This window comes from Diuraphis noxia, unplaced genomic scaffold (assembly GCF_037042655.1).
Source record: "Diuraphis noxia isolate RWA-SAM2 unplaced genomic scaffold, SU_Dnox_SAM2 contig0003, whole genome shotgun sequence".
Taxonomy (NCBI): Eukaryota; Metazoa; Arthropoda; class Insecta; order Hemiptera; family Aphididae; genus Diuraphis; species Diuraphis noxia.
In genome coordinates this window covers 14,831,660-14,963,696 of record NW_028301713.1, presented here as the reverse complement: position 1 = coordinate 14,963,696, position 132,037 = coordinate 14,831,660, and the positions used below count along the sequence as shown (strand labels likewise).

At 30.5% G+C, this 132,037-nt stretch overlaps 3 protein-coding genes across 6 annotated transcripts in view; 1 reads left to right on the top strand and 2 right to left on the bottom strand.

The window, feature by feature from the left end:
* Nucleotides 1-12,312: 12,312 nt before the first annotated feature.
* LOC107169580 (noggin-like) lies at nt 12,313-67,421 on the bottom strand. Of its 4 annotated transcripts, none has more exons than XM_089222781.1 (4): nt 67,175-67,421; nt 23,925-24,193; nt 13,570-13,874; nt 12,313-12,725 (listed from the first exon to the last, which is right to left on the bottom strand). In XM_089222781.1, exons 2-4 carry the CDS (start codon nt 24,171-24,173, stop codon nt 12,512-12,514), a joined length of 768 nt encoding a protein of 255 aa, XP_089078907.1. In that variant the 5' UTR covers nt 24,174-24,193; nt 67,175-67,421; the 3' UTR covers nt 12,313-12,511. The 4 variants fall into 4 exon arrangements, with proteins under 4 accessions (XP_089078907.1, XP_089078904.1, XP_089078905.1 ...); XM_089222778.1 differs by lacking the exon at nt 67,175-67,421 and adding an exon at nt 33,151-33,293; XM_089222779.1 differs by lacking the exon at nt 67,175-67,421 and adding an exon at nt 33,018-33,157.
* Nucleotides 48,949-90,383, top strand: LOC107169581 (noggin-like). Its single transcript, XM_089222777.1, has 3 exons — nt 48,949-49,403; nt 85,292-85,572; nt 88,189-90,383. The coding sequence occupies exons 2-3, from the start codon at nt 85,292-85,294 to the stop codon at nt 88,676-88,678; spliced, it is 771 nt and encodes a 256-aa protein (XP_089078903.1). The 5' UTR covers nt 48,949-49,403; the 3' UTR covers nt 88,679-90,383.
* A 40,049-nt stretch (nt 90,384-130,432) lies between these two features.
* LOC107169579 (proteasome subunit beta type-7-like) overlaps nt 130,433-132,037 on the bottom strand; it is a 2,524-nt gene continuing 919 nt past the window's right edge. The window contains exons 2-6 of the mRNA XM_089223567.1: nt 131,623-131,802; nt 131,407-131,557; nt 131,168-131,335; nt 130,938-131,089; nt 130,433-130,701 (exon numbers count right to left, since the gene is read on the bottom strand). Of these exons, the coding sequence (XP_089079693.1) occupies nt 130,602-130,701; nt 130,938-131,089; nt 131,168-131,335; nt 131,407-131,557; nt 131,623-131,802 (751 nt within the window). The 3' untranslated portion in view covers nt 130,433-130,601. The remainder of the gene's footprint in view (nt 130,702-130,937; nt 131,090-131,167; nt 131,336-131,406; nt 131,558-131,622; nt 131,803-132,037) is intronic.

Below are 132,037 nucleotides of genomic sequence, written 5' to 3'. Positions count from 1 at the left end.
TGTTTTTAACATAACATATATTTGAATGGTGATTGTTAAAAATCATAGAACAATTGTACTTACCAGTCGTTCACAATAATATTAATAATATGTTTGTTGAACCGTTAATCTATAATTGATTATGTGTTCTATTTGTAAAATATATTATAAAGTAAGGCGTTTGTTACTAATCGATACTGCCATTATCGGTTAAACGTTATTCTAGTGTTATTTATCGTTGATTCATAAACAATATATTTGTCACTACTGTATTGTATTTCGTCGCTTGATACACCCACCACCTTTCGGCAATGTTTTTGGTCATCATTTTTGATTCGTGACAATGTCTCATACGAGACACTATCAATTGTACAGACATCAACCGTACTAATCTCTTTTAATGTCCCAAAACCGAGTTGGTTGGTGTTGACTCTTAAGTTACCCTCAATAACATCAATGACGTGTTATGGTAAATGTTTTATGTACAACTTTTGTTACCATGGCACTTACACATGATAACATAACGCCTGTCATATTGTTGTGCGATTTACTGTTTTTTTTTTCGTGTATTTTAATTGTTCAAATTTTTACCAAATAACCGTTCATCAGTTTAGGGTCGTTGATAAATAGCATAATAATTATGATCGATTATAATAATTTAACCGTAGACTATAATATGTATCGTGCACTGCTAACATCGTCGGATCGTCAAATTCTCGTGATTTGCCGGTGATCGGTATCGTTCTTATTATGCTCTATATTGCAGGATTCCTGCTCGGATTTCGAACCATCAACCATCCTCTCTGGATTGTCACCTCTCAGAAGTCTTCCACGAAATATTGAAATTCCTCCCGAGGCACCGCTTAGGTATTAATTTTCCTTTGGTGATAAGTTCATCCGAACAATAATATAAGAGTTTATTAAAGAATAGATTTATTATTATTTTTTTTTTCATTCCGTCATTCGTCCTAATTATTGGCAAAATCGTTAATGCGCACGAGTGTCTGTGGAAAAAAAGAAAGGAAAAAAACTGAAACGTCGAGAATCGTTAATTCACACATTTGCTTACACCACTTGAACACTTTTTCACTCGACGACGAACAGCGATTATATTTTTTGTTCTGGTTTCAAAATATTTTATTTTTATGGATTTTCTAGCGCCGTTGACTAGTCGACTTGCATTTTATTTACCATTATTTTGTCCATCGAAACGATTGTTATACAATTTTAAAATTTCCCCAACAACGCGAGATTTATGTCTGCCCCGATAATGTTTGCGTTTCCAGCACAAGGGTGACCACAGTGGTATCACCGACTATAAATGTTAATGTTCACGGACCAAATGTTTTTTTAACTTAAAATTCAAATTAAAAGCGACCTGCAATACATTTGTAAATGTTCAATTTGGAGAGAACAACGTGCAGGCTGTTAAACACGCATTTCTTTTTCGAGGCTTAATGTACTGCAACTATAGAGTTTGATCATTATAAATTTAAGTTACAATTTTTTTGCTCGGTTTATTTGTTTTCAATCAAAACGACGAATATGGAAAATAAACAATTTATGTATAATTTGTCGAGGAGCTAACCTAACCTAACCTGCAGCCAAACATCTCTAGGTGGCAAAAATATTTTTTTTTATAAAAAAAAATCGCATCTATATCGGGCAGTAGACGGAGTCCTTAGATCTGCCCCCTTCCCCCCCCCCTGCTAAACCGTTTTTTCGTCATAGGCCGGCGATCCACGACGATGGTGTGATAACTGATCAGCGAACCGCCGACCTGGTCTTAGGAAATGAAATAATATTAATTATAAAGCTAATGGTAATTCGTAATTAATATTATTATGTTTTATTGATAATTCGTTATCGCGGCACAATATTATTGGTCGACGGATTTTTTGTTTCCTATGAATTTTTTATCGCGTTGCATATTATAATATCGAAGTACACGCGTGATCAAACAGCACAATCGAAAAGTGCTCGGCAAGTTGATTTTTTTTTATCGTTACGTAATACCTGCGTTTCCGTTATGGTCTCATTGACGTCATACCACGACGTCCACACATTGATAATCGGCCGACAACTCAATAACAATAAAGTCGGTCAATAACGAAGACTGAATTTTTTTTTTTTAAGTTTCAAAAACGTCGGAAATCGTTATTTTTGTAATGCGTCGCGACGACGTCTATATGGTACGAATTGGACAGTCAATGACTTAGCTGAAGACTGGTGGTGGACCGTGGTTTGGGGGGGGGGGGGGGGGGGGGTAAGGGGCGCTAGTTCCACTTCGGTAATGTTACATAATAATATGTATTTATGCGAACAATAAATATTCTTACCTATACGTCTTAAAAATTAAAATTCATAGTAACTTTAAAATATTATAATACTATAATTGGTCTATGTAATGTTATAATAATTAATGTAATTAATTATGTACTGAAAAACAATAAATTATAATTGTAATTTTACGTTAATTTAAGTTGTTAAATGTAACTTTTTTTAAAAATATTTTTTTTATTTGAATTAAGCGTCGGCTCTAAAGGTTTAACTCTAAATTATTTACAAGTTATATAAGTTACATATTAAAAACTATTGATAAGGTCGGACTTAGTAATAAAGGTTATTATTTGTCTTATGTTGTCTGGGTAGAGGGCTTCTGACAGGATGTTTGAGATGCCTGCTTCCCGTCTATCCGTTTCGTATGAGAGGCATTCAGTTATGTTTTATTTCTTATTCTAAAGTAGAATATTTTCGAACTATTTCGACGTACAATATTTTTAAAGTTTTGAGTGGAGTGGCAAAAGGGTAGTCTAGAGAATGTGCGTTCAAAATTCTTGTCTAAAATTTGATTTTTATAAACTAAAAAACTCCAAATAATATTCAGTCTGCTTCGGAATATGAAATTAAAAATGTGCATTGTCATTCAAAAGATTCCTAAACAACTTACAAAAATGTTCTTTTTTTTCTACAAATACTTTCTATAATATGAAATATTCTCAAAAACGTTAACCCTTGAAAATTGTCTTGTCTTTGGTCAAAGTAATCCGGAAAAATTTTAACAGCGAACGTCATCCTTGGCACAGTGCTTTCTAAGAAATAACGTTTCGATTTTTGTTGTTGTTGCGTTGTGTGCAATTTATAATATTATTGTTTTCGATCGTGTTCAAAATCAAGATTGGACTTGATATTTTTACACGTTTAATGATCTAGGGAGTGCACGTTCAGTTCATATTATGTCAATGCAAAAATGTTGTAAATTCGTTTGATCTACTAGAGGTTTAGTCACCTCGATAATCGTCGCCTGGTACACATCGGTACTCGAAACACTTCAGATCGCTCGGTAGAACGACAAAAAATTGAAATGTATAGTCATACCGATTGACGGTGGTGCCATCACAACAATATGCTTATCGATGAAATTATTGTATGTAGTATGATTTTGCACGTCACCGAATTTATAGCGTCCAATCAAATGAAACGATACCACCTAGCATTGCCTTATTGTACGTGTACGTATACAAAAGTTAGTTAAAAATTTACAAACAACGTTAAACATTGTATTTGTGTAACACGGCGCTTTGTATATGCAATAATGATACAACACGCATACAAATAGAATAGGTTATTATTATATTTATAATTATAATTAAAATCCAAATGTAAAATAGCTTCATGATACATGTTAACTGAACCTTTGGAATTTTAAAACCAATGAGTATATACTCAATGCATAGGTATATAAGTCTAAGTACTAATTATTTCTATCAATTTATAATAGGCGACGGAAGTGTATTCGTTTTTTCGCTAAAACGAAAAACACTTGATTTTCATATCCACCTGACCAATTTTCTTTCAAATTATTTTCATTTGTGATATGAGAACCAACTGTCATGATTTTGGTTATATTATGTTATTATTATTTCATGATTTCGTAAAAATTGTGTTTCCAAAAATAGTTCGTGTCCATTCACAGTGTGGTCCAATTTGTGTGATTGTTTATGCAAAAAAAAAATTAAATCAAAGAATTGTGAATCATTCCACGCGCATTTCATATAACTATCAGTCTACAAACCATATCCTAATATCTTAAATATTAAATATCGATATGTGTTTAAGTGTTCAAATTAATATTTATACCTATGAGTCAACGCAGGTTTCAAACACCAAATAAAAAAATAATTTCAACACGTCAATTCCAATGTTTAGTTTTACAGATTACAATAATTATATATGTAATAAAAACTATTTCGGAAACGAAAATGTTTTGCTTTGACAGAACAAAATTATTAACTATAATAATGTTTCTTTTATAGAAAATAGAAAACACATATTTGTCATTTTATGTACCAAACCTTGAATCTCGTGATTATCAAATTTTCTAAATCAACATTCGAAAAACGAATTATTTATGTATTGAGCTTATCCAATATCCAATGAGTTCCGCGTCTAATATAAGTCTTGACACAAATCTACTGTAGACTTTGTATATTATATAATTATATATATAATATAAATTTATATATTATTTATATATAATATATATATAAATTTATATATTTATATATACTAATATATAAATAAATTATTATTTATTATTTATTAATTAATAATATAATTAATAAATATTAATTAAATATTTATTTAATTAATTAAATTAAAATTTAATTATTTTAAATTATATTTAAAAAAATATAATCTTTTTTAAGACTTTATACTTAAGTATTTAAGTACATAAATACTTTGTACTTTATATTATATATTATAATATATATAATATATTATATTATATATATAATACTTTGTACCCAACGCGTATTATGGAATCTTAGTATATGATCACGTAATATATTTTTTTGTTTATTTGCGTAAAATGGTTTTTTTCTCCTCTTTTTTTCCCATAATATTTTTTACTACTTATTTGAATTGTTACTTTTAAATAACATAAATATTGTTTTTTTTTTACCTGAAATGCCCTTATATATTTATTATTTTTTATAATGTATCATTATCTTTATTTTTTTATTTCTATAATTATAAAATGTTTCAGCACACATGGTGCTATTACAAGTTATTATTTTTTAACAATGGATTCAGCTAGGTACTCTAGATAGGTACATGAATTTTTTACATTGATACAGTTGAATCAATTATAGTTATATATAGTATGCGTGTTAGTGTATTTTTCTATGGGTCTTCTGATGATGAATCATTCTCTTAAGAGAATGTCCCGAGGCAGTCGAGGTCGTAGAAATCTGTTTAGTGTTATTTGTATTGTTTTTTCCTAGGTCGTTACGGTCGTTACGGACTCCGTCCGAATTTTTTAAATAATTGTTGTGGAAGTATTATGTTTATAAAATTGCCGTCAGGCTCTGAAATTATAAATAAAATAATGCAACTACATAATGCTGTAGTGTATTCTTATGTTATTTATTATTTCTAATGCACATAAACCTTAAGTTTTCATTAGGTAGGCTATAACAATTCTTTCGTTTTATGCAAACAATGGGTACTTGTTTAACATACAATGTAGGTATTAGGTATCTGTTGACAAATTAAACAATTTAAAAATTACAGAAAAAAAAAACAAGGGTGGATATATATTCCCCAATCTTCCTCACCAATACTTCATTGGTAACACCGCTGTCGACATCTCCTACCCCCACGCCATTCCGGCTAGGTATAAAAATATTATTTTCAGTCGATGAGCGCCCGCACATCGTTAACCACCGTCGACAAGATACCGAATTTCTCTTTCAAATCCCGGAAACGTTTATCGTGCTCTTTTTCCCGCAATTCGAGTTGGGCAATGCATTCGCACAGCTTCCGGTTCTCATCTTGTGATTCGCGCAGCTGTTCGCCGAGCTTCCGGTTTGCCAACCGCATCATCCGCTGTCTGGCCATCAGCCAACGATTTGACTCTTCCTCTCCACCAAGCTTCTGCAGAAGCCACCTGTTTTCCATCTCCACGTCCCGGTCCACCAACGACTTTTTCCGATTTGCCGCTGCTTTCGCTTCCGCAACCGCTGCCCTCCGCTGCTCGATATCTGCCTTCAAATCACTGATTTCCTGTTTTGCCCTCTCGTTCCACGCCGACATCGAATCCTCATCGTTGGACTGGGGGTGCGTCATTCCTGGCGCGTTCGTATTTCCACCACTACAGCCAAACAGACTTTTATAAACGCCCAAAATCATCGGTGAATGATGATGGATGGGCACGAAACTGTCGGAATCATTTTCGCGAAACAAAATTTATAAACACTTACAAATAATGGGTTTCCAAAGCAGTCTGTTGTACACGTAAGCATGTTGATTTTCCTTTTCTATAAAACCAATTAATATTTTATTTCGTCGAATAATCGTCGTCGTGATGGAATAATAGGAGTACAAAATGTGTCAGTCTAACGCTTATAGAATATACTCATCACTGCAGTCAATAAAATTGTCAAGATTAATATCTGGAGCATATTATTTAATATATTTATTTGGTTTTTCAGTTTTTTAAGCATATTATTCTTTGCTCTAATTTTTAATATTTTTATACATTGAGAAAAACGTATAGAATACCTATATTTGCTTAAGAATTAAGATGATTTCTTGTTTTTTTTTTTAAACTGCCCAAGTAATATCATAATTTTTTGTTTTTATAATGTATACCAGTCATTGTTATTTATAGGTGATCAATTCTGAGCAAAAAATGAAGAGCACTAAAATAATTAAGACAGGTATGACTTTTATATTTTGAGAAATCTCAATGGAATGTCACACAGTGAACAATGTCTAAATAATTGTAGGCTCATAAAGTTAATACAAAAGGTGATGACTTATAAGAATTTTTCAGATAAATTAACAAATTCAATGGCTAGTAATATCTTACCGAAATTAATGTGATGTCTGATCTTGTTATTATTAAATTATAAAAATAGAGTAAAAGATAAAGAATAAAATCAATTATATTGGTATCGTTACTATACATAATTATTTTGATTTTCCGAAAATGTATTAAATTGGTTAATATAAATATAATTAACATAAACAATCATGAAGCACTACTCGTATATTGTTCGGTTTCTTAATGGAGACAAGACTTCCAACCTCGACCAAACACATCATTGCTGAATATAGCGATGCACAAGAGGCTCGACAAAAATACAACAACCCTGAGCTACCTTCACGACGCACTGGGCCCCCACGAAGAATCCATCCAAAATATATTATTATTGATGAACAGTAACAAAAGTCGGTCACTCATTTGTCAACTGTCATCGATTTTATTTTGTTTGAATCCGTAAAACAAATATAAATACCTACCCACATTTTGGTTCATATTAAAATCTATTTTAAAGTAGTCGTGCGAATTCGTCTATCGAGTAGAAAGCAATTATGACTATATAAATATATCTTGCGCACATTCGAACGTATTTTTTTTTTACTTTTAACAGAATAAATGTTCATTTTTGCTATTTTTCAAGTCTTTAGGTCATATTATAGTGCAAATAGTAATTTAAATGTCAAGTAAATTACGTGTGTGAATCACGTAACAACAAAATTTATTATGACTTCGCTGATTACATGTTATTGCTCGTTTACAGTAGAACTTTGATTTTCTGAATTGATAAATCAGTCGAATATCGAAGCACCGTGTACATACTCGTATTTATTATTAGGGCTCGGATTTAAATGACCTAAAAATATCGAAAAATGGCCTTTTAAAAGATGCTTTAATAAATAAATAAATATAATTATTAAATTTTTTTTTTTTATTTTTTTTTAAAAGAAATTTACAATCTATACCTTAGGCGCAATAAGTAAATGTGAAACAGAATATATATAAGGTATCAAAACAATTAATATTAATAATAAAAACAGTTTACAATAAATTATATAGTATATGTTACGTTTGATGAGAGCAGCCACCCATTAATGACACTCTCGCTCGTTTTTTATTATTAAAAATTAAAATTATATTTTTATTACACTGTAAATATAAAATTTATAAATAATTAATTTATATTATGTAGTACTATACTACTATGTAGTACTTATATTTCAAAAAGGTCAATCTTTTTAGTCATAAATGAAAAATAGGTTTAAAATACGCTAAAAAATTAAGAAATGCATTAAAAAGTAAAAAAATGCCATAAAAAGTATGAAATCCGCTAAAGATACAAAAAAAATGTGTAACTTGAACACGGAATACTTGAAACATATTTTTTGTTTGGAAAGCATCACGTAAGACATACCCAAAAAGAGATGCAATTGCATTGAAATCCGAGCCCTATTTATTATATTTAAATATAGATTAATCAACCTTATATATAAACACATGTGTATGATACACGGTTTATGAGTTCTACACATTAATGCACCCAAATTGCCTACCTACAACGCCGTCTGAAATGTTCACTTTTTATCTTTACAGAATATAGTAGACAAACGTTTAGATTTCGACAGTTAAATAAGCTTTCAAATAAGACATATATACTCTAACAACGCAGCATAAGATCGATTTATTTTATTGAATAATAAATTTTAGAAGAAATGTAATTATATTGTAGATATTATTATCTATTTATAATAAATTACGATAATCATTCAGAATTATAATATTGTAAAATTTAAAATTTAATTGTTGTTTTATGTGTTTCATTTAAGTGTCTATTTCAATGTTTTACATTTTTTTCTTGTATAATATCATGCAGACAGTGAAAGCGTGTAACAGTTGATTGGTTGTCGATTAGATGATAAAGCCAAGGATCAAATGCTCAACATTGAACGAATATTATATTATAATATATTATAGAAGTTTCAAATTATTAATTTCAAGTTGAAAATATTCTTATTTAAATGTTTAGGTACCTGTGACATCACTAACGGTAAAATATCAATGTTTACTTTATGATCATTAATTAATATAGCTCGAAGAAAACTTAATTCATAACTCTGGTATTGTTACTGTAGAAATTTTGCAGCAACGAAAAAAAAAGAAATAGCGCATAATCTACAGCTTTTTTATTAAACAATTATTAATTAAATAGCACCTTGAAATAGCGATTTAATTATATATTTTTTTAAGAATACAAAATAATCTACAAGACTATAAAAAAATCAACTAGAGTCAAATTCATAGAAATAAAAATGGGAAGGAATCGTAGTAAAAGAGAAGGTTCTCATTTGAAAATATGGTCTTTAAGTATACTTAAAATTGGAAATTTGAATTTGAATAAATTTAACTAAGAAATCGCTCTGTTTAACAAATAAATGTATGTAATAATAAAATGTTGTTTTATTAAAAACAAATACAATTTTATTTATGTAAAAATTGTAAAAAATTAATACTTTAGGTACAACAATAAATTAAAGAAAAAACTAGAAACCAAAAAATAAAAATAAAATAAAATGGACTAGAAATTAAATAATTGATAAATATCGAAAAAGGGGATACATTTATTGATACATATGTGTGTGAAAAAAAAACATGCATAAATTATACTTAGTCACAAAATTAACATTATTATAAATAAGTTTCATTTTATAGTATACTATAACATCCATAAAATTTAATTTGAAACTCAACAAATATTTTATAGTAATTAATTTAATGTTGTGTGCTAGTTTAAAAACTATATAGATTTTGGATTAGTAATAGTTTCCACTTCTTTTTAAATTACGTAGTTACACGCCATGGTTGGGATTTAAAGCTTAAGGACACACAATAAATGTTATAATTAAAAGTGCAATTTACATCGCCTTAGCCTAATATTTACAGTGGTAGACGTTCCAAGTTTGTGAAAAAAGTTTCTTCCAACAAAAGATTCATTTTGAATATCATTTACGAAAATAGGTTAAAAAACGAATCCATCATGATTTAAAAACCAAACAATATATAGTAAATTATGGTTAGTAATTAAATGTATCATAATGTAAACTTTATATAGTATAGTAGGTATGTATAGTTAATACATTTGAACTATAATTAGTTTTTACGCAAAATAATAATTTGGTAGGTATCTTAAAACCAACACTTCCAATACATAAAGATAGTGAATGTTTCTTATTTTGGGGTGTTTCCTCTTCATTGTCATTTGTCATATATAGGTACATATTTTTATTTCAAGCTGTTGTGTATTTTGGGTGATTTATCGGGTGATGTATAGAATGTATTATTCTCGGTTCTCATCGTTAAATTAAAAAAATAAATATATTTTTATGATTCAGTCTGACACCTATTCGTAGGGTGATTGCTTCTAAACGTCAGTCTAAAAACAATAGTTGAGCACGGGCACGATCAAATCAACAATTATAATATGTGAACTACGATGAAAACTAAAAAAAATGTAACAGCGAAGTGCTGAATTGTAAGTTATTTTTGTCAATTTTACCGATTGCTGTATTAATCATAATAATAATTACAGTATATACTATAATATTATTTATTATTGTAATATTCATCCAAAGGTTTTATCAATAATTCATACAGTCACATTTTATTGAATTCTAGTGTAATGAATTGTAGTCTATTATGAAGTGTAATTAAATGTACTTAATGTAAATTCAATCTATTTTCAATGTAAAAAATGTAACGCTGACTAATGATCGTCGAGTTTATGCAGTAAAAAATGAATAGTAGAAAAAAAAAATGTTAACAAATATTATTCATAAACACTCGAAGTCAGTGTACATTTATGAAGTTGTGTTACCTTTCGCAACACACAAACGTGACTAAATTTTGAAACTAGGTTAAGAAAACATCAATTACTTATGTGATTCTAGCATTATGAGTCTTAGTCAGTAAGCTTCAATAAACCAAAAACGACATGTAGCAAAACAAAAAACTAGGTTAAGTTAAATATATTATATAATAATATAAATTATAGGAGTTAACAAAAATTAGTTCTTCATCAATCTGTAGTCACAGAATAGAACAAAATAGTGGGTAATATTTTAAAATCCCGGGCGTGTTTATTATTGGCTGTAATCGATTTGCACCAAAGCTTATATTCAAAACAATGTATATCTAGCCTAGGTACCTATGCCAAACATCATCTAATGGTAGTTTGCTAGACGTTTCACAATCTATAAGCAGTTATGAAATAGGAATTTGTAATTTGCTCCAAAATTCAAACAGATTTTTTTTCGATAGTTCCTATATGTATACTTACAAGTTTCAATAGTGGAGTGGAGTATATTGAGATTTGAGAATCTATAAAAACATAGAATATTTCGTATTAAATTCAATAAGTGGTTATTATTTCACTATACTCGTATTTACACCATTCTACTTTCAAAGGTGCGTCATCAGTGATGACTTAATAGCTATTATACCAATAATATAAGTAAAAAAATCTTATATAATGTTACAGGTATTATTTCATTAATATAACACTATAAACATAATATAATTACATTGGCTTAGTTTTTATCTATAAAATAGGTGGAAAAATCACTACAATGCAAATATTATACAACAATCATGATTCTGTCGATAACTTATAAGTCACCCTACATAAGTCGAGCTCACGGATATTGTTGTGTAGCCATACATTTGCAGTAATACATTTATGAGTAAATAATATGTATTTATATGCTACGTATAAAGTGTTAGTAATACACTGATACAAAAAACAATATTTGTTAGCCAAATAGTCAGCATAATTAAAATCAAATAATAATTGACGAATAATCGAATACATAATTACCTAATTATTAAGTCAAAGACTACAAGCATATAATATCTACGATGGTGCAATTTACAAACCCTTATTTCGGTATAAATCAACAATAGTATTTTTTAACTGACTGCAGTGGTGCAAATTACATAATCTTTATTTTGATTTAAATTACACACTCTCTAAGTCTGACGTTTGGAAACATTGAATAAAATATTATTTTATATTTTTATATAACACACCTGGGTATTTAATCATTTCGCAGTTTTCTTCGCGTCTAGTGTTTGATGATTTAAATATTTCCTTGAATACAATATATTCAATATAATAATCTGATAATCGTTAAGGGTTGTACTGAACGTCGGCGGATTTATATACTCTCGACTCTGTATAAATAACAAACGAGGTTTTTGTTGAAAATATACTTTTTAATGATTTTTTAGTCATTAAAATTTGATTTACACACTTAACAATACGAAAAAAGAAGAAACTAAAAGATAAACATTGTTCCATTAAACGCATGTACCTAATCGTTCTCCTGATTTTTAGGTAAAATTATCGTTATCCAAACTATATTCTTATTTATTAATCTAGTAAGTCGAAGGACCATTCGTAAAGACGAGAAAAAGTTAATAAAGAAATACCTAAAATAATTAACAACGTATGTTTTTGTATCACATTTTATAATATCTAAAAAAAAAAAAAAACATATTCAAATACAATAATATGTTCAGGTTGACGAAATATCGTTTTTTGAATGTGCAAAAGTAGATTTGTATTATAGTCTTTTATTCACGTGAGAACGAAATTAAAAAATTGAATCGTGTGAGACTATTTATGAACATGCACTCGTTCTATTTAGATTATTCATCAAGTTTTCTACACGAACACGTACAGTCTTCGGTCACCGGATATGGTACTTTAATCCACAGACATCTGAACTTATCGTCTTTTTTTTTATTTTTCCTCTGACCAGCCGATCTTCTGCCCCTTGCCACGTTCCCTCTCGTCTTATTGAACGCCAATTCCATAGTTTTTCTTTCCCGATTTTTCCTCTTGTTTTTTCTGTTTTTTAACCTAAAATGTTTGGTCATCATTAATAATGGTAATGATTAATTATGAAATATATATTTTGGGTTAGTACATAATAATGGGTGGATTACATTTTTTAAACAGATTTTAATTTAAAAAAACACAACATCTACATTCAAAATTCCATGTATTATATACGTAGATGAACGTGTTAATTTATTATGATAAAATATAATTTTGATTAAAAACACTACAAATCTATAATATAACCTATAAACCAAAATTACACAATATTTATCAACAACTGGAATTGACGAACCGATATGATTTTAAATAAATATACTAATTTTTAATATTAAAATATTATATTATATGTAAAATTAATATTTTTTTTTAAATTTTAAATTATAATAGATTTTCATAACATGATGTGGAGCAGTAAAATATGTTTACAATATTGGTCGACAACAAAAATGTAAAAGTGTTTTTTTTTTTTTTTTTTTTTTACATTAAGCCTCAGCGTCAAAGGCCATTGGCATTGGTTTGCAATAGGTTACATATATATACAATTATTTACAGGTTATATACAATTTATAAGCTTGGACTTAATTATAAATGTTATCATATTACTAATATTGTCTTGGTGTAGGGCTTAATGTAAAAGTTTATATTATTGCTATTAAAGTAATTTATTTTACATTCATTGTTCTATATTATGCACGGATCAAAAACAGAAAAGTTTTCTGCTCGGGCCGTAGAATTAAAAACATGTGTATTGATTAAAAATAGTAATGTATAATTATCGCCGTCATAAATCAGATTATTTTTCCTTTCATGTCAAACTCAATCTAATACCTAACCCATATGTATATAGTATTAATCGACTGACCAACAATGCCATCGCAACAGGTTGAGTACTCTGATTGAAGAAGGCATGCACGACATGCCCGGAGGCCAACTGCAGCTCATCATTTCCGATCGACCGCACCGGCCATTTTTTATCCACCTGGGCCAAAACGATTTGCCCAAGTCTACCCACGCGTATTCAACTGGACACGAGCTTCGGTGCACCAACCACGTGCGCATCATCTCTTGGTACTGGGCCGGAAGTTGTTCCGGAAGCTGTAGGTTGTCCGGTCCGGTCGTCTCCAGTGACTTGACGCCAGCCGCGCCCGACGCGTTTCGACGGTCTGCCTGTAAACAACAAATTACGGTACAAATCTCATTGTTCAGAGACATCGATCGGTCGAACTAAATATCGAAAGAAGAACCGTCGAAAAAATTATCAAAGTTGGGCAATGGTTAATGATGATAATGAATTTGAGTTGAGTGATTAAATTAGATGTAAATAATTAACGGAGAAAATAAATTCAACTCGCCAGCGAGTTAAAAAACAATGAGGAGAAAAATACTCAACTCGGTGTGAAAAATGTCTTAACGTTTGAACTTGACTCAAACGTTTTAACTAGTTTATGCCCGCCCATGTATATTATAATAATATAAACGTAATATACCTAGTTGGCCATTTTAGTGTACTTTTTATAGGGACGATCCGTGGCCGTGGGGGGGGGGGAATGGTCGTATGAAATTCGGGCGTGACAACCCTTTCCATTCCGTAACAATTTTCAGTCGGCAGGCATCCAACATTCGATAAATTTGGTCGAAACATCATAATTCGTGGCATTTAAAAATCTAGTCGAAAATTTCGAAATCTATCCGTGAATTTTTTCAAGGTCGTCCTCGCTTCCGCACAAATCAATTTTACACTGCGTACCTACTCATATTTAGTATTTAACTGTAGATAAATATCATTTACGAAAACCTGTAAGACGCCATTCGGAGATCTTACACAACGTTAGGGTGGCATATTACAGCAAACTTGTTGTTACAGATCATGCATATTTTTTCACGTCTCGTGGTGTTGGAATAAGAAGAAAAATAAGTGTGTTTATTCTTTTGAGTATAAATGGTCACTCAGGGTCAATATTGAATTTTCAGTAATACTCTATAATTTATTCACAGAATTAGAAACGGATAACGTTCTGCAATCTGCACTGTATTTTCGGATGACAATTATCTCAACTAATTATCAATAACCGAAAATCATTGTTATCGTTAAATCTACCTGTTATAATATTATTATAGTACCCACCTATACATTAAATTATAATATTTTAAAGGGCGTATTTATATACATTGACGATTAACATAATAATATATATATATATATATATATATATATATATATATATATATATATATATATATATATATATATATATATATATATATATATATATATATATATATATATATATATATATATATATATATATATATATATATATATATATATATGCCATGACAATGTTAAAATAATTCTAAGTTACATTTTTTTTCTTTTTTTTTTTCCTATCTGTCCAATAATATCATTTGTATTAATGGGTAGGTAGCTTTTAAATTAAAACATCGACGTATTTGGTATACTTTGGTGAATTGAATCATCATCGGAAGTTGTTACACGCAGGAAATGAGTGCCGTAAAATCGTCTAAAAAATAATATTCTTTGATTAAAATTTTGAAAATTCATTGCGCTTCGTTCACACGCGTTATTCGTCCGGATCGATAGATGATCATAGTCATTATTGTTTATTCCGAAGGCTGTAGAATTTAATAAAAAATAAAATATACTCAGTATAACTACCTCCTCTTTGGTGGTCGCCCGTCAGTTCTACTAATCGTGACACTATTATGATAATCGGCGTGCCTACCGATTTAGTCGACTAGTAAACGTATGCTCATGTATAGGTATAAAATAATCGGCCAAGGGGCTAGAGTTCGATATTATGTAAAGTGCATTATTTTTTGGGTGCTCTTGGGCAATGCACTCCGAGCACGTAATTCGTTTTAAGCTAGTTCGTAGAATTTTATATAATATATTATGAAATATGATGATGGTAAGAACATTATATATTTGTCTGCCCACTGTGAATTTTTTTACGATATTTCAAATTTTTTTTTTTTTTTTGCAAGTTTTGCGTATGTGATATATCACAAATCAAAAATGCTCACTTAAAAAATGAATAATTGTAAAAAAAAAACTCGACCTAAGAACACTAACGAAGCTACTCGGCGTGATCCGATGATCGTACATTTTCTGTAAATTTGCTATGTTACGCACTTGTAAGACGGAGACAACAAATACCAGTGTTATATATATTTAAAACAAACCCTCATTACTTTCGATATTGATTTATACAACTCTGATAAGATTTAATTGTTTTCAAATATATATTTTAGTATACAAGAGTATATACTTATAAGTTGTAATTATATTACTCTAGCAAAATTAAAACCTTAACTCACTTAGGTTAACTTGGTAAATTTTTTCTAACCACATTTTAATAAGCGATGTTATAAACTCCAATTAGTAAAAATAAAATAAAACGACGTATTTGAATTCGATAATTAAAAAAATTTAATATCACACGTCTTATTATATAAGTATTTATATTTTTTAAATTGAATCACTATTTAATCGGAATTTTCTTGCTAAAAAAAATAGTATTTTAACTTACTTATTAGCCATATATAAGCTAATATACCACTTGAGGTTAACTTTGTGATAAATTAACCAAAAAAAAATAATAATAAAAAAATACGCTAATTTAACGTATGACAAAAATTGTTAATAATATATGATAAGTAAATAATTTAAGAAATATACTGATGTCAGAAAATTTTCAATAAGCATATTATTATATTAAAAAAGTTTTTACATTACAAATTAATTCAACCAAAAAAATATAGAATTTAAAAAAAATTCTAAAAACCAAACTACTTGACTTGGATAAATCTTTTTACAATCAAAATTGTTCTTATAAACACAAATAGGCTATTTTGAATTTATACAAAACAATTTTAATTAAATACATTTTTTTTCCAGTTTACTAAAAAATAAACATAAAAAAATGCATTCTACATGTAGCACTAGGGTCATTTAATAAACGAAATAAATAAATAAAAAATGTTGATTTGAACAAAAATCAGTTTTATCTGTTACACCTTGTACGCGCAATATAATATACGTATACCTGCAGTGACTGAAAATCATATTTTAAGACAAAAAAATAATTTATCGATCTCGTCGATTACTGTTTGAGACGTAGTAGTAGGTAATTGATGCGGTAGTTATATGCAAATGCGTTTTGTTTCGTTTATGTCATATAATACACGTACGCCTGGTGTCAAACTATATTATACGGCGAAACCCATTACGGCGATCGTTATATATTATAATTTACGAACAGATGGGTTTGGTGTATTTTTATTTTTCTACCGAACAAATCTGACCGGAAAATCAAACGGATCCGTTAAGATATTATCTGTGGAAAGTGTATAATAATATTATTATGTGTATAAAGGGACGCGCTGCGCGTACGTTAAACGAAACAATAAAACCAGACATAAAATCAATATCTTTTAATCTTCGACAAGAAGCTAAAACGGATGTATTATTTTACATTAACGGCACGCTGAAATATCAGAGTTGTGTTCACGTGGGCACTCCCCCACGCTACGATACGCGTCTACTTATTTGGTTTGTTGGTATAAAAATAAAATAAGACATCAATTTTCGTAATAAATAAATAATTGTATATAGGAATATTTAAATTTAAATTGCTAATAATTCACAAAAGATTACGCTTTATTTCTCCTTTGTATATATTATATATATATATGTCATACGCAACCGAAAGATCGAATAGTGCGCAAACGGCCGACGGACGCGACCGAATGTGGTGGGGGTGTTGGGTCGAAGCTGCTAACGAGGGACAATATCATAACGTGTAATCGTGTGAGAATTTTTTTTTAAATTATTTTTTCATATGAATATGAAACAAAACGGGTAACGGACATGCGCGTTTATGATAATATTTTCTGTAAATCGTATAATCGTCAATCGAATGACGCGTAGTTTTTCCTGCACGTTGTGTAAAATTCTGCAATGGTATACACACGACGACTGTGCCATTTAATATTGATTTTTTTTACAGAAATCGGTTGGTCACACACCGCAGATAGAGGACAGGTATTAAAAATGAAACTCGACTAAAAAAATCGTTTGATTGATTTATTAATTTATTATTATTATTTATTATTCTTACCATATTATATAGTGTGGTGACGGCCAACAGTGACAGGTGATAATATTATTTTTTACCGCGCCGTTCTAAAGAAGTTTAAAATATAATACAATACACGATCATAATGATCATAATAGAATAATAATAATAATAATAGTAATAATAATATGTACCTATTATATTATGTGGGAGGAAATTATGCGCACATTCTACAACAGGTGACGATTGTTCGCCGTCCCCAAAAACCGCAACGGGGTGGCATTCGAATTAGATTCGCGGATAAAAATAAATAGTTCATCGACACATGTAATGACGAGGGAACTTCTGGGATGTGCGGCCGGGGGTGGTTAGATATTGGAATGCAAATTCAATACGACCCACGCGTAACGGATCTTTAGGAAATATTTTCGGAAATTCTTTACATCGCCGGTATGCATGTCATACAGGTGGCGGTGCCCATAAAATATGTGTATTATTATTATTATTATTATTATTATTATTATAACACGAAGACGCGTTCTACACTGTTCTAAAATATTGTAACATAATATAATATAACATAATGGCTGCCACAGGTACCTGTACACACATAATAATATTATATAGGATGTGTGTGTGTGTGTGTGTGTGTTATATACAGGCATTATAGTGTGTATAGTTGTAGTAGGTGTACGCGCGTTTTATTCTCGACGCGAGATTATGGCACGTACCTATTTCCCATAATATTACTATACCTATAAAATATAATAGTAATATAATGTTGTACCTACGTATATACGATGACAAAAGATTTGATCATTTAACGGACACGTTTGGAAACGTGAAAAAAGATGTGTACCTACCTACAGGCTACATGATGTGTATACGAGCGGTGGGCTCGGGGAGTATATTATATTAATAATAATAATAATAATATACAGGGTGATTTCTCGACCATCCATGCACCCCCATCAGTAACACATCAGCCACTTTTGAAAAATTTAAACAATTGGTAGGTATGTTAAGTGTATACCTCGAGAAAATATTTTCAAATAATCGAGATTGTTTGTACTGTTCCATTGAGAATTGTCCGGTGGAGATATTTTCCCATAACGAGAATCGCCATTTATATTGTATACTATTCAGCGGGGTAATTTTTCTGAAATTGTTTACGTATCAGAATCACTGTTCGAATGAGTAGTTGGAATGGTCTGAGAATAATAAATACCACATCCAATATTGCATCAGTTTAATGCTATTTCAATCAATATTATTCCTTAGTGTAATTACCATTTAAATAATTCAAAGCTACAATTCGTTTAAATTTTAAATAAGCTGGGTACATCGAACATTTTTTGAAAAATGTTCACTTAATACTTACTACAGTGAAAATGAGGATTTTCATTTGAAAAACAAAAGTTCATATCGCCACACGGCACTCTTAAATAATTATAGTACACAAAATATCAATCAATTGATAACAGTATGAAATTTAAAAATTTTTAAAAATATATATATATCTTAATAAATATAAATTTATAAATCTAGGAAAAAACAGGGTTGGTTATAGTTGGTGAATCACCTTGTATATAACTATTTATGAAAGTGACGGCGGATTGTATACGCATTGAACAAAATTTGTGTCTTAACGGTCTGACGCGTATACATATCATATATCTATAAGTATCATATATTTATAGGTATCTAGGCACTGTATCGGAAATGCACCACAATACGTTTTTATGTGGACATCGTTTCGATACGGATCGTTTAAGACAATCTGTTCACATAATATTAAAATAATACCTAAGTCGAAAACGTCAATATATAAAACAGCATTATTAAAACATTGTATTTTGTATATGTATAATATTGTATTGCTTTATTTTGGTTTTTGAAAAAAAAAAAAAATCAAACCGAAATCGAATTAATGAATAAACGTATGAGTTTGTTGATCGTTGGTTTTGACATGAGCCCGAGAACGTACGAAAAAGAAACTGTATCCAACAAAAACAGATTTTGCCCAAGTTCTATACATCTCATCAGTAAATGATTTAATGCTGGTAATTATATTAAATTTATAATATTATATTATAGGTGCCATCAGCTATTATCAACGGTATTAACATAGAATCCAGGTAGATATTTTAAGCATTTTGTACATTATTAGTTGTTATAAGTACTCAAGTATTAAGTTGCCCATTTTAATGTAGATTTAACTTGTTTAAGGAGGAAGTGCTGACATATCCGATTCCTAGCTGAGCGATGATAAATGTATAGATTTTACAACAATTTGTGAATTTAATTTGTTTGTGCATGCCTATTACATATATATATATATATATAAAGGTATATAATTTAAAGTAGAAAAATAGTGTTTTTATCTTCAAATTCGAAGATTTTGTTCGAAAATCGATTGTTCCGTCAAAAAGTTTGGATGTTCAGTACATGATTCGTCATAAGTTGCTATTATAGCTATTTAAAATACATGGATACGTTTTTTTGAAAAAATTTGACGAAATTTGTCAAATCTACGGAAATTATTTACAAATTTTTTCGTTGTTTACGTAACGTTCGATTTGTAAAGCTAATGCTTAAAAATTTAATTCAAGATTTATCATAATATTACCATTTACTACAGGTGTTTATATTGAGACCAAATATCTAAAAACACACGAGCATATTTTTTTTCCATAGACATTTTAGGGTTTAATTTGTACGACATTATATATTTGAACGAAGAATAGATTATTCTAATTTAACAACCATAGTAGCGAAGACTTGAAAATGTCAAGTATATTTTTGCATTTTGTACACAAGAATACACGATATCATTTTAAAATCCAATATTTCCGATAAAAACTAATTCAATATGAAATAAATATATGCACTTGTTGGCTGATAATCCAAATATTCGTTCAAAATTGTTTTTTCTAACTCAAAATGTTTGTCATTGAATCAACTTTGACACATATAACATAATATAGTGATTCAATGACGAGGTAAACTTGAGACTCGACCATTTCCTATAAATCTGCAGAGGATTTATCATCTTTTCCCTATTTTTATTTTTTTTTTAATTTTTATTCCATTTGTTAATCAAGGGTATTTTTCGACGTTTTTTTACAAAATGCATTTCGTAGATGCATCTTTTAATGTGAATTATTAAATATTTCTTAGAATATTTACATCCACGCCCTATTTTTAATAATTGCGGCTATATATTTTACTCATTATTCCCAACGTCCCAATCTGATTTGATCTGTTAAATCGATATTAAAATCTTGCGTAGGTATCGAACGATGATGCATAACAAAACCATAATATATTATATTCATCGTTCGTAGTATCATGACTTATGAATATACATTATATTACACTTAGATTACAGTGTTCGTAGTAAACATAAAAAAATAATATTAAATATTATAATTTATAAGTTATTTAGACTTTTTTAAAATATGCTTATCGTATATTATATTTCTAATTGTCATTATATGGTAAACAAACGTTTCATATCCTTTAAAAGTTAAGATCGGTTATTTTGTCACAAGACTTTATCGCCTATTTTTTAAATCATTATTTTTATTTAATTTCTTAAAAATAATAATACGAAGTTTGGTTATCAATTCAATAAAAACCAATTTTTTAATTTATTTTTATTTTTATACTAAACGAAAACGATTATAATACCTTACCTATACAATACATGTGCTAAAAATAATTTTATGTTTAAAAACTCTTGTCTCATAGTAGAGTTGTGAATTTAAAATCTACGTAATTTCACTATTTTAGATTCTGAACGAAGTGATGAATGTATTGATTTTACAATGATGTGTTTTTTTTTTGTATCTGTGTACAGCATAACTAGTCGAAATAATGCTTCGATTTCAAACTTTGGGGGTGGTTTCCGATGTAAAATTGAAGATCCTTGGTGTGTTATAGAGGTCAAAAGTAAACATTTTCCAACAGTTTTCAAAAAAATCGAGAAAAACAAAAAAAAAAATGACAGAAAAACGGTCATTTTTACGCAAAATCAGTTTTCGACCAAATCGATTTTTTTATATGGTTGTAATTCAAAAACAAATCACTGTAAATACTTGAAATTTTCACAAGGTTTCTTATGAGTTGTTCTTATTGTAGCTAAAAAAAAATTAAAAATCGTAAGTCACAATTTTTTTTAATAAGCGTTTATAGTTCAAAATTTTACGAAATCTGTCGAAACGATAAAATTTTTTGCGTTTATAACTAAGGATTAAAAATACAACACTAAGTTTTCCTTCAAGTAGCTTTAGAGAAAACTCGATGCATCATTATAGGAAAAATTTTAAGTGGGTTTGAATTTTTAATTTTTACGAAATAGCGTAACGATAACGATTTATCCTGAAACGATTTTAAATATTTGTTATTATTCAAAAAGTATAAGTTGAGGATACTTGAAAATTTTATCAGTTATTTATATTGGCATTTTCGTTACATGATTTAATTTTCAAAATATTTTGACTTTTTTTGAGATATTTATAGACGACTGAAATTTTCAATTTGTCTGAAAATTTTTTTTTGAAGTATCGATAAAATTTTTTTGGCCTTATCAAAATACTTGAAAATTTAATACAAAGTTCCTCATAAGTTATTTTTATAGTGATTAAAAAATTATAAGAATACATAGGCACAATTTTTTTTTATTAGCATTTGAGGTTCAAATATTGACTTAATACGTACAAATTACAGCAATTAAACAAATTATCTTAGATCGAAATTCATAAAAGTTTTTCTTTTGAATTCTAAGATTTAAAAATTTAATACAAGGCTCATAATATATTTTTACAATAGCAGTTGAAAAATAAAATAAATGTATAGTCACATTTTTTTTTACAAGCATTTAAATTTTAATGCTGACAACATACGTAAAAATCACGAAAATTTGTAAATTATTTTATTCTAGAAATTCATAAAAAATTTTCCTTTTATACCTAAGATTTGAAAATTTAATAGGGGATTCCTTACAAATTTGTCAATCTTTATCACAAACAAAATGTCCACCGAAAATTCAAATTAAATTTTTATTAGCATTTGAATTTCAAATATTGACAAAAATTCGTCAAAACCATGAATATTTGCAAATTATTTTGTAGTTCAAAATTCATAATATTGTTTGTATTTATATCTAAGGTTATAAAATTTAACACCAAGTTTTCCATAAGTTTTGCTTCAAATAGCTATAGAGAAAATTTGAAGCGTCATTATAGGAAAAATGTTTTGAGCGTTTGAGTTTTAAATTTTTATGAAATCGCGTAATGATAACGATTTATCCTCAAACCAGGTATTCGTATATCTATGATAATATAAGGTATTATGAATTATGATAACTACATTAATTGATTAACCATGCCATATGCGAAATGCGTCTTAATTGAAAAATAAAATATTTGTTTCAAAATAGAATATATGACGATATTTAAATATAATATATCCTAGACTGACAAATCATCTCCGTTCAGAATCGTTTTTCGTATACAACGATACCTATCATTGCATTCAAATTTAATCCCATCCATTTACAGTAACCTACTGTACAGCAGAGCGACATCCACGACTTACCCGCTTTTTTTAATTTTTTTTTTTAATATAAAATTCTTCGTCATTATTTTACAGAAGTTCTGTACAGTATAAAACGCCTATTTACTTTTCTTTATAGCACCCAATATCTTTAAGAATAATTATAATGTACGTTTATGGGTAGTACTTTATTTATTTTTAATTTTTTTCGAATAATTATGTAATGTATAATTAACTGATATCCAAACTTAATAGAATTTCATAAACGTTAATATCTTACCGATTAAATTAATAATAATTATGATAAAAAATTTAAAAAAACCGTATGACAAACGTCCCCCTTATCTGTTATGAAACCAAATATCTCGTATATAGTTGGGTACTTTCTGGTTAGTTTTCGATTCTGAAACATCGCCGACAACACTTAGAAAGTCGGGTAGAACTGCGCCTATATAATCAATATACGAGCTACAATATCGTAAACAAACATTGCGGGGCGACAACAATGTATACGCGAAGCGCAACAATAAAATATCATCGTCAATTATTAATAACGTACCGTTATAACGATTGCCGTTTTGCTCATCCACATTTCGTTGAAATCGGCGCCGATGAGTCGGTTGAGCTTGTCGACTTTCATGTCCTTCTTGCGGGGCAGACCGGGCTCGGGACGAAACCACACGCTGAACGACCCGTCGCTCGTCTTCTTGGCGGCGGGTGAGTTGATCGCCACCGAGTTCTGTAGCTGTTCGCCAACAACCAGCAGGACGACGAAAAGCGTGACTCCGACGTCGAATGAACGCCACATGATGACGCAGCGCAAACCGTCTACGAATTATTGAACGGAGGCGAACATAGAAAATAATAAATCACAAACATCACAATAATATCACTGTATGTATATAATCGTTTTGGGAGTGTTTACGTGTTGTATGGTTTAAGCTATAATTTCAGTGTCTCATAATATCCAATATTATATAATTTATACAGATCTACGACGCCGCATAAAACGACTTAGAGTGATCATTCGTTTTCGTAATAATTAGTAATTATTGCCTCTGTATCGACATCGGTAGAGTTGTAGAATGTTTTCAATCAGTTTTAAATACAAAGATCCGTCGAATCCAAGTCCAACAGATTTTGGTCTGTTCGATGTGATTATAATTGTACTACCACATCAAATAACCGAGAATGTTTCAATAACGCATAAATATACAAAAAACGTACCTACACACGGCGGTTCAAATTCCGGCTGTAGTCAATTTGCACCAATATTTACCCAAAATATTTACAACATGTGTAATTTTTACCATTTTTTTAAAGTGCGTTTGTAATTTGCACCAAAATAAAGATATGTAATTTGCACCATCCTCAGGTAGTAAGAAATAGCAATTGTAATTTGCACCAAAATTAAAATCGATTCTTTTTTCGATAGTACAAACTTATAAGTTTTTATATCCTAATATAAATTTGGCTTAGTTTTAATTTATAAAATAGCCGAGGTTATACACATATTGATGTAAGTACTAAGTTTATATAAAATTGTATAATTATGAATATAAAAAAAAGTTGGTCAATTAAAAAAATTATATGTTATTAAATCGTATTATTATTATTATTATTATTATTAAAATTATTATTGTCATTCATATCAGTCTAGTCTCGACGTCTACGAAGATACCGGGAAAAAATCGAATATTTCAAAATTGAATATTCGATAATTGAACAAATAAATAATCATTTTGGTGCAATTTACAAATTCTATTTTCGACTACCTGAGGGTGGTGCAAATTACAACCACTATTTTTGGCTACCAGCAGTGGTGCAGATAATGCCCTTACACTCAACTCTGATCATATAAAAGTCAATTTACTTTAATATTTAATCTGATCACACAAAATTGGAACTGCTGAACGTAAATTATTTCGGTAAATTTTTATGCTGTGGGGTAGTAAATCGGAGACCACACAATATACACGGGTGGGTACGACGTCTTTGCTCACGGTCTGGCGTCGATCATATAATTTCGTCGTCTGCAGCAGGTTGCGTCACCCTACTAATATAATGCTAGCGAGTCTCAAAAGAACGATATGTCATTGGGAACGCGCGCTACGGAGGCATTATAATTTATTATTATAATATTTTGTGTGATGCGTATAATATAATAAATTATCACAAAGAGAGGTCGCGGCGTCGAGTAAAAAAAAAAAAAAAAAAAATAGTTTGAAATTGTTATGCAAATGTAAGGGTGTCTATACGTGCCAGAGGAATAATGTGTGTCGAGAAAAATATATTGTATAGTGTCGGTCACGGAGAGGTGGTGTGAAAGTAGGAGGGAGATCGAGGGATAAAGTGTGTGAGCGATACAGAGTGAGTGAGCTAAAGAAGCAGAGGAATAATACCGAGGAATGCGGGTTAACAACGCCGCCGCCGATGTACGGCGATAGGTCGTCGTTGTCGTCGTCGCACAGTTCCGAGAGAAAAAAATACCGACCCCCTAAAATAACATAATAGCGTCGTGTAAAATGATAACGAGATATTTTGTCGGAAATCGTGCGAGTGTTTTTTTTTCCCTCGAAATATTTAAAAAAAAAAAAACTATTTCAACGATTTTCGCAGACCACCTGACGCCGCCGCTTTCATCTGCAACGACAACGTCACGCATTATAAAACATATATATCATAATTCTCATGTTTTTTCTCTCACCAGCACTCAGAATCGTATAGGGAATCAGGGATTGCAGTTTAAAAATGTGAAAAACAAAATCTATTATCGAAACTCGCAAGAATAGTATTGTAGATTGGTAGTGTTTGATAAGCGCTTCACTATATGTGATGAAATGTATTATACAAATATGTGAAATATTGATATTTTATCTAGTACAAATATTAATATTGATTATTTATCAATGACCTAACTAAAGAAATCATCACTTAGTGATTGTTTTCCCTATACAGTTATGAAGATGAGTTATGACGATTCTACGTAAAAATAAAATGTATTTATAAACAAAAATTTTACAAGACTGAAATTATAAGTTTTTTATATAATATAAATTCATAAGACTGAAATATTTCACAATTTTAAATTTCATGAAATTTTCAAACATTATATAGGTTGGACGTCGATCATAGAACATAATATAATAACCATGTGGAATTATCATCCGTTTGGTTAGGTTAAAGCAGCCTACTTGCAGTTATTTGTTGCATGCGTGCACGACAAATTTTACTACATAATATTATAATTATTATAACATGTACCTATATCATTAAAAACCATTGAATCTTTCATTGTTATATACTGTTGGCTGTTGTGTGGTCTGCAACGATCCAGATATAAGTATTTTTTTAAATAATGATTATTAAAAAATTTTAAAATTTCCAACAGTGAACAATATATACGTACGCGAAACAATTTGATAAACCGCTTAGTTGTGCCAACGCTGTTTCGAATTAGCGTTTAGGTAAATTGGTTTATAAGTTACATTAATTCACTGTCAAAAATGATCAATGCGGTCGGTTTATTATTAAACGTAGAACAGTAGTTGTACCTACCTATGTTTCGGCCGTGTATTCGGAAGGCGTTATATAATATTATGTCGGTGATACTCGTTTGCGCACAGTACACAATTTTTTACCTGTAAACTGACAACTCGTTTGCGTTCATCGAAAAACGTGAAATCCCGGTTAATACTAATTTCGACCTGAAAAATGACGAATAGTTTGCGTACAGCTATTAAATTAGACTTATATTGTTACTTGTAGAGCAAATTTCGATAAGATAGATACACGTAATTGATTAACTAGTGTGCGGTTCTAAACGATAATGTTATTTTAGATAAATATGTGCACTATTGACGACCACTGGATGTTAGTATATGCCTATTATTTAGTCGAACGTGTGATGCTATCGAGATAGCATATTAGTCATTTTATTTCGTGTAGTACCATGGACATTCAAATATCAAATGTTTTTGAAACGCGCAGAGGAAAACGTTGTTTTAATATTGAAAACTATAAGTATAGTGAGTTTCGTGTTTTAAAATCAGGTAATCTGTTGTTGTTTAGATGTAAGGAAAATGTTTGAAAACAATCTTAAACATTATTTTTGTTAAGGGGTTTAGTAGACTTTTGCTATAGTTTATGTACGCAAACGAGTCCTACGTTTTGGGTCATTTATCACAGATATTAAAAATTCGTGTGCGCAATCAAGTTGTACATTTGTACGCAAACGAGTCGCAAAAAAGGTTAAATGTACGCAAACGGGTATCGCCCATATATATGTGCATAGGAATTATTTGGAATTTTTCAAGTTCAATAGAGATATGCCTGATAGATACCTGAAGATAGCGTGTGTGTGTGTGTGTCCGTTTCGGATACGCGAGGCGATAGCATTTGCATTTTTCTTCTCGTGTGAAAATAAAACAACACTACGCTGACCATTAACCGTACACGCAAGTATTAATATTACGTAGGTACAATATAATATTATTATCACTCCTCTTAAACAAAAATAATTTCGAGAAGAAGAAACAAAAAACTGAGTCAATTTAGTATTAATATACAGAACGATTCACCAAGCATTACCGCCGTGCAGGTCTTAACGATGAATTAACTCAAACGCTTATTTTTAGAATATTTTTATTATGCTCAAAGAACGTTTTTTTAAATGATTGCATTTTTTTTTAATTGTCGCTGTGGCAATACAAACTATTCTGTTTTTTAAATGTGAACCCCGTTTTTAATGTAAATTATTAATACATTTGTTTGAAAATATTGATACTTAATTTAAAATCCCAACGAGCGATTTCTCGATTATTAAAATGTTTGCACTACATAAGCAGATTAAATATTAACATCTTTAAAAATGATTTTACAAAAATATAAAACAAATTTATAATTGGATCTTTCAAGTGTTTTGTTACAGATCATAAATATGGATAGATTGATATAACAAATTATTAATGTTAAAATCGCTATAGCACCCCCCCCCCCCCCACACACACACACACACACACCACAAAATTAGATTCTAAACTGATTTTAATGGATCTAACTATTTACCTACAGAATTAAATAACTCAAACACTTTTTCCGTTTCCTAGTTTTGTATTAGATTTTGAGTTTGATGTACATTTACAGAAAAATCTTCAGCTAAATAATTTACTGTATAAAAGTGGGCGGGGGGTTCTAATTTGAATGATCTAATAAAAAATATCTCCACAGGACGCTAATAATGTAGTACGACAAAATCTTAAAGAGTTTTAAGTATGTATAGGTATTTGAGGTGTTCGAAAGATCGAAATTTGGAAAAACTATTGAATGAAAAAAAGGGTGGTTGATGAATCGCCCTGTATATTATGTGTGCTTATATTATATTATTATTATTATATGTGTGGTATCTAAATACCAGTCGACTGCCGTAGCAGATGGGTCAAAAGTCTGCGGTCCTATACCTATAGGTATTAGGTATAATAGATGCACATAATATAATAATATAACCGTACAATGGGAGAACGAGAGACGTTGAGATTTTTTTTTTAACCATACATAAACACGCCTATCGTTTACCGCATCTGGCAAATACTCCGATAAATACTTGGAAATTCTGCTTATTTTTATTTTTTCATTTCGTTTCGGCGTTTTTCGGTCTGTTTGTTTGGGGAGTTTTTTTTTTCGCGTCAACCGACGAACGCGTAAATTGTATATAAAAAAAAAAAAAAAAAAAAAAACAAAATATATCATATTATTATCCGCTCGTGTATTATATAGTGAGCGTTTAATATGTACAATACACGTATATAGGTGGTACGCGTCTAAATTCTTTACGCGACGACCGGCTGCGGGCCACAGCAACAATAATGGATAAAAAAAAAATACCAAAAATCGTGACTCACCACCGCTAGCCTAAATATCATATTATTATTTTATCATCAACGACAATAGCCAACGCGATCCGACAAAGTACGAATGATATTTTTAGGACATTTTCGCCTCACGCCATATTATTATAAAATATTATTATTACGAAGTTCCGTGGACGTTAGAGATCGTCAAGAGTCGTGTAATGATAATATATTAACGCGATTTGTTGATTATTATTGTACCGGACACTAATCCTACAGTGACGACCAGCATCGGCAACTTGGCGTGGGCAGGGGGGGATGCCATTGAATTTCCTACGCTCTGCGGAGCTAGCTTGTTTTTTACCTTTTAATTAGCGGAAATTATCAATATTATCATAATTTTGAGAGAGCACTTTGTAGTTATGTAATAACTTTTTTTTGAAATTATAATTAATTTTTTTTTTTAAGATAGTTAAAAATTGAGTTATTATTGTGAAATATGTTTGTAGGCATCTCTGTGAAAAAAAAATACGCATGCCTATGACGACCAGTTGTAACTGCAGGCTCCATACATAATATATTTTCGGCCCTGGTACTGTTCCGAAATCCGGGCCTCTCTTAAATAACATCTAATTTTGAAAAAGTTTTTCTAATTTATATTGAAGTAGTTATTTGCATGAACGCCGGGCCCCTCGAAAGTCCGGGTCCCAGTACTATGGGTCCTTCTGACCTGCCCCACTTCGTGAAGTCGCTGGTTGTAAGTACCTACGATTATTATAGGTAGGTATGCGTGAGGCAGCCAGCAGTGTTCGTAAAAGTTTCGAAACGATTTCCTCAGATTCTACGTTTAAGTGTTCGTCATTAAACGTATAACATGGGTAATAACATTTCGATCGTCAAGTAATGATGTGATATAAACTATTACGGCGCCAACCGATTCAAAATACTTATACCTATACTCGTACCTAAGACGACGGTGAGTATAAACAATATTGATGTAAAATACGAGTGCCTATAATATATACGAGTATTATACATGACTATAATATATATATGACAATGGATATAAACAATATTGAAAATGCGTCCCGAACGACTTTTAAGTGGATACCATACTACGGTTACATAGTACGAACAAATTTCAGAAACGTCTCTTTCGTATATGTTTTTCACCATATCTATAATAAAAATACGGAAATATCTGATTTTACTTCAGCTGTAAACGTATAAAAAAACATTTAAAACAAAAAATCGAATTTCAGCTTTGCTACTATAGTAATACCTAACCTATAGCTTTTATTTTTTATGACATATATCTCGAATATTTTAGCCGATATGACAATTGTTGCTCTGTCCGTTTCCATATAGCCTAACGACTGCAAATTGTCATGGTAATAATTTAGATACCTACTCAATGCTCAAACTGAGTGTATATACGCACGCGTGGTGATAGAGTCAATCATCTTTTAAAAATTATTATACTTATGAGTATACCGTTCTAATTATATTATCCAAATCGATAAGACATTTATAAACCTAACTATATTTTTTCTACACTTTTGCACCCACTATAATTTTTATTCTCCGTGCATGCACTGTAGATACCTATATTATACTGTCCAAGGAACCCAATTTATTTTATAAATAAAATACCAAGTACGGCGAAAAACAAAAGGTTTTGTTCATGTGGCGGAGATGAAGCACTGTTTTCCTCAGATTTTTTTTATCAAACTGTCCTCCTATCTCGTACCTACCTACCTATCTATTATAAAACGTCAACAACAGCGGCTAAAGATTCCGACCGACGATTTGGATAATATTAATTATTAATTTTTTATTCGGTATATTTAACTGCGGTTCGAACGACCACTACGAACACATATTGTGGTCCGTCTTTTGAAAATACAAAAAGTTTGTACCCGTCGCAACAGACTATATCAGACAAAGAAAACAATATCCACAGCATTAAATTATATTTTACCACACGTTAAGTGATGATCTGACCTCGGGCGTCGTAAATCGTAAGAAATCGAATTCATATAGCCTGTGGCTAGCGTAGGAATTATACGTATTTACCATATAGTTTTATTTCCACGCGAGAACAAAATATTCAGTGGACAGTTTTAATGCGCACATGTGTCATATAGCAAAAGATAAAAGCATTGGATGTGCCATAAAATCTGAAATGGTTTTCAAAATGCCATTTTCGACAATTCTCAATGAAGATTTTATAGGAATGATCATATAATATTTTATTTACGCAAAATATCGAAAAGCACTCGAATTCCCGATAACATTACACATTTTTGAAGTGAAACTGTGGTTCAAAATTTGAGTTGAAAAAAAAAATACATAATATATTATGTGACTGTTCTCGCCCACGCTGCGATTCGAATTCATGACGTCATATCTTTTAAGGCAGAATTCTTGAGGACGTAATTTTATATGGTTTTGTGCTGAATTCTTCATTATTTTTTTTTTTTTTGACAATATATTTTTTTCTCATCGTTACAATTTTCATGTTAACCAAATAATAACAAAAATGAAATTAACGTTATATATTATTACTGTATAAGTTATAATTTATAGCACACCCATATAAGTAGGTTGTCATAGAAACTAACACAAAAAAACGAAATCGCAAAATCTGGATAAAATACTAATCTTTGTAGTCAGATTTTCTTTAATGCTGAAGCTATAGCAACCGATGATTAATATGAATTACGTTACCAAAGCAACCCCATTATGGTAATTATAACTATTCATAATAATTATTATCATAATTTTAAATACACATTATAATATTATAATATATCATATTATTGTTGTTGATCCTGCGCAGTGTTGCACGTAAAAACTTAAATGCTTGTGTAGGTATTTACTACTTCTTAAGCTTCGTTGAATGTTAACTGTACAGATTTGAACAAGATTATGTTAAAGTGTATGTGTGTTGTAAGCATCCACAGACGAGTCGATTGCACTTATGGCTCTGAAATGTGGTGCCATCAGGTGTCCTATACCTGATAATGCTCACCTCGGAGACAATTTTTTAATTTCAAATTTTAAAGAATGGCTCACACAGGGATTTGTAAGCTAACAAAAAATGAATGAACCTATGTTCTGTTCGTATATACCTAGTTTTCATTGGCTACAGAAAATAAAATAGTATTATTATAATAATTGTACATTATAATTATAAATATGTCTACCAAGTGTGGTGAAAAGTCAAAACCGCCCAAAACAATTAACGAATTTAATAAGGGGTAAATTGACGGACATAATATATACAATTTACATAAAGATTATATGAACAAAGTATATGTATATAAAAATCTCTGTGTGGTACCCTCTTTAAAATATCAAAAAATTGGCTTGGAGATGCACATCCTCGAGTGTAGGATTACAAGCTGCAGTAATGTACTAAATTTCAGAACAATCAGTGCGATGGCCTTGGCTAAAGATCTCAATACACACACACACACTACCTTTTATTAATATGTATACGTTTTTAGAATGAGTATTTTTCTCTTTTTTTTTTTTTGTACCATAACACAATAGTATAATTCAATCCAGTGGATATCAATTTTATTAATTTATATAAATATATATATATATAATATATATGGTGCACACAGAGTGCCGGATCACAGTATTATGCAATATAACAGTTAAAATAATAAAATAAGTTTATCGTCGTCATTGTTATTATAATATAATAGCCATTATGTTAAGTATATAATATTATATTATAATTATCATTAATTGTTCGACGACGATGTATGTATATAATAATATTATGTTACCTATACAGAAAATGGCATGTGCAGGCGCCAACGTCGTCCAGCGTCGAGAAGTGCGTTTTATATTATACTATTAACTACAGCGAATATATTGTACCTACGATAATACCGAAAAGAATAACACATTTTCACCTACCTGCAGCAGATGAAGCGCGTTCGGAGTACAATGCTAGTCTTGTACCGAGCAGGTTACCGTAGAACTGTTCGACAGACAGTTCGACGTCCCCCGAACATCCTGATTCCCCACCTCGTCAAATAAAATATAGTTTCGGACCCTTAACCATCCGCCACCCTATTGGCAGAGCACGACTGTGCCTACTACCTCTACCTGCGTCGACTACACTGATGCACGCATTATTGTACTAACTGCGCGACACGTGTTTGTCGCGAGTTTTTACCTCCCCGCGAACAATGACTGCAACAGCGAGGACGCGTGTGATTTTTATAACATTTTTATGTTATATTGACTTATATTATTATTATTGTTTTCTATACTTACACAGTGAATCTTCCACGCTCCGTATTTCGATTTGACGAAATTTTCTGGTTAAACTAATTTATTATTATTATTACCACGATCGAATTAGAATCAAACATTTTATGTAACCAGTCGAATCTTCGATTATGATATCGGAATCTATTATAGTGCTGTGTTATATTTTTCGTGCGAATTTATAGCTATATGCTATTTTTTTAGTGCCCATCGATCGATATCTGATCAAAACTTGCAGATAGGTAGTTTGGTTTTTTCACTTAAGGCTCCATATAAATAACGAGCGCTTTCGTGATGTCTACTAGTAGGTAACCGTGGTATAACAGGTGTGATGTGAACACATATAATATTATTATTATTATTAGGTGCATTATTTGCATTTGAATTCTGCCGTTTTATTTATTTACTCGTCTTAGCGACTGCGCGTTTCCTTTCAATACCTATTTTTTACAGTCGGCGGTCGTCGCTACGTGATTATTATAATAATACCACCGTATGCCTAATTAAGGTTTTCAATATAATTGTAAAATAAGTATTAATAAAATCTTTTTTTTTTCCGGTCGTCACTAAGGTAGTTAGGTAATCGTATGATTTTCCCCGATGCCACCTCAAATCGAAATAAAAACCTTAAACGCCTACTCGATCATTAAACTTTGCTAAATAACATTATTATCTATTTATACAACTTTCTAAAAGATCGTCGAATATAGGATATAGGTGCGAACGTTAAAAGAAACCATAAATATTTTAATGCGATTTAAACGCTGGTCGTAAAATTGTGTTCAGCAATAATTATTTCTCGAAAATATATTAAACGCGCAAAACCTACCTATATTCCCTACATATGAACGTTTGTCACGGCAACGTTTAACGCGTGTAATATGTCGTCCGCTGGTAAGACTAACTATTATATAGGTAATATTTTATATTATAGAATGACTCATGCTCAATCGTATGTATCTTTAAATAGTAATGGGTTTGTATAATCCTTCATGGCGGTACAAAATTCTTTATTTTTCTTTCAAATAAGAACTACCATATCACTCATTTATTTCCCGTAAATGGTTGAGTATTGATAGTTGTTTTTTTATATGCCAGTTCGGACGACTAGTAAGTAGTACAATATCATACTCACATATATTTTACGAAATATAAAGTGTATATAACAGATCGTTATAAATAACTTTGTATTCTAAATCTTCATTACCTCCATAACTTTCAACCCTATTATCATAAACCTATAATCTTCAATATATAAAATTGAATAACTATACTCATTAGATTTCTGATTTTGATTCATCTATATTTTGTAAAAATTATTTGATTTATAATTTATGGTGAATAATTATAATTTGACCCAACATGTTTGACCTAAAATCCTTAAACAGTGTATAAATTTCGACGTATTTTTAAAATCATTGATCGTCTTTAAGCATACTTGGCGATTTAAAAACACATTATTGAAATAAAAATTCGTTTGCGAGTAGATAATATACCCACTTTGTTATAGTTGAACACTGTTGTTTTAATTGTGTATGAAGACATATTTAGACGAGTAAGAATAAAAAATAAATAATAACTTAAGTCGGTCATCGGAAGATTGTATATGTACTCGTATATATATAAAAAAATAAACCAAAACAATCAAACAAATCTAGCACTATAGTATACATGTACATCTCTATGTGTCAAATAATACCTAAGATTAATGATTCATTAAAAATGTAAGTGATTATTTTTTCCCCGCCGACCGTCATAGACGTCAGTCGTACAATTTCAGTTATTTATTAAACATTTCGTTTTGACACGACGACAATATTTTGAAATACCACAGAAAAAAAAAAATTATATATCGTATTTTACGGTGCTGTAGCAGTTGTGCATTGTTACGATGCACTATAATGGACGATATACATTGTATATATAAAATAAATTAAAATTATATGTGCATTATGCACCTATGTAGTGGACTATTATATACAGTGCATGAGTTTTTGTTTTTTTTTTTTTAATAAATATAAATCATAACCATAATAATTGTATAAAATATTGTTTTTATTGTAACAGTCATAGCCCGCACCTATAAGGGGGACTCAATTGTTATAATATATAGATTAGTCATTTTGTCCAGTGACTCAAAATTTGTTAGTTTTTTAATTTGAGCACTCGGTTAGTATGCAGCTGATTTGTCCAATTATCGTACCTATATGATATAATATAAGCTATATATATAGGTATATGGATCATAATAAAATATGCGGGGTTGATCAACGAAACAGCCGGAGAAATTTCAACGATTCATCTTTAAAAACGTGCTTTGTGTAAGTGCACACACACACACACACACACACACACACACACACACACACACACACACACACACACACACACACACACACACACACACACACACACACACACACACACACACACACACACACAATAAGGGTACAATGTACATACACGCATGCATTTCTAAGCGTTTCTCCCCTCAGTTATGTACCTATATGGCTATATACTATTATACTACATAGAATATTCTCGCCTATGTGTGTATATAAAATGTACCTATATAACACAAGGTATTCCACTATATATGAACACATACTCACCCATTTTTTTCATAGATATTTTTTTTTTTAATTCTCTTGAATTTTCATACTACCTACTTGTTCAGTGAATCATCCTGTACCCGTTTAAATATACACAGAATGTGCGTGCGTTTTTGATCTGATGGACCGGGAGACGATGATCAGTCGTAGCATCCATATGGACCCGTATAGTATAGTGTGCACACTCGAGACGAGTGTCGCATATATATATATATATAGTATATTGTATATGTATATATGTATATACTCACGTACATTATCAGCGCATTCTAGCACCACCTCCACTGAATGATACACACACAAACATAATATAACACGTATAATGTATATATATATATAGGTCCGTCGCCCGGGATTTCGATCATCGAGACAGAAATCCGTGCATTGTATTCGAACGAACATCGAGAAAATAATATAATATAATATTTTATTCCACGACACGCACATGCACTCGCCACCATCACCGCAGTCTTACATATATATCATATTATTATTATTATTATTATTATTATTATATTGTATTCCTTTCCGGCCTGCGCAGGACGCGTCCACATCCAGCAGGTGGTTGTAGGTATATATATTTTTATTATATGTGTAGGACAGTAAGAAGGAGAAAAAATACCATCATCTCTCGTGGTTATATACGGTTTGTTGTGTATATATATATATACGACGTACGTGTTATATATACATGTCTGTATTTTGAGCGTACTTATACGTGCATAACACGTGTTATACAGGGTGATGTCTAAATGTGTCATTTGTGTTCTTGTTTAAACATGTCCAAACCCGCAAAGATTCCGAAGAAATGTATAGGTTTTCTTGGCAAGTTCCTTTTGGGTAGATTATAGAGTCTCAATAGAATAGTATCATTATACCTCCTTTGTTACGTTAAAATGTAAAAATATTTTTATTTTTTTCACTCAATAACTACGTAATGTAAGTACCACCAACTGTGCAGCTGTTAATGAGCCCTTTGCAAGGGTGATGCGGGTAAGTTGCGAATAAAGAACCATATTTTTTTTCTTTCTTGGTAACATTATTACATAGGTACACTATACCTGTTCATATATTAATTATGTCTTATTAAATGTCCATTGTGTGTGATCATTTCATATGAATACCACTGCTCCGCTCGTAATTTTAACAAATACGTTTATTATAAAACCATCCGGTCGGACCTAAAATTAATCTCTTAAGCAATTTGCCATTTTCCAAAAAACCTGGATCTTAATATATTATTTTACTTATTTTTTCATACCTAGTTGAATAAGTTTTATTTTCATACATTATCCTTGCCACTGCAGTACTTATAACAATTGCATAATATTACTGTAATTCAGTTATCGCCATCCTTAAACCAGTGGTGGATCTCCGATATTTTGATAGAGGGGGGCACATATAAATTCTATAATTTTAATTTCAATTAATAGTTAACTGTTATAATTTATTACTACCTAATCGATAAGACTCAAGAGCTGTAAATCCTGTTGTATCAGTTTCAATGCAAATAACGATTATAACAATTAATAGTTGGTACCTATAGTATTATTCTTATGAACTAATTTTTTCATAACTCGTAGTTACATAAAAACATTTTTGATAGAAAATTAACGGGGGGGGGCGCCCCTGCGCCCCTTCCCTGAATCCGCCATTAGTCTAGAGGTGACTAATATCCTATACAAGTCAAATGTTTCGAACTAGACACTACATCTAATTTAAACGTCTTATAGATGCCCACACGTGTTATCTATCAGACCTATTCTGCAGATGTTTGGGTATCAAAACCGTTAGATTCACCGTGGACGAATACTAATTGTTAGGTTGGTGGAAATAAATTTTAGTCTAATCGATGAAGGTCACACGTGAATAAATGCTATCGCTTGGTCAAGGTGCCTGTAGACGTCGTCAAAATGGGACATTGCCTATCACTTAAATGTATACAATTATTATAGGTAAAAAACCAAACGAAAAATACTAAAAAATACATATCGTCAGCTTTATAGAACAAAATGTCGTAATTCGATTTTATCAAATTCTACAGGAGAAGCGTAAAACACTGATGGGTAATTATATATATACTAACATATCATATCTATCCTATTTGTCGATTATGAATAACTTTAACTTTGTTCTTATTTTATAATTTCAATGTCAAGTAACACAAATTAAATACTATACAGGTAAAGTATATTATTCTAATTCCGACTTTTAAAATAATAAAAACTCATAAAATAGATGTTTTATCCATTTATTTATACATAATACAATAGGTGATTGCAATATTGACTTCCGAGTTTTTTTTTTTTTTTATGTCTTTGTAATGAAATACCCCTAACGACTATTAAAACGTGTATACGATCAAGTGATGATGTAATATCCAATAGACCGAAATAGCTCTCAGAATATCGACTTCCGAGGAGGTTTTCCGGTTGGTCGTGAATCCGACGGATCCTGCTACAATGCAGGACGTAGTGTGATAATAGCACACACTTGTGCGACATGTCTGATGCGACATATCAACCGAAATCGTATGTCAAAAAGCGATATCTTGTGAGTGAAAACTTCACACGGCTGCAGACACACCCTGTACACAGAACGATACCGCCGGGATTAAATACAAACAACCCGATCGTACGTGTCCGTGTGTGATGTGCGGCAGCATGACGCCGAAGAACGGAGACGTTTATTATTATTATAAATTGTGCGTGCGTGCGCGTTAAGCCGGAAATTCGACGGGGTAGTCGATGCGGCGCACACAATACGCGTATAATATTATTATACGACTCGGACACACACGTCACACTCGCATACCCTCCTCCTTGCCGCCTACACACGCCTATAATATACCTATATACGTATCATATATATATAATATAATATAATGTCTATCCACTGGCGGCGGTGGCGTTGACGATAAATACAATATATTAATATATTATCGCCTCTCCCTCCGCTGCAGGTGGCTTATTAGCACAAAAATGGTCGCCTTGTCCGCGCAGTGTGTATAACAATAATAATATTTTATATTATATAGTGTTGCCCCCGTGGAATTTCCCCCCTCCCCCCATTATACGCATTATAAATACCGGTGAGCTGCATACGTCTTATTCGGGGCGGACGCACGTCGATGATTAAACCGATTATTGTCGATTCGATATAATAGAAGACATAATACGAAAAATATTATATTATTATAGTATAATATCGTTGCTATCCGAACGACGACGAAATGGAATTTAGAATTATTCAACTGTGGTGGTCATCGGTGGCCGACGGGATCGTGATAAATCACTATAATATGAGTATTACAATATATTATATTATAAGTAATAATTTATTTTATATATTTATTTATTTATCTACACATTTATAAAATATTATGTTAAATCTAAACATATAAACTAAGATTTAACAAGTTTGTAAAAAGTAACGAATGTAGCCTCAAGAATTTTTCAATATTCATTGGCCCAGCTATACATCGCAACCTACACAAAGAATTCTTTTTTTAGATAACATAAAGGCAGTGGTTGAATTGGGGGAGGACGCGGGGATACTGAGCTACTCTTTATTTTTTCTTCACATTATAGCGTACCCCTTTATTATATTCATCAAGGAATAGGGTTACTATTAAATTGATTTGCTTAATTGTTAAACATCATTTAGAGTCCACCTTTATTTATTTTTCCAATTCAACCACTGCATAAAGGTTAAATGATGGGAATAGAAAAATAATGGAAATTATTGCTAAGGACTAAAAAATTTACTGACGATAATATTAATACTGGAGCATAACATGTGTCACAATTAATAATTTCAAACAAAACATAAGATTAGTAACAGAGGCATACTCAGGTGTTTTCAATGGAGGGTTAAACATTTTGTTTTTTATCACTGGGACTTTGTCACATTCTTTTTAAACATTTTGATAGATTATCAGCATTAATGTTTGATAGATATATAATCTTACTTATCTTACTTACCTATCTAATCTTACAGTTCTTAACAGATAATTCATACAATCGTTGTACCTATATTGCATGTTGACATACAATTTAAAATAGATATACTTTGTTTTTTTTCCCTTAAAAAAAAAAAAAAAATGTTTTTTTAGAAAATTTCTCCTGTGAGTTATATTATATATAAGCATTAAGCACGTACGCACAAGACTAAATAGGTTAGTGAGGTCATGGGGGAGGTTCAAACCCCACGACCACCCCCCTTGAGTACGCCCCTGATTACTAACAAGTAACAACCCTTCTTCCAAGTTCCAGCAAGTTTTAAGTCAAAGGTAAGGAGAACTGATGAGTGGGACATGTGATAGTTAGAAAATATTATATTGTTATAATTACAGACACATTTGATGGAGAAGTGCCAGATTGAAAGTGTCGACAGTAGTGCAATATTTCAATAAAAAAAAAAAAACTGGGAGTGTTGAAACCCCTCGCATTGTTTCAATTATTGTCCACCAATAGCATAAATTACGAGGGTGTTAATTTCAATACTTGGGGTGTAAATCACCATCCCTAAGAGTCTCCTCAAATTTTGACTGTGAATTGATGACGTTGATCGGCGGAAACAATAACGCGTTCATATTATTTGTTCCCGAAAACGTGATTTTTTTTCTACATTTCACGTCCACAGATCGTTGCTAAAAACCGACCATTGTGTCTAAGGTATCAATATATCATTCATTAACCATACTGTACCAGAAAATGTCTAAAATTGTGTTGAGCTCAAATTTGGACACCTATACACGACAGATGATATAGCTTCACGTGAATATATCGTAAACTTTGTGCTAACTTTGACTTTTTGATATTATTTTTAATTTTTTTCACATATCGAAAAAATACGGTTTTTATTGCATTATCAATGTAATATTTTTCTCGTTATTTTGGGATAACTTATGGTTTTTTTCTCTAGCTGTGTATATGAGGTGCACTATTAGACTTCTATTAGTTCTATTCAGAGTTTTTTATATAAAATTACATAACAGCTATTTTCAGTTTTCAACCGACGACGCCGCGAGATATGCTTCCGTATTTGTTTACTGATATTTTAAGTTATTTCTACTAAAATAATGTTATACAAGTTAGATTTTCGAAAATGTATTGAATTTGCCTATACAGTACCCCTTAAAATCAGATGTGTGGTTACCACTTAAATTCATAAAATATAATATATTATGTACCTATCGTCTGTTTATAAAATTTCGGTAACATAAATGGTGTAAGGGACTTATATATTTTGATTTTAAATTTAATGTTTGATCATTGGTACCACACTACTGTCTACCAGTGATTTAAAAATAAATAATAACATAGATATAACTTCTACCCAAGTATTGAAATTAATTAATTATTTATGTATAATTATTTAGGTATAATTAATATATATATATATATATATATATATATCATAACAATATGAAACAAGAAAAAATGACAATGAGCAAAGTCAAGATAGTTGGCGATCATTAATTATGGACGATTTATTTTATGAATCATGCGGGATCATTCATTATATTATAATAATCTCTTTCTCTCTCTCTCTCTCTCTCTCTCTCTGTGAGATAAAGATGTAGGTACATATTATTTGAATTTTTCTATTCTTAAATATTATGCAGTGCCTACCCTCATCTTTAAAATAAGTTTAATAATTTATTATCATAACATTAAAACGCTAATTTTCATATTCGTCACATAATAACTAACAATCTCACACCGTCCCACTCTTTCGAAATGTAAAAATGATCCAACTGTATATTTTTCGTTGTAGTGGTGTATATGCATCGGATTGTAAGAAACTCACCATAAGCAGGAACAACTCAAACCTACCAAAGGACCAGCTATCAAAAACAAAATAAAAAAACATATTATTAGTCTTAAAACACAGCGCAGGCCGGATAACAACTATACGAGACAGGCTGTGTACGCGTGGGCCATCGAAACAACGGATACCTATTATACTTTTCTTAAATCGGTGTAAAATTGTTCTATACCTATCAATTATTATGATACGAACAACGCTCGTGGTATAGACATCTGAACATAATATTTTATCGAATCCGATAGCAAAATAATTTCAGGCCGTCGGCGTGAAATTTAATCTCTATATAGAAAACATGGGTTTGAATCTCTATGCGTTTTATACATGTTTTTTAACGAATATTAGTGTACGGATCGTTTAACTTGAATCACAATAATACCTGTGCACATATAGGTACGACGAGAGCATCAGCCAGCAGCTGCAGTGCTACGATTATTTCTGTACACTCGAGACTTTTCAGTTTTTCAAGTATCGATTTCGTTCTCAACAAAATATTCGTTCGACAAAGACGACGACGCGTCGTAAAAAACATTAATAATAATTAAAATTCCATTTTATCGTTGTGTAGCCGACTGGAGTTGACGTTATGAGTTTATATTTGACGAACATCAAAAAAAAAAAAAAAAAAAACCGTGCGCGACACTATTTTATTATTATTACTAGTATTATTTTATCGTAAAACTCGAGGCTAAAATATCAAAACAACTTCGCCCACTGTTTACACGATGTTTGAAAAACTTATTTTTCTAATCTTCTTATTGGTACATAAGTCAAACACATTTTACTGCCTATTCGAACGTATTATTATTGCATTTCAGTACGATATTATTGTAGGATGTTTAGTCATTGCTGGTAGGTAGGTAACTGTATTATACGTATAGTATGAGAAATGTTTTTTCGTTAAGACGAAAAAATGAATTCGTTTTCAGACATAAAAAAATGTGATGCATGAAGGTTTATTACAGCATACGCGTATACCTATCATAATAATATATGTATATACATAATTTACTTTAGTTATCTACGTTATGCTTAAAGATAAAAAAAATGTGTCTAAAATCGGTACTGATAAGCGTACAATAATTATATTTTTATCTGCGGTCGATGCCTACCTAGCGCAGCATAACACGATATTAGTATTAGATATTATTTGTAACTACTTGGCCAATAATATTGTTTTGTAAAAATTTAAAATATTGAAAAATACAATTACATGACAAAAATAATAAACAACGTGAAACCAACTCATATTTGTGTTTATATTATAATAATATTATTGTGTTTATCGCATCATTGTAACTTTATAATTGAACATAAAAAACAATTAATTATATAGACTACGCGTATGTTAAAATAATATGACGTGTTTACATTTTTATAAGATACATTGTAAAAAATCATTTTTTTTTCTTATTATGTCCAATCAGTTCAAATGATTAATATTATTATGAATAGCTAATGATAAAGGCGCAGTACATAATATAATATCTTGCATAATAAACTCGAAAAGTATCAACACATTAGACTTTTTCTTGGTATTTAATATTTATGACCATTATTGTTATTTTATAAACAACTGTTCAACATGACGTGTGGATCGCATTATAATTATTATTACAGTTGTAAGAGATACTTAAATTATTATTATATTACTTACTTATATCGCAGAACTCTTGTTATCGAGGCACCGATGGGTCTTCGATTGAATATTAATATAGCACTTTTAAAACATACAATGTCACATTAAATTGTCAGTAATATTATAGCGATATACGCGCTGTAAAACAGTAAAACACTATTAAATCATTATTAGTGATAAATAATAAATATATAGTTTATTAGATATTGGTTTTGATTTTATTTACATGAATGAATCATGTGGTACCACATAAATGGAATATCCGGCATAATTCGGGATTCAGAGAATTCAAAAATCTATTGTGTCACATCGAGTTAACACAATATGTAAAAGCTTATTATAGAATAAAACTGTATTAAATAAAAGAGTATTCACAATCTGTTTTTTATTTTATGTATAAAACAATAATTAATCAATTTGATGGCTAAGATACAATAAAGACAATATGAAATGCCGTAGTGAGGAGGATGGTCCACCAGTGTGGAAATGATCCAACTTGGTGGAGAAAGGTTATTTAATAACAATTTTAAAATATAGAATTTCATAATATTTGACTAGATTCCTATTATTTGATCATTAATCATTATTTACATCCAGGAAAAAAAATACAAAGTAATAACTGTTACGTAAAAATTATAGAGATAATGTATATTATATTATCGTTAAATAATTTTATTATGACTAGAATAATTAATGCCGTTGAAGATTGGCAGTTTCGATAGAAAAAAAAGAAAAAATTGAATTTTTAATCTTTAATTATTTAAAATCGTTTTTGAACAACGCAACGTAACCTGAGATATTATTTATACTCGTCATATTATGTTGATGATCGTATATCAACCGTCCATTTAACCGTACTAAAACTATCACTTATTTCAACTTAACTGTTGTACCTATAAAGTATAGCAATCTGAATTAGGTAATTGTTTTCAGTGTTTTCATAATCCATGAGTATATCTAATATATATATATGTTTAGTTTAATTTTAATCAACCGTCTGAAATCCCTCCCCCTCCCCCCCCCCAAAAAAAACGACTAATTATGTATAATTAATGTCTATATATTACGCCTGTTTTTGTTACTAATCGTTCAAATTATTTAAATTGCATTGATTTGCTGAATAAGTATTTTTTCATATGTATTTATTGTTATTTTCTAGGTTATACTTTTTTAAATTTGAATAATTCGATCTAATTAAATTCGTATTATTAGTTGTTTTTCATATGGTATAGAAAGTGCATTATAATAAATGTTTATCTAAAAACTGAAAATACAGTTACCTAAGGAAAGAGGAATTTACTATATGAGCATGCTCATCATCCGTACGAATTTTAATTTAAGTACAAAAGCGATACAAAAACGATACTTAACAATTTGCACGAGAAAAAGGTGATTCTAATTTTTTTTATTTAAAAAATAAAAATTGGTATTCCCGCAGTAGGTACACTCATTAAGACTTAAATGGTGTAAAAAGTTTAAATAAATAAAAGCATTATTCTTTAGTCACCTATATATGCATACAAGTTCGAAAAAATTCGGTGTTTTGAATAAATTAAAATACTCAAAAGAAAAATGGGGTTTAACGTATACGCTTGGTGAGTTACCGGTCGTTCGGTATTATATAAATTATTACTGTTATTATAAAAATATTATATATATATGTTTTTTTGTTTCAAGGAAATCTTTCAATATTATAATATATTGCTCAGCCATTATATTTCATTTCTCTTTATCTGAGGCGCAGTGCATTGGGAATAATACCTATAATGTTTACATATACGTATGTGCACATTTTTCATACTTGGACATTGTCAGGATAAAGAGTCAAAAATAAATATTATTTTATTGCACATTATGTGGTAAATATAGCCAGACTTCATTATGTGAATAATGTTGTAGGACTTTAGCTGGTTACACACGGAGCGGTTTAGCCGCGCGCGGTCGCGGATTCTTTTTGAGACTGCGTCCGCGACCGCATCCGCGCCTTATTTACACACGAGGCGGAATGACCGCGCGCGGCCGTGGATTTCGACCGCTATCACGTCCGCGACCGCGTCCGCGGTTTGCTTACACACGAAGCGGATTATGAATGCGGTTTATTTATATGACAAATCCGCTGGAAAAAACCGCGGCGGTTGGCGGACGATCCGCCTCGTATGAATATAGCTATTGGAAATCCACAGTTTAATTTTAGCTAGCGGATGCGGTCGACCGCCCGAAAATTGAACAAGCGCGATTCCAGGCGGTCGACCGCGGTCGTCCGCTAGCCATTTTTCTTCGTTTGAATATACCCATTTAAATATAGGTGTTTAATTTTTAAAGAAAATCCGCGGCGGATAAAAACCGCGACCGCGCGCGGCTAAACCGCTCCGTGTGTAACCAGCTTTTTACTTGACATGCTTTTCCTACGCGGCGGGCGTGGGTATTAAAATTCTAATATTATTACGTTATATTATATTATACGATATTTTGTCTAAAATTAAACGCTATATATAGTTTCAATGTTTAATTAGATTATATTACGACGGGTCCTTCCTAATGGTATTATCACATAAATGTCGAGTAAACGCATTCATGTGTAGTGTATGTGTGTGCGTTGTTTACCATCATCATGCTATGAATAAATAACATACAATGTACAGGTACCTACCTACAATGTTTAGGTAGGTACTATGCAATCGCCGACCAAACATAATATTACATTATATCAGGCTGTCTGTACTCTGTTATGAGCTGTATCAGCGGAATAGATGTATCGTTCATTTTCCAGATAAAGGTTTTTATTATTTTTATTATTATTGAGAGTGAACCGTTTTTAAATTTGAAAACAAATCTGAACTCAACATTATTTTTTCTCGACGTTTTCTGGTCGATATTCAATTAATAAATGCAATTTTTTGTTTATTAGAAATTTTCTATTCTTCTAATAAAACCAAAAACATTGTTCCCATCACCGAAACTCAGAAAGAGGTTACTTATATAGCATTTAGTGGCACACAAACGTAGGTACGCTAAAAAAACAATAAAATTATAGTATCAGCTGCAGGGACCTATATAAGTATACTTCGTGTAAAAGTGTAACTATACTTTATTCATATATGTACATATTATATACAATATAATGGCATAATCGAAAATAATAATTATCAATTATAAAATATTATTTTTGTTATTGAAATACTAGGTGCAGACCCACAAGGCCACAACACACATGCGTTCAATCTTGTCGTAAATATGTTATGAATATGGTCAAAAGTACTTTAAACTGCAGATGCCATAAAAGTACCAAGAGTTTTTAACATATTTTAAAGTTTGACATAAACGGAGAATTTTATGTCTTGGTTATTTTTAAGAATTAATCAGTTTAGACTGTTTAGAGGTTACCGAAGTTTAGAGTAACTTGAATTACACAATGCTGAAAAGTTATAAATTCCAATATAAACTCTTTGATTTTACGTGAGTTCAATTATGGTTTGACTTTACCCATTTTGTTCATAACCTAATTCATTTTTATCTAAATTGATTTATACACCGCGAATGACTTATTACACTATTGCTTTGATTTAACTATTATATATATTATTATAGCATCTAAGATTTTACCCAAATTATTGCTTAAATTGACTTTACCCAAAATTAGCAAATAATGTAGTTTTACAAACCAAATTAAAAAATGTATGGTGATTATTCAGATGTTTTCTATAGGCGGGTTCGTGTAGGAAAAAGTATAAAAAAAAACGCATCAACAAGAAGCAGAGGATATTAATGTATAGGGAATTACCCGTTTCCGCCAAAATTTGAAATGACCGATTCCGCCATCGCCCGTTTCCGCCAATTTAAAAAAGGTTCGATTCCCGTTTCCACCAATCTACCTGCTATGGAATAATAATTATTATTATTCATAGTTCATAAATTTTAAGTGTTTTGGTTCATCGTCGATCGTAAAAATGTTTTAATTAATTTCAATTCACTAAAACTACGTACACATGATGCATTAGTAGGTACATAAGGAGATGTTAGATACAAATGAGCAATAAGCGATAGTCATAGCTGTACACATTAATCTATGATAGTGGCGACTGTAAATACACACATACATACAATATATATTAGGCACCTATCCACACATACTCTATAAAATATATATTTATTACTTAAATATGGAATCATTGTATATAAATCGATAAGATTGAAACTACCGATAAGAACATTTTTTACTCCATAAAACTACTATATCTATTTATGAATAAGTGACTTTTACTTTATTATTGTACTTATTAAAACTATAAAACAAAATATTATGTAATTATTATTTGCTTTATTATTTGTAAATATATTTTCCAATATTTAATATTATCATATTATATACGACGTACAATTACTTCAAGTTGAAAATAATACGAATAATACTGCAATTAATACAGAATATTAAAATATAATACATTATATTATTATAATATAAATAATTATAATAATTTTACCATAGCAGGTAGATTGGTGGAAACGGGAATCGAACCTTTTTTAAATTGGCGGAAAAGGGCGATGGCGGAATCGGTCACTTCAAATTTTGGCGGAAACGGTACATGCCCAATGTATAAAATTGCACTCTACTGATCGGGAAATTTACCCATAGATTGAAGTTCTCGCCTCGTTTGTAATAGGTACTACCTGGTGTAATTTAATGGATGTCTAAACAGTACCTATTGTGTTTATGTATTTTATTATTAAAAATTATGTTGTGTTTGTTTTTAATTAATGTTTGTATATATTATTCTTTTGGATTGTGTTTAGAGGTTCATTGATAAGAAAAAAAAACGCATTTCTCGTGCCGATTTAATTTATACCAAGCATATTATTTTCATTGCGTGTTATAATTATTCAATAATATTATGTAACACATACGATATAATCCATGTATATGTGTACTCACGTCCGTTTTGTCGGTTTTTGCTTTGGTGGCTCTCCGACCAATGATTTAACGCTCGTTAAACGTTTTGAATAATAATAATAGTAATGATTATAATAACGTGCCTGTCGTATGCTTTTTATTCTCGCTCAGCCGTCGTCTCTCACAAGTCACAATCATCTCGCTCACTCTTTCACTCCATCTCACTCTCTCTCACTCGTCTCGGTCATCGTCTGCACACACACTGACACGGGTAGGTGTTATATTATTATATTTGTCATTAATGTCGGCGGAGGCGCCTGCCAGAAAAAATAAAAATATTCCACGATGGAGGCCCCGCGCCGGTGGGGGGCGGAGCCGAATCAACGCGGGGGCGGACGCGGGCCGGCCGACCGGTGCCGACTGCGGACGAGCTGGCGGCCGAGCGCCTGGCGCCAGAGTACTACGGCACACCGGCCCCGGGCGCACACACTGTTTACGGACGACGTACGCGCGCGACACACGGTCGATCGGAAACGTTTTTCGTACGAGTCGGATTACGAGCTTTTTTTAGTTTTTGAACTCAAAACATTATTATAATAAAATATTGCCGTCGAATCGGTTTTTTTTTATCCTTCTCTCCGTCCTTCATTGTCGCCGTCGATTTCGGTCTGTGTTTCAAATTATTTATTTTTTTCATCCCAGTTATTATTATTACTGTCGTTTTAACTAACCGTCAAGTTAAAATCCTAAAAAACAAAAAAAAAAAAAAAAAACGAACAACGACTGTAATCGTGCATACGGACGGATATTCGGACGATTTCCCGCCGGTCGACCGAGTGTGTTTTCCAAATCTCAACTTTCGTATACTTTTGGATCAACAGACCATGTGCTCTGAGAAAAATTGTCTCAACGACCGACGTTAAAGGTACGATAATAATATTTTTTTGTTTACTATTCCGTTTGATGAAACATTACCTATGTATAATTTATTTGGGTACCTATACGGTAAAATAATATGATCGGTATACCTATACGAATCATCTAATCAATATCGATAATGTTGGTCAACAGAAATCTGATACGATTATACGAGGTCAATATTTTAATTTTATAAATACCATTTATTGTCTCGATGTAATATGTTACCTACATGTATAATGTCTATAGTAATAAAAGAATTTGTCCGGTTACTGTTTACCTTGAACGTACCTATATAATATAAGTACTTGCGTTGGATTTGTTTGATAACTGTAAAAAAAAATTGTATTCTCACCTACGCTCGTACACCCAAGTATTCGTTAAGGCATGATCGATACTTATATTCAAATTAATATTTTTTACTTTGATATTGTATACCATAAACAAACTCGTGTAATATTGTATTCGTTTTAAATGGACGCGCGTTGTGTACTAATATAAACGTAGGTATATTTAAAAAAAAAAAATTAATTTTGAATATTATTTATACCTTAAATTGGGTAGGTATATTATGTAGTTATGAGTAATTTATACTAATTCAATGTTTAGGGCCCACGTGCTCCTTATATTATAGAACAAGAAATGCTCAATCTTAATTATCTAAAATATTTTAACTATATATTATCTGATACAGCATATATTAATATATATATAGTAAATTGTATGTAGTATGTATATATATATATATGTCGTATGGATTTAAATGAGCAGTATTAAAATATGTATTTTACTAATCATAAGAAAATAGTTTAAAATAAGCGTTTATAGTTCGATTTAACGGTTTTGTTCTGTAAGATTACAATCTATAATAGTAATCTATTATATGTATAATATATTGAACTGCAGTTTTCCTATTCGCCACCAACGCTGCCAGGTCCCATTGACAACACTTATAGTTAAGTATGCCGTTCATAAAATATCATAAAAGACGTATTATCAGGTCAGTTAACTTGGACGTCGGGTCGGGGGGATTCGTTAAAAATCACATTTATCCCATACATACCTATATATTATATATTGTAAGACTATACGCGAAGTGCTCAATATATAGTAATAGGTAAAGTATACACATACAACAAATAATATATAATATATATTGATATTGTTGCCTCGACTCGGAGACAATTTTAACGACAAACCAACTACAACAATGGCACGTATCGGTGCAGAGTACACGCATTCCGTACATATATGGTTTTCGACGCGTCGTCGATTCAAACACACGCGTGCACATATATTGCAAATTGTTTACAAAGCAGTGTTACTGCAGCAGATTATTATAATAGTCGCTGGGACTCTGCAAAACAACTGCACCGAGTCGTCGATAACAACAACGGCGACAGCGGACAGGCGAAAAAAAAAAGGTAGTATTTTGACACGAATAACGACGCGCGTAAATACTAAATGCCGTGCACGTATTATTATTGTAAACTTACAATACGTAACAATAGTAATATAATTTGTGCTAATAATGTAACATAATATGGAACTATAGAATCATTCGAAAGTTTAGTCTCCCCCCCCCCCCACCAGCAAGTTCGGATGATGATGCCCGTCGACTATTGCCTCGTATCGTTCGTCACGATAAAATTATATAATATATTATAATATCACTTCCACCGTTCTATATACCTGCACTAGGACGATAATAGTCTGCAGACATTATACATAGGTATAAAATTCCAAGTATGTACTATTACGTGACCGAGTTTAATGGGGACCAATTTGTCGGTCGGCATCCAGGTAATTTCGAGTAATCCGACGCCTTGGCGGTACGGTCACGTTTTAATGCTCCTTTTATTGTTATAATATTATATGTGTGTGTGTGTGTGTGTAATATATGTATAGGTAAGTGCGTGAGTCTGTGCAGTGTAATTTTTTTATTTCGCCTCAGCTGTATAATAATAATATATGTCTTTTACACAAAAAAAATAACCCAGCTCGGACGAATTTAGCCACAGTGATGCCCTTTGTGCCGCACATTAACCGCTGCGTATATAATATTTTATACATATATATATATATAAGAAGGGGTGACCAGGTAAACTGTCAACAGAAGTTATCCTTCTTTTTTTATAATAGATTTTTTTTTTATTATCAATATTATTATTATTATTACCATTATTGTAGTGATGTAGTATTTGCGTCACCCAAGGGATGTATGTGCAGCAGGTTCACTTGGACCGAATGATTAGCGTGGGAATAACAGGAGCATGAATAGTCACAACGATAATAATAGGCGCCTATATAATAATATGTTATATGCGTATAATACGATGTATATCGACGTTGATGAAGCAGGGGATCGCTTATAATATTTGAGGGTATGATAAATCCATGTATAAAAATAATTCCAAAGACATAAATATCCCTTTTAAATAGATTAATGTCATTTATTTATTAATCTTACAAACGTATACCACCAAAATGGTGGCTATAGTGTACCTAATGAAAGTAAATTATTATTATCATTTTACAACTATTTTCATTTCTATTATTCACGTTTTATAAGTTTTATTAATCTAATAGCTACATTCAAGAATAAAAAACTTACTTAAGGACAATTTGCATACAACTAAATTACGAGTAAAGGCTGTATTTTAAAATTAAAATTATATGAATAAGAATAAAATCTAATAAGGAATTAAATAAATTATTAATTATTTAATTATTTAATGAATTAATTGAAGCTATTATAAATATATAACTCAGAATTATGTTAGGTTTATTGAAACTTTTATCGGATTTCACTTCGGTCGTAATTTTATTGTTTTAAAATACATTGTACCTATATTTTGCCAAACGTCTGTGTGATTAATTTCCATCTAGCTTACCTAACCTAACTACTCGTAGCTGAAAATCAACTTTTTTTTATTCCGTCTTTAATTAATATGTGCTTATATATATATTATTTAATAGTTAAAAAATATAATTAATGGCTAGTTATCGAGCCATCGTATTATGTTATATCAATTATATGATTCATAATGTTCAGTTTTAATTGTATTATATAGGCATAACCTACAGCAATTTTCTTTGAGAATCTTCATTTTATATTTTGTACAACTTATTCATTTCAATATTATGTTACTCGTATATAGGTACCTATAGTATACTGTATTGTAAGAATAATAAAGTTTACGTTATAAATATTATCAAAAGTTACCAAGTAGGTAGAAAACTATATAGTTTTAGACATAAAATAAATTCAGTTATTTTAAAATTAATTATATCTCTATAACAATATTAAGTTTATTAAAATGGTAAAATGTATATTGTTCTGTCAATGAAAATATGACAGATAGTTTTATAAAGTGTACATATAGGAAAGAATTATTATAAATTTCAAAACACGTCTAGCAGTGGAAATACAATTATGTAATATAATAAAACATAACGAAACGATAAACATTAGAGAGAATCACCCTGTATACAATATTTTCTAATTTACCCATACCGTTTTACAGACGAGCGTACAAGCCAATTTCAAATGAGCGCGCCGTAACTCATAAATCACCCACGGCAGACGTAATTTAAAAATTATTATTATATTGTGCCCGTCCTGACGCCCATCGTGGAGCAAATCGAATGATGATTATGATGATGATGATGGTGGTAGTGATGACTATAATGATAATAATAATGAAAAAAAATACTTCATTGGCCTCGAGGAACGATCGATTTGCATTCAATTATTTATATATTATACTATATAAAACAGATATATAGATACATATTATATAATATAATATATGTATATATGTATATATGAAGAAACGAATTTTCATTTTTAACAAAGAATTTCTAGAAATATACCCTGACAGTGTTCCAATTTTTGGTTTATTATTTAATTTTTTTTTTTTTCAAAACTCGTCACTCGGCCAGCAGGCGGGTTAATAATAGAGATTGGCCAATTGTTTCTGGCACCACTTAATAACCATATGTGTGCACCCCATCCGGCGGCCCGATTGATATTGACGTGTGAATCCTAATTGACAAACCGTTAGATTTTTAACAGCTATATTAACAATAATATCCGGTATGCCGGAGGTCCTAATGACAAAATAATATTACGCAGGAAAACTTATTTTAGAATGCACTTTTTGAATTTCAAAAATAACGCCGACTGTTAGTTTACCATATAAAAATTTAAAAAAAAAAAACTATCACTTAATACTAAACATACCTATAGGTACTATGATTATTATCGTTCTACAAATTCATATTTATTTTTGTACTATCCATTGTGTAAGAGTGGGTACACAGGAAGACAATTTCAATTGTTCATTTTCTCACTGTGAATTACAAAAAAATTATAATTACATTTTGCATAGTATTATATATTTCACTGGAACAATACTAGTGTATTATTATTTTATGGTATAGTCAGCAATATATTTTATTTGCGTAGGTAAAATAATAAAAATAATTCTTTATTTTAGTTCTTATCTTTATAATGGGTTTTCAAACAAACACACTGTTTATTAAGTAGGTATAGTTTGTAAGTAAAAAAAAAATAAAAAAAATAGTCGAAATTTGTCATCAATAATAATAAAAAAATAGCTCAGTCATATAATTTATAACGATGGAATTATTTATTTCAAGGTACCTACTTATGCGCATAGCATGTTCATAAATCATAAGGATGCAACAAAATCGGGAAATAACTTTATCGGGAAATCTGTAGGTATTAATTTTCAATGGTTTAATAATTGCAAATGTACAAAACACATCGCAGACTCGTATTAAAATGTAATCGAAAAACTTAACACTTTAAACTTAAAATTATAAAGATGCTGCAACAGTACGAAGACGTAAATAATATATCTAACTTATGCCCATAAATTAACGATTAATTGTAATATTCCGATCAGTGGCCTCACGTTATATAATCCGTTACCCAACTGCTGCAGTATACGGGCATTATATTATTATTGCTATAGGTACGCTTTATCAATCTAATTGCATTTTTTTCATCGTATTCCAAAATTTCTAAGTCTATAATATTATAATATTATGTTGTATTAAATGTAAATAAAAGCCGTAGGTATCTCATAATATTGCTGTATAGTTAATGCAGCTCAATTTACAGGTGTGAAAGTGATTCGAATAGAAACAATTCAAAACCGTATACTAACGTTTAATAATGTAAAAAAAAAAACAATTACCGTTCACGTAATGATATATATATATAGACTGTAGGTTATACCTACCTGTGTGTATTATAATTTATTTATAATATTATTATGATTATGCGTAGTCGTAGTCTGTCCAAATCACCGTCTGAGATCGGTAGTTTGGCACAGACGAAAAACGCGCGCGCACAGAAACCTCGGTTTCATCCTCGGCCGTCGTAAAACACCGCGGGTAAACGTAGGTATTTATATATTATTATTATTATGTATACGTAATAATAATACATAATATATATATATAATATACACATATACGTATAATGAGGTCGTTATTATACGACGACCGCGACGCGTCGACCGGACGAGTTTTTCCAGCGGCAATAAAATTCGAATTAAACGCGACGCACCACGAGATAGGGTTAGAAAAGGATTAAAAAATAAATAAATAAAAAATATCACATATTTTTTAAGGAGTCTTTCTCTCTGCGTGTTCCATTCATGACTTCCCACGGAGCCTCGGGGTCGTTTCCATTCATGCCCGGCGAACGCACGCACGCGCACACACACACACACACACACACACACACACACACACACACACACACACACACACACACACACACACACACACACACACACACATATATATATGTAAGTGTATATACGAGAACGCGTGGGCGCCCGTGTTACCTACGTTCGTCGCCGCAACAGCATACCGTTCCTAAAATTAATAATAATAATAATGAAACGGAAAAATCTCATAAATTCGTGTCTCGGAAAGGCGTTTTGAACAAATCGTCTGTGTACGTATATTATAATATACAACAAACGCTCGTTCGTGGCGTGATTTTTTTTTTATTTCATTTTTTTTTTTCGCGCGCGATCCGATCCCGGCAGAGGCGAGACGAAAACACACGACACCCAACACTCACTTATTTCTTCGCACATACGCATGATAATCGCTCGATACATACGCGACAGTACGTTCACCCATATTATACGTATATAGGTAGGAAGGTAGGTAGGTAAGTACCGCGATAACGGTATACTATATATACCTACTACTGCGTTGCCGCCACCGCAGCCGCCGCGAAGACGACGACTGTTGCTTGTGACGTTTATGTTGTTATTATTATTATTATCACGTCATGTCCAGACGAAACGATATCGGTAGAAAAAAATAAAAGTATTAAACCGTCGCCGTCACAAAGATAGCACTGCACGTTGTAATAAAAAATTTAAAAAAAAACAATAATAGGTAATCGAAACTCCGGTATGGGTACAGGCGATTATTCAAAATGATTTTTCCCATCTCAAATGCTTATATTCATTGTTTTTGAGTTTAGAGTGAAGTATAATAATGCAGTATTGTATGATATATGTAAAATAAAATAAGTAAATACAGTAAATAATCTTCACGACTAATGACCCCATAGAAGTAGAAAATTTCCTTGTACAACGGAAAATAAAAACAGTATAATATTCAAATCGTATCCCTTTAACGGAATCTTCTTCATAAAAACAGCCTAACCTAACCGAGTGATTCCATTACGAAAAGGTTTTACTGTGCAATAAATGCAATTTTTTAATCGGAAACGCTCATAGCGTATTATATATCCTGTGCGCGGCTTCCACTGGTCACTCGAATACTAATCTTAATCGGAACTCAAATCTATTCCATATAATATGATATAATATTATTAATAATTGACTAAACGGTAATTCCATAGCTCCTGTGCTGTGCAAGTCGACAAACCGAACGTGTACGTCCGTATTATGTTTTTAATATATAATACATTAATACGATATGTCCCCCAAAATAAGTATATACGTAATATTATAGTGACATTGCGTAAGATCAAGTATGACTTATATACAGAAAGCTATGTGTAAAGTTTAGGACGGTTATAATTTGTAATGGCCCTGCATTGTACACGAATTATTATCGTATACCTCATCCTAACAACGTATGTCGCATAAGAGCGCGTCAGTGGCAGACTATTGATTGAACGTTTGTAATAAATTGCTATTAATGTCATTGCGTTATGACATATTAAATTATGAATAATAACGCATAATTAATGCGATATGCGTCGCGATTTTATATTGACTTGTAGGCCGACGCGTGTAGATCATAATAATAATTGTGCTGTATGTGGAAAAACATTTGTAAGCAACCAATTTAGGCGGAAGTGTTAATATGATATAGTAATAATATGCATATTAAATAACATTATTATAAAAAAACATATTATTATATAATATAGTAAATAAAATAAAACGATTAGAACTCGGCGGAGTCCGTTTTGTGCGTGTGCCGCGGTAGCGACGGCGTGTCGCTAGTACACGTAGGTATATATTTTTATTTGATAATATAATAATATCTCATAAATTTGATTTACGACTATTTGCGAAATCTGTATCGCGGTTACAGTAGCTGGTTTATAACGATATAGTATAATATAATAAAATATATAACACGGCCGCGGGATTCACGGTTTCTCACGTTTCCTAAAAAATTCACGGCCGACCCGCCTGGATAATATAATAATACATGATAATATACAATACTTTATACAGCTGCTAACGGCCAAATGTATTATTACATATAATATTATTATGTATATACATAATAATAATAATATGTTAAACGTTTTGGGGTGCTCGTCGCCGTGTATCCGGGCAATAGGCCAAACGTCTGTGAAGTCGGCGCCACTCGCGGAGACTTCAATAACAATAATAATAATAATAAAAATAAAAATTTACCAAACGGCGTTCGCTATAGATTAGGTATTCGATATTTTTAACTGCACTTATGAAACAGCACCGAAAACCGTGATTTATTTTGGCATGTGCTTTTGAATTCGCGGTCAATATAATTTGCTTGAATAAATAATAATTTTTTACTTTTCAAATATATAGTTTACTTACGCTTTCGAAACGACGAGAATAAACACACCAAAGGGCACTAAAACAAACCGATCGAATCGTATTTTAATGGTAATGTTATTACCGTACATTTTATATACTGCAAAATATCATTTATTAAATACTATTCTATTAAAGGGATAGTAAACGATCAATTATTTGGACCAAAATGTACTAATTTGTTGTCAATCGTAGTGATGACGGGCCGACTATATTTTTTAAATGATTTTAATTTATTATAATGTCTACTTACTTGTTATTACTCGGGTGACTTTTTTTAATTTCGTTGCCGAACCACAAATATATTTGGTTTAAATATTTAAAATGTATGAGACGTCTTCAAAGGTAGATTGTTTGGAAATGAAATTAAAATCTTAAAATGTTGCCTGGTCGATCTCGAGTATATAGATATATTAACGAATTCAGTTATCAAAAGTATAATTACATAGTTTTGCTAATTGATGTGACTGACTGGATAACATTGGTACTTTTCATTTGTATTCACCTAAACGTTTTAAAACAGAAAATACTTTTTAAATGCAGTTTTTTAACGCTGTCGCAAATTTTTCTAAGAAATAAAACTAATTTCTACGCTTTATGTTTTCATATTACATATTATTAGTTTTTCGTTCAATTATTTTACTCTTGTGGTATGTGTGAAAGTTGCAAGTACAATGTTAGGTAAAAATAATAAGAGACAATTAAAAAATGTGCAATATCGATTATTTTGATGTACTTTAGCGCGCTACGCAGACTACAGAGTTAGCTCGTTAAAAAAATGATTTAATACAAAATGTATGTAAAACAATTTTGCAGAATTTAAATTAATCAGCTGCAACACGCCATTGCAATATACAAGAACGGTTCAGTTCAATTAAGGTCAAAAAGTACGAAAGCCGATAAATCGTATAAACTAATAATATTACTATACACTCAGTATATAATTTATTTTGTGATTATAATATTTTAATGACAATATTATATGTTTATTATTATTACTTATTGAAGAATAAGATGTAATGTAAATATTGTAATGAATAATCAATGTATTATGAAAAAAAAAACCGTAGGTACTTTGAGAGAGCAAAATAAGGAAAACACAATATTATAATGTAATAACATATTTGCATGAATAGATTTTGCGAGTGAGTCATGGTGTATCCACCTATATAATATATATTATTTTATGCATTTAATAATATAATGTAATATGCTTATTAGGTTTATCCTTGAATCAATACATTTCTAATCTAATTTTTTTTTTTTTGTCATTAATAAAATAGTTACTACTTAAGTTCTGAACGGAAAACGTAATAAAGTATTGCACTTTTATTCATTCTGGTTCGATTATTGTGACATTGATTATCGGGAATAAAATCGTGTTGCGCGCGTTTATAATATAATGTTACAACTGATAAGAATAATCAACAAAGAAAGGATTCACTAAATGTTTTGCAAGTCAAATATAATGTTTTATAGCCTTAAAACCATGTGCAGTAAGTAACAAAATCTCAATAACAATTAGTATATTTTTCCACAGTCCGATTGAAAAATTGGAAACCTGAACTTAGTGTTTGTGTGATCATTAAAAATTTATAATAAGATTTTTTCAAACGAATTTTCGTATGCGTTTGATATAGTATTGATATTTCTACGTATCTTTCTACGCACTAATCAATATAATATTATACACATAACTCGTAAACCAAACGCGTATGTCCTTTGTTTGAGGATACACGAGCTGATCGCTCTTGGGAGCTGAGTTTTGTTTTTTTTGTATATGTATATTTTGTTATTATATTGTACTGATCTAATTTTTTGAAATATGTGTCATTTAAATTTCTCAAGTAATTTAAACGATTTTATGTAAATATTATGAAAAGAAAATGCTATATTAATTTTATAGGTACATCAGAGTAAGAAAAAAATAAAACTTTTGGGAGACTTTCCAGTCAACCTCAAAACTGGTGTTAAACGGCGAAATGCTAATATAGAATGGGCTAACCCCAAACAATAGTGTTCCTGAATAAACAGGACTGGAACCAACTTGTAGCAGTATATATAGACAACAAAATATTTTGGGCCATTTTTAAAATTTGGGACTCAAATTGAGGTTATCCCAATAAAGTACTAAACTTACTAAATATCGTTCATGTTTTATTCGACCCGTGATTACGTATTTATAATAATATAATATATATCATAGTGAAGTTTGAAACAGTACTCTCGACGTATATTACAATAATATTTAACATTTGTAAGGTTTCATCGACGAGATTTATAGGTAATATACTGAACAGCCATAAACAGTTGAGTTATTTATATTAGGTATATAATTTTATATTGTCAACGTTATTAATTTCAATCCAGCCGTATATTACCGAAAAACGTAGGTATAACAAGAAATCGATCGACGTCCATTTTTTTAACACTTACCTATATTAAACGTATTTATATAGTGTTCGTTTATATTATCGTGTTATTATTATTACTATTTGGTATATTATAACTTACGAGTGTTATTCAAATCCACCACACATTCCTCAGACAGATATAATCGGTATTCTCTCGCGTCCGAGTCTTCTTTCACAGCCAAGCGTTTTTATAATAATATATAGGTACCGTACAACAGACTGATACCCCCCTCCCCCTATTTTTTATTTCTCCGATCAGTTATCGTCTCGGTTTCTTTCTGTTAACGCCGCCACGTTTTTGTGTTAAAATTTTATACGATATAGCATCAAATAAGTACCTATATGTAACATACACTACGTATTGAAATACGTTGAATGTGTAAAAAAAAAAAAAAACAAACGTAAAATGGGTCGTCTGTGTGATAATATTTTAATATCTTAACAACATAATATTAAACGACGCACATTTTATCAGTAATTCGTCGCAAGTCTTCCTCATTTCGTGTGATTGCGAAGATCCCGTCTGTTATTTTTGTCTACGCAGCGTCGATGTGGTTGTGGTGCAAGGTAAATTATTATAATGTAATGCATTTTTCAGGAAACTCATTGAAATTGTATGTTATAATTATGTCTTATAGTCGTAAAATCAACATAATCGCATTTTAACATATTGATACTAATTTAAATTAATCTGCCACACATAGTATATAATATATAATTATTAATAAGCATTATTAAAATTGTACTACTTTTTGAATTTTTTCCTCATACATTTAAGTGCTTATCTATTTTTTTGAAAATAAAATGATAAGTCCATAGATATTTTGAATTAAAAATTGAATTTGCCTTTTTTTAAAGTCTTTTTCACGATGGATATACGCGCATTAATATTGATAGATACAAACGATTAAGTGAATAATATTGTAATTTGGTACATTAATGTCGTTTAATTTTCATGTTAGAAACAAAAATAATAATTTTCAGAATGGTTCGGGGGATTAAAAATATTTAAAAAAAAATTTTTACATTTGAAGATCATATATTAATTTAGTAACATTTTATGATTATAAAGTCATTATTATAATAGTACTGTAATATAATATTGGCACGTATATTATTGACTAGATGTTTGAAGCATCGTTTTTCTAGTTCCAATTGATAAGCGTCAGTATATGAATGTGGGTATGCACCGGGATATCGCATGCATGTGTGCTGGGGACTTGCAGGGGAACGGTGACTATACAGTATATACAACTGCAATCTGATTTCAAGGACACTACTGCTGTCGATGTTACTGCAGTAATGTTTATATTATATATAATATATGTGTGTGTGTGTGCCTATCTGCTGCACTTTATATATATCAAATGTTTAATATACGTACCGGACGCAGTCCACCGCCGGGACGCTGTAGCGAAGGGAAAACAACCGACTTAATAAAAATATATTATAAAAAAATACAAAGTCGTAGGCTTTGTACATACGAGAAAATAATATTGTGTTCTTTACTAAATACTATTACTAAATGCTATTTTGCGTGTATAATAATATTATAATATATCGATATACATTACTCGGCTCGTTGTTGTTGTTATCCATCGTCTCACCCGTATAGGTACGATTTCAATAATAATAATAATATAAAAACGCGTAATATCGGTGCACATATCGCGGCTGGGCCCGTCCTACGAAACAACCCATATTCGTCGGTGTAGTACGCCTATATGGACTGGAATGTAAATTCAAGCTTAAAAAAAGACGATGACGATATCATCATTATCAGCATCATCATTTTTTTTCTTTCAACGTTGATATTATGTGGCGTGCATGGAGACAATTCGATCACTCAATCACACTCAACCCCCTACTTTTATTCGAATTTTGGGTTTTGGAATTTTCAAGTAGGTATACTTTTAGGTTCATTGTTACGGACCATTTATGGAGTACATCTTGTTGCTCAGAAGAAATGTTGAGCTATTTTAAATTAAATGTTCCCGAGACACCAAAACAGTTAATATTTTATAATTAGGTAGTAAACATTTGTTGGAGTACATAACAAGTGTTAAACCACAGATCAGACTAAAAGTTGCATCTTTATGTCGTTAGAATTTCAAATTATTTATCACTTTTTAAAACAATTTACATTTTACAGATAAATTATGTATACGTATTATAAAGTAATAAATTTAAATTTATTTATTTGAACATAATTAATGCGTACCCATAGGTACTTTAAACTTTTAAAAATCAAAACTATAAACTCACAGCTGAAGGATAAAACGGGATCGTTTACTTTATGAATCACCATCGTGGTCCTGAGAAATATTATATTATGTGCTATGTACTTTTGGTAGAGCAAAGTGTTATTAATAGGTATGAGTGATAAAGTTACCTACATTAGAAATCATTTGGAACAAAATATTAATATACTTTAAAATCAATATTTTAAATATCCATTTAGAAATACATTATAATATTTTTAGTTCCAGTGTATTCTTTTATCATAAATGTTTTTGTATTTTCTCTATAGTAAAATTAAAGGTATTATTCTAGTTCCAAATAAACTGCACCCAATAAAAATGTGTACCGAAATACCAAAGACAAATCCATTAGTGAAAAATAAAAGTATTTGAAGGTTTAATTTACTTGCGTTTATTTAATAATTATAATTGTTTAGTTACTGTAGGTAAGACACATATTATACATAATGTGTATAGAATATTTAAACCCCGGTTGCTCAATAGGTACCTCATAAAATAGTGAATAATTATATATTATTAATACTTATTTAATACTAAAAACAAAAAATCTCTTTAAATGATCAAATATTAACTCAACGTGTCAAATAGGTTATGATTTGTTTTCATGCTGAGTTATAGATAAAATGAAAATATTTTAGTATATTATTTATTCATATAAGTAAAAATGAAAATTCTTTAATCAAAAAATTAACAGAAATATAAGGAACATATTATTATATTATTATTAAGATTAATATATTTAATATATATATTATACTATATAGTTTCTGGGTCAACATAAACTCAAAACAATTATTGTAATAAAAATGGGTATTTTTAAATAGGAATAGCATTCTTTTAAAATATTGTATTCGAAAAAAAGTGTTTAAAAAATTGTTACTTGGAATACCATACTGTATTCATGTCTAGAAATGACTGATGACTGAAAACTGTCGTAATTTTAATAATCATAATCTTCTCTTGAAGTTCCTATCCGTTTCGGATGTTGAAAATCATATTGAATATTGCATCTTTCTATAACGATGAACGAAATAGTTCAATTTTATTGACGTTAAACTAATTATAATAATGTAATATAATATATATATATATATATATATATTTATATAAGTTTGTGGTACAACTATTTATTTATTTAATTGTTTTTTTGAAGCCTCGACATGTAAGATTATTGTCTCACATTTTAAAGATACATTATCAAACTATACCTATAATATAATTTAAATTATTACACTGTGGTAGGTTTGAGAGTATTATACAAGGATGAGAAGGATAGAAAACGAAAATAATTCGATATAATTATATGAGGTTTTAAAGTTTAGTTCTTTGTAGAAACGCTATGATGTTGCTGCAGTTTTCAAGGCTGGATCCAAGTGCTTCATATAGGTGATTTGGAATGTTTACAATGGATACAACTATGATTGTGTTTCAATAGTTATTTATTTCGCAAATAAGAAGGACACATTATAATTTTATCTCGTGCAAGCACCGCGATAATCGTTAGTATAATCAGTACAAAATTTAAAATAATAATAATTATTATATAATATATACGTATTATCCAGACAATATTGTAACAACATTAGGTGTATATGATTTACAAACGCAGGAAATCTCTGCGAGAACGATCGATTTCGCTCAGTTATTTGTCTTTGCACGACGAATGATGACGCCTATACGTGCAACACAGTCGCATGCCACAGCTACGCGATATCGCGGACACTATACTGTCGTCTGTCAAACACAAAATATTTATCAAGTGCTTACTTAAATATTCAAATGTTTTATTGAATAAGATTTATTAAGAAGGTTGTGTATGCATCAATATTTTCTAAAAAGTAGAGTGACTCCGTCCCTCCACGACCCCTATCAAATCAGTCAAACTGATGAAGACTGTCTGTGACCACAAGATAACACAGTTGCTTATCTCTTGTACCCTTTTGATACCTATATTATGTTGTATTTGTACTGTGCCTACTATAAAACCGTAATATTATCAATAATAGGTATAGTATAGGTACGCGTCAAACCGTAAAATGCAAATATAACCAGCTATACTGTAGTCCGTAATACACGACTCTTATCACGAATTGGGGGTAGATACCTCTGGTTGACCTCATGATTCAAAAATATGTCCATGGACTAATACACAATATTTTCGTGTGATTTTCTTCTCGCTTTTAATACATTATCATAATATTACGTCTTTATATGTAACATAATATACATTTATATTTAATTACAATCTACGACAATTTAAATACAATTTACTATACGGTCAGATAGAATTTATGTAAAACCGGGACATACATTTTAAAAAACGTCTCGATGCAGCGATGATTGAATTGATTCTTTTAGTTATTATTACTATGAATTTCGGCAAATTTATGAATTGGGACTCCATAAAAGCTTATTTTTGTGTCCTAACCCAGCGTGCGGAAGAAATAAAACTGAATTGTCAAAATATCTTACCATTTTTTTTGTCTTTAAATTGCTTCTTTATAAATTTTAATATTTTACAAAGATTTATTTTTCTCAGGACCCATTTATTATTATTTTAATCTTACGGCTCCAGATCTAGAATACCATCTTTTTATACCTAATACACTTTATTCATTATATTACATATTGTGTATGTAGGTATACCTTAAAATTTTCAATAACTCGATTTTTTCCCTCCGAACTTCGAGTCACCGACTTATAGTCGATGACTATGTAATTTTTTTATGATGGTACGTACAATAATAAATTACAATATTTGTCCCGACGAACAATTCAAACTTGAACAAAACCGTGACCCTCGCACAAAAAATCCAAAGGGCAACAGATGTAGCAATAGTCTGCGCCATAAAATATACATAACACGACTATATAGACAGCTGACTTGGCTTTAACGTATCGAAGCAGTAAAATGGCCGACTGTTTTAACCAAAGAGATTCGAGTTTACTGCAGTTTGTTCATTGAAATTTGAAACGTGACAAATGCAGACAATGACTAAAATAAATAATTAAATTGGATTTTACGTGATAGCATTTTCGATTCTTACAAATGACGTGGTTGTATAAACCGCAACGGACTTCTTTGATAAGAAAACTCGGCTATTTTCCGGGATTCAAACACTACTGCATATGGTGGGCTAAAAATTGTTTGTCGGCTATCTAGTAGTATAAATTATAAATATCTGTAGTATGGTCCACGCATTATAATATTATTGAGTTGCGCACGTGTGGTCACGGGAGTGGAAAATTAAAAGTTTTTTTTCTTTTTGGACCTCTGCCCGCCAAGAAACCGTATCGCGATAATACATCAAATCGCGGTGCGGAAAAGTCCGTTGTCCGACGGTTTGATTTAGCTCGGCGGTGGCGTTTAAATAATTATAACAACGCGTGTGCACGCGTTTCATGATGAATGACTGCACGTTATTGTGTAATGTCGCCTAGTAGTCGTGTGAATCGTTTTCGTTATGAATAATGCAATGCGCTACTATTAAACCATGTTCTAAATATCATAATAATAATGTATAGTGTAGAGTGCACCGATCGTCGTCATAAAATATAATATAGCAATATGCCGTTGTGATATCGAATAGTGAACGTGCGATAACAGATGCACTGTTGCAATAGGTATACATAAGTACCTAATAAATTATAATAATTAATAGTACATCCGTCCACACACTGCTATATGCAGCTATTACAACAGTTATAATAAATATTATTACCTATGAATAAGTGATTGATGGCAAAATATTATTATATTATTGAAGTGTGGCACAGTTTTTTTTTTTTTTATAAGAAATAAACAATTTATGCTCAAGAGCATAACAAAATTATGTGCTACAATCAATTTTATTCATACACGAAAAAGAGTGAGTGGAGAAACCATCCAGTGATCGCACTTTCTGACATGGTAGTCATAAGTCATATTATTTTCTCCCCACCATCTTATTATATATACGTCTAATCATAGCTAGGTTACATTTTTTACTCAATAAAATTTAAAAATCACAATAAAATTGATTATCAAGAACTTACAATATCAAACCTTTAATTTCTATTGGTCATTCGTATAATCATTTAAAAATTGTATCAATTGTAATAAGGCGATATTAAATTATTAAATCTAAAAAGATACATTTTCAAAAAAACTAGTACATAAAATTTGAGCACATTCAGGCATATATAAAGAGGGATCAAGTGGGTTCAAAACCCTCCCTCCCCTGAAAATTAATAGCCACGTAATTTATTTATATAAAAAAAAAAAATATACGAAGTATTGATTGTTGCTGTAAAAAAAACACCCCACAGATTTTTGTGAAGAACTTCAAAACATTCACAAACTGATGAATTTTTCAACCTCATTATATTATATTGCGATGATCACGTGCTGGTTTGATGGTGAAATGAGAACTCATGAACAATATTCCGGCAATCCGACGTCACTGCAACCACAGAAAAGTTGCTCCCCCCCCCCAATAACCCATAATCGTCTGATCACCTTGCGAGATCTGAGTGCAGCAGCTTCAGTCGGTATAATATTATTATATTCGTTTAATAATATAAGATAACGTTACCGGAAACCGTCCCGCGGCGGCGCGCATCGTCACCGCCCCCGTGCAATATAAATTATATTAATATCTGCAGCACTCCGTAACGCATTTAATATACGACATATATTCACACACACACTACGACTCACTTACGACGGCCACAATAATTTAATGCGGTGTGTGTGTGTGTGTGTATGTGTATGTACACTGGTACCTATATAGGCGCTGCAGTGACCGGATGTGCGAGGCGAGAGAATATAATGTATATTATAATAATATTAAAACGTGGTTATACCTACCTATATATTATGTACGACCACCGCGACGGCTTTAACACGGTGTGTAAACGCCTACCGACGCCGCCGCCGCGCATCTCGCTTATTATGTATAGGTATGTAATATTGTATGATGCATATATGACATATTTTACCTGCGGCGATCGCGGTCCACAACAGCTGCTGCACATCATGGTACACATCATGTACCTGTCCGCAAATCGGGCTGAATCTCAGTCGTCGTCGATGTTCCGATTGAACCGCCACCGTTCACGGCGATTACGCGGCGCACACTTCTCGTTATTATATATTATTATACCCGGGTATAGGTATGTATAGGTACGTACCTCATACACGGTTTAATGTATAGATAGGTACGTACAACGTACCAGAGTCGTCCGTGAAATCGTTTGTCACGCGCCGCCGCCGCCAGCTCGTCCGCGTCGGCGCGCACAATGCCCGGTTCTTCTCGTCGCCGTGCAGGCCTTCGCGGCCCGTCGTCAAACCGCAGCGGACAACCTCGGGCGGGGTCGCGACGGCGGCGGCGGTGGCCGACGACCACAATATCACAATAATAAAATGTAATTTAATGTATTATTATTACCATATTATACATTATCGACGACGAGTGGACCGGAACGGGACGCGCGAGCGCCCTCGTCGCGGTGCATTATATTTCGAAAAGCCGACCGGAAAATCGTTTCCCGCGACAATAACTACGCCTCGCACGAGGTGTACGGAAATGGTGGCCATCTCATCGGCGGGATCGTTCTTATCACAGCTGATTTGACTACCGCATGAATTCAGATTTAAATCTTAACTGCAGGATCGTCAATTATTGAGCCGAGGCATTATTAGATGTTTATTGGCAGGTCAAATGTTTGATGCTGACCAATACATTTTTAACAACAAAAATTCCAGACCTGCAGAGCTTAAATAATCAAAAATTGTTGACAGGGATGGTTAGGCTAGTGCGGAAGGAAATTAAAGTTTGACTTTAATTTCAATTGAATTACTAATTAAATTCAATAAATAAGTGTTTAATACATAACAATTTAAAAATGCTCTTATGTAATAATGTAATATAATATCACAGAAAAATTTAAATACGAATATCTTATAAAAAGCTAATGTACAGACACGGATAATGCTGTTAAACTTTAAGATTGATAAGATGGGTTATGTTTTCACTCTACAATAATTAAACCTGCAGACAAAATGACAACACATAGTTAGCGTTGCTAAACGAAAACTTACCATATTTCTCGCGGATCAGAAAGAGAAAATAAATGATGCGTGCAGTGATGAAATTCTTTGTCAAATCGGCACTAAAAAAAAAAATTCTATGGTTGTTGAGTGATGATTAGCAGTGTACCAATAAAAATTAAAAGAATATAATATCCAAGGTTGCTTTATTAAAAACTAACTGCCCGATTTTCTTCCGGAAGAAAGTATTATTTTATTTTATATATTCACCATAACAATTTAAAAACATTTGACTATTTTTAAGAATAAAATTATGCCTTAAAAATAAATAAATATTTGGTAAAACATTATAGTAACTGCTGATTTATATTTACTATAAATTAAATATGATTTAAATATTTATTTAAATCATGTATTTTATTAAATATAATATTACACATATTTTGTGGTGATTCTTTTTGGTTAGGTTAATCATATAATTTTCGGGCATGGTAGAAATCTATGGGTGCCCACTAGAAATTCTGCCAAATAGACGTCCGAACTAGGCCTTTGTGTCTACTCCCGGACATATAGCGCCATACGAAAAAAAAATCATATAATTGAGGTTAGAAATTATGAGTAAAATCGATATTATTTGGTTACCTTCGCTTCAAAATCAAAGTCGACAAAAAGTTAGATTATTGTGCGTATATTAAAATATTACCTATGCAATATAGACTACTGATAATTAATAATATTAACCATAGGTTTTCACTGTTTATTAATTACACATCATTATTATTGATATTAGAGCAGGATGGGAGCACTACCCAAACAATGATAATAATAATAATATCTATACTTGTATTTATATTCAACACTCGGACCAATCGCAGCGTAGGACGTCGAAATACCATTTCCATATTGTGCACGACGGCGGCGATCGTAATAACAATAATAACAACATCGATGATGATAAAAATAGTAATAATAATACGATGATGGCCAGCAGTACTTTTCGGTCAGTACCTACCTACCTGCAGAACACACACAGCTAGAAGAGTCGTACCTACCTATATTATAATACATTAGTCCTATCGTAATAATATTATTATACACACTATACGTAATATACGAGTCCGACGGGCGTGTGATATTGTACATTATTATAATATATGCGCTCGTCGCTGCATCTCTCGCGCAGAGGAATGTGTTAATCTCGGCGATATTATATTATTTAGGTGTCGGCAACGGCCGAAGAGGTCGGGTACTCGGGGTCGTGGCGGGCCGCGGCATGAGATATTATTATTATATAAACGCGTTTCGACCGAGCGCATTCTTTTTCATTGTCGTTTAAGTATTATATATATATATGTATATACACATCACACAGTATATACATAATATATTATATGTTATAGGTGTATATACGCGCGTGCAGAGCGGCTTGTGTGTCGGGGTTGGTACGACCCCGCCGCCGCAATAAACCAAAAGCGGAATATCATATAATATTATTATTATTATTATAATATTGTTGTTATTATTATTATTTTTCTTCGGCATTCCGATGGTCCGAAATCGTATATCGTGTATATTATTATATGGAGGTACGTACGCGTATATATTATTATCCGTTCACATGCACGCCGCCGCGGACCTTTGTATGACGAACCTGTGGAATTTGTCAACGGTGGGACCCGGTCGGCACTCGTCGTCTCGCCACCGCCTCCTCTGCACCGTCCTATTTCACAACACTATACTCGTCCGATCAATTTGTTTAAATCTCTTGTGTTTTCCCGAACTCGTGTCATGTAACGTGCACGACACACACACACACACAACCAATAAAAAACCACTCGTTTGTCCTGATGATTTCAATACTACAATAGTACAATAGTCTTCTTTTCGAATCGTCAACTGGCTATAATTATTAACCGTGTTCATTCTTAAACCGCGTACCTATATATATATATATATTGTATAACGGCTACGGAAATTGTTTATAAATCATTTAAACTAATCGAAATTTCGCTCACTGAAATAATATTATATATGTTATACAATATATTATATGACATAGGTGCCCAATATCTCTATTTAAAACTATCAAATTTATCAGTATGGTAGAGCAGGTGACTGTACAGATGATGCAATAAAACCGCTTAAAAGGGACCAAATAAAATTGAGTTGATATTGGCTCCGCTTTATTAAGCTACAAACACCTCAGAATTCTTCCAGTTAGATATAGCCTGTACAGGCTGTTCTCCATATTGAGTCAGACAGGTAGAGCAAGTCGTTATCAGGAGGAGAATCGTGGAGATAGAGGTATTATGACAAATGTGTAAGGACTTAAGGAGCACAAAAATAGTAGATATATCATAATAGGAAAAAAATGTTCAGATATTTTGGATAAATTAAATTTTACATCAAATTTTCGATTTATTTCAATTCTTTTTTAATAGACAATGTTTAAATTCAATCTAAGAATTAATTATTATGCATAAATATCATTGTTAAGTACTTTAATCAAACATAATAGTTTATGTAAATATACTGTAAAATGTGCATAACTTATTTAATCCGCCACGAGCACAGCTAATGTGGTAAATTTAAATTATACGAATTATAAAATTCAAGGTATATTAATTTGAGATTTTTAGGTACTTTCTGTGAGTGTCGCACCAAATTATGACCATTAGTATTACACAGGAATATACTTCGAAACCACATCATATTTATTTTAATTTACTCTAAATAAATAATAATAAGTGTATTGTTACTTGTTAGTTAATTGATTGGAATGAATAGTAGAAAGTTAAGTGTACATATAAGTGGGTACTCGTTGACTTACCGCGCAAGTACCTACCTTCTTCAGTGCTATATAAAGTGGAGATTATACATATATTAGAGAAATTAAGTATATACTTTATATAATTATATACCTATAGATATTTATTTAAATGTAATTTTTTTTTTTAAATTTATTTCAGACTATATTGTTTCCAATGTAAAAACTATAATAAATTTAAGAATGGAACAAACATAATTTTTGTACGCATACGATTTTAATATACGTATTAGTGAATTTAAATTAGAGTTAAATTGTTAGGTCGAGGCCTATATAATAACGATAAATCCTTTTACCAAAACTCTCACTTGGACCGTCATCAATGTACATCTATACATATTACTTATTTGACACTATTACATGTATCGGCCAATTATAATTGACGGAAATTTCGTGAGCTGATGAAAAAAATGAACATAGTATACGTTCGTTTTGAGCGAGTGATTTACCGCCACCGGGGATGATGGAAAATTATCTAGTACGCGCGTACTTTTTATGTAATATTTTTACTATAAACGTTTCGATTTTCCGTTGCACTGCCATAATAATATTTTATTGTGTATGCGTTTATAGAAGAATAAGATAAAACCGTGAATGTTTGACATGTGAAAACTGGTTCATTCTTATTATAATCTCTTCTCGCGTTAATACGCGTATACGACCGAAGAACGAATTAACGAGCGTCAGTTTTTTTTCCTATCTCGACATTATAACATATACAATAATTTACTTATAATAATATGCACACTTAGGTACGCGTAATAGTAATACGACGGTCGCGTAAATATTCAATGCACAATAATAATATGATTAATAATTTAATAATAATATCTTCATAGCCGCAAACGGGTACGTAATACTAAAATGTTGACATTTTTATATTTTATCCCCATGCTTCCCGAAGAGAAAAACATTCCTCTCGTAGCATATTATATTATTATTAACTGTACATACCTCTAATGGTCTAATGTATAATATCTTGACAACATCCGATTATAGTATACGAACAGTGTTGTACACGTTAAGGCGTAACGACGGGTTTACAGACTTTAGGTCAATAACTTTACGTAGGTAACGATATATTAATAATATTACATACTATAATATCATAAATTTTTTCAAATATTTCGATTTTATCCTATTATATAGAATATGTGCAAACAGTATATATACATACCTATAAACGAGTATATTTGAATTTTCTGTGCTCACAGCGGTTAATCCAACAATTCACCAAGCGCGTGTGAAATAAACAAAATAATAAAAGGTTAAACTCACAGTGAATTTTCTGGTTAATTGTAAATTGTAATGGAACCAAAAAGGTCGAATCTTAACGGTAAGACACGCCTATGTTACAATCGATCGTGTGATCTAAAACAATTCGCATTTGTTATATTGACATAATATTAATACAGTGACGATGATAACGATTTTGATACTTACATTATTACCATTCTAGAGACTCAAACAACAGAGATCAACAAGTGGGACATAATGGTGATCGCTTGCAAAATATTACAATCGTATGCATAATATTATATTACTAAATATACACAAAAACTAAACATAATCGGTAAAAATTAATTTCTGAATAATATTAATAATAATTAATAATATCATGTCTCCTATAATAGATGTTTTAAAGCCAATCGAACACCTGAAAAAATCAATTTAAGTCTTGCCAGTACTTTATATTTATTATTGTAAATAATATAAAATTAATATACCTACTAGGTATTACCTAGCTGATTATTGGCTAAATAAATTCTTAAATATTTAAGTTAGTGTAGGTACTGCAATATTCAATGAGTTATTTAAATATTATAATATACTTTCAAAACACGAGTAAAAAAAATTGTTTTGGCCACCAGTCAAATTTAAGGGTCCGTTTAATATGATTGACGAAACCGCACGTGCTCAATATAAGCAATGCTTATACATAATAATATATACTCTGCAACATTCGTCACATTACCACAAAGAACTTAGCTGATTTATCGAGTGGTTTAAAACGCGTGTAAAATATTATTCTTATGCAGTTCTTGTCGCGTAATGTAACCAAATGTTGCATAATACGATATAAAAGTGTATTATTTGAGTCTAAAAATTCACTGAAACAAATAATATACGTATACTAAATAAATCGTCATTGACATCCGCATAACCTTCAAATAGTAAAATAATATACTTTAAATTGGAAATGTATAATTAATTATGTTATGTGTATGCACGTCGTATAATAGGTGAGTACGCTTTAATAGCCCCTCCGTATTGCGCGGTCGTAAACATAAAATAATTAAAAATATTATTTAATGTCGTCTAGTAATAATATAATAAAATATCATCACTGAATATATACATATAATATTATGAATTTTTATATTAATCAAATACAGTTATTTCAGATTCATAGGCCGATAGTTTTTTACGATTTGTCATTAGATTTTTTTTTTAATTGCGTACTACAATTACTTTATAGGTATAAGAATTTTTTTAAATTTTTTTTTGAATTCAGTCCCTGCTGCAGGGCCATATCCTGCAAAGTGTTCATAGGAATTTTATATATTATAATCTATAGATGTCCTGCAGATCCTATGATATACTTGCGACATTCCATCACAATCTATCAGCACACTTCTCAGGGTCCGTTGGTAGATTTTCATTTTCCATTATAATACAGTGTGTTATTCCAATATTGTGTCCGATTCTAATCAATGCATACTCAAAATTATATTTATTTTTTAGAATAATAAGATACTCTCTGTATAATTTTTTTTTAATTATTGTTATTTAAAGAAATTTACAAATTTAAACTTCTGAGGTTATTAGCCGACCTGTATAAGTTTATAATCAAAGAAGAGAGGTGCACCCACTGGTTAATTTATTATAGTAAGTTATGCTGCTATTTTTGCAGCTGTGCAAATGAAACATTTTTCAGGTAGATTTATATACCGGGTTATAAGGTTTTCGTGGATAATTGCGATTTCTACGCCTTTTTCTGACTCGGAGGCGTCTGTATAGAATATATTCCTTACAATTTAAATATATTGTTATATTTTCTGTGTCTGAAGTATTTCTTGTAGGTGGTTTTATTTATGGATAATTTGATTTGTGTTTTATTTTGTTGGCTTGGGACTCCGTTACATCTATATTGTTACATAATTGTGTGTATAGTTGTAAAATCATCGACAAATAAATTATATACAATCACTTGAAGATACATCAAAGTTTAATAAATATTTCAATATTTGCTTACACGCAACATCATTGCTTTTCAATTAACTCATTCGTAGCGAAATCATAATTCTTCCGTGCCTAGATCCATAAGCGGCGTGTTAAGTTGTGTAGGCAAACTTCTAAACCGTCGATACGGATATCAAAACAAAAAGCTAACCGCCGAACAAAAAGACCTAAAGTACAATGTAATATAACTATGTATACAATATGCTCTTCGTTTTGCTGGGTTTATACTTAAACACAAACATTTTTTTTAATAGATCAACAATTATTGACGAAGCTGAAAAAATAGTATTTCGACCATAACTTTTTAACCAACGGAAATACGATATTATACACACTCGAGAGCATAATATAATATACAGCCGTGTATAGGTGTATCGTATAGGTATGTAAAGTGCGTATAAATAATGAGTGAAACGGGTATCGCTGAAATGTTTATTAGAATATTTTATAAAAAAAAAACCGTTCGTCCACGAGGACAGATTATATCGAGTTCGTTTAGTATACAAATTTCGCATTTTATAATCTATAATTTTTTCTCGGAATTTCTATTATAGTTCCAAGTGATTTTATGTGTATATACGTAGATACGTATGTAGAACGTGTACACAGACGCAGCCAACAAATCCACAGCTCTGGACCACGGCCAGTAGAGAAAAAATTGCACTCTGAGGCTTATGTAGAGATCGTCTATATTCTATAATACACTTTATATATATATAATATTGCGATACATTTGAATAATTCGATAATATAATATTATTGCATTAGAATGTTAGACAAACCTGTATTATTATCTGTTGAAACACAAAATAGATTTAACGCTGATTTTTGATACTCCTAATCATTCGTCAAAAATCTGTTTAAAATTGATTTTCTGTCTCATCTGCAGTCTTTGACACTTGAATCTTTTAAGTACCTACAAAGATGTATTCGATTGCTAAAAATCGCACCGACGATACGATAAGGATTGTGAAATCATATTAATTTTCGATCATACCTCTAATATTTTATATGTATATCGTACCAAATAATTTATTATATAGATAGATCGTAGCTTAAAAAACCACCAAGTCCAAGTTTTTAAGGAACAAGAGTCAAATAAAAAATAAAAAGACTGAGGTTCAATCACACACAGAAAATCCGGGTATATGTACTATATACATACAAGATACAAACATGTGACAAATTACATAATATTATCGTTATAGATCGGTTGGTATAGGCCCCAACGTGTTCCAGGAATAATTATGTTAAATAATTGACGAGTTAAAGAATTTAAAAATTGAACATATTAAATAAACAAAACCATTTAGTAGAATTAAGAAATAACCTGAAACTGTATTGCGTGGACTAAAAAAAGCAAATTTCAATCAGCCCTTAAAACCGTAGAATTTATACTCCTGCAATAGCTAATATCACAATATCATTAATTAAGTGAGACCAAACTTTTTTTGATTGAATTCGATTGAGAATATATTTTTCCTTTGAGGATCGACTCATCGATTCGCGTAAAATAATTTATTGTTTTTATTTTTAAGACTTAACATAACAAAATAAACACACAAAAACCTTCTTTATTACATTAAAATGTAAAGCTATATACAAACGAGTGTTATTCATAAATCATAATAATGTGTATTTCTAAACCATTTAAAAATAAATTAACACCATATACATAGGTACTGAACTTTGCGTAGAACTGTGTCATTTCATGTCGTCGACCGGTTGATCATAATCTGCATGGACTGCATGGGGTTGATAACTGTCGCAGAAGACTGCTAAACAAAGACGTTGCTCTAAAAATATATAATCATCCGAAAGTAGTGTACCTAGGTGTTCATTCATGTGAGATAATGCCATTTCACACAGACAGATTAATTCGAAATATGCACGTAACTGTACCTACTATAGGTATACTATTATGTACATTATTGTAATACATTCAAACAGAGGCATTATAGGATAGACTTTGAAATCGTCGATCGGCGATAAGGTGAAGATCGGCTGGTTTACGATCGCCCATGCTATAATTCATTACAATATACGAAATATTCTGTTAAACGGGCACAACACATAGTGTATTATTATTATTATTATTATGATAATATTCGCCTGCCAGATTATTGTCCGTGAAAACATTTCGGCCGAGTCCGTTTAAATGCGTCCTATTTATGTCTGCGGATATTTTAATGGCGAGTATTATATCGCGTATATTTATATTATTATTATTATTTTTTTTTTTTTTTATTGCCGGCGAAGAAACCTACGTCGCGCCGGTTGCCGTCGTAGATCTATATGTGATTTCTCTATAATAAATTAAATCACACGTTTATACACCTATGCACGTATATATTTACAACACTTTAGTCAACACCTAAAAATGTTTACGACTGGTAATGAATGTCGGGAACATGCGCTTATTGTAATACATATATACAAACGATGTGTTTTTACGATCGCTATTAAAATCGTACATAATAATATAATATAATTATAATTTATAATTTTATATTTCCACCGATTTTCGGACTATACTCTCGTATAGGTATCTTCATACTATATTATTAATTATTTTATCGTTGCGCGTTTCCAAATCCATTACACAATATTTATAATAACGATATGTTAATATTTACAATATTATGCGAATACATCATGGGCAATAATTACTACTGCAGTGGCGGCGGCTGTCGTCGGATGGGTGTGCGCCGCCGAATGGAAAACAAATCAATCGCGTTCTAATGAATATTATGCATTATTGTAGTCGCCGTCGTCGTAGTCGAACCGCTATCGAGAGAAAGGCCAAGTGTTGATGATATTATATTATTATCGTTTGAACGGCTGCGGTATAGAGAAAATATCGTATTATGATAGATATAATATTAGTAAAATAATGATCGATGCGCAAAGCCAATGAATAGAACAGACGAAATTCAGCCGTAAAAATGCGATACATAAAAGGTGTGCGTTTTTTTATTATTATATATTTTTTTAATAATAATAATATGATGATGATGATGATCGAGAAAAAAGCGAATAAACCGTTTGAATTCGACTTGTGTGTGTGTGTGTGTGTGTGTGTGTGTGTGTTTTGTCTATCCCGTTCGTATAGTCTATTGTCGTCGTCCGCGCCACGTCTCGTTCGGTAATTATTTCACAATAGACCGAACGTCTCTGTTACGTGTGAAGTATGTGCAGTCGGCCGAGCGTTATTATGAATCATATTATAGGTAGGTAATAAATTATTATACGGCACGGTGCGCTTTTAAAAATGATTTACAGCAGCGATTCGATCGAGGAAACGCGACGTGCCGCATTCGAATAAACAATAACGTTATTATTACACACCACGTATCGGACGTAATATTCTAATTATTATTATTATTATTTTTATTATTGCTGATACCTACCCATACCTACCTATACAATATGCGTTTATGTACGTTTCGAGGTACACTAAAGACACGTGTCGCGCAGATAGAACATGCGTATACCGATGCGGAAATCCGACCGCGTGAGCTGTCATATATCCAATGCGTCGTGAATTTCCGTAGAATTATATAATAATATTAGATAGGTATTATACTTTATACGATTATCGTACGATTAATAAACAATTATTTTATTTGTATTTGATGGATACATATTGACATAGACGCCCATTGAACAAGCACCGTGGCGAGTGCGTAAAAAAACATATTGTCGCATCGTCGTCCTTCTTTTTAAAACTGCAATTACTATAATCTTATACGCACGTTATATACCGAATTTCGTATTCGAAAATCATCTCATTTGGCGTTCTCCTATATCCGGCGAAATCATAAGGAATAATAAAGGTACATATTGGTAACTAGAAGTATAGGTAACCGCTAACCTAGACAGTAGCTGCAGGTGTCCAAATGTCACTTTATTATAGAGCATGGAATGTCATCACTATTGTTTATATATATATATATATATATATATCAAGCTAACGTATTAGCTCCCCTAAATATTTTTGGCCTCAGCATACCCCCTCCCCCCACAGCTAATAATTTGATTCTGGCGCCGCCACTGAGTTCAATCATTGATTATATTCGAATAAAAATGGTACCAAGCGAAGACATTTTAACAATAATATTTAAATTTTAACAAATTATCGTAAAAGATTTTGAGTGTAGTTTTATAAGTTTAGTATTAATTTATGGAGACATCCGTTTATTTTTTTTTGTTTCTGGTGGAGCTTTTTTATTTGAAAAAATGTTCTGATCTACAACTTCAAAGTAATGTTTCTATTAGCGAATTTGATCTAATTTGCATTTTAGGGAGGTCAAAATAAAAAATTTTCAGTCATTTTTAAAATAATCAGCTAAAAAAACGAACATTTAATAAAATTATCAATAAGTACCTAATAACTTTTACCGGGTCGCATGAACAATCGCTAAACATTTAACGAATCAATATTGAGAAAATGGTCCCTTAAACATGGTTTAGTGGATCATGATTGATCAATTAAATTGAACCTTTAAATTACAAATTTTTTCATGCGACCCAGTATATAACTACCCAAAAGTTTGGCGGTCTTTGCTCAGAATTGTTTTTCATCGTATACAATTTATTACTTATCATATTGAATTCAAATTTAACACATCTATTACACTATTGCAGTACCTATATTACGTGGTACACTCAACATAAGCTACTGTACAGCAAAATGTGCGTTTACATGATTGTCAGAATTTTTAGTTTTCATTTGCCGATTATTTTAAAAATTACTGAGAAGTGAGAAATCTCAATTTTTATGTCTCAAAAGTGCCGAAAATAGATCCGAATTTTTGAATTTTCCTCTAAAAATTATCTTCATAATTGAAGATAATGACATTTTTTTTTTTTGCTGGATAAAATGTTTAAATAATATGATTGAAAAAACACTATATTCATCGGTCTGCAAAAAAAAAAAGCGGATAAGTGGGTATCGCTCTGCTGTACATTGAGGGTGGGGTGGACCTCTGACTAGGGTAGGTTAAATTTGAATGCAATGATAGATATCATTGTATACGTAAAACGATTCTGAACGGAGACGGTTTATCTGTATATAGGATATATTATTGATTATTCAAAATTTTCAAATCTTAGATTTAAAAAGAAAATTTTTTATGAATTTCTAGCTTAAAATAATTTGCGAATTTTCGTGATTTTTACGTATGTTGTCAAAATTTAAATTTAAATGCTTGTAAAAAAAAATGTGATTATCCATTTCTTTTATTTTTCAACTACTATTGTAAAAATATTTTAGGAGCCTTGTATTAAATTTTGAAATCTAAGGTATAAAAGGAAAATTTTTTATGAATTTTTAGGATAAAATAATTTACGAATTTTCGTGATTTTTACGTATGTTGTCAAAATTAAAATTTGAATGCATGTAAAAAAAAATTGTGGCTATATATTTCTTTCATTTTTCAACTGCTATTGTAAAAATATATTATGAGCCTTGTATTAAATTCTCAAATCATAGAATTAAAGAGAAAAACTTTTATGAATTTCGATCTAAGATAATTTGAAAATTGCCGTAATTTTTATGTACTTAGTCAATATTTGAACTTCAAATGCTAATAAAAAAAAATCGTGTCAATGTATTTCTATAATTTTTTAATCACTATAAGAATAACTTATGAGGAACTTTGTATTAAATTTTCAAGTATTTTTATAGGGCCAAACAAATTTTATCGACTCTTCAAAAAAAAAATTTTCATAAAAATTTAAAATTTCAGTTGTCTATAAATACCTCAAAAAAAGACAAATCATTTTGAAAATTAAATCATGTAAAGGAAATGCCAATCTAAATAACTGGTAAAATTTTCAAGTATCTACGACTTATACTTTTTGAATAATGACAAATGATTAAAATCGTTTGTGGATAAATCGTTATCGTTACGCTATTTCGTAAAAATTTAAAATTCAAACGCACTTAAAATTTTTCCTATAACGACGCTTCGAGTTTTCTCTATAGTTATTTGAAGGAAAACTTATGGAAAACTTAGTGTTGTATTTTTAATCTTTAGTTATAAACACAAACAATTTTATGATTTTTAAACTTCAAAATTACTTTCAAATATTCATGGGTTTGACGAATTTTTGTCAATATTTGAACTTCAAATGCTTCAAATGGTTTTGCGTAAAAATTCCAGTTTTTATGTCATTTTTTTTTTTTGTTTTTCTCGATTTTTTTGAAAACTGTTGGAAAATGTTTACTTTTGACCTTTATAATGCACCAAGGATATTTACTTTTACATAGGAAACCACCCCCAAAGTTTGAAATTGAAGCATTATTTTGACTAGTTATGCTGTACATAGACACAAAAACAAACATTAAAAAAAAAAACACACATAATTGTAAAATCAATACATTCATCACTTCGTTCAGAATCTAAAAAGAAGTTATTAATAGTATAGAATAATGTGATCGTCGGGTTAAAAATATATAATATCGTCGATGGTTCACGATATCGCGGATTTGATCGCACCGGGACTAGTGGAGATCGAAGTCGGAGACGACAATATTACAATAATATTATAATATCGTATTAATATCAACAATCTGAAACTGAACGTCCGATTTCTGAGTACATATTACGGCAGGGTGTCGTGTTTCCGTCGTAAGACGGAATCGGATATTGTATTATATTATTATTATAGTGACAAACGAAAACAAAAAAAATCCTCTGCGCCACGGTCGTCGGTGTGGTTAGCAGTTGGATAAAGTGGAAGAGGAAGAGGAGAAAGAGGAGGGGAAAATGACGCCTCCGAAGGCGACTGCAACAGCAGGAACGGGGAAACACCATACCGCGGTAGTGGTCGTCTCCGTCGAGTACCTATACAACGTGTAATAATAATAATAATAATAATAATAATAATAATCATAATATCGTATTATTTCGGCGGCGGTTGAGGCTGCGTGATGGTGGTCGTCGTCGGCGTCGGGCCGAGGCCAAACTTCGTCGTGTGTGTGTACGGACGGACGCCGTGCAGTCCTTTTGTCGGCTCCGAGATTTTCGGACACGATTTCGGTTGATTGACGCGTTGAATCCGAAACGGAAAATATTAAAAAAAAAAACCAAAAAATACAAACCGGACGGGACACGCGGGCTCCGGCGGCGCGGGGACACGGGGCCGACGGAACGAATTATCGTTAACGGATCGTCGAGCCGAGGTGTTAATGTGCCGGCAAAGAATCCAGTCGGCCGGTTTCTACTTCTTTTTATTTTTCTTCGGGTTTTTTTCTCATATTTTTTTTCTGTTTTAATTTTATTTTTCGACGTGACTCGAAATAAATTACCGGCGATTTAGAAAATAATAATAATAATAAAAAAAGACGCGCTGGACGGCGGCAAAACTCCACAAATATAATATTATTATATGACCTAGTACGCGCGATCGCCCGTCTGTCTGTTTCGGATAAATACGACCAGGTATATACATACCTGTACCCAAGTATATAATATATAATAATTTGTGTGTGTATGTTATGTGAGTAGTTACGTAAATATATAATGTACGAAACGTGTCCGCAAAATGACGTAAAATTATCGCGTGTTGAGAACATGCGACATGCGGTGTTCTGTTCAGTCGGCTTCGAAGAGTAGATTTAAATAATATATATACATATTATATACAATGTGATTCACCGTAAGTCTTCTCACCCCCCCCCCCCCCCCCCATTTTAACATTTTAACAATTGTACAATATAAGTAAAGTGAATTGATTTTGGATACGTATTGGGGAAGGAATATTATTATAAAAGAATTTTTTTATACCATATTTTAATGAAGGTGTTGTGATGATACAAACTATCTTTTTTCAAACAAGAACCAACCTTTTTCCTGTATCTTAAAGAATCATCATATATAAAGTTAATTTTAAACAGATAAACTTCTTAAACATAATAATACGAATATTTTGATGTATCTAAATCAAAATTCAAACCAGTGGTTATTGGATTGTTAAGAATATGTGTAGGTATATTCTTAAAATAATATGGTCTAAGGATAATAGTGCTTATAATGATGGTTAAACATATTATTATAAATCATACGTATATTATATTTAGTATAGTTTATATTTTATAATTAGAAATATTGTTTGTACAAATTACGAAGTTTTAACCCATCAATTTTAATAGCTATGTTTATTTATTTATTATTTTAAACGTATTTTTGTAGTAGGTATAAGATTAATTTATTTTAGATTGGAAAATTTCGGGTTTAAACTGAAATATTAGGGGAAAATGAGTTTTTCATCCAATCAATTCATATTTTTAAACCAGCTAATAAGAAGTATGTGACTAATACATTATCTTAGCGGCGTTTTTTTTTTTTTTATCTTCTATAGTAGGTATATCAAGTAAAATATAGCTATGTTTAAACGCCAGGAGCCCAAACAAAACTTATGATACTGCTTATCGATTACAGATATTTGTTCTCCTTCTGGAACCTCGAATTATATTATAATAATTTTATGAAGGTAGTATATTTTTCAGATAGATATACACGTAAATATTCTAAGTAAAACGATATCAATTTCTTCCGATCATTTCTATAACACGTTGTCTTGTATTTTTATTCACTGACAATCCGTGTAAACTTACATAAATATCCTTATTGCCGTTCAAAAAATCTTATCTACGATATTTTTAGTACAAATTGATAAAAAATTATAATAAAACCGATATCAGTACTTATATATTTTGTAATTATATATAGTATAATACCAGATTATATACAAGTATGTATCGCTCACAGTCTATAGAAAGATTCAAATTATTGCGGTATTCGTGATGTTTATCACGTAAATTAATAAAATTTGATAACTTTTTTCTTATTTTTAAATGTTTTGCACCAAACAGGTATGTATTTTTTGAAAATAGAAACATTTTTTCCATATTATCTTGTTTACATTTGAAAAAAAAATTGAAAACAATACTTTTAATGAATAGATAACATGGTATTTGACATTATTCAATTCTGAGCGAAGTGAAGTACTAGTAGTTAGCTAGTTCGTTTTAGAATAATTGTTGTATTTTATTTTAATTTTTCTGAAAAAAACATTTCATCCAGAAGTCTTGATTCAATAGGTTGCAGATTTCCACTATTTTCCAGGAATTAAATTTAATACCGACTTTATTTTTTGAGACTTTTATTAAGGACAATGTCTAATTTTTAGAACTTTTGTGATAAATTCGTTAGGAAACTTTTGAAAATTGACGTAAAACACGATTTTAGTATAAGAATTTTGTAATTTTTACACCAAAGCTCCGCGCATGGTCGTGTTTTAGAATGAATTAAGAATGATTCATTATTGTTTTTAAATTTAATAGATAAATCCATTATAGTAACCTACTCAATTTCGAGTATATTCAGTACTAATAAATTGTTAAATATCTATACACAGGGTTATTCACCGAGTATTTTGACCCCATTAATCCAGAAATCCCAGAAATAATTGATTTCTTCAAATTTCGGGTTTTGGGGTTTTCAAGTATACTTGGCCATGTTTTTAAATAATCTATACTTTATAAATTATGAAGTAGATTTAACATTTATTAAAGGCAATCAATAATTTTCATAAACTATAAAACTTCAGTATCATATTATCATAAATTACTTTTCAGATCATTCAGAACTTTTATCATATATATTCCTATAACTGTTATCCTTGGCACACAGAGTTAAATAGCTAATTAATTATTATGTCGAATTTTTCATTTTGATACACTATCATTTTCAGAACAGTCCACTTAAATATATTAACAAATTAAAAAAAAAAAAAAAATAGAAATTTGAATAAATGTATTACTTATGTGGACAAATAGGTGGAGCAAGCTTATGGCAAATCACCCTGTATTTTGTCAACTCAGAAGCCAAGACGATATTTTATTTTTAAATTCTATGAATATCATTATTTTATGTCGAACTCCTATAGCAGATTATAATAATATATTTTTGGACCTGTATTTATACGGAAAAGTAGATTGCATATTTATGAATCTGAGTGGTACAATGATAACAGATTATCTATATTATTTATCACATGCTATAAATGATTTTTTTACGTGTAACCCTCAGATTTTAATAATTATTATCACATACTTATAATGTATTATTTAGTGGAAAATAATAATTAATATATGTGTAAATACAGCGAGGATGAGGATAATGGTTTATCTACTCACATATATAGTGAGTTATAAATATTGTATCAGTAGTGTTGACCGGAGTTCTGAGGTTAATCTTATCGGCAGGCGTAAAACTGTTTTGCGTAGTTTTTTTTCTGAAAATCCAGCAGTATAGCGTCAGCCTGTCTACCATAGAGTCGCGCACCGCGGTATAAACTTACAAACGGCGTAAATAATGAAATATGTTTATTTGGCTACAATTCTTATAAACAATTCTTATAAGCAATCACAAAGAATTTTTTTAATTTAATTCTACATAAAATTACAACATCGTTTATAGCAGGTGAAGTCTCGTGTCAAAAGTGCTATACAAAAATTGTAATTTCAACATCACAATAATGCGTATTGTAAAAATGCAAAATTTTTTGTTTTCAAGTTTAGTCATAAAATGTATGGACCGGAAGTTTTGCAGTAGAATATTTGTATTTATTTTTTTTGATGTTACCACTATACCAGCTGGTAATCGATCCACCATTCGTGTGGTTATAGGCGTAAAATATTATATGACCAATACTTGGTATACCATCGCGACGGAGCAGTTTTCCGGAAGAGTTAGTGGGTGGGTGGGTAACTATCCGTTCTATCGTCGCGGCGCGATTCCTAGACGTGTCAACTACAGCAGACTATAAATTGGCGCCTCTCATTGTCGTAGAGCACGATGACGAAAAAAAAAACAATGATAATAATAATAAAATAAAACTAAATAACAAACGATTACGATTCTTCACTCGTCTGCGCGATGTCGAACTCACGAATTTTACTTTTTTTCTTTTCGATCGTTTACAGATGACTGTCAAATGGTGGTCCGTGTTGGTCGCGCTGGCGTGTTGCTCGATCCGCCGCACCGTCATGTGCACGTCCAGTGTCAGATTAGACCTGCGACCGGTGCCGTCCAACGACCCTGGCGTCGTTGATCTCATCGAGATGCCCAACCCGGCGCTGGACCCCAGGCCCGCCGACCTAAACGTCACGGCGCTGTTGGCCAAACTGGCTGCCAAGTTCGACCCCAAGTGCATGAGCGTCACAGCCCCCGAACACCTGGTGCCAGTCGCCGACATACCCTTCAGGTGAGAGTGATGATTGTTAAATTTAATAATGGTTGTGCAGTGTTTCGACTTTCGATCGTCATACATTATTATTATTATTATTATTTTGTCTATGGTTATTAACTTTTAGTCAGAGGCTATTATAACAGCTTGACAATATTATCAGTTACACAAATATACAAATATACTATATAGACAGGCTCATAACAAACACCGGAGGAGAAAACAATACAATATTATGACAGTAAAAAATGATAAATAAAAGTACAAAAATAATATTAACATCATTAAATTACGAAAACAGCTTCCAATATTAAGTGAATTCTTTTTTTTTAATAACCGTTTCGGATTTAATATTGAGCATAGCTGAGAGATTAGGGGGAGTATTAAGACACTTTAGATAGATGATCAGAGACAAACGCTTAAAATGTAATGATGGACAGTTAAATTGTAAATGAGAGAGATCACAGACGCTATCTGATATGTGTAGGTGGTAGAGAAGGGGTGGGTCATTTAAGCCAAGTTTGTATGCGTGATCTGGAAGAAGAGAATGTCCCAAATACATTATTATTGTAATATAGATAATATTATACTATTATTATGTACCTAATGAGGATGTATTGCGGTAAATGAAATTTTGAGTATTCACCATCATAACGGCAGTATTAGGGTGGTAGATCAATATTAATCGATATCAGTTAACGATATAAAACGATTGATCCAATGAACTTGAGGTCTTCATTATTTCTAAAATGTAGGATTTTAAAATATTATATTTTGTACATTTTAACAACAATTAATTAATGTATTTGAAATTCCTCATTTCAAAGCAGAATATTTTTTTTTGAAAACATCAATCATTAAAGATGGAAATTTCTAACAAGTAGTTTATAAGTTAAAATTCAATATGAAATCTAGAATATAGGTAGATAATATTATTAAATAGTTTCCTGCGAATAACACGTAAATATTTTCAAACCAAATGGCTTTTAGATACGTTTATGGGTACTGTAATTATTATTGTAACCGAAACGCGTAAACAAAACTAATAAATATACAAAAAAACTCACGATTTATTTAGGATTCGAACGGTAATAGGTATATATTATGTTATATTTGGAACACGTTATGTTAATTTCACGGTCTTCATACCTACAGCTTTTAAATTAGTAAATCAATTATTATTCAAACATATAATTTCCCGTAATTTATTATACCTATATTGTGTAGCTACTAACTCAAAACGATTAACAACTCATACACGTATACAACATGGTGTTAAGTGTACACACAACATAATGATATACTAAACAGTTGTTATAATTCATAAAAGTATTTTTACTATAGTTTGTATGACGTTGTCAAACAAAATATTAATTTATAAAAATTACTAAAAGCGTATACAGTCTTGTTAAGAAATATACAGTTGACATAATGCCGATATCTTTTTAATAGTTTAGTATCGACTACATAGGTTATTAGCTTTAACAAAAGTATTATTATTACCTATATATCATTGTACAATTCAAAAGCCGATATTATGAAATAACAAAATCGTATTATTTGCGTTTAAACATTATATGGGGTTGAATATGGCGTTTTTTTTTTAAAGCAATACTGCAAAATATAATAATTCTAATAATTACTAAAATACTAAATAAGTACCTACTTGTTATAATTTATAAGTTCTTTTAGTCTTACCAATACTTTAGCAATTAGTAATCAAAAGATATCATAGCATTAGCACCTATATGATATCCAGGCCCGTCGTAAGACATTTTCCGCCCTAAAGCGAATAAAAATAATAATTAAATTTCTGTCTTTTTTGGAAATTTAATATTACAATTTGCCGCCTCAATTTTTTTAAATGTTATGCCGCCCTAAAGCAACGCATGGCTTGCTTGTACCCTAGCGACGGGCCTGATGATATCATATTATATTACATTGTACATTACGACGAGCGGATGACTTTTGACACCTTAACAATGCTTTTTTTTAAATGATTGTACTTTTAATAATAACATTAAAATATTTTTATTTTATTCATAATAATAACGCTCTTTTTACTATACTTTCATATGATTTTTGCGATGAAAATAATTAAGACATTTGAGTATACGACTATAGTATGAATTGGGATAGGTTTAATAGATTGTCATATCAATTTTACATATTAAAAAAATATTTAAATCAGCTAGATTTTGATAAAAGTTTGAATAATTTTACTAAAAAAGAGAGATCTTCAAACTATGGTTACGAGCTATGATTTAGGATAAAAAAATGATTATTCTTTATTAATTTCTTACAAATTTTCTTTACTCGTTAATTGAGGCCACTATCTAATAATTTCTACACATAAAAAAATGGTAAGCTTACAAAGGGTGATATTAAATTTAAATTTTTTTTAATTTAAGTCATTTAAACTGTGTACATAATATAAGGAAAATCTATAAAGGTATTTTATTGTGTTACATATCCATCGAAAACAGGCTGGTCTGTGACGTATATACCATTCCCTCCACCTATAGTTAGGCCTTATGCTTATATAGGTACATTTTATATAATTATTGTAGGCACCTATAATGACATCATAAAATAATACTAACGCTATGTTTTTGCCGTCCGTGTGTTGCGCAGGAGGAATCGACGGGGCCGATTGGTGCCCACCGGAAAGATGCCAACGGGGATCCGAGAGCTGGACACCAAATACTTCTCCCTACCGGACGGCCGGAGGCTCCGGACCCGGATATCCGGTCAACTGCGCCGGAAGATCCAGCAATACCTCTGGGGCCGGACGGCGTGCCCGATGCACAGACAGTGGAAGGACCTGGGCCAACGGTTCTGGCCACGGTGGCTGCTCGAGGGCCACTGTCCCAAGGGTGAGACGTCGTGCTCGGTACCCGCGGGAATGTACTGCCGAGCCACTGGGAGCCAGTACAAGACGCTTTTGCGATGGCATTGCCGAAGCCCTAACGTCCCATCGGCCTCACTACAATACAACAGTCTACCGGGCACAAAGGCGACGGGGTCGGTGGTCAACCAGATAAAGGTGTGCCAGTGGATCAAAGTGGAGTATCCGGTGGTCACCGAGTGCGGTTGCGGTTGCGCGACCGACGTCTCCGAGTGACAGGGCGGGGCGGAAACCACTTGCAACAGTGGAACGAAACTAAATCATATTATTATTATTATTATTTCATTGTATACGAGTGGAATACCTTTTATCATTATTTTTTTTTTTTACGAGTCGGACGGCTTGTCGCACACTACTAGTCTTAATATAATAATATACGGAACACGGTTTTTTTTAATGACCAATTAGTTGTTAAGAATTTCATATATTTATAATATTATGCTAATTATTATTTATAATATTACGTGTACACCGTCGTCCATATCGTCAGTCCCGAACGTATCATACTATATAATAATATTATCATTATTTTTTATTATTCGGAAGAGTCGATCGCACATATAATGATATATCGTATATATCATTTTAATATATTATACTATTATAACGATCGTCTTTCCGACTCATCCAGACATCTATATTATATAGATTGGAGAGTTATTATAATATTAAACTGTTATTATAATACCATCAACCAGCAATATAATATTATTGCTCTAAACGATAATTATTATATTATATAACTACTATAATAGTGCGTAATACGCATATCGATCGATCGGTTGGCGCAGGTCGCCTAGTTGTTCGATCACAAATCCGAGATATTATCACGTCGGTTACTCTAGTAGGTAACACCACCATCGTTTAAGTCTTTTTCCCCCGACAATCCTTGACCCCTCCCCTCCACTACCCTACACCACTACGATTCAATGTCATTTTAAATTATGATGATTTATCATATTATATTGTAATATACAATCCTATTCACGAAATCGTATTTTAAACGTCGAATTTATTTATTTACTGATGCGCCCGTTGCGCCGCAACAGACACTGTTTTTTTTTTTTTTGTTTTTTTTATATCACTCTCGTTAACTGTCCGTTTTAAACATTATGCATTTATGCCTCATTCGCTCTCTCTCGTGTATTATTATTATCATCATCATCATCATCATCGACATTCTTTGAGATTTATACATATCATATTATCGTTTTACTTATATTTTATGCCATCGAGCATAGTTATTGTCAGAAAAAAAGTAATGCGAAATCTGCGGAGTAAAATCGAATTTTTTTTCCTTTAAGTCCACCTTTAATATCAGTTCGTGTCCATATTTTGAAAATTTTTTCCAAAACGAATATTATAATGCTTGATATTATATTTTTCCGTTTTGCTTTGAATCATTTTAGTTTTATATTTATATTAATATGTGTATTTTATAAAAGCTTCTTGATCTTTTTTTTTTGCACTTGTGTAATTTCATCTTTTTTTTGTACATAATCATGAAATATATAGTTTTTTAAATTAGAATTAATTCATTATACATATTATTTATTTTATACAGACCTTTTTACGCAAAAGTAGAATTTAAATTATAACTATTCTAGGTACCTATATATTTATATACATATAATTGTAATACGATTTTGTAAATTATTTTTCAAGATGTAAATAACAAAGTTATACATAAACGACAATACAAAAACAAAACATATCATTCATCTTGTTATTATAATATTAATAATATTATACTATACTTAATAATGCACCAACAGTTGGATAAATATGCACTATTTTTAGCGTTTTCACTAAAATAAAAATGTTTGGATGAACTGTTCTTGACCAATTTGTACGGGTAAGAATATTATCCAACACAGTTATATAGTGGCATTGAATTAAACAATAAAGCCAATAAAATTAATATCGTGTTAAAGTATGACAAAATAAATTTGTATATTTTTAATACCTTTTGCAATGATGTAATACAATGTTACAATTAGTATCAGTGAACTACATTATTATATAATATCGTTTATCAGTCGGACGGTGAATGAAAAGGTTTGCCACGCATAAAAATAAGTGTGTTTTTATCATGTGATTAAATTTTTGAAAAGACTGTTTTGCTAAAATTACGAAAAAGTTGTCGTTAATAATATGAAAAAAAAAAACGCTTAAGTGAAATAAGCAAAATGAAAACGTAATACTAGTTTAGCATGTTCTACGTAATCGAAACAGATTATTTTACGCGTTTAATTAATATTATTGCGACTTAGCGATATTGATATTTCTGCAATTGCACGAAAAACTAACGCGAATTCCGATTACCTTATTACCATCGTCGAAACTAATATTTTTCAAACATAAACTTACTAAAAAATATCATATTATTACTATCGTATATTATACGCATAATATGTGTATATATGATGTATTAATTACAACCGCAGCACGTATTTAAAATTATAATGCGGTAATGAATCGGTGGGCGGCGGTTCCTGTCGTCTAAAATGCCAGTGTTTTATTTTTGTTTCGATTGTTCGAGAGACGACACATTGTTTGTGTGTGAAAAGAAAAAAAAATTGAAAAATTATTACTATTGTTTCTGTTTTGTCGGTTTTTTTTTTCGTCCGACGTGGTAAGCCGCCGCGTGGAAAATATGCTCTCGGTCAGCGGTTCGATAGCAGCCGCGTGTAAGGCGTGTGTAGCGCGTGTGCTGACGGTCGTAAACAATTTTTTTTCTGTTAAATTGTTACGTTCGAACGGGCGCGTTCCTCGTCGCGGTCTTTTGATACGTTTCGGTTTTTAGAAGTCTCTATAATACAAATCGTGATAATAATAGTATAATATTATTTATATAACGCTCATGTCAACGTCACGTTCGTCCATTGTCGTTAAGTATATAGTTACAAATAATAGCCAGTGGCGTATTTTTAATAATTTCTTGGGGGGAGGGGGGCTTATTTGTTTCACCTTACTTTTAAATACTATATCGTTCAATTATAAGAAAACCCGTAATAAAATATTGAGGAACTCTATTTTTTTTCTCTGGAAGGTGAGAGGGGTTTGAACCCGGACCCCTCCCCCCTCCCACCGAAAATGCGCCACTGCAAATAGTTTAGGGTGTTCTCTATCAGCAAAAAATACGTGGACAGGCGTTTCGACGGGCAATGGTCGTCTGAGTGAATCTAGAGCAGTCATTTCCTCTGGTTATCGGTTATTGGTTCTCTACCAGCTGTTCTTTTTTAATTTTAATTTTAACTATTTTAATATAATTGAATTGTTATAAAAATTGATAATAATCGCGAGGCATTCAATTTTAAATTATGTAGTGAAACAAACGATTATTTTTTAATATTCCATTACTCCGTTGAAATGGGAAGAAAAATTATGTCGATCAAATGGTACAAGTCTCTCTGTATTATAGATGTTCGTCCTAACAGAATATGAAAATTCCCTCGTGAAATAGTATTGGTAATTGTGTAGGTACAAATATTATAAAAATTTACCCAATTACACCTAGCTGTTTCTACAATATTTTTTTTACACTCATCATATTATTAGATAATTATTAACCCTCCAGCAATTGTTCACGTTTATAGTTATAAATTACCGTTATTATTATTATTATTACATTAATAACTTATTGGATAATAACTTATTGTTTGGTGTTATATGACTATACTATCTGTATTACCTTTAATTTTTTGATACGATCATTCGACGTTTTACTTTACACCTGAATAACTCACACACAGTTGCCCATTTATCTTAATAAATATTTAACCTGTAGTCAATATTATATGTTATTGGAAATAGTATAAAGGAATTTTTTAATCATTATTATTATTATTATTTTTTTTTTTTATCAAACCGTGTGTTTTACCTACATGTTTCTATACGATATCGCAAACGAGATCCAATTATCGTCAATGCAATTTAAGGATTCTTAATTTCTCTGAGATTTCATCGACTGATGCAGCCAAATTAAAAATAAGCTAAACCGCTCTGTAGTATACACACAACTCTGGAAACATGTAAATCATTTAAACGCGGTCGTCTGTCTGTTTGCCGACTAGTAATTTTTCTACTGATTTGAATCCCGTTGGTCCCGCGAGTGGACTCGCTACGATAATTAAATTATCGTCGTCGTCGTCGCAGCAAAAATCACTAAATATATAATATTATTATACCTATGCCCATACTACAGACGCATTTTATGTGCACGCGTATTATAATAATATATTATTGTATGTACCTGCGTTCAGCGCGCGAGGAGAGGAGACAAATATGAAGGAAAAAACCACTACACACGCGACACCCACACTGATCTGACGCCCTCACGTTTAACCCGGACGCGGATGTTTTAATAGTTATTTATTGTAATAGGTGAAAAAAGCGTGGGCCGACCCGGGGGATTCTAGATTATTTTAATTAATATAATTTATACATAATATTATAATGTATTCCCATCGCGGGAGCGTGGTGGTTTTTATCTTTTTTTTTCGACTTTTTCGAAAAAAATAAATCGGTAGATAACATCTCACTGGTCAGCGGCGACGGTGGCGGCAGTCTCATAACACACGCGTTATATTATTGTGTGTATATAATATATATATGTATATACCTATATATCGTATAAGTTGTACGAAAGAGAAACCGTATAAATATATAATATACACTTGCAGGTGCCCACTGAATCCTCGTATATTATAATGATCGTAGTAGTACACAGTAATATAAAGCAGTAGGTAGGTATCTATATAAGTAGGTAGGTAGGTACTATTAGGTTTAATGTGAGATTGTTTTTTTTTTCGACTGTTTATTAGATTATTATTGTTATTAATCACGTGTTCGCGTCACCTATATCGCGTGGTTGGTGCAACAACTGCATAAGATGACCTCCATCGGATTGCATTACACGGTTATATTATAATATAATAGCTATATAGGAACGCATAGGGTACAATAATTAAATTATTAGGCAGGTACTTTAAGATTTCGTCAATTTTGTCGAATCAATTACGAAAATTATACAGCATACTAAAAGCTTATAACAAAATAATGTATATTATTGAATACTTATTCCAATTCATTTTTCATTTCAACCACCAATAATATAATGTTCCTGCAATATGACGTGTCAACAGTGCGTTTGGAATTGTATTCATGCTACGCATGCATGTACTCATCTCCTTGTTAAAACAAACGATAAATTGCAATGATTATAAGATATAGTTCGCGTGTATCATAGTTCAGTTTTTATCTAACTTTTTTTTGATTGAGATCTACTGATCATATATTTTTGAATTTTTCCCTTAAGCATTCTTAACTAAAAAATCTGCTAACGTAAAAAAAATAATAATTTTAAGTCTTTATCGCTAATATACTTAATAGTTTTAGACTTTTAGTATCACTAATAAGCAGGGCTCGGGACTTAAAGCATTTGCTTATTTTTATGGATTGACTTAAAATGTAGCATAGTGCTATGGAATTGTATGTCATGTTATAATACATTTAATTATGAAGTTTGAAAGTGCTTATTTTCGGTTGTTCCAGCGATTTTTCAAAAAAATGATTATTCCCAGTTTTTCTGATTATTTTTGCTTATTTGACCAGTATTTCTACGTTTTTATAATGTTTTCAACTATTATAAATATCGTTTACATTTAATTTTTCAGAAAATCATTCGGAAAATCTATAAAATCCTTAAAGTCTCGAAAGTGTGAAGTTTAATTTATTTTATTATATACCTAAAGATAAAGATTTATTTTTATTTTGTTTGATTTTTTAGTTTTTTGTTTTTGATAAATATTTTTGCAAAAATTTAAGTTTTTTAAATGCTTATTTGAGTGCTTATAACGATGTTTTTAAGAGCTTTTTTTAAGCGCTTATTTTAATGATTTTAAGTGCTATAAGTCCCGAGCCCTGCTAATAAAAGCATATTTATACAAATAATACAATAATTATATATTGTATTGATTCGTCGATCACAATCGACCGTTTGTCCACCCATGGTATATAATATATATATTATATATAATTTCGCGCGGATCTGAGACCAGATTTTTGTTTTGTTTTTTTGATACGCATATTGAAGGTATACCTACAACCACAGCATGTTACATTGACTATATTGTTGTTACGTTACTGTGAATTAAAATCAAAACAAATTTAATAATAAAAGTAGTAGAATGGAATACGCTGTATTATCAAAAAATTATTACACGAAAAAAATACGATCGTGTGACGTTTAATTAATTCGAAATGTTTATGACCAAGTCATATTATAATAGTATATCAAATATTATTATTATTATTCGTAAACTGTGGTGGCTTATTATGATTACTGTCAGTAATAAAGTTAAGTATTTAATATTGTCGTAAAAAATTAAAAACGTAAACATCTGCAGAAATACAACGAACGGACGTTTTAAAAACAATAATATAATATAGCTTATGCGCACGCAACAAAATAACATAATAATTATTATCATTAAATTAAACACTATAATAATGTTTAATAATAATAATAATAACTCTAATAACAATACATAACGTTATTTTGATAATTATATATACATCAAATAATCAGTCTAGCAGTGATTTTTTTTGTCTTCGTCGTACGCATAACACCTTTGTGTTTGACATAATATATTATTGTATTATTTTGACCGATCGGCAGTTAGGGACGAATAAGCAACACAATCTTATACTTAATAATATAATATATATAACACATTATACGTGTTGTACGTATAGAATTCCTAAACCACATTTTTTTTTTTTGTTCTTCCAAATAACCTCTACTGCAGCAGTATTGTGGACGCGCGAACGTTATACGCTTATATATTATTATTATTATTATATAATTTAGTTTTTTATGTGTGACAATACTTTGAGATTTTTTTCAGAGACTGAATTAGAACATGATAATGTTGTATAATTATACAATAGGTAAAATGATAATGATAATAATAATAATATGTGAATGAATAGGTGCGTAAGTCGCTGTCAAGGATTACCACTGCAGCAGAACTGTGCACTTCGTTTTGGGTTACCCTTCGGCCACGATAAATTTAGATCACGTAATTTATTTACGTTTAATGTGTACCGTGAAAATCATAAAAGCACCTGTGTGGCATAAAAAACAGAGACGATAAAATTATATTATGCGAGCAACCGATAAATTATATTATATTAGGACTAGGTATGTGTTAGCGGGCACATATAATAGATATACCTACCTATCTATATAATAATAATATAATCATACCGAATTTTGAGTGAAAAATTAAAATTAAAATAGTGGTAGCAAAAACATGCTGTAATATATATCTAATAACTCGGGTACCCACATAACATCGTGGTTATTTTTTAATACCTTATTTTAGGTCCAATAAAGACAGCGCCTTGAATCGTTTTATCTATACGAGCTGTAGGGCTATTAATTATATAATATTATACTATATCTTTCGGAAGGGCAGCGAATAAAAAAAATTACATACACGTACTTACCTACTTCATAATATCATTATAGAATAATATAAATTTAATCACCGTCAATCATTATATATAGATATCTATCACGCTTATTATACAGCAGCAATTATTATTTTAAGATTTTACACAATGTTACTATTGTTATTGATCGCATAATTAATATTGTAGACGACATTTTAATGTTAATCAATTTTAATAGCATCATGCTACCAAAATATGCGAAAAAAATTGTTTTAAATAATTGCCCATCGATTTGTGATTCGTGCGAAAAATTAATATGTCAACATAGTAACATTATACAATAAGCTAAAACACCGGAGATCTGCGTTGACCGATTTGGTAGAAAAAAATCGTAGACGCTTCTTCAAAGTTGTTGACAATAATTATAGTGATATATTATTTTATTACAATTTACAATATTTTTATACGAGTAACAAGTATATATATATATATAATATATGTCTATAAAAGGAAAGTATTTTATTTTAGATTTATAGTTTGAATGTTATGGTGTGAGGTTACGCGTATATTAACGGAGAAACGACCGGAAAAAGTTCCTGCAGCTGCCATTTATGATTCGAGGTGAGAGAAAAATATTTCAGACTACCTACACGATCACAACAACGATATAATATTATAGTAATGAGCTGATGGTGTTAGGTGGAATAAAAAGGGAGATAAAAAAAAATGTATAAATAAACTCAAATTGAAATATAATATATAAATCCGACGCGAATGTTATAATATTATGAACACATCCGCTGCGGTGATTCAGCGATGGCGGCTGGATAAAAAAAAAATAAGCTGTATAGACCGTTTGACAGTAAAAAAACTTGTCGTTTCATACGTTATAATAAGTATTAAGTATATAATATGATATATACATATAGTAATATCATGTGTATTAAAATGATTATTGCCAACGTTAAAAAAAAAAATGAAATTGTGCAGTCCATTTAATATATTATTGTAAAATCGAAACGACACCTCGCTTAAAATATTATGGTGGCGTCTGACAACGTCTTGAGCGACAGCATTTAAGTCTTTTTGATATTGTTTAACAGCAGCGGTGAATGTGAAAAATCAGCATATCACGATATTATATTACTATTATAAGAATTGTATTCAGTTGAAATTTTAATTGTATTATAATATCATTATTTATTTGGCATTACACAACGTGTTTGCATTGCCATCTTGTTAAGGGTTTGAGTAACACTATTTCATTGACGTTTATCAAATAAATTTTGTATTAAAATATTATTTTTAAAAATCTCGTTGATGTATAAATTCCACAAAACCCTAAAATTTCGCCACCTGCTATTTATACACGAAAATTCGATTTATAACTGAGAGCAACTAAGTAACTAAAGAGCAATCTGTTGATAACTATATAAACCAAAATATGGCCGAAATAATTCATGATACGAATAGGCACAATCGGCACATCTTATAACTATAATGTGTACTTTTTAAAGTGGTGCATTTGTTTTAGAATTAATTTTAACATATAGATGGTTTAATATTCTTAGTCCTTATCAACAGTTGATAATTATGTTAAAATAAATTTCACAATGGATTTTAATATTGAAAAGTATTAATTTACAGGAAAACAAAAATAACTTCGGTTTGGAAATATTTTGAGTTGAAGACGACGAAGTCATGAGTTATCGGTAGGTACCTACTTTAAATACAACTATAACATATAATATATAAACAAGCCTTCAAGACGCAATAAAAAAATTCGTCTTATGAAGGTTTTCCAGTTATCGATTTGACTGTATGTAGTTTCCGATTCGATATTTTCCATTGTACCCATTTAAATACTTTCCGGTTAGTAAATGTTTATAAGAAATCCGGCACTGTAGGACGCGGTCAACCACATATTGCGTTTTATACCACATATTGGTGCTTTATAATTATTATTATAGAACTTTTATACATAAGATAATTTATAAGTAAAACACCGGTCATCGACTTCCAGATTTGGAACGCGCGTCCAATAATAATATTTTTTCGCACAAATCGAGTCCAAGACCAATAATTATCTATCTATATACAGGGCGATTTTGGACGAGTAGTTTATGAGTTATAAGTATTTAAAGTTTAGATTGGCGGAGTGGAGTGGTACGGGGTTACCCCGCAAAATGTTTGTCCACTACTCCGCTTGTCTAAACTTTAAATACTTATAACTCATGAACTATTCTTCCAAAATTCGATTTTTACGTATCAAAATACTTAGAAAAATATTCTGCTTTGGAATATGAAATTAAAACTCTAGGTTGCCATTCAAAAAAGTAAAAAACTTAAAAAATTATAAGGATAAAAAATATTAAAAAATTTATTTTTTTCATAAAAACGTTGTTTTTTTAACAATATGAAACTTTGTAAAAAAATATTTTAAAAAACATTGATACTTTTTGAAATAATGAGTGGTTCATGATAAAAAAATCACCCTGTATTATGATTTTCAACAAAATATTGAACGCTATAATCGCGTCCGACGTGTAATCATTTGTTTTCGGTCCAGTTTAAAAAGCTGCCGAATCGGCATTGCGATTTTTATAGCATCAACCATATCGATGAAATAATCGTACTGCACCGAACCAATTACATAATATTTTATATACTTACTGCAGTTATGCGCAATCATAATAATATTAAGATAATCCGTCTACCGCGGTCGCCACTCAAAATAGAAAACAATAAAACTCGACAAAAATATAATAATATAATGATACACAATAATAAAACAAAAAATTTTTGTCAGCTGCGGAACTAAAAGTAGTTTTTTGGCAAAAACATCAGCAGGGCAGTAGTCGGCCAACGCGACCGACGCGCGACGGACGGACGGACGCCACGATAGAACTCGTCGTTGGCGCCACAGCCGCGAGCCGCCGAGGCAATATATTATTTTCATTTAATATTGAAATCGTTCTAAAAACATCAGCCACGTGATTTTTTTGCACTTGAGTGCTTTTGATCGCAAAATTACATAATACCTTTTTGAAATAATCATAATAGTTTTTGCGCTTTTAACGGCGTCTTGCAGAATTCGGGAATAATAACGAACACGAACGCTACGAGTATATATGGTATAAGAAGCACGCTCGTGTTAATAATATTTATTGAAGTCGATTTTGCCAAAGTATATGCGTTACACATAAATGTGTATATAATCTTTAATAATAATTGCACGACATATGTACCCGCACTAACCTACTAATTGCGCGTCGAATTATCGATTTATTGTCTTGACATTGCTTATTTTGGAATGTCGGTTTCGGATCGCACGCGAATCCTTTCCCGAGTCCAACTGATGGATTTAAGAAAAGAAAATACGAACGGAAAACGGAAATTACGTCCGTTAACAGTGTTAACACAATAATGATTAGTCTAGAGATATGAGCTCGGTAAATTTTGCTAGAAAAAGTCAATTTAAGCAAATTACGCAAGTTTTTATACGACCGTGAAGGTTAGCCCCATCATAGCAATCGCTATAAAAATATTTGCAACTCTAATTTTTTTTCCTATTCGCTAAACCAAAATTGGTGGGCGACAACTTTGGTGTAAATATCATAATATGGTGGGGCTAACTTCACGCTCGTAAGTTTTTTTACCGTCATTAAATTTGAAAAACCTCTAATTTTAAATGTTTTCATAACTCTAATAATTATAACATATACATATACTACCTATTTTATAGATATTAATAGCTAATATACCATTTTGGTATCAAGTCCATATATATACATTCTTAAAAAATTAATCACTTTGTTAAACACAATATGTATATTGTGATAAATAATATCGTTATATTCACCTACATGATTTAAATTGTATAATATATTTAACATTTATAAATTTAATATTAATTAAATTTTTTCTTCTTAATCAAGCCCGCAGAAATAATGGCTATTGATTGATATTTATAATGTTTTAAATTACATCATGATTATGTCTGATGGATAACAATTTACGAGTTACAATGAAAGACTATTTAAATACTATAATAGTTGGTATAGGTTAGTGAATTAGGTATATCATGTTGCAGGGGCGTACTCAGGAATTTTCAATGGGGGGGGGAGGGGGGTTGAACATTTTGTTTTTTATCACGGGGACTTTGTCACCTTCTTTTTAAAAATATTAAATATAAACATGGTAATGTACTCTACAGAAAATAAATTTCAAAAATGAAAAATGTTGATTTAAAGAACAAAATCAAGTTTTCTTGGTTTTTAACCTAACCTAACACACATACGATAACCACTTTACACAATAGATAGTACTGATAATAGAATACTAACCAGTAATCACTAACGGTGAACCGTGAACATTTATGTTTGATTTAAATGTTATCTAGTTATCATAATACAGATGTTAACAGATAATGCTTGTAATCGTTGTATAATGCATGTTGATATAAAATTGAAAATTGAAAATGAATATATTTATTTATTTTTTCCTTTAAAAATTTTTTTTAGAAAATTGCTCCTGTGAATTATATTATGTATACGCAAGAACGCACAAGAGTGTATCGGTTAGTGAGGTAAGGGGGGGGGGGGTCAAACCCCACGAACCCCCCCCCCCCCCCTCGAGTACGCCCCTGTCATGTTGAGTAGGCTGACGTATATTATAATGAAGTTAATTGAGGTGGGAATTGATTTGGGGTTTCCTGGTTTGAGACTATGATTAGAATGAATCCATAAGGATGTAATTTTCTCTGTATAGGGCATATATTTGGTGAAAATATGTATAATGTCGGTGCGAATCGAGGAGTCCTCTTTAGTTTTAGTTAAAAACAAAAAAATAATTGTGAGTGACCGATTCCATGCGCCTGTTGGCTGCTGCTGGGTCAATGGGACTAGTCGGCTTTATTATAATAAATTATTATGTGCACAGTAAAATTTTCGGGTTCGTTGTTTTCTGCGACCGACGGGCATATTATATCGATGCAGCTGCAGTGAATATATTATATTATTTTGAACATAAACGCCAATTATAATACTGCATTTTACCAATAGCTACGGCAGAGAATGCCAAGAATGTCGACTATGGTACCTGATGTGTACGAGAAATATCATTGTCTGCTGCGGGTCATCAACATAGCACACAAGTAGTAAAAATAAGATGGTCAGATCGATTTCCACGCGTGTGATAAAAAAAAACGTGTTACACACGCGCCGTATCCGATGACGGGAAACAATGGACGAAAACGGTAACAATAATATTTTTGGGAATAAAAGCCTACCGCGGCCGACATGGACTTGAAGTTTCACTGACGTAAGTGAATTATGTATACCTAGCTATATTTAGAATTTCTTTAAGGGAAGAGCAATGATAAAATGTGTTTCTTTATATGATGTTTAATTTTATTATGAAGTAACACGTATTTAAATAAATTTTTAAAAACAAATCACTTTAAATTAGTTGATAAACAACAATAAACAACATTTTACCTGTATATTTTGATATATTAATAATTTATTAGGTATAGGTAAGAGATAACTGGTAAACATTTGCATGAATGTTTGATAATAATTCCCATGCAAAGACCGTCTAAACGAATAATATTTTATGTTTGCAATTCTCTACTTTCTTTTTTGTATACCTACAACATATCATGTTATATTTACCTATGTCTTTTCACATAATTTTTCTCATTTTTGTTACCAGGTTTTTCAAACTAATATAATATAATAAATTGAATGTTTTTTTATAATATCGTGTAATAATTATATGCCTATTTGCTATTTTCATAATAAATATAACTAGTCTTAATTAAGTATATTGTGTAATGTTTAAAATTATTTTTGTGATCATCCAATGGAATTTTAAGAAACAAAATATAACAAGTTTCTGTTATGGCCTGCGTATACTATATAGAGACACTTCAAAGGCTGAAATCATATTGATGAGATTTCGTATAGACAATAATTTGTTGACACGAGTTTTTTTTATACCATTGACAACCCATATAACTTGACAAATTATTAAAAAAAAGTTTACTTTAACAGTCAAAATCTATTTCAAAATGTTTGAATATAACAAATTAATAATTATGTGCAGTTATATTGATGTGTATTTACTATTAACTATATATAACCAAATATCACTGTGTTGTGCGTCGGTCTACAAATATTTACCTAAAACACGATAGGAATTTTTATCGAACAACCCTAACTCGCCACCTGTTGCTGAAAATTGATATCATAAGCAAAATACTTATATTTGACGATCCAATATAACATACCTAATATATTATTGATATATAATAGTATGGGCCGGATATTATTTATTACTGGGAATGAATTCGATCTTAAAAATGCTCTCATACATATACTTGCGCTATATAATGTATAAAAAAAAACTGAAAAATGATTATTATAATATTATTCCGACCTTCGGTTCGTTAAATCGTATATGCGCTTGGCGAGTATATAGAGTTGCGTTAAATGTGGCCAATAAACAATACGCGTAAAGGATCATCATTCAAGGTTCGTCTTCATCATCAGTGATGAATCTGCAGATAAAAACATTAAAATTGCTTTTTATAACCCTCAAAATACTTCTCACGTTTCAATCCGAGACCGTCCGGTATAATATAATATAATATATTATCGTTATCGTCGTTTATTTTGGCGACGGGCTGGACCGTTTAAACAGTAGAAACATATTATTATAATTATTAAACATGGTTCGGTTCGAATATTTCGCAGCGTTGTTTCGCGCTGCAGACATCGGAACTGTATTTATAAAATAAAAACTCATATAACCACATTCTTCAGTCTTTGAACGTGATTTTATTATTGCATATTATATAATGTTTTAATATTTAGGCATGGGCACAATGGGCGATTTATAATTTGACGGCATCTGCACGTAAATAAATGCGTTTCGCCACGGTAATAATAATAATAATAATTCGTTATTTATGACGGCGGTTATCGTTTTAGCAATTAATATTATATAAACAAGAATACCTACTATTATTATGCATATACAATATAATAGGTCGATCAAATGCCATTAATTCAAAATCGTGTAAAGGCGGAGGCCTTCGCCAACGTCCGATCGTGTGCCGTTCGATTCGCGATTTAACAATATTATTATTTATTGCCATAATACATACCTAACTGGCTGCCTACCTATATTTTGATTTATAATAAATATGAGACCGCGCCGTTATGAAACGTACAATATGAAATCATTTATACCCGTGAACAAGTGCCTAAGCCTAATACGATTTCAGTCGTCGACGAAACTGCAGTTTTAGATCCGAACACGTCGAGCAACTGATCGAGCAACTGATCGTATTACTCGGTTACTGGTTTACTGGGTATAGATGCGGTATAATATTAATAATTATTTATGAGCGCGTCGGCGCAGAATGCATTAAAGGACTATAGTCCATGTCGCGTTTTCTTGTCACTGTGTGTGTGTGTGTATAGCGGCTGGCGTAGCAAATTAATGCATTAATTAAATCAACGATCATGAAAATTTGAGTAAGTATAAAAATGTACAGGTTCTATAGTTATTGTAATTAAGTTCAAAATGTTAGCAGTGTTAGTACTTGGCGGACCTTAGGGATTTACAGTAAATTTTAAATAAATCAAGGTATTACATTCAATTAGATTTCTATACAGTTGTTTATAATGCTTATGAAATTGTATTTTTCAATTAAAATAACTTAAGGAAACTTCAAAATTTGGAACTTAGCAAGCTATCGCTTGTTTTAAATTTTTAAAATGTTTTAATTCAGTTTTTGCGAATAAGTTAGTCATTAGATTATGGAGTATTTTATAAAAAGTATTATTTAAAAATATATAGAATCAAAACTTTCTTGTTTTAAATTTAAAATATTTAATATTTCCATCAGAAACTACTTCATTTGTCTTCGTTTTCACCCGTTTAAATATTATATACATATAGTTTCGTAATGAAAGTGATTCTTTAAATTATGTTATTAATTAATATAAATTTACGTTTTTAAACAGGAAATTTTATAAGAAATCAAATAAGTTACTATCACTAAAAACCAAACAGGATGACCATAATAAATAACCACGCACCAAAATATTGCGCAAAAATTAGTATTCAGGGCGTCCAGTCATGGCGATGAGGAGCTGATGACGTTGGTGTGTACTGTGTATACAAATATAGTACCTTTTGGAACCAGTATAGCTGTGACAGCGGGTAACAGACCGAATGGTGTCAGACCATTGGTTCCTTGAACATCGGAGAGGCGGTAGCCAAAAGTTTCCACACGAAACAAACATATAGTAGGTAAACGGTTTAATAATAATATTTAAGTTCCCTCTCGTAAAAATACACGTTTCCTGTTTGTAAGTTCTCACACAAAAAAAAAAATACTGACTGGACCTATAAAATTAAAATTCGTTTGTTCCTGTGTGTTGTATAACAGCAGTATAACGAAAAAAAAATGTTTTCCATTTTTAATTGAATCCAGACATAAACAAAAATACGGTAATATGTATTTTCCTATACGTGCCGATGATAAAACGAAATCCATTACTTTCTATCTAAAAACATCTTTATTACCTATACGATATGAAATATCATGGACAATACATTTTATTGAATTCAGCACTCGTAGATTACTTACAGTGTTGACATTTAAGCAAACATTTAGTTTATTTAACAATTCATAAACGTTGGAGTAATTAATTATATATTTTTTATTTTATGCAACACAAAAATAAACCAAAAATGTTAACCACGCCAGCTGCATTCAAGATGTCTGTCTCAAGTTGTCTAAATTAAGTGTGAATAAATTTTTATTCGTTTTCACTTTACCTATTTGCGTGTGAGTTTATGACGGAAGGGTGTATTTTTTCATGAGGTAAATAAAATTACGTTTGCATCCCCATTTTAGTTTGTTATATCTCGTGTGGGAACTTGTATGCCATAATAATATTACCAACAAAATGACCATCTTGAAAATTAAAATATTATAATTACTTAAAATTTTTTTTTTTTACTATTATAATGTCCGTAGACCCGCATTTAATAAACTGATTTTTCACTTAGATATACTAAACACGATACGGTAACTTGGGAGTTACGATTTTTATTACTATATTATATTAAATTAATGTACATATTATTATACTTTATACAAGAATAATTAATATTGTTTCGGAACTTGATGTAGCGCGGTGGTTGGCCACAGTCGCTAATGTGTGGTGCGGTCAAGCATCGTTCAGCGTCGTTAGCCGCTGGGTGCGTTACTTACCCGGTTTTTTAGCTACGAATCTTCGCCCCACAAATTAACTAAATATGTTGCTCAAAACCAACCGTTAGTCCTACAATGAGCTGATGACCATAATTATTACCAATACTTCAAAATTAATAATAAAAAGGTTAGTTATTTACTTATTTTATTTATCATAACAACGCCGTTATGTATCATTCAAAGTAAAAAAAATAAAAATATTATCTCCATTCAAAAAATTTAAATGAAACTACCTATTTTTGAAAATTGGCTTTTTTCAGTATACACAACTCGTGTATAGTAGTAATATTTTTCAGGACACAGCTCGTGTACTAGTGATTTTTTCCGGGACGACACAGTTCGACCGCTGCGTGGTTGTCGTCCTCCACAGAATATTACGTCGTCATAGGAATGAAGACCATAGGTAATAGGTCGCTGCTCGCTGCAAGGTCTCTGCGAAACGACTAGGACGAGACAAATCGCGAGACGTAGGATTTACGCGTAGTCGTACCCGGTGAACTTGTATATGTTATTGTAATTGCGTCAATATATACATGCTGCAATGTGTTTAAACAACAACGCAACGTTCTCACTCACTCAATCAACAAAAAAAAAAAAAAAAAAAACTATAACCTAATTACAAAATAATAGCAATGTTTACAGTGAAATTTTCCAAGAAAAAACTATGAAAAAATTGAAATTCGATGCACTTTTCGTAAAACAAAACAAGAAACGTCCACGGGAATGTAAATACATCGACGAGTAACTTGGAATTTCAAGATATTTCGACAATATTATACTATACAGAGACACATTTTGTTGGAATATACCACAGCCTCCTTCAATATATGGCTCAATGACGAGTGTTTTATTATTAATTATCAAACGCACTTTACCGATTAAAAATTTTTTTATATAATATATACCTAAGTACAACTCAATATAATTTTAGTCCATTGTAAACATTCGTTTTTGTACATATAATAATTTTAACTAAACACAATTGTAGGCTAATAACCTTTTATTTGATGCTATAACAACAAAAAAGTCAGACCGTATTTCGATTTCAAAAACAGTTTTCAGAGTTTTAGTAAATATTTCTATTTAACAAATGTTTGATAATTTTTCAATATATTTTTCTAGCATAATTTAAAACTCAGAGAATTCACTCAAACATGAACAGTGTATTATTCCGTTTTCATTCAAATAAAATAAATCAATATACGACAATTCCACGAGGAGAGATCGTATTATTATTAAGTATGTAAAGTAATTTTTGATAGTTTTAATTTTATTTTCTGCACTGTTTATTATCGTATGGCCTCAACACCGCGTGTCCGCGTAACTATAGAATTGACTGAACAACTTGTGCCCTCTTATCATTATTTTACCTGATAAAATATGTTTAGCGGGCAGCTTTTACAGCGGTGTAATGACTTGCATAATATTATAGACGAACGACATCGTCGTAACATATTATACAAAATATTATTATCATCTACTCGCACTCTGCGCGCATCAGTTGGTTTTAAAAAATTATTATCATTAAATTACATGTTATGCGTACGGTGTCATTATCACCACCCGGCGCAGCACTTATATTAATATAATATTATTATTATTATTATTATTGTAATAGAGGTCGGGTGTTGCGGATGCCGTGGGTGGAGACATCTGTGGGTGCAACGGCGGCAGCGTCGTCGTCGTCGTCTTGGTCTTGGTCGTCTCGGTCATTTCGGTCGTCTCGGCCGGCTCGGTCATCTCATCGATCGTCTTCGTCTCGGTCGCCACGGTATGATATTATTATTATTATTATTATTATTATTATACACAGGTATAATGACGACGATAATAACGATAGTAGTAATATTATTGATGTGCACGTGTGACTGCGAATTAAACAACGGTGAACAAAAAAGAAAAAAAAAAGCGCAGATACGCACACGCATAATATACGACGCACGCAGACTCCGGGCGGCGACTGCACCGCACGCGTGTGGGACGGCTTCTTGGCGCCTTATGGCGAGGCGACGGCGGCGATTAACCGTGTTTTAATACTGCCGTACGGCTTATTATTATTATTATGTATTTATGTACACATATAGGTATATAACCTACCTACCTATAATACCTACCTCTCAACCTACCTATTATTATTATTATTATCATCATCATCATCGTTTTATTCTTCCGTGGTATGCGACTATTAGGTGTCTAATTATATTATATTGTACACTTCAACACGGGGCGAGCTACGAGCTGCACCCCTCTTTTTTTACTTGAGAAAGTGTTCGGATATTCGGGCGTTTTTAATTTCAGATTATTTATACTGTTTATTAATAATAATAAGAGTGTAGATTTTAAAGATCGTGTGGTTCTTATAACGAATAGAACCACAATTTTTTACTGGAACCACACAAATCGTTTTAGTACAAACTAAGCTAAGTCTGCTGCTGAGTCGGTAACAACAAACTCACTCAAGTGCTGTAGCAGCTGCAGCTTTACACTGGTCTACTATACCTGCAGAACATCATACTTAGACACAAAACTACGCAAAAATCGACTGTAATTTTAGTATATCTTGGCATACGGTAATCGTATGATATTATTTTACCTATATATCGCAATTATTGTTCATTATTTATCATTCTTAGTTATATAGCTGGTACTGCAGGTCGCGGGTCGCCTCCAATTCATGAGAGTAACCCAATAATTATTGATGATAGTATAATATGATACCTATTTCTTGGTAACCGTCACCGTGGTAAAGTATTTATTATGTATATATTATATATACCTAGATATTTATTATTATTAAACGACATGCTACGGCACGTTTTCTCTGAGACGCAGTTTTTAACGGCCGGAAACTCCTTTTTTGCCCGCGAGCAGCCACCGTATCTATGGTAGGTAGTAGTTTTAGATTATAATACCTACATAGACAATATTCCGATACTAATATGTATTTTCAATAATATGTTCATATTATACACACATTAAAATGATATAATATATGACATCGATATTGTGAGCATATATTTTGTAAATTATGATTTGATATAATCTAATGATATCCACACGACTATACTGTTTACGGCGGTTTGGTATATTATACGGTTTGTACTGTGAATGATCTCAAACTCTAATAATAAAGCAATATGACGTTTGCAATTAAAAGCATTTTTTTTTATCCATAAAATATTGATATAGTATGAAAGTAATGAAGAATCTTTATTCGGTTGTAATATCTTTTTTTATTTCTGTAAAAAAATAGAAGTAAAAGCTTAATGCAAAATATATGTGCCTACAGAGTTTATTTATATATATTATATATATATAATAAGTAAAAATGTTAACCTTTACTTTTGTGTGAACTTAACGTATATAGCATACTTTTCAAAAAATATACACCTAGAGACTGCAGATAATTTTTTAGACACGATTCCTCCACATATAATTGGCTTATCATGATTAAGCACACCGTCGTTATGTAAAATAAGTGTGCTACTACACTTCACACACCACACTTTTTACTCGTATAATGTATTTGACAGTTGACTATATACCTAATTGTTTGTACACGACTAAATTTTATCCTAAATAAATTTCCTCGTTTTATCGAGTGTTCACTTTTAGTGTCTGAAATTCAAGCAATACAAATCAGCAAACATAGTAGGTAAATCACAATATAATTGTTATTATTCATAACGTCAAAGTATCAATCGATTAAGATTTACCAAGTAAGTACAAGGCTGTTTCCGGAGTTGTTAACCTGACGCCGTCTCATTCTTATCGACAAAGTTGTCCGCTGATGGTTCTCCTGGATGCTTCTTACATCCGAACCTATATTTCCAGCATCCATACTGTAGGTCATAATCAGTAAACAATTTTCGAAATTACCGTGAGTTTCTACACCAAGTGTTGCTAATTAACTGCGGTGATAGAGCTTTGATGATGCGTCCAAATATAATTTTTTGAATATTAAATATGCATTAGTACATAGGTACTAAGTACCTACTATAGAATTGGTACTGAACACTGTGACATTTTCACATTCGATTTGAATGATAATTTATTAGTTTATTACTAAGTACTATTTATTATAATATAAATCAATAATTATTATTTTAAATTCTCACTTTGTAGTTTATTTTTAAATTTCTTTTTAGCTGATAATGAACGTAACTACTACTGCCATATTAATGTAAATGGGACTTCCATGTAAATAACACAAATTTAATATGTTTGGTGTCGGGTCTTAAGCAATTTTACGTAGGTACGTGCTATACAATTTAACGTTTAATTCCTTCGCTAATATTGTTCTCGTCATGAGTGTTATTATAGTGCACTCAACGTAATAAGCGTTCGCAACTGCTCGCTGTTAGTACGGATTCCTATTTATAAATACTGTTAACCGCTTTTATTATGCCTAAATAATCTTCTTAAATAATTCAATATAAATTGTACATGTCTTTGTAAAAATGGGTCCAGCCCGTATAATAAAATAAAATAAAATACATGGGTGGCAGATATATTATATTTACCAAAAAATGTGTTTTTCCTACCTCTAATGAATGTTATTGAACTTATTAGCTTTCGTTCAGCTAAAAATGAATTTAACACTTTTTTCGGATTGTTATTTTATCCTTATTATCATGAGAATATCATTCATGGGTAGGTATACATTATTTTATTGACACCAACGTAATTATAAATATTTTTATCATCGCATTCAAAATTACAATATTCGGCCAATACTGCTAACATTATTTGTCAAATTATAATAATATCTGGATCACATAAGAGTACTAAATATAAATTAATTTTTTGCTTAGTAAAAACTTTTATCACATTATTTATTATAGTTTATTAACTACAATTAACAATATTATTGACGGCGCGGTGTTAAGTCTAGCAGGTACAAATTGCATGATTCGTAGACATCTCGACGATGCTTAGGTATAAAAGCGGTAGAAGTACGTATTATTATTATTATTTTGAGTGACGAATGTCAAACAAGACAGATGCGGACCAGACAAGAGACGTGCTCTACTGCAGTGCAAACGCATTATATGAGTAAATAAATCTGTACGTGGCGAAACCGCTCTGGTCACGACCATAATGATGTCCATATAATAATATATACAATACCTATAGGCATAATATATCGACAGCTTATATAGCGTACATGACATTATTTGTAAACATTTTTTTTTTTTATTTCACAAGTTATGTTACAAGCAATAATAATTATTAAACTAAAATCAGAAAATGTAGAAAACCGTTCTCAAAAACCCGAAACGGTAACCATTAAAATTTAAAATCCTATATAGCTGCTAGAAAACGTTTTAAAAACAATTATAAACGTGTCTTATTGCTGTTGTTGATTATGATACTATTATTTTACTATTTATTTAATAATTAAATAATTGAATGATATACAATTTAAGTAAAAATGATAATAATAATGATAATCACGATTTTCGAATCATATTATGAAAATATTTTCATTCAAATTTTAAATATTAAAATGATTCATAAAAAGTGGGCAAGTAGATACCGCTCTGCTGTACCGCCTGTACCCTAGGTGGGTAACTGTAATCATGGATGAGCTAAATTCGAATTTAATGATATATAATCATTGTATACAACATACGATTTCCAAGCATAGAAAAGTTTCCTTTCCTACCATTCCATAAAACCCACAGTACTACCCCCTTCCCAATGGCCTAAGCCGCGGGATAATTATAAAAAAAAAAGAAGTGACATGACAGACGAAAAAACGTGTGGTTGGACGGCACTTAAGGTGGGCACATACTTTTGAAGGTAATAAAATAATACGTGATAATATGACTGATGAATATTATTTATGAAGGATTCGATCGGGAAAATATTTGAGACCTGGCCCGTAAACAGATTCTGTAGAGCTGCAGTCTGTCGGTGGACACGACTGGACGGTATATACGCGTTTGGTCTAGCGGGCTTGGCCGTCATCTGTGCCATCAGTTGCGAAGATGACGATAATATAATAATAATATATAACACCACGATTGCGAATTTTTGTCGCGCGACTCGCGTGGAATGTGCCCGATGCTCGGAAATCGAAAATTTCCGACAGATCAAACGTGTTTTATTCTCATAAAGGTCGTCGTCTCCGCCACCGCCGATGGTTGTCGGTTTAATGTATTCTGTCCACGACCGTCGTTGGCGAGCTGCACTCGTCGCATCAGCAACTGCAACTGCAGCAGCGGCATCGGCATCGGCAATAGATTGCAACTGCACCGCAAAACTGCAATCATCGCAGCGACCTCGTCTACGGCGTTATTATCATTATTTACGCCACATGATACCTATAATATGATGTATTATTATGAATTATATATTTGTTGTCATTTTTTCGCGCCAATGACATGTCGTCCCGTGTACTCGTCTTAAGCGTATATAAGTTGGACCAGACGCCTTCAAAATGTCGCGTTGCCATCTCCTTGTCACAACCCTGCAAGAGGCAGATAACGGCCGCTATTGTGCCATAATAAGCACATCCGCACATCATGATGACGATTAAAAGGCCTTAACGACCTATATTTTCATTCCATTAAGTAAAGGCGAAGGTAAAAAAAACTTCGAGGGTACCTATAACCTCCCCTATAATTGATTCCTCTTAATTTCGAACTTCACTATAAACAGAGGAGACATTTTTTAGCAATTAACTACATAAACTGAACGCTCTGGATAGTGGACAGCAAAATTTCATTGACCGAGAGCTTTAGATGTGTTTAGAGATTTCACTGCAATATACATTTAATGTAAGATGGGCCACCGTAAGATATTACCATCACCGAGTGATTTCTCGTCTCAACTACCATGGCGTTCATATAATTATTCATATAATTACGTATTATATTGTCTACTTGTGTATGGTCAACGGTTATTAAAACATTAACTACATGAATTTAATACATTTACAACATTTATTATACAGTTATATTATCATCCGTTGAAAATTATTATAAAAACATTTTTCATTTTATTTGTTTGTCTCCGAGTTGTAAATACTGAAACGTATAGCCGATATTTTACTACTAATATTATTCTAATTGTTATCTATTGTCCAAATGTAAGAAAAAAAATATAATTTAAACAACAATAAGTTAAGACGACTTACGTCAGTAAAACTTTATTTAATTATAAAATAATAAAAAGTATTTTTGTTATGTCATTAATTATATTCCACAATATTTAAGGAAACCAATATATTTTTACTCTACTTTGATTTGCTTTGCGTGTTGCATATTACTCTGTTTCAAGTTTGAACTTCTTCCTGCAGAGATACCGATGTAACACGTAAGTGTTAAAGTATAGTGTAATATTGTTAATTATTGTTGCTTAACTAGGAGAGTATTTTTATTCCTCGTAAAAATACTATGGATAGGTACATCCAACATTAATATCATTATTATGATAACTACAGCATACGCACACCCATAACGCCATCAGTAAGCGCGTACCAAAACTTCTCGCGTACACGTTATTATTGTGAAACCAGCTGACCACACTCGACAAAACATATGCCCATTCTTAGAAGTAATTATATGATGGTTTAGAATCTTTATAGTTGCGTAGAGGTCGGCGCGAGCAGCTCTCGCTTAGCAAGTCGTAACAATACATTAATAAAAATAATATATAAAATATCTATATACTTACAATGCATATAACTACTATTATATACATAATACATATTATGTCGGAGGAGGAGGAGGAGGTGAATTTTGTTTTCATTCAATTCATTCAAAACTACATGGATTATTAACCATTACGGTTTTCGATATTATTATATTATTATTATTGTATTGTTCCGTATTTGATCAGTGATTTGTAATTATTAATATAATTAAGACCTTTTGTCTTCTACGATTACATAAAATATAACCTAGTCGATTATAGTCTAGTTTAGGTGCTACTCTATATTTTTTTCCACATTTTCTATTGTATACGTATATAATATTATAATAATGTTGAGAAAAATGTTTGATTATGTAAATTTTTGGATTTCTATATTTAACTTTTGCCGATTTTGCCGTTAACACGTATTATTGTTTATAATCAAGTACTTGCTTTTTTCACAATACAGTTTCGATTAAATACTGTATATATATATATGTAATGGATTAAATTAAATGGACATAATAACTGCAATTGTAATTTTGTTTATAATTGTATTTTGTGAATTACAATTTGAACAATTTTTCTCAAAATAATATTATGTAACAATTCAATTCATCTGAAATAATATTAAAGAATATTTTCATTGATTATTTAATTTGAATATTTTGATGTATAGATATTTTGTGATAAACGCGCAAACATTTTAATGTTAAATAAACTACAAAACATTACTATTTACTTATTAAGGTGTTTTGAATACATTTAAAATGTACCTATATTTGCATTTATATTTAAATATTTTTGAAACATATAGTATTTCAAATACAAATTATAACAAGTATTTAAATACATATTATTTTGAATAGGTACCTACGTTTGAAAAATATTCTTAATAGGGCTGCTTATATACCGTCATGGCGTCATAACTCACCGATACCTGTTTAATCCCGTTAATGCCGACTGATAGTTTCCTAATATAATATAGGTACGTGACATTATATACAACGATTCAATATTTTTAAATGCTTTTATTTTTTCTCATTACATTACAACGAATAAATAATAATATAATATTACGCATAGAACTACGCTTGTCATGTTTTAGTTTTAAAATAACTCGTCGTGATAATATTAGGTATGTTAATAAATTATTATTGGAGCTATAGAATCGTTAGCGCAGAAATCGTGTGATCGTCGACAGTTTCTTGGCACTCGGTCTTGATTCTTTCCACTTAAATAACACTCACGCATACACTCTATGCATTTAGTTATCGGGTGACGTGAGCCGGGGCGGTAGTTAAGTAGTGGCTGTGGAAGATCAAGGATTATTGTACGCGCGCGCGTGCTATATTATTTTTGCCTTGGATATATTATATATATAAAAAAAAAACCGCAAAAAAAATGAATGCACTAATCATGTGTGTATGGAGGTGAATGAGTAACGACTTATGCTAGAGCAGGGACTACTGGAGGATTCTCGGAGACTACGCCCCATCAACGCTGGCAATTTTTTCCCCCGACTATGACGCACGCGTGCAGTTGACGGAAAAAAAAATCCGATTTACAACTATTACTGTAATAGTCACAGCGAAATTTCAGCATAAAAATTATTATTTTTATTTTTTTTCAAACTCCTTTATTGCGAAACTTTATTGAATAGGAAAAAGTTGTACAATATTATGTTCAGGGTGATTTTGCATCGCAAGCATTGCTCACCGTCCAATTTTTCATTTGTTAATGCATTTTTTATGTACATCAGTATTTTTACTTGAATATTTTCTTACTAACTGTCCAAATACTTTCCAAAGTAAGTATACTTGTAAGTTGCAGGTTTTTGTACTTAAATCCTTTAAAAAAGTATCTTTTAAAAGACTTTATGGATATTTTTATACAATTTTACATATTATACAGAATATAGATATTTGTCCATATTAATTAACCAAATTAAGTACCTAAATTTACGTAATTGTGTTTTAAAAAAGATATTCCTGTCACTTAGTCACTTAAATATAGATTCTGCTCAGTTAAAAAATAATATTATTTTTACTATAACCAATAACAGAAAAAAAAAATATTTTATACAATATTTGTGAATTGTTTGAAATGTCTACTAAAAATATTAGAGATGTCAGGTGTTTATACGTCATAACGTCCAAAATGAATATAAGTACCTAAAATATATAAAAGTCAAAAACAAATATCCAGATACATTTTTCAGTGGGAATAAATTTCAGTCCACACTCTATACACTTAAATTTCGTTGATAATAATTCCATAAAGTGACGGCGTAAAGGCGTTTCATCATTCAATATTGTGTATATATGTATACACATAATATTATAAGATTGCTGCAGCAGTGTTCGATGAAGTATGTGACACGCGTGTGTGGTGCAGAGAGAGAGACGAAGACGAGTTTCCAATAAAAATGCTGTTGATGTGCCCGGCCGTATATAGTCGTCTCGTCGACACGAAAAAAAATCGTGCGAATACCGATCGATTATAGAAAATTCAAATCGTATACTCTGCGAATTCCTGTGCGTATATATATATATATATATATATATTTATATATAAACAATACACGAATACACATTGTCGCGTATGATATTCGATTTGTCCGTGATGACGATACACACGTGATATTAAATTATAATTGGTATAGGTACCTACTAAATGGTAAGTTGTATAGAGTACTGCGTTACGCATGATTTATCACTAATTATTATTAATAATAGTATACATAATAATAATCATCGCCGTCCATCTAATAAATAGTGAACTTTAAACTATTCAAGCAAAATATAAAAATTAAAACTGTGAATAAAAAAATCAATTTTGTATGACGTCTTGATGTTCCGTGGAGACGTAGCAATGCCGTCAAAAATTTAAGAAAAAAAAAGTAATTTCCTTTACCACTCAATCTTTGACGATGTGTCCCACGGCACAACTCAAATGTAATGGCCGGTAATCGTCACTGCACATCTATATTTATAACCTTCATAGCAAGGTCAATAAAGCTTCCATACAATACATTTGAAAATAAAACGAAATGTGAGCAATTAATTTTACGTGGTATACCTAGGTTAGGGATTATTGTTTATTATTATCAGTTATAACTTCATATATTTTGAATTTCAGCAGTTGTCATAGGCTATACCCATATATGTATTATGTAATACAAGTAAGAATGAATTGTTCTGTCGTGTAACCATGTAAAAACAATATATTTAATAATAATTAATAAATTAATATTGATGAACAAGTAAACAACCATTAAAAAATATTATTAAAGTGGGCATATTTGACATATTTTCAACAACAAATAGAACCATTACATTAAAATAAATAATTTTATTCGTATTTTTACTAAATACTATGTCATAAACATGATAATCAAATTAATTTAAATAATTTAATGCTGTATAGTTTTAGAATCCCCGAATAAAGTGAAATCCATATCGTATTCAAACAACAAAAATTGTGTTAAACTTATACCTCCCTGAAAATAAAATTAATTTATGTCATTACATAAAAGTAGGACTTTTCAAGCGTAGGTAATTGATATAGTGATTAAAATTATTCTCTACCCCACATTTTTGTACTTAAAAATATCACTCAACTAAATATCTTGACCCAATTATTACCTATTATGGTATACAATACTATACAAGCCACAAGGACAGAAAAACAAAGTTCTTCTTTACAAAAAACAATAAAACAGATATTCAGTTTCAAGGTTAGGTTTTCAAGGGCCATCAAATATCTCAAACATTTTAATATTATTAAAGACCTATTTTTTATGATCTTTTATACTTCTTAAGGAGATTCACGTGGTGATACAAACTTCTAATTTCCAAAAGAAAATTGTTTTGGACATTTTAATCTACTCATCAAAATACAAACAAATAGTTTTTGAATTACTTAACTTTGTAATTTAAGAATAAAAGTCCCATGATAATAGGTTTAGAATATATGGGAACAGTTATGGTGATGTGTAGTTATAATTTGCAATATTTAATTATTAAATTTTAATATAATATTAATCCATCACCATTTATAATTTGTAAAAAATAGTCTGAGTGAAATAAATAAAAGATCCAATATTCTACGCTTTTTGTATTTTTATTAGGCCAGTATAGATTACTGTGCCTATGCCCTATATACATTTTAATTACTCAAACGCTTCTCATTTCAATTTTGAGTTAAATGCATTAACTTGAGAAAATAAAAATAATCTCCCTAATAATTTACAGTAAATAAAGTTGGTTTACGTTTGCAAATCAAAAACCTATATTGTCTTCCGTCATGGTATACAATAAGTCTAAGTAATACAAGAACCTCGAGAATTCCAAAAATATAGCCTTCAAGTTTATTTAAAAATTCCAAAAATCTAAATTTGAAAATAATTTATTACTAAAGGGATAATATTGGAGGGTGAGCATACTTGGTGAATGATTAAATTGTAATATCATTTTCGGGAACTCAACTCCTTCTATGAATAATGAACATACATAACATGATACGGGCGACCGCGTTAATACTGCAAGTGTAATAAAGACCTGTTTTTTTTCTTTTATATATGAGCACACTGTAAATACCAACACAATATCAAAATTGCAATGATATCAATCACACGCACGTGTTGACGCCGCAGCCAAGGGTTGGGGTTTCTTTTTTTTAGACAATTTCTCCTCAACCGACGCGCGTTATATATGTATATTGGATGATTCATTTACTGTAAGAAACTCATTATTTCAATACCTAACGGTATTTTTTTTTATATATAATTTTAAGTCATCGAAAAATATTTTTCTAAAAATATATATATTTATTATTATGATTATTTAAAAAAATTTTAACATTCATTTTTAATTTCTTGTCCCTAAACAGAATATTTTCTGGATTACATCAATACATAAAAATAGAATATTTTAGACGAGTAATTGATGAGCTATAAATATCTAAAATTGCGATAAGCGAAGTAGTGGACGACTCCATTCCATTCATCTAAAATGAAAATACTTATAAATTGTAATTACTCACAAACTACTAGTTTAAAACTCGATATTTATCTATCGTGAAATATTTTAAATAGTACTCTACTTCGGAATATCTAAAACGAATAATGTATATTATCATTCAAAAAAAAAAACTTAATAGAATGATAAAAATAGTATATAAAAAAAATCATTTTGCCAACACTGTGTTGTCTCGAAATGCAAAACCAATATTTCCATAAACGTCAATCATATTTTTTTTGAAATTGAGAGCGTGTCTTATGTTAAATCGATCATCCCGTATGTGTTATAATATATTATATTATACAAAACGTAATACGATGATAATTTATAACGTATATAATATTATGTTGTAAACGTATACACGTTCAGCTGTGGACTATACCTATATCTATATTATGTATATATAAACGCGTGCGTAGCATTATAAAATGGCGGTGGTGATAAGCGCGAGTTATTATAATATACAATAATACGATACGGTGACGACGACGAAGATGACGAAAACGATACTTATACTTAGCCCTCTTAAAAAAAAAAAAACAAAATAGACCCATCTCGCGGTGCATGCGGGCCGACCCGCGGAGTCTGCCGCTGCACCAGTGCAGTATGCAACCAAAAGGCGTATATGCATATTATTACTATACTATTATAATACAATGATAATGATGATGTTCTGATGTTTTAAAGAAAAAGTAAAAAACACACCGGCTTGGTGCATAATAATAAGAACCATTGTGCTCGTTTGGTGAAACCCGATACCGGCGCCAGTCACGCGCAGTGGCGCGTCTTCTCTAGCGTATGATATTTTGACGAAGGCCGACCAAGTAGATATATATGGGCGCTAGTATCACCAATACGATCAACACTTTAAATCTATATTTTCAAAAAAGGGTTTTAACAATATCGACAAAATAGATAGTTAAAAATCTCCTATATATTATGTTATATGAAATCAAAGTAGTTGATATCATAATATAATACCGGAATGTTTTAATGATATTCAAAGTGCACCTTAATTTAAACTAAAAAAACAAATAGATTTGAAATTTAATTAAATTCTAACAATAATTATTATCCCCGATAAATCAATAATATTGTTCAACGGTTTTTTCGATTTTCTAGGACCGTTTCACTTGAGAATTTTAAATGACGTGTACTTACATGAAACTTACAAATAATAACAAACCTGCGCGAATCGTGCGCTACAGTTTTTATTTTTTTCAAAAACGAAAATAGATCAATAAAAGTTTATTAAAAATATCTGGTTTTATTTATTCGTAAAATTTTAATCGTAATTACATCAACTTTATTAATTTATAATTTCACCTACTTTTTAATAAATACTTGTTTCCTTTTTTAATAAACCTAAATAATAAAAAATTTGAAAAACACATTAAAACTTTTTTTTTTTTAATATGCTTAATCAGATTACCAGCATTTCGTTTTTATTACATAGATTTAGATTAGAATTTTTATTTAGTCATATTTAATAGGACAGACTATATACTTATGTTTAGTGCCCATATTGTTTCGTATAATATACATATTATTATAACACTCAACTACATATATTATTAAATTATTACAAAGATAAGGATATTAATCGTAATCTAATAACCTTAGTTGTTGATGGTTAACCATGAATAAAAAATAAAAATGAAATAAAAAATATTATTATTATAGGCAAAAATGTATAACGTTATTATATAAACCAAAAATTATAATTTATTTTCATTATACAGTGCATCGTGTATAGGTAATGATACTTTTTATCTTTAATATTATCTATTTTAGGGCATTGATTTGTATTGATATTTTTTTTCTTGTTAAGTTCCTATTTAACTTAAATATTAGTTTTAAAAAAAGTTTTCTTGTATCTTGAAATCTATATTCCATTATATTACAATATTTTGTTCACGAATTTCTAATATTATTTCTATAATATAGAAATATATGTGTTGACACGGCGCATTAAATAGGCAATTCAGGTACACTATAGCTCTGTGAGGTGTTTGTTTTATAGGTACGTGAAGTTGGCACTACAAAGTACTCAAAAATTTTCAAAAACATTCCAACAATTCCTACTCGGACTTGTTGGACGTTGTTGGACATTTGTTGGAATTTTTTGGAAAAGTTTAGAAAAGTTACGAAACTTTGAAGTTTGTAGTGCCAAGTACATGACCAACACTACAAAGTATTCAAAACTTTTCGAAAACATTCCAACAACTCCTACTCGGACTTGTTGAACGTTGTTGGACATTTGTTGGAATTTGTTGGATAAGTTTAGAAAAGTTACGAGACTTTGAAGTTTGTAGTGCCAAGTACACGACCAACACTATACAAAGTGATCAAAACTTTTCGAAAACATTCCAACAACTCCCACTCGGACTTGTTGGACGTTGTTGGACATTTGTTGGAATTTGTCGGACAATATTAAAAGCCCTACAATATAAACAAAATATAGTGTTGGAACTTGGCATCACATATAACACTTATAAATAAAAAAAATCATATCAAATTAATTTTGGTGCTCGCACTCCCAGCGACTTTTAGAAATCGTCCAACAAACCTATTTTAGTCTATTGAAAAAGAAAACTTCTCAAACTACCATATATACTAACCATATACCTACTATTGACCATTTAACTATATCTCTAATTAATTTTGAAGTACAAACTCCCAATGATTTATTATTTTTCCTGTGAACCATTGGTACGTAAAAACTGGAGATAGCTCTCTGTTGATTTACCTCTAATACTGGAACCATTATATCATTATCAACACATGGCCAAATTATGTCTAGAAAATCGTTATCATCTACCTATATTATCTAAACAATTCAAATTGTCATCAACACAAATTTCGTCAACATCCCCATCTTCTAGTTCATCTTCAGATCCACTAGGTAAATCCAAAAACAAAAGATTTTCTATTGAGCTATCAGACAGTTTTTTGGCCATTGCAAACAATTATTTTGTTATTATTATAATAAGAAAAGGTCCAAAAAATATATAGTATAAAAACGGAATTTATAAAGGAAAATAAATTATAAACACAATTTATAAACGAAACAATTATTGAACGCAACTAACAACTATATAGAATACTGAATAATATTACAATCAAAATATAACATTGTAGCCTGTAGTTTACCACGCAACGCCAATACGCCATCAATAACAAAACGTACTCGATCCACATCGTGTAGCACATGTGCAACACATGGAATACGTCGATTATCTACTTTACCAACACTCATTAAGTCAAAACCGTCATATTGTCTACATATTTAACATGATAAGCTCGTGGAAGAAATTTTTTTCATTGGTCTGATAACAAAAGTAACGTAGAAAACATAGAATAATAACAGCTGTTTTCAGACTATGCTTACTACACACGACTGCCAACTTTTATACACTAAATAAATACATAAATATTGTCATATTATTGAAAAACTAAGTTTATACCAATTATACTATGATCTATGTAGATTAGTAATATACACATTTTATGCAATACAATGTATGCCCAACGTATTAAATATCCACATAAATGTGTTGTAGCAGATCTGCTACTATATGCAGTTAACCTCTGCATGAATATATTCCGTAAAATTGAATTATAGTTGTATTGTATACGATTTACAATTTCTAGTTGGTACTTTGGGGGGGTCAAAAGTAAAAAATTCTTAATACTTTTCTAAATAATTGAGAAAAACAAACTAAAAATTAAGGGAAAAACGGGAAATTTTACACACACTCATTTTTCGACAAAATCGATTTTGGTTTTTGATGTAACTCTAAAACAAATTACCGCAGATACTTGAAATTTTGACTGAATGTTTATATAGGCGTTTTATATATTTGATAAAATTTTCAAAATATTTAGATTTGTTTTGAGCTGTTTACTGACATTTTAATTTTTCAACTTTTTTAGTTTTTTTTTCTATAAATATCGATAAAAATTTATTTGTTCGGTAGAAAAGCTTGAAAATTTAATACAAGGCTTCTAACTCACTGTAACAATAGAAGTTAAAAAATATTAAAAATTCGTAGGCACGATTTTTTTTTATAAGCATTTAAAGTTCAAATTTTGACTAAATACGTAAAAATTACGGCAATGTTCAAATTATCTTAGATAGAAATTCATAAAAGTTTTTCTTTTTAATTCTAAGATTTGAAAATTTAATACAAGGCTCCTAACATATTTTTACAATAGAAGTTGAAAAAGAAAAGAAATACATAGACACAATTTTTTTTTATAAGCATTCAAATTTTGAATTTTTACAACATATTATGTAATAATCACGAAAATTCGTAAATTATTTTATGCTAGAAATTCATAAAAAATTTTCCTTTTATATCTAAGATTTGAAAATTTAATACAAGGCTCATTATATATTTTTACAATAGCAATTGAAAAATAAAAGAAATATATAGTCACAATTTTTTTTTATAAGCATTTAAAGTTCAAATTTTGACTAAATACGTAAAAATTACGGCAATGTTCAAATTATCTTAGATAGAAATTCATAAAAATTTTCCTTTTTAATTCTAAAATTTGAAAATTTAATACAAGGCTCCTAACATATTTTTACAATAGCAGTTGCAAAATAAAAGGAATACATAGTCACAATTTTTTTTTTAAGCATTCAATTATGTAAAAATCACGAAAATACAGAAATTATTGTAAGCTAGAAATTCATAAAAAATTTTCTTTTTATATCTAAGATTTGAAAATTTAATACAAGGCTCATAATATAATTTTACAATAAAAATTGAAAAATAAAAGAAATGCGTAGTCACAATTTGTTTTTTACAAGCATTCAAAGTTTGAATTTTGACAACATATGTCAAAATCACGAAAATTCGCAAATTATTTCAAACTAGAAATTCATAAAAATTTTTCTTTTTAAATCTAAGATTTGAAAATTTTTAATAATTTATAATATATCCTAGACAGATAAACCGTCTTCGCTCAGAATCGTTTTTTGTATACAATGATATAATATCATTGGATTCAAATTTAATTCCATCCATTACAGTAACCCACTTGTAACCTACTGTAAAGCAGAGCGACATACACGACTTACGACCCGCTTTTTTTATTATTTATTATAAATCTATGTTATTTTAAATGAATCAATTTGTTCTTTATAAAATATTATAATACTAGGTAGTATAATCGACCTTCTATTATCTTTTATTTTGTATACTATAATACTTTAATTGACATTTTATGAAAAAAAACTAAATGTATATTATAAATGGTAAGTGAAATATTATAATAATAATATAAATTATCAAGACACAATAAATAATATTAAGCTTGTACACTACACTAGTTTAAATAATGTAATAACGCAAAAAATAAAGAAAAGAGAACAAAATAAAATATATTAAAATAACTAAAATAATACAACTATAAGGCTCCCGCCAATAGTTATATTAATTAGAAGATGATATTGAAAATAAAAGAGTGTTTGGTTGATTTTTTTAAGTTACACTAAAGGATCTGTATTGTTCTCTACTCTTATTAGATCTGGAGAATAAGCTACCAGATATAAATATTAAAATTGCGCTATTACCTCCCTCCCGATCGTCGGAGGGCTCTTGAGGTCGCAATTCGAGAACATAATCAAATACACCGTACTGATTAAATATTTATAAATAAATTATAAAAAATTAATGGAGATAACTGTATTATGATGCTCATGCACCTTACCTTATTCGCAGTCGTACTTGATTTTAGCAGATGACTTACTAAGGTTAAAAAAAGTTTAAACACTCGAATCGAAATAAATACAACACTGATAAATTTTCGTTAAAATTGAACAAAAAAAGTCAGTTGTCGCTCGCAGGATCCGGTGTGATTGATTTTACTGGTGCTCTTGCACTCTTGAGATTGTTTTAGTGTTGGATGGTGCTCATGCACTGATGAGAGGAGACGACTTGGTCAAGCCAACCAGGGTCGCAGGCGGCTCTTTCAAAGGCCTCTGCGTTTCTAAAGATTTACCGTTATCCTTGATAGCAGAGGACCTCATTGGGCCATCCCTTGTCTCTGGCGGCACGCCGGCACACAAAATAGATCACACGAGCGGCGTCACATTGTCACCACTACGTGTGAGTTCCTACGTGGCCAAACAATGCAAATCGTTTCTTTCATCAGTGTTTAAAGGTATTTGTTGGGTTTTAATGGCTATCTGCGTGCAACAACTTGACCGTTATTTATTTTATTGGATAACTAAGCAATATACAATTATGATATGTGATAGCATATCATTACAATAAACATAGTGTAATAAATAACAATTTAGATAGTTAATACTTGATTTATTTATTTGGATAACTTTTAAACGTTGGTATTTGTTTTTCATTATTCATATTTGTGAACATCATCTAATTATCCGATGAGTCAACGGGTTGATACTGATTGATTTTGTGAAACTTTCTGACAATCTTTAACTCGATCGATGTACCATTAAAACATGTTTATTTCACATATTCGTTTGTTTTTATGGCATTTTAAATTTAAATATAATAAATTTACTTATAGTGGTGTGATGTGGCACGGTCGTACGCTCAACTGTAGAAACGCTCTGTGTGTATGTACCGACCGATGTTGCTAGCTCCTGGATGGATGACCACCCGTGTTTTTTGCAACAAATCTTTGTCACATATACAAAACGGTTTTCCTACCAACGTTGAAAAATTTTGCGGAATTGAAAATACTATACAAAATATAATATATTACACAAAAAAATATTTATAATTCTATCGAAGAAAACAAAAAACCGCATTTGAAGAAAAAGGCAATACGATATTGCACTAATCTTAACACATTCTAAAATTAAATATCTAATCAAAATAATAACATGAATAACTCAATTTAATCATGTAAACACAATGATGATACTTTAATTATTGTATTAACAACATACATATTATACAACATGAAAAAAAAAAATGTTGAATTTTTCACCAACTTTAGACATCTTAGACTACAATCGTATATTTAGATATAAAATATGCAATGTACCAACTTTTTTTTCAACATTTATTTATATACGTAGAGTGTTAATTGTATGAATCTTAATAATCAAACGCAACAGTTCGACCACTAATTCCATCCAAATATTATTATAATTATTATTTAAACTCTTCTTTCAAGTTTTTTTTCACTTACAATGACTTTATTACTAGAAGATACAGATTACAGAATATTTTTGGATACAGTGCAGATAATTAGAGAACATCTTTTGTAAAAATTATAACATTTGTTTAAATTTACAGCTTTAAGCTCAAGTATATTTTATGAAAACAATTTTATTACGTTTTTATGTAAACGGAAACCGACACGTCATGTTATACTATATAGTAGCGGAATGGACAATGATTTTGTTTACCTCGTTTCCGCTAAACTGAAATATTATTGTTTGAAAATAAATGTTTTCTAAAATTTCTTAAAACAAAGCCAATATTATTATAAAATATATAAAATGTTTACAAATATTTCAATAACATTTTATTCATACGGGCCATACGGCGCATTAATTAATTATATTATATTATATTATATATATAATTTATTTTACATATTATTATTCAGGTAGGTACAACTACAATTTTACACGACTTGACGGTTTTGCAAGTGGTACCTACCATGTTCAATTTAAAAATATTCAAATTACTATTATAATAATATAAAATAAAGTAATGAATGTTCATTATAATTATAATAACATAAAAACAGAAACTAGGTATTTACTATTTACACACCAAATACATATACTTACAATATTATAGTTAACTTGCATTTTCATTTAATTCTATTTACATTTTTTACAACTTTATACAACTTGAAATCCTAAACTTTTCTATAGTAGAAAAAATGCTCGGATCACCAACTTCGATGGAGTTTTTTTGTAGAAAATTGGAAATGTTTGGTTGTTTCAGGAGGTGGAAATTGAAAATTGTCAGAACTTTTTAAAATAATAAAAAGAAAAAATATTGAAATTGTAATATTGTTATTTATTATTAAAAAAAAAAAGCGGGTAAGTTGTGGATGTCGCTCTGCTGTACAGTAGGTTACTGTAATGGATGGGATTAAATTTGAATGCAATAATAGGTATCATTGTATACGAAAAACGATTCTGAACGAAGATGATTTGTCAGTCTAGGGTATATTCTATTTTGAAACAAATATTTTATTTTTCAATTAAGACGCATAAGGCATAAGGAAATGTTAATCAATTTTTCCAAAAACATTGCATGTAGTTATCATAATTCATAATACCTTATATTATCATATGTAGATATACATATACCTGGTTTGAGGATAAATCGTTATCATTACGCGATTTCATAAAAATTTAAAACTCAAACGCTCAAAACATTTTTCCTATAATGACGCTTCAAATTTTCTCTATAGCTATTTGAAGCAAAACTTATGGAAAAATTAGTGTTAAATTTTATAACCTTATACAAACAATATTATGAATTTTGAAATACAAAATGATTTGCAAATATTCATGGTTTTGACAAATTTTTGTCAATATTTGAAATTCAAATACTAATAAAAATTTAATTTGAATTTCCGGTGGACATTTTTTTTTGTGATAAAGATTGACAAATTTGTAAGGAATCTTGTATTAAATTTTCAAATCTTAGATTTAAAAAGAAAATTTTTTGTGAATTTCTAGCTTAAAACAATTTGCGAATTTTTGTGATTATTACGTATTTTGTCAAAATTCAAAATTCAAAATTTGAATGCTTATATAAAAGAAATTGTAACTATAAATTTTTTTCATTTTTCAACTGCTATTGTAAAAATATTTTAAGAGACTTGTATTAAATCTTAAATATTTTCTACCCAAAAAATAAATTTAATAGATATTAATTTAAAAAAAAAACTAATAATGATCGAAAATTACATATACTTATGAATAGTACAACATAAGTCAAACATTTTTGAAAATTTCATGGCGGATAAAATATACTTATAAAAACATTCGGTGAAAATTGCATGTATCAATGGTCATTTGTTTTAAAGTTATATCAATAATCAAAATTGATTTTGTCGAAAACTGATTGTGCGTAAAATTTCCCGCTTTTCCCTTAATTTTTAGTTTGTTTATCCCGATTATTTAGAAAAAGTACCAACTAGATTCACTTTCTGATCGAATAAGAATAAGGTACTGAAGTCAAAAATCGAAGCACTTTTACAGCCCCAAAACGAGATGACAGACACAAAAAAATAAAAATATTCATGGTTTTGACGAATTTTTGTAAATATTTGAACTTCAAATGCTAATCGAAAAAAATTGTGCCTAAGTATTCCTAATACTGTATTCTTATAATTTTTTGATCACTATAAGAATAACTTATGAGAAACTTTGCATTAAAATTTCAAGTAGTTTGAAAGGGCCAAAAAAAATTTATCGACACTTCAAAAAAAAAATTTCAGTAAAATTTAAAGTTTTAGTTGTATATAAATATCTCAAAAAAAGTCAAAATATTTTGAAAATTAAATCATGTAAAGAAAATGCCAATCTTAATAACTGGTAAAATTTTCAAGTATCTACTACATATACTTTTTGAATAATAACAAATATTTAAAATCGTTTCAGGATAAATCGTTATCGTTACGCTATTTCGTAAAAATTTTAAATTCAAACGCACTTAAAATTTTTCCTATAATGATGCTTCGAGTTTTTTCTATAGCTACTTAAAGGAAAAATTATGGAAAACTTAGTGTTGTATTTTTAATCCTTAGTCATAGGTAAACACAAAAATTTTTATGATTTTTCAACTTCAAAATTACTCGCAAATTTTCGCACTTTCGACAGATTTCGTAAAAGTTTAAACTATAAACGCTTATAAAAAAAAATTATGACTTACGATTTTTAATTTTTTTTAGCTACAATAAGAACAACTCATAAGGAACCTCGTATTAAATTTTCAAGTTTTTTTAGTCGTCCAACATTTTTTTACCGGCACTTCAAAAAAAAATTCTCAAAAAATTGAAAATTTCAGTGGTCAACTCAAAAAAGTCAAAATTTTTTGAAAATTAAACTGTATATAGATAACACTGACATAAACATTTGGTGAAAATTTCAAGTATTTACAGTGATTAGTTTTTGAATTACAACCGTATAAAAAAATCGATTTGGTCGAGAACTGATTTTGCGTAAAAATTCCCGTTTTTCTGTCATTTTTTTTTTGTTTTTCTCGATTTTTTTGAAAACTGTTGGAAAATGTTTACTTTTAATCTGTATAATGCACCAAGGATATTCAATTTTACATCGGAAACCACCCCCAAAGTTTGAAATTGATGCATTATTTCGACTAGTTATGCTGTAGAAGTGTAGACAGACACACACAAAAAAAAAAAAAAAAACATTTGACTAAAACTATTTGATTTTACTTGGTTAGACCGTCTTCGCTTGAATTGTATTTGATTAATTTTAGTTTTCTTTCCATAAACGTTGATGATAAATTTTTTATTCGATCAAAAAGTTTAAATAGCTATAATATGTTTGATCATAGCTAGATAGGTATTTAAAAATATGAATGATACATAAGAACAATATTTTTTTTCTTAAAGTTTACATGTTCAGTTCTTGACAAAACCACAATTAATTTGTAGTTAAAAATTATTAAACGTTCAATCTATATGGGTTAGTATTAAAAATAGAATATATGTCTCTCATAGAAATACCTATAACTTATATTGTCATCAAAAAGAAAAAATAACTAATCATTTTAGACAGCCCCTATTTTTCACAAAAATTCGTACTACACATCTTTTAATCTAGGTACCATGAAATAATATAGAATCGTGGGGGGCTAAAAAAATATTATTTTAAAAAAACCTGTATAATGTGTTCTGTACTACCTATTACTATCTATCAAGTAGTCTTATTTATTAGTATTTAGTAGGTACACACTTCTGGAATCTGTAGTGCACACTTTCAATTTCGGATTACACACTTTGTGTCGGGATTCACTAAAAAATAGGGCTTGATTTTAGGAAAATGGAGATGCAATTATAATGTTCTTTTCACAAAAAAGAATTCAAGCTATAGGTACAAAATTATAAATTATAGAAGTGATGAAATAAAATATTGTAGGCTGACATACCATCTTCACTCAAATTTAAATTCCGTATAGGTATCAGAGAATTTTAATTCAACGCTACCTCCCTTTGGGCCTCCCCTACTTGTCACTAATATAGTTATCAACAGTTCTACTTAGTGTAGTTACTCAATTCGTAATAAAGATACCATTTAAGAGTTAATAATGCCCACTGCTGAGTCAATAGTTTTATGCTCTGTTGGATATAGTAGTACGTTTGAAGCAGTGGAAGGGTTATTAACTTGCTGAAATATATGAGTTATAAATTTAAAATCATTTAACATATATCTATCTACTAATTAAATTTACTGTAAGTCATCGTTCCTCATTGTCTATTTAATATTGTTTAGGTATTATGTCATAAAATATTTGTTCTTAGTGTTCTGTTTAACATTGAAACAATTTCTGTTCAATATAATTTTTAATATTAGATTGCATGTGATTTTATTTAAGTTTAAATAACTGAAATTATACATACTAAATAAGTGTAAACCGAACTGGAAATTCCAAATAATCGAACTGAACCAAATATCTAATAGTTCCATTCGATAATCGAACCAGAGAATAAAAGTCGATGGAGTAACGGCTAAAATTATAAATTATTATTAAATAATTAATAATTAATAGATTAATATTAGTTGTTTAATGTTTGCTTGTTTTAAATATTGATGTTTTTTGCTTTTTCTTATCAGTTATCATCATATTAATAATAAAAAATTAAAAATCTCATGCATAGTAATTAATAATTATTAACTATTAAAGTATTTAAGTAAATAGTAGTAAAATCTTTATTCAATAATTCTGAGGTATGGTGGCTAAATGATAAATAATTAAATAAATAAATATTAAATATTAAATAAAATAATATCCAATTTAACTTTTAACGTTCGGTTTGAGTTTGATAAAATATTTGAAGAGTTCGGTTCGGTTCGGGTTTGATTAAATTTTGTAGATTCGGATCTGTTCTAGTTCGTTAATTTAAAGAAAAGATCGGTTCGACCTTAAATATTATGGTTCGTAACATCTCTAAATAATATATGAGTTTTTCAAATAATATTGTATTGACATAATTAATATACCATTGGCGATTTGTCATTCAGACAATCAATGTTTCTCAGGGTCAAAATTACAAAAAAATATATACTAAAATTAAATATCATAAGACCAGTACTTCGATCAAGACATTTTGTTTTCTTTCTCCGACCCATACACAATACAGAAAATTCACATTTAACAAAACCAAACATCAGTTGTTAGGTTAATGTTATAATGAATTTATCGACCAACTATCTAACTTCTTAATGTGAAAAACATTTTCTGTTTTAACTTTTCAAAGATATTTAAATTTTGTTGCAAATTATGAGCAGAGAACAATTTAAAAAATGCTCATATTCCCACTTCATGAAAAAAAAAATTTGTCTTTATAAAATATAATTTTAATTACACTTAGGTATCAATATTTCACATAAGTAAAAATGTATTTTGCTACCAAAACACAAAAAAACCGTGAAAAACTAGAAAATGTATATAAAATTAATATTCATAATTGGATTGTATTATATTATTTTGTATAATTGAAAATTTTAAACATCAACTTCCATGACAGTTTCCTCTGCAATTTGGAATTTTATTTCGTTTTTGCATAATACCTTAGTCAAACCAGCTGGATAGACATATTTGGCACTAAAAATAAATGTTTACATAAGTTTAACTAAAATATAAATATAACTAACAATTATGTAGTACAATAAAGTCGCAATAACCCAAAAACTTCATAACTCAATTTTTTTTCTAGTCCCTTTGAAATGTTTTTGTATTTGAGATTTATAATTCAAAAAATTCATAACACATATTTATTTTTACTCCTCATGAGTTTTTGGGTATTAAGACTAGACTGTAATAGAAAATAATAACCGTACGTAGTTGGCTTCTTATTGGGTGTGAGATAGTTCCTGAGCATACGAGTTCCATCTTTTTTGATGACACAAAGGTCTACATTACTTCCAGAACCAAGATCATTAAATACACCACCCAAAATAGCATCACATGCCAGTTTCATTCCTTCTTCTTCCTAACAATGAATATAATCAAGCAAACAATATGAGTTTTTGGTTCAAAAAAAAAAATTTAAAAACAAAGCTGATATTACTGTTAGATTTTCATTCCAGCGGCTTTCAAGTTCTGAAATGGCTGCCATACTTCCTGATCCCATAGATATATATGGTAATTTATCAATTGAACCATGTGGATAAATTGAGTATAAATGTGCGCCACTGTTATCTATGCCACCTAAAATTAAAGCGGCTGAAACATATCCCTAAAATCAAATACATTTTAATAAGAAATAAGAAAAACAGATAACACATAATAAAATATAAACTGAATTACCATGTACTTGAAGAGATACTGACGGAGAGACCTAGCAGCAAATGCAACAGGAACCATTTCATCAGGAAACTTAAATGCTTGCAAAGAAACATTGGCAGACACCATACGAGTAACTTGCATTGTGTCTGCTGCTGTACCAGCACCACAGCAACTAAAACAGTAGAATAATTCATATGTATTAGTTTTCTGACTTAATTTCATTTCAAGTAAACATACTGCATGTATTTGCCAATATAATGGATTTTTTCACAATTTTTTTCCATTACTATTGTGTCGGATGTAGCACGTGTATCAGCAGCCAAAATAACGCAATCACGAGTAGTTACTCCCACAATTGTGGTACCAGTTTTACGAAAACTTGGCATTTTGAGCCCCATTTTTTCAAGTTTTGCATTTCTATAACAACAAAATGAACAGATTATTTAAGTAATATATAAACTTATTGTAGTATGAAAATATACAAGGCAAGGACTAAGTTGAAAAATATTCTTAACTGCAAATTAGTCATCTACATATAATTATTTACTTAATTACAAAAATTAAATTATCTTAACACAATGTTTTATAAAAAAAATAAATATTTGTAATGGACATCAACATTTTACAAAAAATAGATAGATACTTCTTTTTA

Coding starts and splice junctions, on each gene's coding strand:
- LOC107169580 (XM_089222781.1), bottom strand. CDS start 24,173: ATGTGGCGTTCATTCGACGTCGGAGTCACGCTTTTCGTCGTCCTGCTG. Junction 13,875..23,924: donor AAACGGCAATCGTTATAACG/GTACGTTATTAA, acceptor TGTTGTTTACAG/GCAGACCGTCGAAACGCGTC. Junction 12,726..13,569: donor CTGTTGCGATGGCATTGTTG/GTCAGTCGATTA, acceptor CAAACATTTTAG/GTTAAAAAACAGAAAAAACA.
- LOC107169581 (XM_089222777.1), top strand. CDS start 85,292: ATGACTGTCAAATGGTGGTCCGTGTTGGTCGCGCTGGCGTGTTGCTCG. Junction 85,573..88,188: donor GTCGCCGACATACCCTTCAG/GTGAGAGTGATG, acceptor TGTGTTGCGCAG/GAGGAATCGACGGGGCCGAT.